Source organism: Poecilia mexicana, unplaced genomic scaffold (genome assembly GCF_051168715.1).
Source record: "Poecilia mexicana isolate PSO_F unplaced genomic scaffold, ASM5116871v1 scaffold_21, whole genome shotgun sequence".
Classification (NCBI taxonomy): Eukaryota; Metazoa; Chordata; class Actinopteri; order Cyprinodontiformes; family Poeciliidae; genus Poecilia; species Poecilia mexicana.
Genome location: NW_028263390.1, coordinates 10514802 through 10638517, shown reverse-complemented (window position 1 = coordinate 10638517; position 123716 = coordinate 10514802). Strand labels below are relative to the sequence as shown.

The following is a 123716-nucleotide window of genomic DNA, read 5'->3' as shown; positions in this document are numbered from 1 at the left end:
TTTTTTTGTTTTTTTTGCAAAAAAAACAATATAAAGTAGAGGATCACAATAAAATGTGTTACTCATGTATACATTTACCCAGAAACTATAGACACGTCATTGCAAGAAAGTCATTTTCAAAGTTTTTGTGTTGTGTTCCCTCACTAGCATCAACTCTTTGGGACTAAATTCAGAACAGCAGAGGCCTGATTTGTCGTTCTGGCAACCCTTCAAAAACGATGTTTAACATTGACACAGGCTCACTTGCACATCTCGTTTCATCTCTGTCACTGGCCAATCCTTCTAAAGATGTGGCAGATGTTAATCTACAGAAAATAATGGCGAAAAGGGAATAACTGTGTACAGTTTGCACACGGACTGTGATTGAAACCAGAGAACCTTGCGCGGAGTGAGAGTGTGTGTTTGTATTCTCTTTCGCGAGGCTAAGCTAAATTGGCCCGGCTTTGTTAGGAGGGCTTGTTTCGCTCTGACTGAATCCACAGACTGGTAGTGAAACCCAACACTCACTGTTGGGGGGGGGGAGGCTTTTCCCAAAACTCTGGCTTGATTTCTTTACGAGGTGCAGTGTCACACTAGGTGGGCCGGCACGCTGGGGAGTCTGCAGAACCTGACACTGAACACGCCAGGACGAACCCACTGCACTTAAAATTTACCCAACGAAATGAAGACGCTGTGTTTTCTCAGCGCAGGATGCCCTGGGTTTTAATACAGCGGATGTAAATCAAAGGCGGAGGAAGGAGGCGAGGAGGGAGAGCGGAGCGGACGAGACGAGATGACCTCTGTTCACGGGGGAGGGTTATTTATGTGAACGAGGTGAGGGATCAGGCCGAGGTTATGAGAGGCTGATTTCTGCCGTTGACAAGAAACTTTGACATTTTCCTTAAAACTTGACTTTGCTAATGACTAAGAGATATATTTCAGAGTGCCGAGTCTTCCCAGGAGAATTTCTGAGTGGTGTTGATGAGGTGCTGAACTCAGTGTTGATGTGGGAAACACATTTTCATTGTTGCAACAGGAATAAAACATTAGTTTGGACATGGTTTGGACCTTGCATTTCCTGTGAGGAGCTAAAGCCGAAAAGACGTATTTCACTCGTCAAAAGTGTCTTATTAGTCTTGACATTGTCTTCTTTGGAGGGTTCCGTTGATGTGGTTTCTGTATTTTTGTGAAAGTAAGGCAACAAATGCTATTTTCCTGCTCTTTTGTGATGCAAGCTTCCCCTGAATGATAGTCTAGTGGAAACATTTCTTGGAACCACAGTCTTGTTGTCTTGGTCATGATCTATATCTCATGATAACAGATCAGGGCTGACACATTTAGAAACTAGAAAATCATCCTTCACTTGTGAGAGACTCCTGCTCTATCTTACCATCACTAATGAGCAAAGCTCCAAAATACTTGAACACCACTAAGGATGAAAAGATGCAGTTCACCTTTCTCAAGCTGGGAACCTTGGCCTCACATTTAAAGGAGCTGCACCTTCTTGTACTAATTCGGTTTACACCTGGCTGTAAACTGCTCTAATGCATGCTAAAGGTCTTGGCTGGAAGATACTATAAGGATAAACATCAAATGTCAAAGACAAAAGGAAAAAAAAATCATGAGGGTCCGTAACTTGACGTCCTACTTTTCTCATCTACACCTTGACACGCTGTCCACAAATGCGATATTCAGAGTAAGTGATAAGCGGGAACTTCAACAGAAACCAAACTATGCATGCCCACTCCTGGAATAGCACATGAAAGTAAACCCAGCGCCATGTATGCCAACAGCAACCCCCCAAATGCCTCAAAGAACGCTGACCCAAAACGTATGCGGAGTGGACAATAAAACTCCCGTGACTCTCTCAACGACGCCACGGGTCTGTGGAGCCGATCCATCGTTCCGAAGCCAGGACAGAAGCCACACTGCTCCTTCAACCAAGGTTGGAGAAATCAGATGAAGCCTCAGATCCAACTCCCTAACGTAAACTTTCCCAGGAAGGTTGACAAGTCCCATAAAAGTTGTAACACACTCTCGAGACCTATATGTTTTTTAAAAAGTGGATCATCACTCCATCTGCCACTCCGCAGGAATTGTCCCAGTCCTCCATTATTTTGGGGTCATCAAAGGGTTTGCTAGAACTTCATGAAAAGGAGCAAAAGTCGTTTTAAAATTCATAAGATGCTCGAGTTTCGGGGGTTTTTTTTGTATTTAGTTGCAGTCCTTCTGGCTGTTCGTTTACTTTCTGCTTCTCTAGGAGTCTCCAAAAGAGAACGAAGTCCTGAAGGTCTCCAATTTGTGAGTCTACTTTGTGGACATTGTCCTCATTTTGACTCATAAGTGGACCTTTATTGATTACATCCAACACCCAATTCAAAATATCCTAGCCCAACTTAACTTAACTTCAGCTTCCAGTAGTTATAGGCAATATTGTCCAATCCCAGATAATTCAGTCTAAACTATCTGACTGTGGTGGTGTACTGAACTGTAAAACACTGAACTTTCCTGTCCATTTTGCATGATGTGTCACAAATAATAAATTCCTCACTTGATGATGGACTGATTTGAGTGAACTAACACTGCGGTGGTGTTAAAAACTCTGAAACAATCCTTTAAATTTACGTGTAAGTGGAGGACACATACTTTCTTGGGAAACTGCTGAAATTTATCTAGATGAAAGGAATAAGTTCATGTTGTACATGTCTTCAGGAGGATAATTTGCTACCCAAAATTGCACAGTGACAAGAGTTTAGAGTAGGACATCTACATTTGTTTGTATTTATTTAGTTAGAAACATTACAATTTTGACAATATTTCACTTTTCTTTTTCGAAACCCCCCTTTCTCACACTTCCTTTCGACCATGTCCTCATCTCACATCTTACTTAACGTCGTCTGTGTCACAGCTGGCTCTTGAATCTCACTTGCATAAAAAGAATCACTGCAATCAGTAAAACAACCCATCTAACCCTCATTTTTTCCTCTTCATATCCTATAAAACAACTATTTATCCTCAGTCTCATCTGGCTGCCAGACATGAAACGGTATATGAACTCACGTTCCCTCTCACCCTTCATCAGCTTGCTCCCCCAGGCAGCGGCCATAAATCTCAGCAAGCTACTAACTGCCTTATCTGCTGTGTGTACTGGTTGCCTCTGGTTTGCACAGGCAGAGTTTTAATGAGGACACAGACACTCTTTTCCTGCTCTGTGGGGTCAGCCTGCAGACTTTTAAGACTTAATACTGCACTTAATAAACCTCAGAGAGCCTTGTGATCATTTTTCTGGGCACCCGAGTCGATGGTAACCGACTTATGCTCTCGTGAGTCAGAAAAATCAGTAAAAGTGACGCTACAATTGTAACTGAACTGTATCAAGGGAAAAGCAATTTCCAGTATGTCAGGCCCGTGTGCCAGGGTTGCGCACTCCAACATTGTGTAAGGAGAAATGAATTTTGTGGTTTTTCAGTCCCATTAACTGGCATTAAGACCTTTTTTCCCACCACTGCCTATTGAGGAAGGAATAGGTCGCCGCATGAAACTCACTTCTTCAGATTCATGCTGAAGAAGTGAGAAATATCATGATTCAAGCTATGGTTTTATAAAAGCTTGTTATTACAAATGACATCAACCGCTGAATAGATTAGGAAACTTCTTGCCATGTTGTTGCCACTGGGAGGAAGTGACTAAAATTGGAAATTATTCCCATCTGCCGCAGTGCAACTTCCACCCTCTCGCCCTGCTAACCACACACAATTTGACGTTATTACTGAATTGGAGCCACTTGTTTTTCCAATTTTCTGGACTGAACTGAGTTGTTCACATCTTGACATCATAAGAAACCCTATATGATAATGTTTGTATAATGTAAATACTTTCATTTGGTAGACTGGTTAAATATGCATCGGACAATGTTTTTTGTAAAGGCTTTATTCTTCATTGACTTCAATCCATTTCTCACCACTCTGGACATTTCAAGGGAAATCAGGTCTTTCCAGACATGAAGAGATTTAAACAAAAATATTATACACCCCGTATTTAGGAGGGTTAGTTTGCAGCCTCAGCAGCAATTAGGTAAAATCTATTAATACATGAATTCTCTTCTTGAAAAGCTTATGACTGCCTACCTTATATACCGTAACAAATTTTCCACAGGTAAGTGAATCTGCAAATATCAAACCGTAAATAGTTTTTCTGCGTCCTCTGCTTGAATTGCCTCACAATCTTAACTAAACCCTTCAGAACTTGTTTCACTGAATGCTTTCTGCTCAACTTTAAGAAACCAACAGTGGAAATCATCACAGTAGTGCCTTTCAAATCTTAAATTGTCCCTGCTTTTAACTTTTAGATTGTTACCGCCTTAATGTTTATTTTTGTTGTCTGTCTTGTCCACTGTTGACGTGTGCTGCTGCCTTTCTTGGCCAGGTTATCCCTCAAACTTCGATGGGTTTTTGCATCTGGCCACATAAAGGTTTAATAAGAAAAACAAAAAAAAGTACGCTGAGCCAGACCAGAACTTGTCGCTGCGACGGTTGTTAGTGCTCCCTCCCCTTCATGTGGCTTCCCTGGATCCAATCTCTCACCCTGCCTTCTCAGGGCGAGAACCTTGGAACGTCACATAAAGCTCTGCCTCTGCTCTGCCCTGTCCTCCTACGTTGTTCTGTCAGCTGGAGCCTCTGCCTCCCTCTCAAGCTTGTGGAATAACATGCCAAATCCTCTGCAAACCTTCCTGCGCACCTGGCTGTAAATGAACTCGCTTACCTGTATCCTGAGCATTCTCTGGTTACGCTCTGGGAAAGCTAACGTTAAGAGGACAACTACATGGCAATGGGTTCATTTAGTCAGGAATGTCGATGTCATTTCAGCCTCCTGGTCGGTAAACTAGCTACTAGGAAAGAAAAAAAAATAATAACAACACAAGCATCATTTGCATTTTTCTTCTTCTTTTTCCTCCTCGGTCATGTGTAGGGTGCCACCGTTTGACTGAGGGTTTTGTTGTAATGGATGGGGAACACAGTCAGTGTTGAGTAAAAGAGCTGAGTCATCTGACTCAGTAGTCTTTTCAGTGAGTCCGCCAACTCAGGTCAACAAACCACTTCAAACGAATCATCTGAGTCTGACGTGTCAACAGGTTTCGCTTTGTTGAGTTTTTCCTCATCGTCACTGAGGCCTTTCCTAGTTATTTCACCCCTTTGTGTTTTGCACCCTCCCCTGATTAGACTCACCTATCTTCCGTATCACTAATCATACCTCAGATGAATTTCTTCTGTTTTTATTGTGTGATTGCTGTTCCCTTTGTCCACTTTCTCTAAAGTGTGTGTTTTTCTTTTTTTCATCCTGTTGCTGCTTGTCGTCTGCCTGAATGTTAGGCAACTGACAAAAAAATTAAAAATTAAAAATCATCAAAATGTTGAATTTATGTAAGGTTTGTTTGCTGATATGAAATGGGACCAAGTTGGGACAAAATTGTGAAGTAAGGGAATCTTAAAAAAAAAAAAAAAATTCAACATTTCTTTTTAAAATAAAAAAAAATCCTTTTTGACATAGATAAAAATTATGTCAGTATGTTTTTCTCTTTTGTTTTTTGTTTTCTTGGGAAGCTTCATACATTTATGTATGTTTTTTTTAAATGGGCTGTAATATTTTTAATCATCCAGTTTTACAATAGTTTTTTTTGTGTGGACTATTTGAATTGTTACACAATCAAATAACTGTCCTGCATCAACATATCAAGATTCAACTGGATGGTTTCACCACTTGACGAAGCTTTGGAAAATGTGCGCTTGGCAAGGAACCCGGAGCATGTATTAGATCAAAACATGTGTGTTTGCAGCCCACTGTTGAGGTAACAAGACATCCAGTCCACAGTTGTGGGACTATAAGCACCTGTAATGTTTTGAAACACATGGCCCTCATGTGTCTCAGTCCAATAAAATTCCTCTTCTTTTTTTTTTCCTGATCATTCATACGTTTCAGAAACATTGCAATGAAGTGCCAACATCTGTGAATCATATATTCTGGAAAAAGTCCCAGTCAATAAATAATTGGATGGTGTATGACCCAAAACAAAAATCTATTTATATAACCCAAACAAGGGTTGTTTCTTTATTCCCTCACCACCATAAAATGAAGGAGCTCATCTTTCCAAGTTGAAGAAGTTGGAATTTATTCGCCCATTTTACTTGCTGAGCCTCCATACCGAAGACTTCAGCTTCTTTGAAGATGACCCACATTCAACACATGGCTGAGGACACAGCAGGAGAAAAAGACTACTTTCTGACCCTGCACCACTGTGACCAGAGGATGACCTCCGCTGATGTTAGGAAGTGGTCCTCTTCAGTGAACACGATCACCTAAGACAATGACCACCAACATGTTTGGTACGGCTTCCTATTTTGTGTTTTATTTCAATGACTCGTTAAAAGTCTTCATTTTATCTTATTGCTAATGTGCAGATATTTTTATTTCTTCCTGATCTAGACATTTTTTTTTTTTTGGTTGTTGTTTGGAGTAAGCACTGCAAGTGGGAAGGAAAACCAACATTGATCACAGACCTCAAATATTCCTGCAAATCCTGCTTTGGGTAGTTCTCGCACCAAAAAAATAACCCCACAGAAACTGGTCAGCTTGATGAATGCTTGTTTTCCTCTCATGAGCTAGCCTAGCACACACGGATGTTAACTCTACCACCTACTGCACACATGCGCTTTGGAAAACACATGGCTTTGTGCCGCTATGGCAAACATTAAGGGTAGGCAACAGACGTTTCTCCTCTTGACCTCTGCAAGGGTAATCGCACAAGTGTGTGTGAAATGCCAGGCTGCGTTTTTAAGCCTCTGCTTCCTTTGACCTAGTCGGTAAACCAGCACAATCCGATGTGAGTTTGTGGTTTTGCCAAAGGAGCAGGAAATCTAACCAGAAAGTGATGAACACTATCAACACAAAGTTGAAACCAGACACTGAATATAACAGCTGAAAAAGTTTGGGGCCTCCAGCAGCTGATGCCATGTTAATTTTAATAGATGCAGATTTTCAGTTCCTCTGCTGCATAGTTGTGAATCTCTCCACTGGCCCTGAGAAAAAAAGCTGCCAGCTTGTTACCTGCTGGCTCTTTCCCATTATCCTCTGCGATAGACCCAGTGCCCCTGCAGCCATAGCTGGGTTAGCAGGCAGGTAAACAGGATGGGTGACTTTTTAAACTTGTACGCCACAAATCTCCACATTTATTGGCACTCCTAGCAAAGATTGGAAAGAAAACTATCCACACTTACTAGACAGAGGGCTAGATAGACGGAGAGAGGGATTTTTGACTATTTCTCCATTTGCAATCTATCCAGACAATCCTTGTTTATTTTCTTGGATTTTGTTGGACTGTCAATAAGTGTAATCTTGCTGATTTTGCAGAAAAAACACTCAAAAAATAACTTAAGATACACAGTACAGGTTGACTGATCTCATTTTTTTAACGTTAGTCTCATATATCAATTAGCATAACCAAATCTTATCAGATCATTTTCCATTTGATGTTTCAAGAATATTTGAAATTGTAGTTACTACCAGAAAAAAAAAAAAAGAAAAAAAAAAAAAACTGCTTTATTACAACCAAGCTCTAGTCTTATTATTGGTGCAAAGGGACTGCATCCTTTCCCATTGCCAGTACTTACCAGCTGATCCTCTGTGAACTGTGATAAATGAGCTGCATCTTGCAAACTTTTGTTTCCTCCCGCGGGACAACCATGTAAGCTTTTACAGCGGGGAAGGGAAGGCATTGCATTACATGACACACGATGTCGTAGACCGCTTTTAGGACAAGCATGATGTCCTAAAAAAAAAAAAAGTTTATTATTTTGAAATGAATCATGAGAATCAGACCTACACCGTGGGACTCGGAGTGATCCGCCAGTCGCCTCTCAGACTGGTAGACTTTCTTTAAATTGAGGTTTGGGAACGAGAATTCCCCAAAGGCAGTTTGATGTATTTAGCTTTTTGTTTTCTTAAGTTTAGAAGCTGAAATATTATGAAAGGGGAATTAAGATAAAATAATTTTTTAAAAAAAATAATTATCACTAAAGAAATAAAGTGAAGTAATAAATCAAAAGTGCTCCACAAACCACATTTGCTATGCCGGAGACTTTTATAAATGACTATTTTCTTAACTAAATCCTTCACTTGTCCATCAGAACAATGAGTGCAAGTGGACAAGGAAGGACAAGAATGAAGAGAAACGTAAAGAAAGACAGTCTTGCAAAGGGTCTGTGGTTGCGCGGTTGTGCTTGCCTGCACCTCTAAAGTGGGCTTGCCGGGGCCAGGTAGAGTTGGAAGAGTTGTTGACACACAAGTCTTCCCTTTTTTTTTTTTTTTTTTTGTCACCTAGAGGAAGGCTGCATGTCAAAACATGCATGCGATGTCGGGAGACAACAGGCTTGACGACTGTACGGCCAGTGTTTGTGTGAGATTTTTGGATTTGCACAAGGGCCCCCATGAGACCGATTTCTTGATTAGTTTCCTCTCAGGGGCCGTAGCTCTCCTCCTCCGTCAGCTTACTGGAACTTGTTTTTCGGTCTGAAAGAAAAAAACAGAAGAACCTTTCCAAATGAAACAGCACTGAGATATTTTTTTATTCATGCTCATGCAGATTAATGCTTTTAATCATCTTTAAAAAAATTTCTCCTGACTTACTGGTGGTCTCCAAAATTTCTGAACCTTGTTCTCCCCTCCCCCCTTTTCTTTTTGTACAAATTGCAACTAAAAGCTTCTTCTGAAGGGAGGCGATCTCTAACTATGTTGACTTTGAGCACACGCCAGACTCAATAATGTTAAAAAGCAAAAGGCACCCAAACGAAAAAGCAAGCAGAAAGCCTCGGGTAGCACGCTGACAAAAAACTCTCCCTCTCTCCGGCTCTCCCTCCAAACTTGCCGGGCTTGAGCAAAGTCAATATTGACCTTTAGTATTTGGTCTCAGATCTAATGTAATTTACTGCGGACAGTAAAATTCGGAGATGTAAGCAGAAAACGATGGGGGGGGGGTTATGCACTTAGTTGTTTAATGTCATGGGAAAAGATGCGAGAAGAAGAGAGAGGACAGAAGAAGACAATAAAACAAACGCAGAGAAGCTTGAAGGAGGTGTTAAAGGCCGGTAGGTAAGGGGGTTTAGCAAGGGAGCAGACAAAAGAAAAGCAAAAAGCTTGAGAGTGGCGGTGGAGGGCAGTGAAGGGGAAGAAAGAGGCAGGACAGGAGGAGCGAGAAGAGGCACAGGGTGGCAGTGAAGGCTACTGAAGCTCCACAGGAGTTTGGGAACCAGTGAACCATGCTCTACCCTTCACCCCCTCCTCCTCTCGTCGCTCTCTCCATCAATGTGAGGAAAGCCTCCTGTCGCGCTGGCAATATGTTTCCCATGAGCTTTAACATGTGGCCCATTAACCGCTCTTTGTAATGTCCCACACTGTTATTCCCTTTTCTTAGGGGGGTGGGGGATGGAATTTTAAAAAAAAAAAGGAAAACAAAAATAATATTTTCCAGAGAATGGAACAACATTTCAAAGGCACATAAACCGGTGAGGATCAAACGGCGTTGGCGAGGAGGACGGCGGTCAGCTCGATGACAACGATGAGCAGGATGGAGCCTCGTCAGATTATCGAACGAACAAAAACGACAGACTGCAAAACAGACTCGAATGATTGGCAATTTTAGCGATTAATTTCTTATTATAACATGCAACAACAACTGAAAAGAACGTTTTAAGCATACGTTCGTTTAAACTCCCATTTCTGTATTAAATATGAAGCTTCTACTGGATCTGAAATAATATGCAGATCTCAAATGTTGCATTTTAGTTTGATGAGACCAGAAAATATGAACAGAAATGAAAACATCAGACATTGTTCGATATACGCAAATAATGTGTTTACCGGGTGAAATAATACATTTTTCAAAAATATTCTAATTCATTGAATTGGTCTCTGTATTTAATATAAGAAAACATCAGAAATGCATCTTTACCTCTAGGCAAAGTTTTTATATATTTTTACTGTTAGAGTTAAAATATCAGCTCATTGCATCCAAAATTCCCCCCCCAAAATAACACCTTTCAAAAAAACACATTTATTCACATTTTTCTCAGATCCCTCCTTTTCTCTCTCTCTCTCTCACACACACACACACACACACGCACACACACACACACACCCCCCCCCCCACACACACACAGAAGTTATGCTTCTACAGTTTATTTGTAAGGCGGTAGATGCACAGGTTGTATTAAGTGACTCAGCAGTTTAAGCTTACAGTATCACCTTGACACATTACATGTTGTAGCAAGCACTGACACCAGAGCTACAGTCCGTTTTCCGGCCCTGGGTAAAAAAAAAAAAAAGAGAAAACGCTGTCAAAGCTTTTCTCTTTTTTTTTTCAGTTCACGTTTTAACTTAGAACTAGAGATGACACGATTCAGACTTACGAGTAAACTGTGAAGCTGCTTTTCAGCTTAGTTCCAACAGTAATCAAAGTTCGTGTCATTGGAAGATTAGAAGACGGTGGTTAAAATTGTTTTCTCCACTAAATGCTAATACATGTTAAAAGTTCAGAAGTGTCACATTTTGCATTGATTTGTCGTCGAGGGTTGGCTGCCAACCTGAGGAGCGGTCTTTATTCATACGAGTGTTATTCAAGAATCGCTTCCTTTCTTACATAATACGAGTTAAAGGTTAAAGGATGTCGTTCTCTAAGCACTCACCTTTATGTCCAGGGTTGATGATGGTGTAAACTTAAAAAGGTGAAGTGTTTTCAGCAGCTAGTTAGAGCTTCAGAAGACGGACTTTGCTTACACAAGACATTGTTGCAGTTCAATATCACCAGATCTTGCAGCACCACACTTTGCACCCCTATGAAGCACGCACTTAAAATCTCTTTTTCCCTCAAAAGTTTTCTTGGAGAATTTTGTCTTTTGGGCACTAGCAGCTTATCTGTCCAAATGCTCATTATTTCTAGTAGAAAATTGTTGTAGAGTGTTCAGTGAAATTTAAACTATTTAGGAGTAAAACACCCCCCAGATACAACTGATTAATATTGTTTTGTCTACACATAACTTACAACTTCCCAGTGAACCAACCTGGCCTCATGCTTTAAGACCTTTTAATTACAGAAGCTGTACAAACATTTCCAGTTGGTTCCAACGTTATCAGTTGCATTCGTGAAAAAATACCAAGCATCCCTTCATTTTCTTCAATTCTTTTTATTTCCATTACTTCTAGATACTGCTTATCTGTGTCAAAGCAACAGCAAGACCTTTGGAAATCCGAGGAAACCGTGCATCCGCATCAGTTTCGGAGAAATCAAGGAGCTCCGGTTGCTCACTGGAAGAAAATTAGAGATCAGCCAAGTGAACAATTTGTCAGCATCTCAACTAGATGAAATTAGTGCTCTGTATTTAAACTCTCCAGTTCTACTTGTGACAGCGGCTGAAACTCAAAATCCACCATTAAATAAATAGAGTTGACCAACCATTTAAGCTGGGTCCTCCAACTCTTTGCTTGTTTAATCATAATGTGTGTTTTCAGGCGTAGCTGGTGATTAGATTAAACGGAAAAGGCATTATATCAGACACACACACACACACACACACCCACACACACACACACGCGTGCGCACACACAGACACAGAGCAGAGAGACAGCTCTGAGCTAATCCTGCAGAATATCAAAGAAAACCCAGACGCCCAAGACATGAAGGGAATGATCATGACACACATGACACATAGCAGCAAAGAGGTCAGGAAATAGGCGGAGAGTTCAAAGACTGAGAAAAAGAGAAGGAGGGTCCAGGCGGGGAATCCAAGTGAAAAATTAACAGAATAAAAGGCCTTTTGTAATGTGTGACTTCCTCGTGGGGGGAACCACTGATTTACTCGATGCTCTTTGGATGTCTTGTCTGTCTTCTTTCTCTTTTTTTTTCCTCCTCAAAATTTACACAGAGCCATTTTGAGCCATTAAGGCAATTTTATTGTCAGTTACACAACCATTCACCAAATAACGCATGCTGTTGGAAAACGCTGCGTCCAGCGGTGCCAAATAGGCCACATGGAATCATTTTTTACTTGTGCAGTCAAACTTTTCTTACCTTTTTTTGTGTGTTATTTCCCCCTCCCCCTTTTTTTTTAAGCACAGCAAGTGCTGTACAGTAAAAGAGTCCAGAGTGGATTGTGTTTTGTCTGAGCGTGCGGCCTTATCAGCCTCCTCTTGTCCTGTTGCCCGTAGAGACACGTCCCACGTGGCCGACTACCCATTGAACAGATCAAAGCTCTGTCAAACAGATAGGACAGTCTCTTTCTCTCTTTCTCTCTTTCTACCGTGGTCTCTCTGCGATTCACCTGTTTATGCCTGACGTAAGTTTTCCCTCTGGTTTGCATGTCAAAAGATGTGTTTTTGATATTCAGGGAAAGTAATAAAACCAAAGAAGGAAGAAAGCACAATCTATTGTATATACATCTGCTATATTGTACCCCAGTATTTCATAAGCTATCGTAAATCAAATTGTTTGCTATATTGCGCGTTATATCAAATATTCTATGACGTATTGTACTTAATTTCACGTTATATTATAGGACATTGCATCATATTAAATATAACATCTTGTATTCCATTCATGTTTCTGCATATTTCATAGTGTGCTGTACATCATAGTGCATATATATGTCATAAAATCACTTTTTTTGAACATTTATATTTTCAAAAATTACATGGTACTTACAAATAGAAACATATTCAGCATGACTTAGACTAGTTAAAGAAATTCCAGTGAGATTCACAGATGAAGTTCCAGGCTTAGAGAGTAAAAAATAAAAATAATAATAAAAAAGAAACCGGGGTAGACATTACTCACAGGGCCAAAACTGTGAAAATATAGGCGGTAATATTCACAGTTTAATATTTAACACTTTCATTGATTAAAAAACATCAGACTTTCTAAACGTGACAAAACCAATAATTTCCCGAAACAGACCTCAAACATAATCAGAAAGTCGGTATCAATGTTAGCCTGTTTTGGTGCTCGTCTTTCCTTGTTCTCTTTATATGGGAGGGAAGCTTCCAGAAAGGCAGCCAGAGAAAATAAAATAATAAAAAAATAAACTCTCCAATGTTACCTTAAGTAGAACTGTTGTAAAACCTGAAATAAATTGGACAAGACAGGTAACTTTAACTTCTGCTTTTGAAGCCAACAAGAGATGTCTGTCATCCATCAGCTTGGCTTTACAAGCTCCTCTAAAAAATGGAAATTAATACAGTGGAACGGCAAAGAAATGTAGAATTATTATTCCAGACCAGGTCTGGAGGGGAGAGTTTTGATATTTTAGTAGGTAGCCGTATTGTTTTTCGCCACACTCCATCTGCGATCCCTCCTTCTTTTCTGACAAATGTGATCAAGTATTTTACTGACAACCGGCTGCCTGACACGATGAATAAACATTAAAGAAAATCATCCAGACATATTTATTCTGTGACTGACAACATTTGGCAGGAAGAGCTGTCATCCATGTTGTGAGAATTAGCTTAAAGCTGTCATCACTGTGGCTTTAATCTGCTTGTCTGGTCAGTTTCTGTAAATTAAAATATCATTGTTGTTCCCTCTCTCTTTTTTTAAAAATAGAAACAATAAATTACTGTCAGAATTTTGACATCTTAGACATCTGAAGTATGCAAGGATGACTTAAAATGAAGCAATGGTACCAACGACTGCCTATTAGTGATGTAGGTGTAAGCATGAATTTGTCTAATCTTCCATGAGACATATCCGCTGAGATCGAATCTCTAGTGGTGTTTTTTATATTGCGTCTGTAATATAAAAAAACAAAACAAAACTGGGTCTTCAAACGTAATGGACTCATTGCTCATCAAGCCTTCCGAGTCTAAGAGATATCTGGGGAGATTAATCCGCTGTAAACGTTTACAACTTAATACATTTCCAGTATAAACACATCTGGAGAGAAACACCAGCTTGAACATTTTTTTTAAAAGAGATCAGACATTTTTTTTTTTTTGCTTAGGCCTCCTCATATAATCTCAATAGACTTTGTGATTCTCCAGTCCTTCTGCTTTAAACAAACACATACTTTAAAAATAATTGGTGGGAAGACGTAAAACTGCAAAACGTGAAAGTTCATAAGTTCATAAGCCATTCTGGTCATACCATCCAACAATCTTCACTGTATTCCAAGCAGAGACGGGGTTTTCGGCCAAGGCTCAGGTGTTTTTTTTTTTTTGTTTGTTTGTTTTTTTTTTGGTTTGTCTGTTTGTTTTCCACAAAAAAACTTTCATTTTCTCACATTTAGAAAATTTTCTCACCACTTACTGTATTTTCTGGACTCTAAGTTACCCTAGACTATGAGTCACATCAGTCAAAAAATGTGTCATGATGAGAAAAGTATAAGTCACTTTTATTTAGAAATTGTCAGTGGAGGAGGACCTCATCCATGTTGATGATAAAAAACATTTTTTGACTTAATTGTGGGACCATCTGGAAAGCTCCTCCCATAAACAATACCATTGATGGATTAATAAACACCAACATTCATGATGACTCCTAATTATTAGAACATGCTGATTGTGTGTCAACAGTTATGTGTGTGTCTCTGCCTCATTTTTCCCGTAATCCCTCACTCAATCTGAAAAAAAAAAGAAGAAAAAAATCAGAAAACTACTTCAAGCAGCCCTTTCATTAATCCTTTTCAACTCGTGGGCAAAGTGACGTTCCTAATCGCGTCACTGGCATATTAGAAGATAATAGAAATATGTTTCTAGAGATAACACGACTATTATTTCAATCACAAACAAAACGTCAAAGTCAACACTTTGACCCGTCAAGTTACGCAAGCAGCCGGCATGTAAACACGTCCGTGTGTTGTCGTACGGTAGCGTCGCCCTCCAGGTTTTCCATTACCACGTTCAACACATGAGGTCTGGTTTATGTGGGGGAGGAATGCGAAAATGTTTTTGTGTGTATGCCAGCACTCCCAAAAGAAACACGCATGTAAACACTTTAGCAGAGCCGGAGGGGGAGGTTGGGATGGGGGGCGGGGCGCGTTGCTCTGTTAGCTCGCTGAAGAATAAGAATAAGAAGAAGAAGCGGTCTCGTTTGTATGCCAAAATGTCACTCCACTGTTATCGGTGGGGCCGTCCCTGCCAAAAGGAAATGGCAGTTTCACACTTTCCAACTAATTACCTGAGCAAAGCTGACGCTCAACTTTATCCTTCACTGGAACATAAGTTACCATCATTGCAAGTATTTACATTTTGTATGCTATAGTAAAAGAAGAACTAAAAGTTTTACAAGCTGTTCAGTGCCACCATGAAACAAACAACAAAAAGTAGGTTTAGTAATATATTCGGTGCAGCAGCAGCAGCAGCTTGGCACACAGACTGTGTTCAGATGAGGAAGTTTACATTGTGCAGACCACCTCAGGGATGAGCAAGTGAGATTATCTTAAAAAAAAAAAAAAAAAGATTCACACTAAAGGGAGTGTTTCCGTAGGCTGCTGCCAAAAAAGCTGATTTGTCTGAACTTGAATGTGATTTTGAATTTCCAGATACTTGTTGCTGCAAAAAAAAAACAACACAACGATTACATTAAAGCTTACAAGTCCTTAACAGATTAAGCTCATTTTTGGGCATCCATGGAGACTCTGCTTGCATTTTGCTTGCTTTTTAGCCTAATGTCATTTCAGGGAACTTAAATATTATAAAATATGGCCTCTGCGCCATTTTCATACCAATTCTTTCAGTAAATTTGTTACTATTTGGAGTCGGTAAGGACAGTTTCTTTTTTTACCTCTGCATCACATGTATGGTGTCTTGCAAAAGTGTTAAGCTACAACCCTGGCGAGTATTACAATTTAATGCTATGTTTTAACACAAAATATAACATAGTTGTGAAGGGGAAGGATCATGATACACTGGATGTGATGAAAACTGAATTGTATCCCATGGATTTACATTAACACTCCGGATCAAGACTTTTGTTTTTTTCCTAACAATGCTGTACCATTTCTCAAGTCTGAAATTTTGCGATTTTTTCTTTGTGAAGTATCTCAATCTTATCGAGATTGGACGGCGATACTTTATGAACAAGACATTTTCAAATCCTGCATCAGATTTACATCTGGATTTAGCTCTGTTTGACTTTATGTTGCTTCTTAATACTTGGGGGGGTTGTAGTCGTGACTTTGCATATTCTTTTCTTCCGAGGTCGTCCTGCTTTTGACTCCATCTGTTATCTTAGCTACTCGGAGAATGTTGAGAATGATTAATTTTAGCAAACATTTCATTCTGACATCCATATTTGTGAGTTATGCGATACAGTTGGAAGATTGATCAGAATAGAATGACTCCTCTGCTTTTCTGAGACATTTTAATTAATGTTGGCTTGTCATTCCACACGTTTTCTTACTGCTTCGTTTGAGAAATATTTGTCCATGAATTTAATTATGTCCACTTAGAATTTATTACAATTTTTTTTTTCTTGCTGATATCTGCTGTCCAGGAAGTTTACTGTAATTTATTTGGGAATTCTTCAGAGTGTCAAAGCGGATTTGAGATAAGCCCTTTGTCTCTGCAGGCCTGGCTGACGATGTGCGGAGTGTAAGCAGTAAAACCCGGGTCAGCAGGAATCAGCTCAGACAGTCCGAGACGCCCTCCAATATTCTGCACACGCCAATACAGCAAACAGTTTATAAACAGAGATGGGGAAGTATGGGGGGGAGATCCTGAACAGCCAGTGAACCTAAACAAAAACCCAACACTGCCTGCATAAACACAAACACACACACACACACACACCCACACACACACACACACGCACACACGCATGCTTAGAACTGAATGAATGGGAGTGTTTATCAAGGAATCTTCCTTGTTGCTTTTCTCTTTCAAACTTTCATGTGAACTTCCTGCATGGCTCCGCGCTCCCGCTCTCTGATTTCAGAGCGTTTGAAATCAAACAAGAGAAGTCGGGTTTTGAGATGTTTAATCAGTTTCCATGGCGAAGCCCAACAAAGAGAGGGAAGCACTTGACTGGATGCAGTTACTGGAAGGTCCTCTGGAAAAAAGAAAAAGAGAAAAACTCACTAAGTCATGTCGAGGCTTTTCTCAAGTACACATGTGACATCTGCTAAGCCACCTCCTCAGCTTGTTTGGATGGAAAGAAGTAAAGCAGCCCCAACTGCCAAAAGCAATAAAAAAATTAAAAAAAAAAGTTTGTCAGTGTTTGAGAAAAAATATTATTTATAAAGACAAATCTAGAACCTGGAGAGGAAGTCAACAAGTTTTTCTTTCGGTCACAGAAACATTTCACTCTTATGAAATCAGGAATGTGGGATTTTCGTGCCAGTGTCCATTTTTAAGCTGGTGGGAAAAATTCCTTGGGTCAAATTGAAATATACAGAGTTCTGTTTATATGCACATCAGAAAAACACGGCCGGGATGAATGTGGGGTTTAGAATGACCGTGCAACCTCAGGATCCCTGGTTTGAATTTGGCTGTCCATTTTTGGCCCACCAATCACACGTCTCCTGTAGTTTGATGCCAGGACTGGAACGTCTGTCTAAAAAAAACTGACTTGAATTAGAACAAAACAAACACACGTCTAAAATCTACTTGTAACTTTTGGTGTGGAATGACAAGCAAACACAAATTAAAGTGCAGAAAAGTAGAGAAATCACTGTATTCGGGTCAACTATATCACAAAACCCGTAAATATTCACGTCAGAATGAAATGTTTGCCTTGCAAATTTCATCATTCTCAACATTCTTTGTGTTTGGCTGCAGAGTGACTGAAGAACGGAAGGATCTGTGAAAGAAGTGCATCGGATATTGGCTTTTCTTTTGTTTTTACTCTGCATTGATGTCTGTGCAAAAAAAATACTTAAAAAAGAAAAAAGAAACAAAGTGCTGACACTCTCTTCTACAAATTCAATTTCAGAGAATAATTAGGTTTTCCTGCAGTCTGAACAATGTCTAACTGCTGTCTCAAGGACAATCGTCCGGCAGTTCTTATTGATCGCCTTTGCTGTTCGATCCGGGCCTCCGCGGTAAACGGGTTACAGGCTTCGATGTTCCAAGCGAGGACACCGTCTCTGGACTGTTTGGGTGTGCAGATGGTGTGACAGACTGTATAAAATTACAACCAGTTTCACTTTGTGAGAACTCACTAACAACCAGGAAAAAAAAATTTCTAGCTAAATGTTTTGTTCACACATCATCAAAGTAGAGGAATAAAGGGTTGGATTGTAAAACTAAAGCTTGCATGCATTTATTGCGTCTTGTTGAAGCCAAGTCAAATTATCAGGGAACAAGAAGTAACCAGAACCCTTATCATTACTTTTTTTTTTTAAAGCAGATAAGAATGTGTTTTACACAGTCTCCTGTTAACATTTCCAGCACACAAAGAGACACATTCATTTGAAGTTATGTACGCATCCACCACATGAATGTAAGACCAACGTCCCCTCTACGTTTTAGTTCTGCTCTGACGTCACTCTGTTCAGCTCTTCACAAGCTACATGCTCCACAGTTTCAATTAGCCGTCGGCTAAAATCATCTGTAACATAGTCCTGAAGGAAATGCATCTTTGAGAAGTATAATTTAAAGAGTCCAGAAGCTTAAAATCAGCAGTGCTGATTGGGAAAGTCCGTCTTCTAAATGCTTCCAAGCTGACGCCAAGCTGGATAAATCTGTGAGGTTTGGGGTCGCAGAGCCGAGTTGGAGAGTAGGTGTGAAGTAAGGAACCTAAACAACAAGAACTGCATTAAAACTACAGGAGCTGCTAGATCTAGATTGTTCATTGTCAAAGAAACTGTCGTCAAAGGATGTTGCTCAAAAGGTTGCTCTGCTCGTCTATTCTGGCTTATAAAAGAACCTGTAGATTTCTGTCATCGTGGCTGACTCCTGCACATACACAGCTGACCAAGTATTAAAATAGAACTTCTTATTATAGCAGCAATAAAACAAAAAATGCATAGTTGCCAGCATTTTTAATTCTTACCCCGTCTGAACTGCAACCACACCATTGCTCCCAGGTCGATACAGTTCTAATAATCACAGAATCTGACGGACATGGTGGAAACTGTTGGGTGAGAGCGTTTTTACGATCAGTGTTTGGACTCGGTGTAACAAGTTTTTCCTTTAAAAGATCTATCTCAAATCCCGGCTTCGAGTGTGAGAAATGAGGGAAATCCACGACCCACTGCATCTGCGTCAGTGGGTGAACCCACCAGAGAGTTCATCGCCGCACTTTGCACAGGATTCCCTCTGATTTAACCCTCCTGAGTCAGTGACGCTCTCCAGGTCTTTTATACTCCCTTCTCTTTGACCCATTAAGCTGGCTCGCTGACTCAGCCGCCTTTGATGGCTTGGCTTCGAGCTCAAATTCTCATGTCTTCAAGCAGCCTTGTAGTTGACCTCACCCACAAGGTGTCTGCAGCCAACTTCTGCTGGGCAAGCCTTTCATTTCCAGCCACGTTGACAAGTATCAGCTGACAGCTCAGTGTATTTTAGGATTTTGGGTTTGTTGGCCTCCCAAAGCGTCCATCTTTCCGATCATTTTCCTCGGAGCGCAGTTTTTCTGCGCTCCGGTGGCAGAGGTTTCAGGTAAACCAAGACATCCTTTCCCCCAGAAAAAACACGTTCCAGTTACTCTTGAGAAATATTGTGCCATGCCAATGCCAGACTGGTGACATTATACTTTTACAAGTTTTGAGTGTTATCCAGGTTCTCCTTCCAGTCGGGCATATCCAGATGCAGATGCAGAGCTGGAAGGCGAGTCCCTGGAGTTCAAATCTTCAAGTTCGGGTCAGTGCCAGACCAGTTCAACTTGGGACTGCCAGCTTCAGAGAATGAAACAGTACTTGGCACCGGCTGCTGGCGGGTGAGAGGGGATATCTGGCAATGCTGATTCCCTGCGTTATAATTTTTTTTTTTTTTTGGTCTAATGGTGCTGTAAGCAGTGAGATGGAAACAGTTTTAAGTGAGGTGTAGTTTGGTATTTATGGTGGCAATATCAGCTAGGGGAGGCAGGCCTCCAATTCAAGCCAACAACTAACTTTCTCAGGATGTGCATCGGTGAGGCAGCCAAAATGTGATATGCATTTATGTTCCTGCTTACTTAAAAAAATGACATCTATAGAAAGTCCAGAACAGGATGGTGGAGGAGACTGATCTTTCAATAAGGCAACCATGTTGTCTCCAATTAAGATGCCAATTCTAGCAACCTTAGGGCCAAGATATAACAGACTTTCTTCAAAACTGGGCAAAAAAGTTTACAGTTTGCACAAAGAACCTTCTGTATTTCATTGGTTAAGATGACTGAAACTTTCAGTAGATCGTAAAAAAATGTTTTTTCAGCTCCTGGAAACTCCTTTTGTCGAAATTTCTGGACAGAAAGAGAACAGGGTGCAATTTTGCACTTATGTGTTATTCAAAAGTGAAAAATCTCAGTCAAATATGGAGTCTGATTTCCAGAGTTATCCTCTCATACTACGTCCCATTGGAATACATTATAATACGTTCATCACTTCTAGGTTGGTTCTTGTACTTGAAAAGATGTGATGCAAAAATGGTCGTGTTTGTCTTACAAACAGTTATCAAGCATACAGAAGATGTCAGTGTATGTTATTATATATGATTAAGGAAGAACAAAACTCTACCATAACATCTCATAGAAAAGAATTGCCAAGAATAAACCAATTAGACAAATATACATAATAACACGTGTTCTTTAAGTAAAGACCAGTGACTCACTTGTAATTCGTGTAACACCAAATGTAATATTTAGGACTGATTTAATTACTCCAATTATTCCCCTGATAAATCTAGCTTTTTAAAATTGACCTTTCCACTCAACAGAAACAATTATGATGTCCAATCACCTCGCATGAAAGGGCAAAAACATCAGACTTGGAATAAAGCAAATGGGGTAAGATGGGAATCAGCTCCAGAGTAGAAATGTCTCCCCATTGTCACATGCAAAACACTTATATATCATTAAGTAAGGTGTTGCAAGGAAATATAGATAATATTTTCTTTGTTGTTTTCGCATTTTTGTTCCTTTTTTGAATCCTTACAAATCTAGTATTAAACATAGATTTCTACAACAACAAAGATTAAGCTGTATTTTATTTACATGTAACCCTAAACCTCAAGTTGCATACAGTGCTTTGCAAAAGCTTTTATAAACATAAACTTTTCCACATTTCTATCTGTTATAACATGAGCTGCCTCTGGTTGTTTATGAATTGCAAGTGCAGATAGTGATATCCTGCTCAGCTGTGAGTTTACAAAGGATACGGCTGATGGCAGGGAAGGCAAGACGGGCATCAACTAAGGCGCTACCCATAAAATCTGTCTGAAGGCTCTCATCCATTTCAAAGCAATAGTAGGGGAACCGACTCAGTGTAGCCATCCTGTTGACTGATGAAATTCTCCATAGTTAAAATTTTATACATCACCTTAGTCTCAGTCAAAAGAAAAAGTTTTCTTAATCTTTACGATTGTGAACAATTGAAAGGTACTATTACTTTGATAAACTGTAAAACAGCTGAAACACTGATTGATGTTTGCTACTGGTTTCCTCAGTTGTTAATTGTATGGTGTTTGCCTGGTTGCTGAAAAATAAACTGATTGATTGATTGATTGATTGATTGATTGATTGATTGATTGATTGATTGATTGATTGATTGATTGATTGATTGATTGATTGATTGATTTGACCTCTGCCAGCTTTGCAGAACACAACTCCAACGCATTCAGATTACATGGAGAATATCATAATTATCTTTCTTTTTTAAATATTGACACCAATTCTCAATTGAATTCAGGTCTGGAACATCCTGACACAACATTTTTTATTTTTTTTTTTATCTAAGTCCCACTGTTGGTCAGGGTCATTACCCTACTGAGAGGTGACCCTTGACAGAGTCTGACATCTCTAAGCAGCCTCTAATTGTGTTTCTTCTTCATAGCTCCATCCTGTCAACTCTGACCAGTATCAGGATGTTTCCACCTCTACCATGATCCCCTATGGCTATAGTGTGTTTATAGTTTACAGTGATGAGCAGAGTTAGTTTGAATGAAGGCAGATGACTGCTCTGATTTTTATTTAGGGGTACCAGAGTAACAGTAGCTGAATCATTATTTTTAAAAGTTTTTTTTTTTTTTAAGTTTAAAAGGTTTGAAGGCTTTTGCAAAACACTGGTCATGAGGGACACTGCATTGAATAACTTTCTCTCGTCACCTCTTACAGGATTTGTTTTTGCTGTGCTCTCGGACGTCAGCGTCCGTAATGTCATTACTTCGATGCTAGCTCAGCTGAAGCGCTAATTGCCACAGAATGAGGCTCTTTGTGAAGCCAGCAGTGACCGGAGCTACCTGAGCCATGCGGCTCGTGTTACACTTTCTTTTCTTCCAGGTGTGGAGCTTTTTTTTTTTGCGACTGCTCCCTCTGAACGCCATAGCCTCTAACAGCGAACAAACGGGCAATCTGGACAAGCCGCCGAACGAAGGGGGAGTAGGAGGAATGCTAGATGGAGCGGGGCAGTTCAGTAGTCTTGCTTACTTTACTCTGTAGGTTAATTACCGTCCTGACAGACTGATTACCAAGAGTGACAGAGGAGGGGGATCTGGCTGCTGCAGCTGTACTCCTTAACCTTCCAGTGCGAGTCGGCGTGCACGTATCTCTGTGAAAAAGTCCGATCGCAAAAGACATTTGGTGCCCGAGTGACACTTTTCTGTGAATTCTGAATGATTTCAAAACACAAATAAAGAGCAGGCCTAATTACAGCCCTCAGAGGATGTGCATTGTTGCGTGTACACAGTTCTGCGTGCAGCGGGGCTTTGGACACCTGGAGTCCGACTGAAGTGTTCAGGCCTGTCCGTGTCGACTGCTTTTTCATTGCAGGGTCACTGCAAAGGTCCCTCTTGTCATCTCAGTTTGAAAACAAACACATCAACAGACTCACAATCGTTTCCTTGTCGGCGGGCGTCTGGCTCTGGTCACGTGGCCGGGTTAATTATGATGGCCGCGCTCTCTCTGCTGTAGATGCAAACAAGGTGAATGATGACATGGACTCTGCACTGCCACTGTGTAGTCTGGTTGCACATTTATAGTCATAAACAGAGCACTTGTGTGATGCTTATCTCTGCAAACAGGAATGAAAACACCTGCTTAATCCAGAGCGTGGAAGATTGAATCCTAGCTTCGCCGCAGCTGTGTTTTTATTTGGTGTGTGACTCATTTGCACACAAACACATGCAGTTTTTTGGAAGAGATTTTTTTTGTTTTGTTTTGTTTTGGTCTCTATATGTAAACACTCAACCCGCCAATATCTGTACCACTCCGGGTTGATAAATCGAGCTATTTTGACATCTGCAGCACGCTAACCAGTCTGGGCTACTGGCCCGCAACAACCTCACTGACCCTTTCCTCTAACACGGCGCATCTCTGCAGCAAGAGAGGTCAGAGACGAGGACAGAGACGAAGAAGGTAGTGGAAGAAAAAGTAGGCCGTATAAGTAGCTTAAGTGTTTTTTTTTTTTTTTTTGTCTTCATCCGATGGGGATCAAAGCCTGCTTCTGATATAAGAGCTTTCTGCCTCTCATGAGGGGGATTAGTGTGAAACAAATGCAGCCTCTGGCTTGACTACGCTGACTCCCACACAAACGAGCCGTGGGGGGGAGAGAAATAGGGCGGCCTCCCATCACAGGTGGACAGCTTACAAGGACAAGGAGGATAAGCGACACCTGTTTTGAAAAACATCCTGCAAAGAATTTCTGAAAGTGCTGTGGGAAGTGTTTTGTTGTCCCTTCCACCTTAAAACCTTTTTGACGCCATAACAGGCCAGCGTGTCACATCCTACGTTTCAGTAGGATTTAGGATGTGATGACCTATTGGGAGCTATAACAGCTAGATTGTGAACGCTGTGCAAAGGTCTCTACATGTGCTGTTCCCCATTAGCATCCGAGTTAATGAGTGCGTTGGCCATAAATTAATCCGCAACACTTAAACCGTTTTTACAGGCCTGGTTTGTCTTGAGGCTGTGAGGGGTGGAGGCTGGAGTGTTTCCCAGCTGTCATCAAGCAATTGGTGGGGAACATCATGGACCGCTGGTCAGTCACAAGATCGGCCCAGGAAGGAAAACTCTGGAAGCAAGCTGGGACGCCCCGGGGGAACTTTATGCTTGTCGTTCACTAAATATCTGCTGTACTATGAAGCTTTAAATGCAGAAGTGTTTGCACCCCAAAAAACCTTTGTTGCAAAACCTTGCTGTTCATTTTTATTCAGCTATCTTATGCTGACTACCTTTCATTGCGACAGCACTTGCAACCCCTTTCAGCTTTGCACTGTTAGAGATGAAAATTTGTCTTAACGCCTGGATTAGAAAGTGAGGTTAAATTAAACAGGCTCGATGGGCTTCTCGCAATTTCATGTATTATCCGTATTTATCAAACAAATTCCCCTTTCTCCACCTCCACACTTCATTCATAGATTTCTTTTGGCTAAAGTTTGTTCTTGCACTTGTCTATAAAATACCAAACTTTGCATGTAACTTCATACTTTTTGTCTAACATAGCCTTTAAATATTAAGTCAGATGTTCTAGTGAGTTGAACAGGAGTTTTGCTCTTATTTGAGTCATTCTTTTTGGATGAATACTATTACTGTAGCAGCAGTCCAACTCTTACTTGAGTCAAATCTTTGGGTACTCTACCCACCTATGTGAGTGTGTTACCAAGGAATTGTATCTGACATCATGTTGCAGGCAGGGAAGAACATTCAGCTGCAGAGGCAGCCTGTGTTCCCATGACTATGTTAGGTCATCCTATTTAATATCAAGCTAAAATAGAGCCCTGCAGCTGTCTCTCGAACCTGGTCAACACCCCCAGCGCACAGGTGACCCTGCTGTCAACACGGCAACACAAGCTGTTACTAAGGGCCGAGGCCGAAAAGTGTCACTGGTTGTGTGACCCCAGGAAGCACGAAAGGGATGACTGACAGATGCCTCAAGTGCTTTTCATTAATAAAGTCCTTTAGGTTCTGTGACTTTTTCATTGCACTGTGCCTCCCAACCTTTCGGCCAAAAGCCTCTGGGTCACACAATTCCAACCTTGTCAGAGCATGACAGATACAGCACCGTGCCAAAAATCATGTCAACAAATGCTGTACGTGCGTGGTCAAGACGGTGTGTCATGGGGCTGACACTGCAAGGTTGACAAGATGATTTAACAGGTGCCAACTGGACTAAGTGTTAATGTATTTATGGCTCTGGGATTCAGCTTGGGTGGCGTCCTGAGTACTGGTCTGGTGACAGTTTACCAGGAGAGACACAAAATTTGCTCAGCTACAAGGAAGATAATAAGTAATCAATGGAATCGTCATCGTTTAGTGAGAAAATGACTTAATGATATGGGTCACGGTTAAAGTGTTAATAGCTGCAATGAAGTCTGCATTTACTAGAAACTGGGATTCCAAGATTTAATTTAATTTCAGACATCCATTTTTTTTTTTTTTCCCCGCCAAATCAAAATAATGATCACTATTGTGGAACACTTAACAGGACTTAAAAAATGAAACAAAATAATCAGGTATTAAACTGTAATGTAACTTTATATGTTGCCTTTGGAAGAATATCTCTTCCTCACTGAGTAGCTTTTTAAGCCAATGATGGTGCATGACACATTTTAGTTGTGGAGACACTTTTTTTTTTTTTTAACTGCGTCAGCCAGTGTTGTCACAAGGTCTTCTTTTCTTCTGTTGTGGATACTAATAGAAACGTACCCAATTCAAATAAAAACCTGAGGACATGATGTCCCACCGCCTCCTTTGTGCTGCCAAACCAGATGCAAAGGAATCCAACGCCCAAAAAACAAAACAAATCAGCGAGGCGAGACTTAATAACTGTACTTTCACCATTTCTCAACTGACTTGTAACGCCATTACTCTTGGACATTCAAGCCTAACCGAGTAGGAATCTGTTTCCATTTTTCTCCTGATTGCAATAACTTTTGCATGCGTTTTGTTTATTCAAGTCTGGTTGACCCGCTCGTGCAAAGCTGCACCGCATTCTGCCATAACAGAACTCAGCGTCTAGAACGTGAGCGCTCTCCTGTAGTCCCCTTTTATCCGAATGAAAACACAAAAGAGAGGCAGGAAAAAATATGACAAAAATTGAAAATGAGTAAAAAAATAAAAATAAAATAAAACGCAGTGTTTTGCAAACATATTTCTAGTCCTTAGACCTCTATGTCTCGTCATATTACAACCAGCAACTTCAGTATATTTCAATGGGATTTTGATAAGCTAAATGAAAATCTGAAAAGTTTGGTGCGACTTTCTATTCACCTCCCATGAATCAGTTACATGCCTCCCGGTACTCTTAAGATAATCTGAGGTATAAAACATTGACGAAGCATGATTCCTGCTGCTAGGACGTTAAAGAATGTGAGAAGCAGATTAAACTAATGACAAAGAACTGGAAAGTTTAGGTGTAGAAATGTTTAAATTGGGCTCAAAGAGGTATAACATGTGATTCTGTCAATACGGAAGGAAAAGCGAACATATTTAAGAAAACAAACAATAGGCTGAACGCAGGATATTACATTTTTTGCACACGGCTTTTCAGCGCCCCCAGAACCTTTGCGGCGTTGTGGTTGCCGTTGCCGGGTCAGAGCACGTTTCTTTAAGAAGAGACAACGCGCAGAGGAGCCGACGTGTTCAGAGCTGCTTCGTTTTTGTCTCCATTTTATACACAAACAAACGTCCCGCTGTCATCACTCCATCCTTCAAATACCAAAGGGCCCCCTCAAGAGTGCGGCCTCTGCGCTGGCCTCTCCAAAGGCCCCACGATTTCTCTTCTGAAGAGCACGTCCCCAAGGAGGGACCTTGAAGTGAATACACACTTTCCTCTCCTCTAATTTAATCCCAGGCTAACAAAACACACCTAGATTTGTCTTCTTGGACGGAGAGAAGTTCGGTGTGTGGCTCTCACTGACGTTGATGCAGTCTCACATTGAACACTTTCCTTCTACAAGGCCTGGCCTCGTAGGATCTCTGCCCGCTTTCCCCTCATGCCTCGTAACATTAGGATCACGTTACGTTCTGAATCACGCCGCAGCTTCGTCTCACCGATAGTGTTTTACCAGTGTCTCTCACCCTGTGAACCCACCGTACTGTCTTATTAATTTTTTTTGCCTTTCTGAGAATTTGGTTTTGTCTGAAGGGATCAGGAAGACCATCAATGAAGGTGTATAATAGCACATCACTTAAAACTAAAAAGCTACTTTGCTGTATTGCGCTTTAAATGGTTGGTTTCTTGAAGACGTAATTTAAAAAAAAATCACTGATGAATAGTAAGCATTTTGACTCAGAGATATGGTATTCAGTGTAAGAAACTTGCTGGGTAGACTGCCTTTTAGGGAATTAGTCTGCCGTCCCTTTGCTGTGAGTCTTCCAAAGAAACAACATGTAACTGACCTTTTCTTGACTCTGAACTACGTGAGCGTCTGAGTGCTCGGTTGCTTGTCTCAGTCTCGGTCCCGACCTGGACCGGTGACATGTTCTAGACGTGACTCTCACCCTCTGACTGGATGAAGTCACCTTAAACTAGATTAAGCAAAAGATGGAAAAGTGGCTGGTGAATATGGAGAAAATGGTGTCACAGGTGGGCTCTTTACTTACCGTAGCAGGTATGTTCTTATCCTGACACGCCAAACTGAGCTTTTTCCACTGTAGACACCTGAGAAATACATTTAAAAAATGTGAAGTACCATTTTAAAATATTTGGATCTGCTCGTGGTTCCATGTGGAGTCTTAATCATTGGATCCCAGTCTTCTCTTTTAATTTCCTGCGAATTAAAGTGTACTCCAAGAAATGTGTTGAATCTGCACTTTGACTTTGACACTTAAATATTTAATGTTCCCAGCTAAAAAAAAAAAAAAAAATGAAAGTTTACATATGAAAATCAGTAAAGGGAGGGAGAAAAGCGCTGCAACAAATTAGGAAAGCAGAAAAAAAAAGAATGAATCAGTAGGAGACCAGATATATGGTGAGGTGAGTCAGCAACAGAGAGGGGGGCTGCCTGTCACTGTCTCCAGGTGGTAAAGCATATGGGGGTCCAGGGGTGAGAGAAACAGAAGTGGCTGCTGTCTGGGTGGTGCAGACCCCCGGGGATGACAGAATTATTACGACAAGCATCTCACAGGAAATAAATACAGCAATGGTAAGAATGGCCACAAGGCAGCCAGCCAGACATTGTTGAGGGCTGGAGTAAATTGTGGCGTTTATGGGTTAAGAAAACTTCTCACAGAAGGCCAGGCTGGAACATTTCTGGCTTTTGCTGCTCAGGCTGTCAGTGAAAAATGCATATACAATTTTTCTCACGTCAAAGGCAGCTCTTTTGTTTTTATTTTATTTATTTTTTTTAGTCATACTTTACCAGAACAGCGATCAATGGACTCTGTTGTCTGATACAACCCTACCGTACCATTGTCCTACAGAGTTACAAGTATGGGTAGAGGGTAGTTGTGTGTGTGAGGCTCTTTTACAATGGAATCTGACAGAACAGTGTACAGAACTGGACCGACCCATTTTGTACACTTCGGTGGAAATGAGGCATTAAATAGAGAATGCTCAGATATCCATGTTCTCATCTCTTGGAAGTGCTGATCAACAAATGTGGGAAGAAAACATCTGGGTACATTAGAGGTTTCGCCAGATACAGTACTTCTAGCCTTTTTTTAAATTATTTACATCAGAGATGTTAGAAAGTGCAAAAGAGAAACATATGGATCCAAAAACGTGAGGGATCTGTTTCCTGCATGCCATCGTTTAAGACATTTTGGCCACCGTATCTGTAGGACGCCTGAGAAGCACAGACTCTTTCTGCTGGAGACACTTATTTGGCATTTCCTTCCCCTTGCAGTGACTTACAGACAGTGTTGACTTACTTTCCTGTAATTACTGTAATACAATAAAAGAAAGAAGAAAAAAAAACAAGAGGCTAAATACAGAGATAAACTGCAAATTGGCCTCAGACACGAAGGCTTAAATACTATCAAATTGCATTTATCTGGACATAAAAACTGAAATCTGTTCAAACAGATATGCTGCCTTGATGTGGTTACAGCATCCCATAATGACTCTTCCATAATGACGGTAAATGAGAGCGCTAATGGTTCCTGGCCAGAAGTTGAGGGGATCACTCATTCGGTTTGTGATTCTTCCTGACTTCTGAACACAAGCAGAAGACGATGACACAATTAAAAACATTTTCAGGTGGTTTTTTTGTTTTTGTTTTAAAGTTATGTACAGCTTGAATCACTCATTGCTAAATAGGTGAATAGAACCAACTCATGAATCTAGTTCTTCTTCACTTCATTTGCTTTAAAAACAACTTGACTCCTCCTGACATTAATCTGTTGGATTCATGTCAGAAGGAACTGGAAACCAAATAACTGGACTGTTTTTAATAATAATAATAAAAAAAAAGCTGTAAGAATGTCAAATATTTGCCTTTACCTTGATCCTGGGTTTTATTTAGATTAATGCATTTACTCTCTAACAATGTCAGGGCAGGCTAAGAACTATGGCTAGGTATCACTTGTTAATGCAACATTTTTTGTAATAATATATTATAACTAACTGGGGTTAGCTAAGTTATACCTCAGTGTTTTACGTTAATCAAGCAAATGGTAGACAAAAGATTGTGATTGTTAGAGGCATCCGCTTTGGTAGAAAGAGGAGTTCAGTGTTGACTTAGTTCCTATATTGCATTTCAGATTGTTGTTAAATTTTGTGATCTACACATGTCCTTCATGCCTTGCAGTTAAAGTCAACCCACCAGTATTACTCCCCTGATCCACCTTGGGAGGTAGTCGCAAACCCCATGACAAATTATAACTGCAAGGGTAATGCAAAATTGCGGGATATGTGTGTTACAGTGATAATAAACAAGGCAAAATAGCAGCAGCAGCAGCAGGAGTCCACGGTGCAAACAAAGCAGAATCTGTCTGATCTGAGAAATGTGCAAAATCTGATGCAGATCAGATCAATAAGGATGGAGAAAAATGACTTTGCACTAAATGCATGACGATGACTCAACTTGCAGCCTTCGTGTTAAAAAGATTTCGTGGAAGCATTCACCATACTTGCTCATATCAATCCTCCAATCTTATGAGAAGATTGGAAGTTGATTTAAGTATAGGTGCAGGCCGTCTCCCACTTACATTCACACGTAAATTTGGGTCAGTGATGTCCTCTGTTGCAAACTCAGAGGTATACATTAACCCTGCCTTGTGACCGGGAAAAAACTAAATTGATAAATCGGGATTTCGTCAAAGTGAAATGATCATTTATACCCCGGCTTCAGTCACTGTTGCTTCATAGAAAATCTAAGTAATTAGGAGAAGCAGTAGCAGAAGAGTTGCAAAGTTAGCTTCATTGTGACGTAGTCTTTCTCTTTTACTTACATGAATGTAACCACACACTTTGACTTTGCTCGTTTCATTATTGTTACGTTAGGATTACGTAGCGTTGCAGTAAAGCAACATTAGTTTTGTTGAGTCGAGCAGACGCAAAATAGACCTCAACCTGCACAAAGACGCCACGCTGCTGCTCTTCTCGTGTTGATTGGGGCCATACGTGTGCTACGGTACACAAGTCGGGATGTTTATCACCACCCACAACAGCAGAACATAAACAGCAGCCATAAACTATGTCTCAAAACTGTTACAAAAAGTGGCTGAAAATGGAAACTAATGTCAAACAATTTATAGGGCGATGTGTGGCGTGACATGCTTACAGGGGCCACTTCCATCTGTGGACTGCAAAAGTTTAATATCTATCAGACTAATATCAATTGTGGTGACGGGGTTGGAGAAGAGGGTACACCCTTGACAGATCTTGGGAGGCTGGGAGACAAACGGGACAAAACTGACTCTTACACTCCAAATGGATCCTTGGACCTGCTCACATGTTGCTACAAACTTTCTTATATCTCACTTATTTTATTTTATGTGACACAAAGTATCTTTGGATTTTGAAGTAGAGATTTTGTTCATAATTGTCTCTGGATAAAATTGTAGTGAAGCGTAAATGACACAAACTGTCAAATCCTTTTTGAACTGCAAATATGCAGTGCAACGAATGGCTTTTGGAAACCCCCTGATTAGATAACAGAGTCCGTCGAGGCGAGTTCAGTATTGCCAAAAATATATATTTTTTTAGGAACATTTCAAAGTTAATCCCAGAAAACTTTGATTACACAAGTTTCATATAAAACTTTCAGTCTAAGCTCAAACACCATCTGGGCACTCTGGAGGTCTGAGCCAAATTTCAAGGCAACGGATCCGCGTTGGCTACTTGATCTCTAATAACGCTGGACCCACAACAAAAGCGTTTCTTCCAGTTCCCCAGCAGCTGTTAATTTCAGATAAAAACTCTCAAATCGGTTTCGACAATTCAATTACAGAAACAACGCGAACACGATGAAGCATGACTGCACATTCATTACACAGTGCATGTGTTTCGGGGTCTCTGAGGTTTGCTGAGGTCAAACAGCCGCCCCTGTGCGACAGGCATGAAGTTAGAGTAACATCCGTGAAAACTATATTTTCCTTTCCGCACCATGCGGGCAAACTACTCCCTTGGCGTGTTGGAGTGAATGTAATACAAGCTGGTGTTTGACAAAAACCTGACGAGAGCATGTGCCTCTTAATTAACACTATCTTTAACAATCTTAACGAGTGCTGTTATTCTTACTTTGCTTTTTACATGACTGCCATTTTTCTTGGGGGGAAAAAAAAAAAAAGGTAATTTAATTTCCAGCAGGGCCCCCAGCCCACAGAGTCCACTCTGCTGGAAGGGGATTCACCGGGATCTCATCTCGGGATGAAAAGACTGCAGACCTAAGCAGCCTTTTTGACGTCCTTAAAAGCTAATTGTGAAACCTGGGTCTCCCAGACGTGTGCCCCGAGGACCCTTTAAACTTTTGCTTCGTCTCAAACTGATTTAATAACGCAGCGTTTGTGCAACACAAACATCCTTGAACGTACGCCTTAATAAGTCAGTGGGGATATATGCTTTGGGTTATTGTGATTTTCATTACTCCTCAACTCACTGATGGGACTCCACCACGTGTTGCGAATGAGGTAAGAAAATTACACCCATGTGGGACAGACCGTTGTGCAGCATCTACCGAGCTGTTATATAAACGATATAAACATGTGGCTTTTCAATGATGTAAAACATCAGCTTGATAAAATAAGCTTTCCTGGCTCGCCGTGTCTGGACAAAATCTTTTTCAAAGCACAAACACTACGGGAACAAATGCTCGTCCTGTAGCAGACAGCTCCAGGGGTCTTTGGCTTGACAGGCGGAGAGCGAGTTTACTTGTTACTGGCACATATCTGAGCGAACTGATCAGAGACCACTTTTATGTAACGCTCCAGCTCACGTTAAGTATCTTTAAAAAGGATCGATGTTTGTTGGCATGTTGGTCCGTTAAATAACACGGCGGGGCTGAGAGTTACCAAACAATACAGATGTTTTCAATCTGGGCTCATTTGCACAACTACCACTCAGGAGAACAGGTCGGATCAGTTGTTTTTTTTTGTTTTTTTTAAAGGGGCGCTATAGTGTATATGTACCAAATACTATTTTACGGAACAATCAAGTAACCACGTTACTTTCGGTTGTCATAAAAGTGCGCTATATCTCAAACATAGCAAAAATAAATCTGACTTGCACAATTTGACGCCTTGAGTTTGGCCTCTGTCTCTTTAAGAAGCTCCGTTCTGCCTTCACAACAGTGTTTCTTAGGAGAGTCTGACGGAGAAGGAGTGCCCACAATAAGCTCAACAGATGTAAAGTCCCATCCGTTGTTTGCTAATTGCTGCTGCCACTAGTCTGCAGGAGCTGTGTGGAGGAGGTGCAGGGGAGGAGTGATCTGGTACTGAATGATAATCCGGTATATTATCATATATTGGACAGCCTCACCTAGGAGACAAATTACTGCATTGTGCAATTAGAAACATTCTAAATTAAATTTATTGTATACTGCTGACCTTTAATTCAGAGTACGGTTAAATTCATCGCACCAACCTGCTGCTCCAGGCCGGCTCGCCCTCGATGTGCAACAGGCTGCTCCAACTGTCTCCTGGCAGCGTCTCTCTGGCTTTGCCTGATGAATCGACAAGCCAGCGATGACAGGGGTAGACTCTGTCAGATTTTCAGAATGCAGCTTGGACTACTTTTCCAGACGATGTCAGGCAGAGTTTTTATGAGAGCGAAAAGCTGCCAGGTCAGAAGCTTCAACATGCAGGGCGACGCCGATCAGTGGGCTGGATGTAAAAGAGGCTGTGACATGCAACATGCGGCACATTAGCCAGTAGCCATTTGGTAAATTAATTGCACATGGCTTATGCAATTCAGACTCTCTGGCATGCCCCACCCAGTTCTTCATCTGTCATCTTCTTGGAAAAGTCTGTTTTGTCAGGTCATTGCAAGTACTTACGTAAAACACAATCAGTCATCGCCGAGGACAGAACCGACGTCGACTCGTCCAACCTCTAAATCCTGCACCTAGTCAGGCATTTGGTGCATGAAACAAACTTTATAAAGTATCGATTGCTTTTAGGTGGGACTCTGGAATAAGCTGAAAGGTTCAGATGATGCTTGTTTTGGGACGGCGCACTGAAGAAAAGCCAGATGGTCCTTCTACCCTGCAGCCCATACAGGCAGCTGTTGTTAGTTTCTTGTCGGAAATGTACGCTTTAAAACAGAGAAACAGCTCTGAGTTTGGCCTGTATTAAATGAAGTACAGCTCAGATGACGCAAACGGTTTCTTCTGCCTTTCTTTTATCGCGGAGTTGCACTTGAGGCTGCACATCCAAGTGTGTTTACTGAAAATGGTTCTCGGGAGCGTTTGTGTGTCTAAGGGATGATTTTGCAAACACAGATGCGTATTTACAAACAGATGCATACAAAAAATGAATCTCCTGGTTTGTGTCAAGACAGAATTTGTAATTATTTTTCCAACTTGGGAAAATAATTTCTTTTTTAATGTATTATTTAGTTGGTGTTTCTTTTGGGGTTGAGTACCTATTTGGGGACATTCCACTTAAAGTCATAAGTCAGGTCCTTTAGGGGGTGGAAGGGAGGAAACTTATTGGTCAGTCACAACACCCGCATCCAACATGGACACCTAGCATGTACTGTAAGTGTTAGAAGTATCTGCATCAGACTGAAACTTTTATCTTGTTTCTATTTCAGTATGTTTGTTCCACATAGTGAAGATATCATTTTTAGTTTATAATATTTTGGTGAGTTTCAGTGAAATAATGAACACACCGAACATATTTTGCTGGTTTTCGAACTAGCATCTAGAACGTTGTTAAGTTCTCAGTGTGACATCATTTTCCGATGCAAATTCTTAGTCTTGAACAAACAGAAGGCAGCATCCTGGTGGAACTTTAGAAAGGATCTGTCCTTCGGTAGCAGACAGATGGTACTTTCTTGAACTTTGGTAGAATTTACCAGGGTCTTTCACAGAACTTATGAACGTTTACTGGAACTATCCAAGTAGCTATTTTTGTCTCGTACTGGTACCTTCTGAAACTTGGATGATTGTATTGTGCTGTCTGTGGCATGACTGTCTGGTACTTACTTTTACTTACGTTTTTCACTCTATTTATATTTGTGCCGTTTTTATTGTTGCTTTTTTGTGTGTGTGTGTGTGTGTGTGTGTGTGTGTGTGTGTTGCTTAGATAAAATAATTTCCCTGATCCATAAAGTAATCTTAAACTTGATAATACTTGGTTACAGAAGCAGCTCAAATTTTTCATGTGTGACAAATTTACACACTGGGCGTTAGCATGCAACGCAGACGTTAGCATCTGCTTCGTACATAAAAAAAACAAACAATGTCAGAAACCACTGTTATTGAACCCTTCAAATTAAGAGTCTTTTTTATGCTTATGAATTGACTGATGCTCCTTAAGCACTGTATGTGCTGGCCTTTAGTTTCTCTAAAATATTGTAAAGTCTAGCCCAAATCCGGGTCTCAATGTCACATATCGTCTCTTCTTGATTTTAAATTTTGAGAAAGACTCGTTAGCATTATGTTTCTGTCATAATTAGCTAAAATAAGGACCAAATCATCCATTTGCCTCATTTTTCCTAGGCGCAGTTTGATGCAATGTATGTTTTGTCTTCTATTTTTTTTTTTTAAATAGTTACTCCACTGCTATGTTAGTGATTTTACAGTTGAACCTCCCTCCGAACTGCATCAGGCTTCGTTGGGAAACTCCCCAGAAATATTTGCACTTAAAAATATCAAATCCCACCGAGGAGACTTTAGAGCATCCGCCCATTAACAAAAGAGTCGCAAATATTTTGACAATGCACAAGTTTAATGAAGCTGGTGGCATGAAAGTTCTATACATCCTGTGTGTAAAACAATTGTGACGCCTCAGGCTACGCAGATATTACTTCGGGGAAAAAATAAAAATAAAGAGAGCAAGGGAGACCTTCAATATGTGGCTAATACAGCCTCCCGTCTCCAGAGACTGCCGTCTGCAGTCGGGGTTGGGGGGTTTTAAACAGCAGCCTGCAGCGTGAGAGTTTAAGGTGATTTTCTAGATCATGACAAACAGAATGTCTTCATTAAACTTTTGGTCCTTTCCAGTTCGATTTGATGTAAATCTGTTTGGCATTATTGCTGCTCCTCCCAACGGTTACTCGCATTTGAGATAGAGGTCGAATAATCAGAGCCACATTCCGGCTGCGGGGCGGCAGGTTTCAGGGATGTCCGACGGAGACGTACGAGGTCCAGGTAGCGATAATAATGTCACAGCAGAGCAGACAAATCCAGATAAATGTAGTAATAAGCAGGGCTTTAATAATAAACAATGCATAGCTGTGTGTCAGTCTCAAGGGAAATTATTTGAAAGATCGAAAGGTGGGGTTTTTTTTTAAGGTGATGTTTCTCCTTTGTTTATTCAAGTCGTGCAATTTAAAATGTAACAGATGAAGTGCAACAATAATAAGGGAAAAAAAGAGAAATTGAGCACACAGTGGCCACATTAGGAGGAAAAACACAGTGATTACTTATCTAATCCGATCGTTCTCATTGCCACTTATCATAACAAATGGCACATCCAGTTATTAGATTTATGAGACAATCACTTTTTCATGAGAGACTCGATAGGTTTGGATTGCTTTCAATCAAGTCATCGTTTGAAGAATGCTTTTTCTATCTGCTCGTTTGACATCTGCTTTAATAATAAATAAATAAATAAATAAATAAATAAATATTGGTGATCAAAAACAAACAAACATAGAAAACTGTAAAGTAAATCCGTAAAGAGGATAAGTGATTCTAGGGAGTTTTGTGCCATTTTAGCAAAAGAAAACAGATTGCATCTGGTTTTAATGTGTTTGCTGTGAGCATTGAGTACTACAAACTGCTCGGGGGCATTATCCAATTCTTGTTTCCTAAACTGCTTTAAATCATTGCAGTTTTACGCATTAAACATTTAGTTTCTTGAGCAAAAAGACAACGCTTAAAAAAAAAAAAAAAAAAAAAAAAAGTCCCGGGGAGAGCGATTGCGTCCCATCTTTCCAACAGCTGTGGGGTCAAAACTATAAAAGAGCACATAAAACACATGGGCTAGAGTACATGAGGGTCGTGGTTCTTTGATGCTTTTGTGTTTTTTTTTTTCTTTTTATCTTCTGTAAAAGCAAACGTAGAGTCTCAGATGGCAGGGTGTTTATCGGACATGAAGAAGGCTCAGATCGGCTGAGAGGACGTTCTGTATGTTCTCCTGGTACTTTACTGTGCTTCAGTGTTTTTCTTTGCTCTTCGCTCTCATCTCGAATCCTTTTCTTTCACGGCCACAGCCCAGGAAGATCCCCAGCGAGCTCCGGTTGCTCGGGATCATTGCGCTGGCCACAACAAAGAGAAAACGTCCCACGTTTGTAAATGGGCTCCTGCCAGTTGGACAGGTTTCCTCAAACAAACGCTGCGGCAGGGGGAAAGCATGTCGGCTCTTTTAACCCCCCTCCCCTCCCTCGCAACCAAAAATTGACATAAGAGAGAGAAAGAAAGAAAAATTGGGATCCACATCAATTTTTGTGAATTTTCACAGTTTTATCCATTCCCCCCGCCCCACTTCAACTCTTATGCGAGTCATTTACGTTTTAATTGCAAAACTGCATAAAATATTTTCTATTTGATTTATCAAAACATTGGCTTGCGTCCTTTTCCAAATACTTCCCTGAGATTTTGTGTTATGAGAATCAGCACGTTTGTTTCTTTCAAAATCAAACATATGTTTGAGATCGAGCTTTGCCGTGAGACTGAATCATTCAGACCTCGAAAAGAATAAAATAAAAAAAAAGTAATCTGTTTACTTTTTCTTTGGTTTATTTCTTGCCACCAATAAATATACACGCAATGAATCATTATTATATAAAACAGGCATTGGAAAAACATCTGTGGGCGATAGAACCATTTTTTTTAATCACCTTTTTAATGCTGGACTTGGTAACCACCGTAGTAGTCGAGGTTGGTGTTGTTTGTGGAAGGAGTAGCATAATTAAAGGGCAGAGGGGAGGGTAGGACCTCTGTGTCACCGACCAGACAATCACGCTCAGTCACGAGACATTCCCGTTGCAACATCTTCACATAACCAGCCGGGGTTTGACTCATCCCTGCACAACCCCAAAGCTCCACTTGTCTACTGAAGGAAAAACCCCCAGATCGTCACGGGGCCTCCTACAACACATTTCCAGTGGGATCTCCTCGTCGTTTCGTGCGGATTGCCTCGATGGCCTTTTCGCTTCAGAAAATAAAACTTTTGTACGTCTCTCGGCGAGTTTCAAAGACGTTTTCTATTCTTTTCGCCCTTCTCTGACAGTCGTGTTGTAGATGTGGCTCGGTATGTAAAGGCCTTCGTCTGGATCGACAATCAGTTATATAGCATAAAGTAATATGCTGTTATTGCCTTTGATAAATGTATGTGATGTAATGTAACCAGATTCTTCTAAGCTATCTGGTGCTTGAAAACATCTCATCTGTAGAGTTGAAGCTCGTCCCATACACTTTTCAGTCTCTTGGCACAAAAACAAAATCCTCTACCGAGTTTGTTTTGCCCCAAACTTTTAGCCAAATATTGAGCGGTGAGCATTTGATGGATTCATCTGCAGGACATAATAACATTTGGTTGACATTGAGAGTGGTCTATTGACCAACATATGTGGAATTACAGAAAAATATATCTTGTGGTTGTTTTTTTTTTCTTACTCTGTTACATTGCCACGCTGTGCCCTCAACAACGATCAAAGCAAGCCAGGACCTTGTACATATTTCTGCAGGCACCATATATTTTGCTGCAAACTTGTTGTGGATTCTTTCCGCAGTAGTTCTCTACTATTGCAACGTTCGCAACATCTCCTGTGCGAATCCGGATCTCGCACAGGAGATGTTGAGGCTCTGTTCGACAAGCCAACATGCTCCCCGTTGTGTCTTAGGCGTCTGAATTCTTTCAAGAGGCAGAATGTATAGCTGGAGCCATAAATCAGACATCTATAAGTTGTCAGCAGCTGCACCACATATTGACTTCCCCTCTGAACGAATCATGTAGTTTCATGTGAAGAAATGTTCAAATGTCTTAATGTGTTCCAGAAAAACAAAGATTAGAGAACAAAATTTTAAAAAAAAAGAAAGAAAGAAAGAAAGAAAAATGAAAAGCAGACTTGGGCACGGAAAACAGGATTTTTCCCTCTTTTCTCTTATGCTAATCATCTCGCCCTGCTTTCGATTTATCTGATGTTCCACCAAGTGCATTTGCTCCACCGCTAATACGTGAGTAAGTATTTTTCACGCAGTCTGGTAACATAAAGTACTACTGGGACATGTTTTTCCTCTCCCAGAAGTTTCTCAATATTTCTCAGACTTTACATTCAAAAGGTGTGACTTGTGTGTAGTAAGAAGTAGTCTGCGTTTAACAGATGGAAAAAGTTCTCTGTGTTAAAAAAAAAAAAGTAAAATAATAACAGATGATGTTGTTTACTTTGGGTTTCCGAGGGATTATCTAATGAATTTAAAACACGCTTTGGGATATTGTTTATGAGAATTTCTGGTTATGCCCAAATTCGAATTTTTTTTATCTTGCGTCATATTTAGCATCTGACTTGTGATGATCAGTTGCTAAACATTTCCAAGAGCTCTATTTTTCTCCCTGTGGTCTAACAGTCATGAGTTTATTGAACTTCCTCGGCCTGCATTGCCATTTTAATATTTTGAGAAAGCATCTGAATTTTGGGCCTTGTCATAGAAGATCCCAGAGAAGCATGCCTGTGTTTTGCTGTGTTTTGTTGTCTTAAAGTCCTTCTGAACCCATCATTTAATTTTGCCTATTTCCTAACATTCTACCTTACTAAGACCAGGTTTTGGCTCTGAGAAGGCCGACACAGTCCTAACAAGGAAAGTTATTAGAACTGAAGATGTCCTAAATAGGCAACACAATTAAGTAAGCACACACACAGACACACACACTGCAGCCTTATTTACTTATTATGGCTATTGTTAGTCAAAGCTGACAAACTGTAGTCAGATATCTTATAGGATTGACCTCAATGACTTCCCCCACACTTTAGCACTGCACAGATAAATATATAAGTTTATCACTCGACGTAAAAAAGTAAAACACTACAGACTCTACTGGGCAATGCTTATCACCCCATTTCATCAGAGGCAATATCAGCTGTATTGTCGGAGACCAAATAACGACACAAACACCCCGTTTTTATCATAGTTTGAGGGGAATTATCACATTTCCAAAACATGGAGTGCAGAATGTGCAAAAATGTCAAAGTGGGAAATAGCGCGATGGCTTGAAAGTGTGTGTTGGGTTCTGTAATCTCAATCAGTGATGCCTTTACTCCAGTAATCTATAAATATGAATTTGGGACACTGAAGGGGTATGAGAGGTCCTTGAGCTACTGCTTGTTGCTTAAAGATCCACCAAAGTTTTCATTGAATTCAAGGTTCAGACACGCAGTTTTACAGGCAATGTAACGGTAAAAACCCAAACCATGGCATCTGGTACAAACCTATAGCCTATTTTTGTGGTGTTCTCTTTTAAATGTCCTTATTTAAAAGCAACGGAAAGAATTAAACATATAACTTTGCTTCCACCTGATGACAAAGCAGCACTCGGAGGAGGAAAAAGCAGGCTCTCTTCCCTGACTCCTCTCGGTCCTGTTTGCCAGTGCTGGAATTTGACTAGAGAGTTGGCCTTGTGTTTGACTGCCCGGTACTTAGAGCGCACTAGTGAATGGAAGGTGGAAGGACTTCAAATTTGCCTCTTTTCACCATCCAATCTTTTGTTGCATTATGTTACTCTGCTTGACTGAATGTCTCCTCATTAAGCTTGATGCATAAAGACTGGGGAAGCTCTTGACTGAACGCAGCTCACTGTATGACTTTTTACCAGGGCAAGGCAAACTAAAGACACACATGCACAGGCACACACACCCACACACTGAGGTTTTACAATCTCATTCATAAGATAAGATGTATTGGACGCAGTGTTAAAAATACAACAAAAAGGGGTACAGATAAGAGAGAGAGAAAGAAAAAGCCAGATTCAAGTTGTTTTCATGAATGACCCTTGGAAAAGGAGCTCTTAGAGACGAAGGTTATGCTACCCAGCATGGACTCTACATAAATGTAGAGATTTCTCAGACTGGAAGAAAAACAAACTATACAATGTCCCTTTTCTATAATTGCATTGAAAAAGTGCAATCAGCAAATCCTTTGTTAATTATGTGAGATGTTAGTTAGCTTAATATTGGAGCAAGGTCGACCTATAGGCTGAGAAAAAGGTGTCCCTGAACCCGACAGATAACTGCGACTGTTTTATTATTTTATCTTCAAGGTCTCGGAGTCTGACTGGAAGCTGGATCACATTGGAGGTGGGGTGGCGGTGAAACCATGTGAGCAGATCAAACCTTCACCTAATGATCACCACTGCCCCCTGCTGGGCTCCACCTGTCTACAAAAACAAACATGCTATACAGTGGATCCCATTTGCACAATCATGGAAAAAACAGAGACTAACGAGGGTGAAGAAAAGGGCGCTGGGTGACAAAGTCAAAGTTAGCTGACAGTTCACAAATAAGGAGTGCAAGTGTCAGTAATGCCAAAAAAAACAAAAAAACAAACAAAAAAAAAAAACAAATCCAGCTTTTAAAAATGCTGCCGTTCTGTTTGCGTTTGCAGGTTTATAAAGATTTTGAGCAACAGTGCATAAACCTTCTGACTTCTCATAGAAATGCACTGCATTGCTAGGCCGTGTGACGCAGGCATGTTTGCTGATAAGAACGACAACAACACATTAAGCTGTCTGATTTCTCAACTGAGTTTGACCTGAATTTCTCCCCCTTCGCAAAGAATGAAAATTTGGCACATGCTGACACCAGACCCAGATAGGAATGGGTGTGATGAAATGAGACGTGGCGAAATAGCAAGGAAACTTTCCAGACCAGACTTTGCTTAGTAATGTTCTGCAAACTCTTGACAAGGAATTGTCAATAGCTCACTTGTGGACTGGTTGACAAAGTATAGAGAGAGACTTTGGAAGGGTTACAATCAGCCTTGAGCTTCAAGGTTTCTTTGAAAGACCGCAGGGTTAAGAGCCAATATGTGAACTGTGTTTCATACACCTTGACTTTGTATAATAAGAGACAAAGCTAAGTGTGCTAGCTCTTTGGAGGTGTGCCTCTATTTTGCATGTCTAGAAACAGATTTTTTTTTTTACAATTGCTCTTTTCAAAATAGCAGAATAACATGCAGACTGGATTGAGAAACTGTAAATATTAGTTGTCAAGTCTTGTGACAGATTCTTGATTAAATTTAGGTCTGGACTTTGGGCAAATTGTTTCACTAGCAGCTGTAGCTATATGATTTTAAGTTATTCTCCCAGTCAAAGAAAAAAAAAACAGCTGTTTTGTGCTATATTTAGTTTTGCCAGTAGGCCAGAAAGTTTAGATTTGGTTTTGTCTGACCACAGCACATTCTTTCTGTTTGCGATGCGGTGCCCCCTCGGTGGTCAGTAGGAAACCGAAAAAGAGGCGTTCTATAGTTTTGGTTAAACTTGTCACTACACTACGAAGGCCTGATTTGTGCAGGTCCCTGCATCCGAGTTGTAAATCTTTACAGCTCACCCAGAGTTGCCATGAACCTCTTGGGTGGGTCTCTGATTAATGCTCTCGTAACTCAAACTGTCAGTTTTACGTTGACGCCCATGTGCTAGTACATTTGCAATTGAATTAAACCCTTTCTAATTTTAGATGATCATGTCCAAAGTGTAAAATATTGTTTTTATAACCCAACCCTTATTTAAAGCTCACCACAGCTTTATTCCCAGCCTGTCTGCTGTGTTCCTTGGTCTTCATAATTCTGTTTCTTCACTAATATTCTCTAACAAACCTCTGAGGCCTTCATCGACCAGTTAGACTTATATGGGGAATTAATTAAATACAAGTGGACTCTATTTATTATTTGAAAAGGTATCTGAAGCAGGTTTATTGAACAGGATTGTCTGTGGTGGTATTACATTAACCATGTACAATTCTCCTCCTACATCACTGTCAGATGCCATTTTTGTGTTGGTCTGTCATGTAAAATCCCAATAAAATGCACACAGTGTTGTGGTTGTAACATGGCGAAATGTGGAAAAGTGCAATAGTTGTGAATATTTCAAGGCACTGCCGACACCTTTCGATTGAACTCCTTCCAAGCAACATAAAAAATTGGATCGGTCCCACAGCTCTGATCAGTTCAGCCTCCAGATATAGCTAGCAAACCATTCCAGCTGATGACTCATTCAAATGCTGTCTTGTTTTTTTTTTTTTTTTGAGGAGGAGGCGGGCATCCCTTGGCACAAGCAGCCCTCTGTTGTCGGTGCCATGATATTCTGCTAGCAGAGATAGGAAAGTATGAATGTTTCCTGTTTCTGTGCAACTTCAAAAGTGCAAAGTAGAAGGAATAATCAATGAGCTGTGGGGATTTCATCCACAATTTTCCGTTCGTATGTCTGGCAGGGAGAGTGAAAGCTTGCTGTGCACATAGTTTCAAATCTGATCTATTTTTTTAATCACCATAGATAATAAAACCAGAGCTGTTTGTTTTTCCTGCATTGTGAAATGATTTATTTCTACACCAAGATGGCATTTGAATATTGGCAAGGGGATAATTTTGCTATCAGATCCTACAGTTTTTGGCACTTAGCATTGTTTTTTTTTTCTGGTTTGACAGCTTGCTGCTTGTGTAAAATACACTCTTTCACAATGCAAATTCTTCCCATTGAAAGATGATCCAGAAGGATACCTAGTGTGTCAAGACCTCATACAGAGGTAGCCTGAAGCAATGGTGCATGATGGGTTGGGAACATGACCAAGCTCAGTAGTTAATACAGAAAACATAAAATACATCAGTTATTTAATGCTTCGACAGAAAGAATAAAGCTAATGCTTTACATCTGTCAGGGAGAGTGTCAAATTTCTTTTCTTGTTAGTTCGATATGCATTGTGCAAACGTTTGTATTCGGCTCTCCTGAGTTTAAAAGAAACACTTTTCCCCCATTTTTCTGATGCAAGTCTTTGGAGCATGTCTCCACAGCTGAGACAGAAATGTATATCCTTGTTTGATTTTTTTAAAAGGTTTTGTTGGCTCTAGTGACCTTTATTTGAAAGTAGACCAACAGGAAAGAGGGTAATGAAGGAAGGGGGAAGACATGCAGCAAATGTCACCAGGCCGGGAATCGAACCTGCGACCACCACCGCAAGGACTAAAGCTTTCATATGTGGGTTGTGCTTTGCCCCTGCGTCACCACAGCACCCTTTGGTTTGATTAATAGCCCTAGCTCAGTTGTGCTGAATGGACATCGTACGTCTTGCAGACGTTCTTAATTAGATTCAGGTTTGAGGTTTGACTGGACCATTTATGAATATGCTTTGATCAAAACCATTATATTTTCTATGTCTGCATTTCACTGCCCTGTGGAGGTGTAGCGAGATCTTGTTCTAGCCTGTTGAGGTCAGCATGGCTTTGGATGATGAAGTTGCAATAGAAGATGCCCCTACTACTTTCAGAACAATTGTTTGACAAATTCTGGGTTCTCTGTAGGAACGATAAATGGTAAAAAAAAAAGTGACAAAACAGGTACAAGCAATCTTTAAGCACTTGCAAGTTGCTTAGATGCTGAAAGAGGCATAAAGCATCACAACTGGGAAATGGGAAATGTTGAAGCAATGCCCAACAGTCAATCTTTTTCTGATCATTAAAGTTTTCCTGAACATAATGTCAAAATGTCATCCCGTCTTGTTCTCGTGAACTCAGCATTGTGTCTCATCTCGTCTTGTGAGTTTTAGGTATGTTACACCTTCAAGAATCCCATTAATTCTGACCAGGATTTCCTCACAGCCACGTTTTACCATGTTGATTGTGGGATTGTTTGTTCAATGTTAGTTCTCGGTCTGCACAACCTGACGGTGTAGGTTAAGGACAATGTCCTAATGGGGTTTCACTTCTGTAACGTGCTTCCCAGAGCTTTCGCTGTCTTCTTTGCTGGTTAGAGAGACTTTATAAAGTTAGATACTGTTTCCAGATGGCATGATTCAGAACAGGTCTAAACAGTTTAAGTAAATCCATTCATGTTTCAGGGCTGCAGGGTGTGTCTGGGAATGAGAAACATTGACGCTGAACAGGAGGAAAATGTTCTTATTCCAGCATAACTTAGACGAAAGCAGTAGCTCCTGTAATGGCAGTAGCGAGCTCATAAATCAGATGGCCACCTGTCGACAGTCTTTTTTACTAAAATCAACTGTAGACAACTGGAAACCATCTGGTCTGTGTCAGAATGCCGTTACAGGTGCCATAGCAACACGCACAAGGAAGAAGTAAAAGAGCCATGGTGGGAAACCGATCTGGGCAGCGCAGGACTAATCATCACAGCATGAAGGACTCCTGCTTCCAATTAAAAAGATCCTTCAAAGACCCAATGAATCACTCGTTTATGTGGTGTGTCTGTCTTTGTTTGCGTGTCGCCAGGTTCTCGCTCCTACAGGTGAAGCAGATTCTCACATTTTAAACAGATGGAGACGCAAATTTTAGGTCAGAGCTTGTTTTTTTTTGTTGTTTTTTTTTTTTCCCCAGCCTGTGCACTTGACACTGATCATGATGGAAATCCAGTTGGTCCTTTCATCTTTCTGCTCTTACTGTGCCGCCTTTACTTTCACCGCAGCGCTGGTGGACATTAAAGGGGCGACCTGTTATAATCGTAGGTGAAGAAAACACAACTCACTAAAACTTTATGAGGTGCTCTGAACTCAAAAATTGCCAGAATGCGATGCGATAATGGAAAGTGCATTTGAATGGCTGAAAACTTTGCTTTTGGGTGGATTTTGTTTTATATGTAATGAGTCAAAATGTATGATTAGCCTGCTAACACCTGAGGCAGACAGTTGCAAGGAGGCATGTGATCTTGCGTGTATGTGTGTGTGTGTGTCCTTTTGGGTAAAGCTTGGTATGTGTGTGAGAGAAAGCGGATTGAAGCCAGCATTCTCAGTGGGCTAAGAAGAGGAAAAACAGGGATAAGAGCCTCTTCAAAGAGCAATGAATTTGTTTAAGAAGCCGGTGTGTTTTAGCAAGTCAACCAGAATAGGTAAGAGGAAGATTGTGTGTGAGAAGACTGGGTGGATGGAGGACGGTGATGGGGTGATCTTGTTGAAACTCGGACAGAAAAACATGCTTCTCACTTAGAAAAAAAAAAAAAAGGGGGGGGTTTTACCTAACATTAGACAAAAGTGTCCATCCGGACCTTGATCCCCACTCTGCGGTCCCTGGATTCCTGTTTCCACTTGTCTTGCTTTGACAAGTTTCTTTCTTCTTGTCTCATTTTACAGCATCTGGGGGCCTTTGACCAGACTCATTCCCCTCAAAATAGGCTAATTGTGTTCAGTTGACTTCCTTGGATGCAACAAGGCCTTATGAGTTAATCACCCAGGAAAGCCTCTTAGTGACAGCTATGCCTTAATTGCATACCAGACTGTGCACATCAATTTGGATGCGGCACATCCAGATTCCGTCTGCATGAGAATGAAAGTTTGAGTCGAGAACTTTTTGGTAGTAGAGGACAAGTCTAGAACTGAAGTAAGAGTCTGCGTGGAGTTTTTAATTAGATCCAATTTACAGTGATTACGCTGATAATTAGTTCTGTTTGTACAGAAGATGCAGTATCCTGAGACAATCATATACTCTCGTAATAGATATTTTTTCTGCGCTCTGTTGTAGAACTGACCGATTTGAAACAAAACCAAGCTCAAAAATGGACGTTCACCGTGGTTTTGTGTCTTATCCAAAACTAAAAGGATGGCACAGGGATCAGTGTGACAATAAAAGGGGAATGATACTGGGTGGACTGAACTTTTTTTTTTTTCCCTTTAGGCAATTCCCGACGTACCCACTCATCTTCTCCGTACTCTCATCTCGCCTGCTCGCTCCATGCTGGGCCGTAGCCGTTTATCCAGGAGAGCAGGGGTGAAAACACTAACCTTTTCCGCACAGCTATAACTCCACACCATGACACCGAACCAACATTGCTTCAGGGTCCCTCAGTGCTCTCTGTGAAAATGTCAGACACGCTCTTTTCATCTGGGAGAAATCCTATCTGATTTACTCTACTCCCTTTTCCTCGGCCAAGGCGTCTGTTTGTACAGGACCATGTTTCATTTGAATATCAAAGCCAGTAAGGAGGTGGCCAGACACTTTAAATGACATTTTTTTTATTTTTTCCATGGGGGGTTCTCTCCAGGAATGCGACTGCTTAGTGTCCTGGACTGATCAGGAATCTGATCAGTCCTACAAAGCAGTCTTTGTGGTACCAAGGGGACCATAATCTCTATTTACCCATTCGCTGCTCCATGGATGAAATGAACACAGATGTCCATTTGCATCCCAGGGTGCAACTTTTTAAGCTTCACGGCCTATATGGTACTTAAAAAAAAAAAAAAAAAATTGCTCACATTTTTGCATCTGAAACCAATGAACCCTGATGGTGAACATGTTTCCAACATACTTCTCCTCACCATGCAGCACACAGCAACAGGCAGATCAGGATCATGCGATGCATCTGCCAGAACAGTATCTGGTTTCAAATCTGCTCAACACAGTTTTTTTCTTTCTTTTTTTAGCAAATTAAAGCTTTGTTGTCCTGATGGAATGTGTTTTTCACAAAACTTCAACAAACAAAGAAGTTAAATAAAATTTGGCTTCATATAAGAGACGCCAGAGTGTTTCACCGCGCAAGTTGGCAGCTGCTCAAAACTGCACCCGCTAAAAGCGAAGGAAGAGGAAGCAATTTGAAAACCTATTTATCTCTAAACATGTCCTGGATCAAAAGCATTAACGCAAGGACAAAGCCAAGTGAAAGTATTGCCAATGGATTGCAAAACAATAAAGTGTCACTCCTAAAGTAGCAGGAAGCATTACGGTAAACACAACAGGAAAGAAACGCCTATACTTGCAGAATGCCTTGTTAAAAAACGTTCATCTTTTGCAGATATTCCCATATTACAACCCAACACCAGTCATAACTCGAAAAATCGACACAGATGTGCAGAACTGTCATCTGAAGGAACATTTGAAAAATGTGGCTTGGTTGGATTTCTATCCAGTCATTCTTGTATCAATACTTAGAGTAACTTATTGCTCTGCAGATCTAGAGCCCAAAATCTGTTGTCCGTTCCTCTTCACAAAATATTTTAAGCCCAGTTAGATGGAGAGCTCTAGCAAAACATTCATTTTTAAATCGCGACAGATTCTCAATTGGATTTAGATCAGGACTTGGTGACGTTTGTCACCGTCTCACTGAAAAGTAAAAATCTGCCCCAGCTTAAAGTGTTTTGCAGACTCCAACAGGTTTCCTTCCAGTATTGCCCTTTATTTAGCTCTGTCTACTACTACATCACCTCTGACAAGCTTCCTTTTCAGATTTTTACTTTTTTAGAAATATTGAAATGTATTGAAACCATTAATCCTTTCTCTCAGTGTAACAATTAAACACTCCTTTATGTCGAATTATCTCAAAAAATCCTTAAAATTTGTGGTTGTAATTTGACAACAGCAACAACAACAAAAAAAAAAATTGGAAGAAAAGCTCCAAAGATAATAAACACTTGGGTGAAGCACTGCACTAGGTAAAGTAAATATTAAAGATGTTTGCACATACATGCCTAAATTACTGTTAAATTCCTTTAAATTTTATCTTAACTGAAAAAATGAGCCCAACCCCCAGCAGCTACTCTTTTATCTTTCTTCTTTATTCCCTTGAGATGCAAAACTGAATGAATAATAATGTCTCGTGGATGCTTGAGTGAAAACGGGCGCAGTTAGTGCATTAGGTTAGAGATAATAGCCACAAGTCTTTACAAGCCAACAGCATTAACCCTATAAAGGATCAAAACTTGTTTGTACATCTACTGAAAATCAAAGGTGAACAGACAAACAGCTGTGACAACGGAAGAGTCTTTTGACCCAGGATTGAATGCTGATTGCACCATTCCCAGTGAAGACAAAAGATAAGACTTTTGTGGGCGTTAGTGGTTTGTTTGTCCAGCGTGAACAGGGGCTTAGCAGACGACTAAGCAAAATGCCACAAAGCTTTTAGAGGTTTTAGTGAGAAACAATGAGTTATTCTGGTTCCCAAGAGCTCAAGAGATGCAAAAAAAAAAGATTTTAAAATGGACATTTCACTGAATCAAAACTATTCAAACCAATTAAATGTTTTAAAATTGAAAACTAAACTGTACAACTTATTCCCGATAAGACTGTGTCCAAATACACTTGACAAGAATGATCCAAATGTTGGACTGCTTATGAAAAAATAGATTACACATTTTTCTTGTGGTAAGGATCTGCCCTCTGAGGGAGCTGACTCACTCATCTCAGGCTTAGATAAACTTTAAAAACTAATCCTTCTAGCTATTTACTTGGAAAGGTGTAACTTTGATCTGAAAATGCATCACACCCAACTTAACAGCTGCCAACCATGGAGCTACTGGGATTTCCTGGCTGCCTTATTCAGGGATCAATCTAAAATTTAGAAGCCCAGTGCAGTCCGAGAGTATTTTAGTTTTTTTTTTTTTTTTTTTTTTTACCAATTTCATGGATTTAAACATTGTTGCAACAATTTCAGTCAAAGTGAAAGTAATCAGAGACATTAAGCATTTTTTTTCTGCAGCTGTGGATTTTATGTGAACGACGGCCACATTGCATTTAAAAACTGTGATTGGTGAGACGTCTCCAGCCTTCCGAGTCATAGTTCTATTTTAAGAACGTGTTCCTGTTGATTTTTTGCAACCTGGCGCTTGGATTATATCTAAGTCTTTGAATAATAATTAAAACAGCTCAGTAGAGTTTTTGCTCATGGTTTAATGTAAATTACATCCAAAACATTAGTAGTAGCAGGATTTTATCTGTTCATATTGATGACGTCTAAGAAAGATGATATGACTCTCTGTTGGAAACTGATTTAAATCTACTGACTTTCACAGAAACAGACTTTTTGTTCTTTATCTCTAGCCCATTGCATTTAAAATAATGCATTTTTACAAAACGAAGACTCTTAGCTTTGCACTTGCTTGGGAACAAAGATTCCCAGAGTGATTTTAAAAAAGCAGTAGTGTCCATTTGTGTAATAACGACAGAAGCGCTAGCTAGATACATAGTTGTGTAATGTAACAACTATCTGAAATAACGAAAATATAAGGTTGTCAGCAATAAATCCTCGGAAACTGGTACAAAAACACTTCTTTTTATGCCTGCAGGAATTGCAAATCAAGATGATAGCTGTAAGAAAATCAAGTTTGCTAGCAGAGTTAGAGCTCTGGCCTATGGTAGATTTTTTGTCTGAACAGTGCAGACATATGTGGATCGTTCTTTTTTCTGCAGTGGTTTCTGCGATCTTATGTTTAACCATCCCAAATGTGTCCAGGCTGCATTCACATCTGCACCCAGTTCTGGATACCATCAAAGATGTACGATAGTGCTTTTAGTTGGCTGAGGTTATGAAAGATCTATTTTGGAAAATCTCAAACTGTGAGTTGTTTACATCCATACTACGGCTCCTTCTTACTCTGTTTGTTTGTCACAAGTAACAGCCACCGACGTTTCATGAAACGAAAGGTTTCCCACAGTGTGCATTGCTCTGACAACGTTGCGTGCTAGCCGGCATCCATCAGTTTTTGTAATAACACCAGCTGAACCAGACTTCACATTAAATTATTGCAGCTTGGCACTTCCAGTGGTCAAACCTCCACAGGGTACCTTAGTTTCAAAAGGGCTTCAACCATGTTCTGAAAGCACTGTCATTTATTTCAAGAAAGACCTTTACTTGCACGCAGATGTGCAGCTGCAGGCCAGCTTTGGATTCCTTAAAGCCCTCCTTTATGCATAAAGATAAAGACGCGAGATAGACTCAGAAACATAGCAAACAAAAGCATTTCAACTGGATAATGGCATAGTGTTCTCGTGATTACACTGTCAAACATCAGAAACCTTATCTGACACTTTATCTGTGCTTTGAGAGTTTACCTGTATCTTGAAGTTTCTGCACTGAAGGCCTGGCATGTTCTGACAATGGTCCTGTAGGTTCTCCTAAACGCTTTCATCTGATGAGCAGGGTACGCGAAGAAGAATCGCTGTGCTTCTGAGGAAAAGCAACACAAGGATGAGGAGCACACTGCTAATTAGAGTGAAACTGAAAAAGGAAATGCTTTGCCTGAAATAATTTGCACAAGAGGTATCTAAATCTAGGTGCTACCTTCACTCAATAAACGCCACGATAGATTTCATGTAGCTCCTTGTTCCTTTTTTATTCCATGTCAAATTTTGCGAATAAAAACTTGAACCGAATTAAATATCCGTTGGAATGTTCTGTCTGTGCTGGGAAATTTGACTTTCCAAGTCTTAAATTCAATATAGCTGCATTGCCTGACGCTGAACTCGGGGTTGGCTGGGTAACTCTCTCTTTCAGGTGTTCATGTTTTTTTGTTTTTTTTCCAGTTTGGAACTTGGAAAGTCAAACTTCCCAGTACAAATGAAACATTCCAATAGGCATTTATTGGACTTTTATAGGCAAAATTATAAAAGCTGCAGAAGTAAATTGCCTGATATGTTAATATTAAGCCAATCACGCACACAGAACTGCACAATCTCTATATATGAGGGAGTTTCTTCATGCCTTCAGTGTGTGTTACCAGAAGCAGTTAGCCTGGTCACTCTGCACAACAATGTTGCTTCTGTTCAGTTTGACCTGGACGTTGTAGCTCAGTTCCCCCATACTGAAAGCATTCTGTTTGCTAGTTGGAAAACCAGAAGGTATTTGGGTGCTAGATGCCACAATATGTGCAAAAAACAAAAATATTTTTCATTAATTTGTTTCCTTAATTTCTAATGGAACATGTTCAGTCACAGTACTTTGTGTGCTGTTGGTTTAATGAGGTGTAAACCATCAAAAGTGCCAATAAACCAATTGTACCTGCAGCTTTTACAATTCATTTTCGCTGGAGTCTAATTGGATCCTTAACTCGAAGGTCTTTACAGACGTTCAACTTTCAGAGGCAGAATTCTTACATTGAATGCATCATGAGTTCCATTTTCTAAGACAAATTGCATACATCATAAATCATAAAAAATTTAAGGTGTCTTAATATTTTATTTAAACATGATTCCCTCCTTTGGGACCATTTGATACTCTCCTTCCCGCTCTTCCCATTTTTCTGATTGTTTACTGTGAAAAGAGGCCACTAGTGCCACAAACTCTTTCAAATAAATATATGAATAATATTTATTTTGGGGGGATAGGGGGTTCAGTCACAATGAAATAAAGATTTTTTTAAAAAATTTTTTACATTATACATAACACAATGTTTTCTATATCTTGACTTCCCATCGTCTTCACTTTTTCAGAAGCTGGATATGCATATGGTAGTGTTTTCACATACAGATAATTTTTGTGTAATATGAGCAGAAAACTTTCAAAATTTGTTTTCCTTAAAAGTTTACTTAAATGTTTTTGATAAATTCTATACTTGCAAAAACAAATCACTTAATTCTGAAAAGAAATACTTATAGGAATGTAATAGAACAATATACAATTTAATTCGTGAAAAATATACTGAAATAGTGCAGAGAAAAAAAACAGGTAAATTTCTGAAAAGAACTGTAGATATTAAAAATGCCACTGGACACACACTGCAATATGTATAGATGGATCTAAGGAAAGGCAAAAAGCTTCAGATAAAAAGGTCTCAGAAAATAATATTTTATCATGTTTTAATGATCTAATTTTTAAAAATATACTCTAATTATCTATTTTGGGCTCAGGTGAGCTTCTGTTTTTGATAGTAAAGAAATAAGCTCACCTGATCTAACTGTGTTAACTGATCCTGTAGATATGCAGTTATTCAGTAATAAATCGTATTTTTTATATAAATAAATGGAAAAGAATTGCAGATTTTCTCCAATCAAATTATCTAGGTTTTACTTATGTATGGCAGAAGGTACAACCAACCTATAATCTTAAATGATCTACATAAATGTCCACTGTCAATTTAATACTTTGAATCAACATTTTTTTAAAACACAGTTTTAGGTTGTCTACATAAGTCTTTTGTAAATCCAATGCTCTTCCGTAATGGATAACATCTTTATTATCATTTCACTACGCTTAAAACGCTCAAACTGTTTAGGTACCATGTAACCATAATGAAAACAGAGCAATACCCATAATGCACCACGCGATGGGGTTTACGATTTATTCACGGTAAAGTTCGTAGAACGATTTACTAGAGAGTTCAGTGGTGATATTGGTATCCGTTAATATTATTTTTAACCCTCCTGTAGTTTGTTGGAGTTCTAATTCAATTTTTTTTTCTTTTTTTATTATCGTCGACTGTTTGTCACCATCACTGTGAATTGTATGTCTGAGTATAAAGGCCTGTGGAGCCCTAAAGATATTACACTTATGTTTGTCTTCAAATTGTATAAATCTTTCGCCTTTTACTAAAAACTTCTGTGGAGAGGAACAACATGAGTTTCACCTAATTTTTAATACCCTGTCTATATTAGACAGGGTATTAAAATTGTATATTATATTACAATTAAATCTGACGTTCAGCATCCTACTGTCTAAGATTATAAATGCAGATCTTGCAGAGGCTTTCACTTCATTTACAGCTTCCTTTACATGTGAAATGAAAGATTGGATTGAATTCGATCTTTCCTTAAGGAAATGTAGACATGACTTACTACGGAGATCTGTATCATTCGAAAATTAACAAAAAGGAAATGTGATAATAACAATAAACAGTCTTTATTTCATTGACTACAAACACACAAAACCCCCCTGCATGCCAACCTAAAGATTGTGGCTGGTAAAGTGGTGAAATCTTTATAACATTATTGTTGCAATTATGATTCTTGCCGATGGTGTCGCTGTTTTTTAATGTTCTTCCTAAGCATGTGAAGAAGAGGAGGGGAAGGTCAAGAATTAAACATGGCGGCCCGCAGTTTGCTAAGGTCTATTTGGACCTCATTTGCGGGTTTAAAACAGGGTTTCACGGGGACCAGCGTTAATTCACTCCTCAGGGTTAATGTTCCCCAGATATCTGCTGTGGCCATGCAGACCAGAGGAATTCGTCAAGGTGAGGCTTCGTCAGAAATGGTGCTTCTTTAGCCACCCGGTCGTGTTAGCATACAGTTAGCCTAAATTGAAATTATGTTTCCTCTCATTGTTGTCAGACACTCACCTTCTATCTATACATAGAGACGATGGAGAAGATAATTAGGAGTTTAAACATGTTTGGATTATCTAAAGCTAAGAAGACGCATAATCGTAGCCTGTAAACCTAATATATCCCATGTGTCAACAATTTTTTTTATTAAATTGCTATTTATCTTTTTACAATTAAATCTGACGTTCAGCATCCTACTGTCTAAGATTATAAATGCAGATCTTGCAGAGGCTTTCACTTCATTTACAGCTTCGAGTAAATGTTACTTTAAGAATAGTTCCAAAAAGAGAAACTCGTGTATGGTATGCAGTAGATTAATTTCTCGTAGAGTGAAATATTTCAAGTCCTTAATTCCTAGAAATTTGGTAATTAAGGTTACATAAGATGACAACCATTCAGCATTCAGTGTCAGAAAATTAATGTTACACAAGATCGATAAAAAAAATGATATAAACATAATTATCAGGCTCTTGAAAAGTATATTCAATTCTATGCATTTTATACTTAGTTTCGGCTCCTTTCGCAAGAGTTGGTCAGCCTGTGGTTCTGCTGAAACATTATCAAAGAACGTCAGGTTGCCATGACAGTGGCCTTTAGGTCATCTGCATTATTGGGTCTGGTGTCTCTCATCTTCCTCTTGAAAACACTTTGTAGGTTTCTAAATAAAATCCAAACTTTACCCGTTCCGTGTCAGATTTTCTGTTTCAAAGGTTTTCATTATTTGCAAATCATAAATTTACAAAATAAAAATGGCAAGAAACTAAGTCTTAAAATATTTAATTCTGTGTGTAATACATCTGCGAGCTTCTGAATTGAGTAATAAATATTGGACTTTATTTAAATAGTTCCTCAAATTTTTTGAGCTGTACTTACAAATGGTAGATAAAAATCATCAGTCACAGACTTTGAAGTTGACCTCTTTCTTCTTTGGCAATTTTTTTTACGTGTTTTTGAGACAAAAGTTGCATTTTTAAGTGATGTGTTCATTAGATGTGTTTTATGAGAGTTGTTTTAATCTATACTTATTTTACTCTCCCTTTGGCTGGTCCTATTTGGGTTGCTACATAAAGTAAAATGTAATTTAAAAAATACTGTTGAGGTCGTTCATGATTAAAACCTGATATTGTTTAATGTCTGCTTCACAGTGGTGGAGGAAAAAGATGGCAAAACAACAACGGTAAGTAAACTTTGTCTGTAATCTCAAACAATTAGATTTTATTTTCTCTTTGTTTTGAGTGTTGTTAGAGTAGTATGATCAAGAAGTATTTTTATATGTATTATTATTATTATTATTATTTATTTATTTTTTAATAATGCAGGCTAGATGGAGAATTTGATACACATTCTCCTGATTGACCCTGATTTGTGACCGGCAAAGAAACTAAGAAAAATCAGCATATCTTTTTTTGTATTTTTTAAATCAAAACTAAGAATTCCCATCATTTTCTCTCTCCAGAAAATCTTCAACTAAAATCTTGTACTTAATGACACATTTTTGAGTTTAATAAAAAAAAAAAGATGAGAGGTTAGAAAAGAAAGAAATCAGACCAAAATTAGATTTTTTTTTTCCTGGTCTATACACCAAATCGGTGCATCTTTAAAGGCTCCCCTCACCCCCCAATTAACATTAATGATTATTAACTATCACAGTTCATGTTGTATCATTCCTTTTCTATTTCTAGATTGAGGGACAAATCATAGAAATACCAGCAGGACCACAGCCTCCAAATCCTACAGCCAAGTGTCCTATCTACAGATGGAACCTGCAACACAAATACAACTACACTGTAATGCTCCAGAAACGCTTCCAGAATAATCCTATCATTATAGCTGTATCGAGATGCTTCATTGTCTCCGTTCTAATTCCCCAGGACGTCTTATTGCTCAGCCAGTTCATCACTTCAGATGGAGGGATGCTGCCCAGGCGAATCACCGGTCTTTGTTTGGAGGAGCATCGCAAGATTGCCATCTGTGTGCAGATGGCGCACAGAGCAGGTGAGCGTCTAGCTGGATAAAGCGAGGCTTGCATTTACTAAGGTGTTTCTGTGTTTTTAAGGTTCTGTTGTGCTGGGAATGTGTTGCAAACTTGAAAACTCATTGTGGTTTCTATGCAGATTATTAGAAGTAGAGCTGCATCTGCTGGTTGGGTAAAAAAAAACAAAACAAGAACATTCTCCTTCATAGCAAAAAAGCACCCGTCTCTTCGCCATTTAAGTTGCACAACAAAACGGGAAAAAATGGAACTGGGAATAGGCGTGGAACTTTGTCAAGTTGCATTTGAATTATCTAACATACTTTTTTTTTTTTAGACAAACAAGACCAAAGTGGGAAGTACAACAGAACTAAAACTCGCATGCTCTTTGAAGTCTACCATGCAGTGTTACAAATAATAACACTATTGGTGAACCCAGATAACATTTTTGCCTTTGAGGTTAGCTGGGCAAAACACTGGTATTGTTATGGGTGACTATGTTTTTAGTATCTGCAAACAGATACATATTACTTAAGTTATATAAAAGTGGGAAATAACTGAAAAACTAATGCTGGAAATATTCAACTTGTAAAAATGATTGGCACCTTCCAATTACAAAAGTCCTCTATTTATCTTGGGTGGATATCAAACGTATCACCTGCTAACTTGGACTTTTTCCGGATGTAAATTCCTACCCTGGTGATCTGATTTGCACCTTTTGAATAAAAATTAAAACATCAGTTTAGTTGTCAGTAGGAACTCTCAGATCTGAATCATTAGTTGCTTTATCTGCTAAACAGTGTTTAAGCTAGGCGAGTTGCTGTAATCTCCTTGAGTATTCTACATTAAAAACTTAAAAATATACTATATATATATATATATATATATATATACACACACTGAACTTAATTCTAGTTACTTCTGCACTCTAGCACCAACACTATAATCTGACTGACTAATTCCAAAATAAAAAATAAATTTGACATATTTTGACTATGGTTGGGTTCAAGGACTAATTTGAACAGGGAATCTTAATTTGTGAGAATTTCATTTTGTATAGAAACACTGAAACTAATGCATCTTTTTTTTTTTTTTTTTTTTTTTGTCTGTGTTCAAGGTCTGCTGCCTGACCACAAACCCAAACTTCCAGAGGGTCACGTCCCAAAGAGACCTAAACCCCAACTGAACAGGTGCTGCTTTGAGTCTGTGGCAGCTTGTGTTTTTCTCCATTATCTACATGCATTCTTGGCGGGTTTAATGCTATAAAACATTCTTCTCACATCTGCGTTTGGTTAACAGGTACTTGACTCGCTGGTCCATTGATTCGGTGAAACCCATCTATAAGAGAGGACTGAAGTGGTGCAAGAAGCGCATGGATGTCGGTCATCCAGCACTGAGGAACAACGTGCGGTACGGAGTGAAGCCGCTGTACATAAAGCACTGAAGGACAGAAAGGACAGATCAGCTGGAGGAGGCGGGGTCTTCGGTTTTTATTTGATGTAATCTGGATTTATGTCATAAAGGTGTGGGAGACAGCCCGTCTGAAGCATAACTTTTGTTTATTAATCTGCATCAGACCTATTATGAGTCATTATCAGCCCCACCCAGAACCATCTTTCCTGACTTTCCAAACATTCTCTGACAACTTAATGTCACCAGCAACCGGGCTCAGTGTTACACTTTCAAAGTAGGCGGTATGTTGACTGTCTAAACACAACGCAAAACAGATGTTTAAATAAAATGACAATGTTTGCTCTCACTCTCACCATTTGTTTACTGTGTAACAATAGCTTTTGTAGAAGAGAACCGAAAGGCTCCTTGTTAACTGATCTTAGTCACTCTAAAGACCGGGAAAAAAAAAAAATTAAGAACTCTGAGATAAAAAAAAACAGCATGTTTATATCACAGCATGAAAGGAAGGTCCCGGTTTTTCAGCCCGTTGCCGATGTAGATGTATCCATGCTGTGGCGTATTTGGCACATGGTAGAAAGTGAGTCCAAACCACAGGAGGCTGCGCAGCACACACACTCTGCTGGCACACTCAAACTGAAGACTCCACGATCCTAAACACAAACAAGGCAAACCTGTAAACAGTTGGCATTAAACCACAGGAAGTTGCTACATCCTGCTTTCTGCATTGAAGTAAATCCTGCAGTAATCTTTGGGAACACCATCTCGTTCACACGTAGAAAACTGCCAAGGGACACACTAATAAATCATCCCTTTGTACGTTTTGATGTCTGCCGTCGAGCTCGTTTCTCAGCATGTTTGGGTGGGACCATCAACATGAGGGACATGGGAGTTGAACAAGGGCCGGATTGGCCAGTATGAAAACATTCGATTACACAAAAGAGAGGCAATTCTGATAGATAAACGAGCTTTTCCCAAAGCTGTTTGTTTTGGACACGTCTTACGAATATGATGCAAGTCAAAGTAAAAACTGACACGGATGCTTTATTATGCAAGACACAACTCATAACTGTTGCGGGGAAAAACAAAGGCACAGTAAATAAAGCTTGGCTTTCTCTGTGAGCCAAGGTCAGAGAAAGCCCCGGTATTTTGGCGCAGATATGTTTGTTTTCCTCCCCCCGTCTGAGGGATCATTTCTAAATATGCCCTCCTTATCGTTTTCAGTGAGAACGCTCAACCTGCTTCAGCGAAGGCTGGAGCGAGCGTCGTGCCGAAGCAGCTGCGTGCTGTCTGCTGTAGTGACGACACCGCTCGCGTAAACAAATGCACATGTGGAAGTTCTCCTGAGGCAGACATCTGTTAAGTGTTTGCTTGTGGGTGCTAAACATTTCTTCCAGTCCTCAGACATGCACATAGCTTTACACCCAGGACCTCTCTGTGCATGTTCGCTCAGGCCTGGATGGGATCCAGCGACAAACCTCAGTGTCATGTTGACATGACTGTGCATATCTAAATTCGCACGACTGGTTTGTACAGTATTTGTGGTTTAATGTTTGCCTCCTGAATTTGGCTTTTCTTCTTCATTTTTTTTTTTCCATTACATGGAACGCTTTAGGCTGGCGGCACTAAAACACTGCAGTGAGAAAGCTAACTATCTCATTCCATCTACATTTTGCTAAATATCTCATTCCATCTACATTTTGCTAAATATCTCATTCCATCTACATTTTGCACATTCAGTGGAATATTTCTGATTTACTTTTCTCTCACTTTTGCGACCCAAAGTCCAGACAATTTAGATCAAACCAAATAGTCTTATCATTGGACTGCATAAATAAAAATGTATATATTTTGTAAAAGAGGAATTCTTATATATATATATATATATATATATATATATATATATATATATATATATATATATATATATATATATATTTATAAATTATAATTCTAGAAGGTCTATCCAATTTAAAAGCAGTATAACACTAGGCATTTTGAAGTTTATCAGTATAGTCCTCTTATGCAACAATCTTAATGGTACTAAAAATTTTATTTACCAAAAATTCACAGGCCCTAACTGATATGTGATGGTTTTTCTGTTGTAGCACCTTGTAATACAAATCCAACCAACTTCAGTGTATATTATTGGGAATTTAGCTGATAGACCAATTTAAAGTAATGCATTATTATTATTTTGGGAAACTTATGTTTATACTTTTTTTACACATAGAAATCTGAAAAGCATGGCATGGATTCACATTGTTCCTCAACTCAGATGGCCCTTTTCTTCACATCCAGTACAATCATTTGCTTCTAGAAGTCTCCCCATAAGTATCAGGGGACACTTATGAGGTGAAGTTGTTAAGACGTTTAAAGCAGGGTTTGGCTATAAAACAATATTCCATCGAGGAGAACAATAGGTGATCAGAGCAATAGGAGATGAGAGTACTGCAGCTTCACCTTTAGGAATGTCGTCACTAAGGACATCCAGGAAGTCGATGGCTGGGCACCAGTCCCCCATCCTTTCGAGATATAAAGTGTTTGCTCTCTTCGGTTCACGGAAGTGTAGAAAATTGTCAAGCTTCCTTGCTTCTGATTCAGAAAGACCTAAGAAGACAACAGAAAATTCACGTTGAGATACAACTGGAACAAAACAAGAATGTGTCTTAATACACAAAGTAGCCAAAGATATTGTAAACAAAGATGATGCCACCTTGAAATTTCTATCATGTCTAGCCACTTCAATCAAAAATGTCAGAGGTTCTTTAACAGAGGATGTCTGAGTCATTTGCATTCTTCGCATGATGCACAGTAAACCAGAGGAATCTGCACCACAAGATTTACAACAAAGTTACCCTCAAAACTGCGGTTGACATGGACAAGGCCAAGTGGGGTCCTGATGAAGGCACCTCGGGGCACCACAGACACTTCTTCATCGATCTGTTGAATAGTCACTGCCAGTCTGTTCTCTTCACTTACTCTGGTCTGTAACCAAGAAGGGAGAATGTAACTCAGACATGACGCAAGGACTTCACAGAAAACACAGATGTGTTTCAAAGAAGACTTAAAAAGTAACCCTTGTTGTTGACGACCTGGTATGGAGTTTAAAAAACAAGAAACTTCATTACAATATTGGTAAATGCAATATCCATGTCACAAAATACAGTTTGGAGTGTAATTATTGTTGGCTAATCAATTCCAAATACCATAAACATGCATTTTTCATGCTAATGTAATATTTAGCCTGTTGAAAAGAGACTCAGCTGAATTTCCTCAGAGCTCCCCTGGTGACGGCCTACGACGGCCAAGTTCAGATTTGTAGTTGTTTGTTTTGAATAAGTGATCAAACGCAGTAAAGATTTCTTAAATCTCGAGTTTGCCTTGTAAAATAAATTTAGCAACAAATACAACTCTGAAACAAATTACTATCTTTAGCTTAAACGGTCGGCTATTTTGTACAGCCATGTTCAGAGTCTCCAATCTCCGTAACCTTTACCTTCTCCATAAAGGTTTATGCCGCCCTCTTTCATAATGGCAGCCTGGGCACTGAGCCAAATTACATCAAAAACAGCCATTGGACTATTGTGATTTTATTCACAGCCATTGCCAAACTTACCACGTTAGTCTCTGCTTCTTCTTCTGTCTCAATCGGAAAGTACAGATTTTGTTCATACACATAAGAGGGGTCTCCTATGAAATGACCCTTAGCAGTTTTGGTCACTTCTTCAATCATGGTCTCAGTGACAGCTGGAAGAAGGAGCCAGTCCATGCAGTTGAAGCTGAATGACACAGACCAAAAAACATTAATAATAATAATAATAATAATAACAGGAGAAATAAAAGAAAATAACAAATAGAACAAATAGGATTTGTATCATAATTAACATGATTACTTTACCTATAAAGATATGTTCTATTTTTTAGTTCATCTTCACTTCTCCCTTGAGCAATGAAGTAGTCCTGCTTTATGCCCAGTAGTTTCCCCCACAACATGACCCGTTTGAAATTGTAGCTTTTCTTCAGGATCAACATGGACGTCTGAAGTGCGGTTCTCTGTTCAATATTTAAAATACGTCCGCTGCAGGCAATGAGGTCCAGAGAATACGACAGCGAATTTGAGTCCATTGTTTCACTTCTTCACACAACGACACGTCTATGTTTTATTTGTCTAATAGTTGTTTAACTACTTAACTGAATGAACCAAGCTAACTCACGTACGAGCCAAAACTGAAACCGTCGGGTCCGAACGTTACTTTGGTTGTCATTGACAACAAAACCTCGTTGCCATAGTGACCTACTGAACTGCTTTTCTTAATCGTTTGTGTGTGTGTGTGTGTGGGGGGGGTGTGTGTGTGTGTGTGTGTGTGTGTGTGTGTGTGTGTGTGTGTGTGTGTGTGTGTGTGTGTGTTAGTTCACTTAATTTCCAACTTGAAGCATGTAAGTTCGCCCTGCTACGTGCATTAGATACATTGTGTAACGAAAAACTGAAAAAAGCAATCTTATCCTGGGGGTGGTGGGATTGGAAAAAGTGGTTTAAAGATCACCGCACGCTCAGCGTATGACGTCATGCCCACCGGATGGTCCTTTTCAGACTCAGACGGTGAGACTGCGTGATAACAACATGACTGAGCGCACTTAGTCCAGGAGGTAAGATCCGGTGACTGCGTTGGAGTAAAATATAACTCAGGCTAATCCTTTCCCAGGACACTTAGCTCACTGGAACGTGACTTCAGACCCTTTTACTCTTTTGGCAAGGGAGCAAATATGGAATTGATCACATTTACTCTGATTTCAGTTCAGCTGCATCCGCTTAGGCCACATTTCTACCATATAGTTTTGCTTGCAGGCCGAACAGTTCTCTCATCTGACTAGAGTACCTTCAGCATGTTTATAGACTGTACTCTTCCTCAGTGTAGATTTGTGGAGTTCACAGCAAGTCTTAGCTGGGACACGTTAATGTTAATGGGACAGTGGTAACTAGAGAGAACCCACGTATGGACAGGGACCAAATGCATGACAGTCCTGCCAAGTTATGTGATACTTAGAGCGAATCTAACCCATGAAATCACGGTCAAATTAATTGTAGTTCGAAGTTCCAAAATGCAAAAATGTTCAATAAAAAACATTGTGTTTCAGGAGAAACACCGCATGAAGTTAGTTAAAGGCGTGGTATAATGCATTTTAAAACCGATAAGTTTCGTCTTCTTTTTTTAACCATTGCTGCTCTGGTGTTGCGTCTTATATTCTCTAGCTTAATAAACTACACATATCCAGTTGTGACAACAATGCTGAACTGCTTTACTGCCAATAAAACCAAAAGGAAGTAGCTCATGTGGCTAGAAACAAATAGGCACAGACAGACACAGCTTTTGTGAAAAACAACAAAAAAAGCTCCAAAACTTTGTAATGACTTTTACATGGTAATATCTTTTGACATTTTCCACCCCCATAAGCATCCCTTCAGACCTAGCACAGCCTATCCCTGATTGAGTAGAGCAGGCCTCAAACTCCAGAACAATAGAGTGGAACACACTTCAAAAACTTCTCTAGAACCACTCAGGGAACATGACCAAGAGCTTAAAGTGCAATCGCTGCAAATCCCAAACTGATCTTGCATCTGCGGGGTTGGAACAGATTTGATCCATGGAGGCCCCATTTTGTAACTTAAAAGACCCAAAGCAATGTAGGAAAACCTCCTGACACAAGACACTACTTTAGATCTTGTGTGTATTTCCTAAATAAAAAAAAAAATAAAAAATCTCAAGCTGCCTTTTTGGACCCAGTGGAATGTAACATTTAGAGATCCCTGACCTCCATTTACTTACTGCTGCTTGTCTCTCTAATAGTAAAGCAGCTGACACATTTTATGTATGTGTCCTGTAGTATAGAGCATTCTTTTACAAATTGTCTCCCTATAATAACTAGAAAAAGTGTGTAGTTTAATTCTAAACATTAATCCAGACTGTAAGTCCTGGGAGGGTCTTCGATGCTCTTTCTCCCACGAGCCTCTTAAAGAACAGAGGATTATGGACAAAAAAAAAGAGAGGGCCAAAGACAGTTCGGTTCCTGGCTGTCTTAACCAACTTTCAGGGAGATGAAATTGGTTAAGCTCAAGGAACATATGGCAGAATTCCTGGGACATGACTGAATGGGTGAACAGGGCTTATAAATCAGCTTTGTGTGCGTGTTCTGCTGGGCTGTTGTGCACTTTTGTTGAGTTAAAGATATGCCTACCAAATATTTGTATGTGTTAAATCTAAAAAAAAAAACAAAACAAAAAAAAAAACAAAGATCAAATTTTCACCTGGATCTGCAATGGTGCTGCAAATGAATCTGTTTTAGCAAAATTGTTGCGTGAGCATACGAGTGAGCAAGAATTAGTAAGGGTTAGAATAATATCAAGTTTCATTCTAGAAGGATGACCACTCTCTGGAAATTTCCAGTGGTCACCTCATGACTCTATGATGTTTTCTCTCCTAATCTTAAGAAAAGGAAAAACATGTTCTCCCACCTTTTAGAAAATTTCCAGTATGTCGTTATTAATGTTGTCTTGTCCCTCATAAAACTTTCATATCTAGTTAATCTTTGCTCCCTCAACTTTCTCGAATCACTTACGTTTTAAATCTTAGTTTTAAACGTCATCCGTTCTTCATTACCTGTTGATTTCTTCATTGTGCAGCTTAGCAGTGTTTCAAAACCCTTAATTCAATTGCCTGTTCCTCTAAACCGTTTATGGAGCTAATCAAGTTAAGGAGACAGTGAATGAACAACGGTTATGGAGTTTATCATGGCTCCAGTCCAGCTGCCTCTTCCAGCAGAAGCAGCATGAAGTTGGCTTTAGTTACACTCAAAAAATATGACTGGTTACTATCCCACAAATTTTTTGGGACTGTCTACTTGGAATGATCTTGTGCATGATGATCCTATTATACCATGCCTGTCAAGTGGAGCGTTTCATCTTTTTTAATTTGTGCCATATGACCTATGAACCCCTAAAAACCAGGCATGCAGAGGTTTTTAAAAGTACATTTTTCAGAATATGATATCAGGCTTCACAATTTTGAGTAGAGATATTCGACTTGCTCCTGATTATCAAGACGTTTAGTCGTTGAAACGTGTGCTTTTTCACGGTCAACATAAAATGCACATCTTGCAGTTCGAACTGCAGCCTGAGAAACTCACGCTTTCATCTGTCAGCCAGCACTCCGTCCACCTCGGAGGTGGGTGCGTCTCACCACAGCCGAGAGTCCTGTTTCACCACAAACTAAGCGCACACTGATCTTTGTATACGAAGGGCCTAATGTTGGTCCTGTAGGTGTTGGCATGGCATGTAATTTTTCATTTTAATGGATACGTGAGATCCTCCTGGCTGCGGCCAGGGCAGAGGAAAGACACGAGGTGCATAGCAGCAACGCTGCCAAGAGTGTTGCAGGATATTACTTTGAGTGCTGCCAAAATATATGGGCGAGATTAAGCTGTCGCCATGCCATCAGGGTGACATGGCTACTTCTCTGATGACCAATCCCCACAGGGGTGCCAGGTCACAGTGCTTAGACTTGTCCAAGCACCAGAGAGGACCCAGATATGCTGAGGCCTTTCCACAATTTTGGTTATTATTGCATACACTGGTCCTCTAAAGTTGAAACAAACTGCAAAGGTGCAATAATTCGTCAATATCACAGACTTTCACACAGCTCATTTTTTTATGTTCGGCAATAAAACATGTCTGCGTTGTTGAATAATACATTTGCTGGTACATTTGGGATTTTGGAAGCTGTGAGTCTTGTCTGCCAATAGTAAGGTTGGCAGTATAACGCCTTATTAGTTTGATAGTAAAACTTGACACTTACAGTAAAATAAAACATATATACATATGTTTTACTGTGTGATCACTGTAACAAACAAGTGCTGTGAGGGGCTAAGCTGAATTTATCACTTACTGCAAACTTTAGTGCAGATACTTTAAACTGCAATGCCACAAACGGCCAGTAGGAGTCTACTTTAAGAGATTCCCTATCAATGTTATCATTAAATTGGCCTCTCATTGTATCTGCATTTGTTAATAATTTCATAACTAAAAACATTTTTACTCTATTTCCACGAAGGTCCATCATTCGGTCTGCTCACTTTGCATGCTCGACAGACACCGAGGAAAAAGTGCCATGTGCTGCACGTGTGAAGTTTGCAATTTGATATCAGTGTCTTTGTTCCCCGCTTATTTGCATCAAGCCAATTAAGAGCTGTATTGAATTGCAGTATTTCCTGCTTTTGCATCGGTTCAAGTCCCTCGTTTTATAGTCGATAAATGCCAAACTGCAAAAACATAACCAATGGCATGTTAATCGGTTTAAAACCTCAGCCTCAGGTTTTTAACTTTCCGATCACTACGACCGTGCAGCAGTACGCACATTCTGGTTTCATTTGTTCCTGAGCTTTCATTCATGCTCATCCTTTTCTCTTCCCATGTCACGCGACATTTTCAGGGCTCTGTGTGTTGGCTGCAATTGTCCAAACAAAGAGGCCTCGGTCTGAAGTCACATGCCTCGTCAGCAGCGGTGATTTCAGCTGCCTGGCCCTCTGCCCTTCTGGTTAATGTAGTCCATTGAGAAAAAAAAAAGAGAGGGAGAGTGGTGTGACTTTGCCCTATACAGAACAGAACACAGAAGAACGGCCCCTCATACACCCACCTACTCACCCACACAGACAAACAAACTTTGAGCTTGTGGCTCAGGATGGTACCTCATTAGAGTTGGCACTCTTTGTGGAAGTTTTGGACTCAGACTAACACACGCACACGCACACACACCACCTTAGTTCTGTTCCCTCATTGGCCCGGGAAGGAAGTCAGACTTGGACTGAAGCAGTCTGTTTCTGTCCTCGTCCCGCTGCTCTGGGAAACTCAGCTCCCAGGCGGCCAGCGTTGCCATGGCACTAATCCTGACGGACAAAAGATGGGAGTACCCACAGAGCATGATATCGCCGGAGCCCCGCTCATTGGTTGGCACAAGCCCACGCGATGCCGTGATTGGCCGCCGCCGTGTTTATAAACAGATCGGAGCAGATTGGTCAGAGGTCACGTCCATCGATCTTAGCGGTGACAAGGAAGAAATCTGACCCTAAAACCTCCGAACTCTAAATGGGGTTTAATCCTTACTTGATACACACACGCACACAAACAGCGGTTCTCTCTCAACTCTGCTGGCCTGGGAGTGTGGAATTAAGTGAATACTGAGAACGAGGGAGGAAGGTGACTAAATAATAGCGTATTTGGTATACAAAGGCCCAGAGCAGAACAATAACAAATGCAGTTAGGGCACAGAGTTCAGCGGCTGTCACACCTCCACTCCACACAGTGGTTTTGGATTAGTGCTGGATAAACAGCTTCAGCAGAAGGATGTGTGCTGTGTATACTCATAATACTCAAACAGCCAAGTCTTAGTGATTTTATTTGACCTATCCAGAGTAATCCACCATTTGAAACCAAATGAAGTTAATCATTTCAGATTTCCTTTGCAATAACTCCTTATATTTTTTACTATCAAATCAGAAAAAACCCCCAATAATTTTTGATTATTTATAGTTACATGTTAGAGATTATCATGTATCTAGCTCCATCCATCTTCTCATAAACTGTCCTCATCTTCCTAGTCTCCTATCCTGCTGAAAGACACAACGCTGCCACTTCCATGTTTTAGGGTTCAGGTTGATGTGGAGTCTTACTTTTCTGTCAAATGTCTGGTTTTGTACTCAGATTACTTTACAAATAGGTGAACTCTATTTACAAATTCGGTGACTTCTGAAGGTATTTTGTGGAAATTTATTTTTTTTAAGGTGTATTAGAGTGCAGGTGACTGAAAACAAAAGCATGCCACACTTTTCAGATTTTCCAAAATCTGTCCTTGGTTAGATGAACTTGAATTGTGTAAATTTCCTTCTTCTTTTTGCAACACTTTTCTAAGGTACTTTTCAGGGGGGGCGAATGTTCTGAACAGTAGGCTGCCCAGTTTTGCATGTGAACTCTACGAAGCCAAACTGATGTAATCAGCACAGAACTCCGAATGACATTAAGAAAAGATTAAAATTGAATGAAGGCATTTGTTGGCCTAAAGCTGGTTTGAATGGTTGAGTGTTTGTGGCCTTTGAATTTTCTCTGCACCTCCATTCTGCTTTAAACAGCTTTCTGATAGGATGACAGCTCCATCTGGTCCTCAGCTCATCTCCATGTCAGCAGTTTCGAAAAAAAAAAAAAAAAATAATAGATATTTAAAATTGATTCATTAGACCACAGTGCTGGCTAAAGATTTCTTCTTCAGCTCAGACGAGTTGAATCAGACTCAGGCCCAGACAGGCAGATGGAATTCATGGATTTGTGTTTTGCCCTCTCTCTCTCTACACGGTGGCATTTTAATTGCTTTTGCAGGAGCACAGACAAATCATGTTCAGCGACAACAGTTTTCAGAAGTGCTCCAGAGCCCCTGCAGTGATTTCCACAACACAGCCACGTCAAACACTTCAACTCGACTTCAACCAGGTCCATCTTAATTAAACTCAGGCTCAGACAGGCTGGTGGCATTTGTGGATCTTTCATGTGTAATTTTTTATTTATTTTTTTTCTTAGCTTTTGTAAGGTGCTGTTTTAATTACATGTGTCGAAGGGAAGACAAACTTTGTTCACTGACACTATTTTTCAGAAGAGCTGTCAAACCCCCTGCAGTGATAACCACAACACAGTCATGTCTGCTATGAATTTAAACTCTTGCGGACAGTTGTTATCCAAATCAATCGAGAGGGCATATTAAGGAGGATGGAATTCCCTAATTTTGTTCAATTTAGTGAAGAAAAATAAGACGGCTAAATGATTGAACGCATTTTTCCCTGAAAGCCTGAACCTCCCTCTTCTGAGGTTGTAAAATTACATTTATCATGTACTGAATCTGACAATTTCTCTGCACTATTTCCAAATGGTGCCCTCCATAACAATGTCACTGATAAGGTACATTTTTACATAAAAACTGTATTTTATTGCATAGACCTAGTATCAAATGAATCATAATATACATTTGCCTTCTTTTTTTTTTTTGGCCTACCTGCTCTTTAAAAATTAGAAAAGCCGATCCCCAAAGTAGTGCATATGTCATATGCAAAAAAAAAAGATATCTGAAAATGAAGCAAAAAGGTTTTACAACCAAAAATCTGAAAAGTATGGCAAGCATTTCAAATCACTCACCAGGGGAATAGGCTAGAAGAATAAAGTCACTGAACATGACCATGACAGAAGAACATGATCCATGGTGTGAGGAAGCTGGTCAGAGGAAATAGGTTTATGGGAAGCTAAATATAAGCCAGAAAAAAAAAACCTGTTAGAGAGGAGAAGACTTATGACTGAGTAGGAGGTTCTCCTTCCAGCAGAATAAGGACCCTCAACATACAGAGCCAAACAATGGAAATGGAGGGGGTTGCATATAAATTCACACCAAGTGTCAGACATTTTGAGAAAATGTGAAAAAAGTTAGAGTTGCAATACTTTTGAAAGGAACATACAACTTTAAAGATTACGGATTTATTTTTTTTTTAACTTGAGGTTTCAAATTCTTTGCAAAATGTTGCACGTCTCCGGGTTCCCATCTTCAGAAATGTGGTTTACGCCAAATGAATAGCCCATTTTGTGTAAAACTACATAATACATGTGTATTTGAACACAAGATGCTGCACGCCACACCCGGTTTACACGCAGCTGGATCAAAACTTTCACACGCCCACGAGAACAAGTCGAGAACCCCGTGGCCAAGAGCTGAGCCAGTGAATTGTGGCGTGTCGAACTCTGGGTCAGAGTTTAGTTTGATGTGTGGATTTGGAAAGCTGCTCGGCGTTGCGCTAGCCGCTGGACGCCAATGCTTCCCGAGGCCCGCAGTCGTAACATCTTTATTACTTCTGCTCCTCAGAGGAAGTTTCTCCAGCAGCGGCTGGGCGTTGTATACACGAAGCACAGATAGTATATCAGGTGTCCAACGTCAAACTCCCTGTTCTTGGAGCTGCATGAGAATATCTGTGATCCATTAGTGGCCCCCAAATCCTGACTCTGCACAGCTTTGTCATGTGGCTTTGTTGCGTTTTTTTTTTGTATTGCAGCCATGACAGATTCTGTCTGATTATTACAACTTAAACAAAATGAGCCATATGGAGTTACATAGTCATATTTTGTACTTTAATGAAAAACATGACAGTAAAAACTGTATTTGTTTCTTAAACGTATATAAACTTCAACTTCATGACAGAGCAGAGGTGACTTTTGCACAAATGGCATCCTTGATCAGCTCCTCCATTTAATATTTTTTCTTATTTTTCACAAAGTAAAAAAAAAAGAAAAGAAAAAAAAGAAAAGTTTTCTTTAAAATCTACAATCACCTCAAAATAACTGACTCCAGGTTTGAATTGTGAATATAGCAGTTTTCATTATTGTCTAAAGTGGGTTTTATGTAAAAACAAACAGCATCAACTTCTTTTGTCATTTCACAAAAAGAAGTAAACCTAAAACTGTGTTTAAGATGATCTCTGATCTGTGCAAAAATAATTCTCTGAAGGATTTACAGCTCTAGGCTTTTTAGATTTTGAACAAGAGGTGCTAAAAATAGTGCAAAAAGAGGAATTCAACACAGGATCAAAATCCATAAATCAGATCCTGGATTTTACCAGACATGTAAGCAACAATAGATAATTTATATGGGTACAGTGGGCAATTTTCTTTTCTTTGGCACTCTTTGGTCGCCCTCAGATTAAATGACAACCTGGGTGGTGAGCCATGATCACCCCATCAAAAAAAAAAAAAAAGAAACAGATGGGTGCTTTCAGATTTTACAGAATTGACATTAAAATCTTTTATTCAAATACTCTAAATGTGCTTTGTAAAGATAAATTGACAAATGTATTCCTCAGACTTGTGTTTTACCATTCTGTAGCCTGAAAGGACCTTAAAAGAATGTGCAGACATTAACACTGCAAAGCGAGTGAACAAGCAAAGTCGTTTTTCTCGAAGCAACTGAAAACCTCTTCAACTCTTACTGCTTCTGAACTGGCTTTTGTTCTCCTAGTGCCACTGCGAGGCTCCATTAGATTACAGCGAGCCTCGTCCAAACCTTTCCTTTCACCACGGCGACCAACCTCAACGTGATAGTGTAGCACTTCATCGCCCGTCTCAAACGACTGTGCTAATCACTGCAGTCCCCTTCTAGACAGCCCTTTATTTAACAACAGTGGTGTTTCCCTGCTGAGGCAGGTACTGTGGTGAGAAAGGGGAAAGGCCAGGAGAAAGAGAGGGTAAGAAAAAGAAAAGGAAACAATAGTAAAGGATCAGGTGAGGAGGTGGAGCTGGCAGGGTTGCAGCTCAGAAAACTGGTCCAGACCAGTGTCAGAATAAGTTAGAAATGCTCAATGCAACATTGTGGGTTTGACCTTTTTGTTACAGCTTTATGAATATTTCAGGGGACCCACATCTTTACTGCAGCTCAACAGCGCCCCCTGGTGACAAGATGAGCACATGTACCTCAAATTCTCCCTCGAGTTTAAAAATGACAATATATTAACACTGAACTCCTTCACCATTTTGACAAAAAAAAAGTATGAAGAACTCCTTCGAAAAATAACTTAAAAATATATTACATTCAACAAAAAAAAGAAGCCTAGGTAAAAGATTCATTCGATCTTTAAAATGTAAAGTAAGGCTGTTTTACCTGTGGATACAAAAGTAATGCATAATTACAACAAAAAATGAACTTCCGGACACAAACCCTCTGCCATATTTGTAAATGCAAAAGTCTTGGTTTCTCTGTCTCATAAAGCAAAAACACTAGTCATTTCAGTAAACATAAAAGATACAGAAGGTGCGATATAAAATCTTTCCCTCGAAGGGTGAAAATATCTACTTGTGCTCGTCCAGCTCTTTGGTAAGTTGTAGGTTTAAAATGTGCAAGTAGCCAAAAAAGAGTTCCTTAGTTTTTGGCTTGTTCTGAATGGCAGTGTTTGTTACAAACATTACTTGGTCCTTTTGAAAGTGTCCCCAAACAGGATAAAAAAAATTTCCTGAGATATTTTTTTTTTTCCTTCTTATAAACAAGCCCCTGAAAACTAACACTAGATGCGATTTAATCACAGATGGCGGAAGGGGAAGTGTTAGTGGGACTCCCTGGGACAGTTTATAATCAGATCTGAAAAGCAAGTAGAACCACTTTTGGTAACTACAGCCAGCTTTGTTTCTAAGGTGCAGCGCAAAAGAACCCTTGGAGTTACTTATGTTCCACTGGACTAAAGCTCTCAGATAGACCGTCGTCTAAGGAGCCATACGACTGTTGAGGTCTGGGTTCCTTTGTGGTGATGGCCGGTGATTGGGTATCGAGCACTCTTGGAAGGTAAACCTGCAGATGTGCAGATAAGGACAGAGGGTTAGCATTTATGGCATCTTCCATAATCTGAAAGCACAGAGTAACAAACTTTGATCTCCGCAGAAGAAAGCATAGTCTAAATGAGAGCACAGATGTCGTCTTTAACTTGCATGATTGACAATTTCGTCCGTATTTATAACAGAAACGTACCTCAAAGTGTTTTAGAAATGGCTGCAATTAAATATATACTACTAAATTTTGATAAAATTTGCACACTTGTTTCGCTTTCTGAAAGCTAAAGTTTGAAAATAAATAGATGGAAGCTGTTTTATTGAGAGTCTGGAAATAAAAACTAAATTTAGGTGAGGAAAAAAAAACAGCAGCAGAGAATAGTTCATTTTGAGACTCTAAACTCATATTCAGGTTTAATTCAGTTTTAAAGGCGTGAACAGAATGTAGAACTAGTTCTGGTTTAGGGTGAACTGGTCAATGGTGACTATTACTTATGGTTATTCAGTTAGAACAAAAATCTATATTAAGAAATAATTGTTTAAACCAAATTAAAATAACTACAATTTTTTGTACCCCTAAAAATTCAAATAAAATGTATATAACCAAAAGTTTTTTCCCCCACCCCCAAGTTGAAACTTCACATCTTTAAAATGATCAGAAAGTTGATAATCTTATCAGCACTAACCCATAACTTCCTGCCAGCCTTTGGTATAAATATAACTTGACACATAGAGCCATTATATTTAGTCCGTCTTCAAAATAGGGAAGACAAGATGTCATACTATTTAGGTCCAGAAATTACTACAAGCAGTAGTTATTTGCCTGAAAGTTGCACATATGAACAGTCAATTAGAAAGCTTAACAGTTTTTTTTTCTTGCTGCCATGCAAACTGAGGCTGAAGCTTTAAGGCTCACTGTTAAAGAACTGCAAAATGTTTTGCATGCAAGGTTTCCATACATTCTAGCCAAAAATGTGGTAAATCTGCTCATTTGAACTTTGGTACAGTCTTCCATGTGTGTATTCTACCTTAAGTCTCCTTGTTTGTTGTACTGTCTCCAAACAGAAATATTTCAGACATGATGGTAATGATTTCTTAGTTAATAACAAACACCAGAAAACATGACCAATAAAGGTTCAGCAAACAAACAGCGAGGTTAACTTCAGGTCAGCATGGAACCTTTTCTCGACATGTATGATCTTTGTTGACAGTGGAACTTGTTATTTTGAAAGAACAGGCCCAAGTACACCACCTTAGTACTTTCTTCCACTCCCTCTACTGTATCCTGGTCCTCCTCTTTCACCTGAAAAAGAAAAACAAACAAGTTGAATGCTCAGCGTGAAGGATGACGTCACGGCAACGGTGCGCTCACACGCAGAGGTGGGGGAAGACTCACCGTATAGTTATGAGGACTGAGGTACTTGAAGTGGCCGAAGCAGGTGAAGCCCAAACAGATGAAGACAGTGAAACACAGGACAACTAAGGTGAACAGGGACGTAGCCGTTTGGAAACCTGAAAGACAGTACAGGATGAAACATCGACCCTCAAGAACACAAAACAAGCAGGGTAAAAAAAACAAAAACAAAAACAGGTAAATCATGACGTAGTACCGACTTATTTGCCTCAGACAGGTGTGTTTGTTGCTTTCAGCTGCTTGAAGCAGACAATCCTTTGATTAATCTTAACAGTAACTTTTATAATAGCAAAATATCTGCCTGCAAACATATGTGACACTGGCAGTAAATCATTAATTAATTATTGCAGATAGTTCTTCTGAGCAAAAGAGGAGGATATCACAATAAATTACAGAGTGTAATTTTCCTTCCAGCTAGACAGGTGAGCTGTCAAAACGAGACATTTTTAATAAAGTCAAATGATATGTTGCACAACACAGAGGTATGCATGAAAACTCATTTCAACTGTCTGAACGTTTTTCCTTTATTGTAGTAATTGGGATTTCCTGATCTTCAAAATAAGAAGTATGCTCTCCTCTCCAAGGCACGTTAAAGGCAATATTTTTATGAAGAAGTCAAAATATAAACCTTCAATAATTTGAGATTTTTACAACCTTGAACTTTGAGTTTTGAGGTTCAGTTGGCGCCTTAGGGACTTTTAACACAAGCTGTTCATTCCCGATTGTTATCCAACAAACTAAAAACCTCAAATACGCTCAGACTGCCGCTACACTGAACCGGCTTTTCACACTTAAGAGACATGCAGTTCTGGAACACAATGTTTGATCTGCAAGGGAGCAAGCAGATTACATACTGTTTACATATCTTTAACATTGCTTACACTTCACAGGGAGGATTGCTTATTGTGACCTTTGACTGCAGGGGGACATATTATCAGAGCTTCGTTTTTCTCATTTCAGGATTTCACCTTAAAATATCAGCACTTCAGCAGAATCGTCGACATGACTTCAGTGTAAAGACACTCGCCTTTTAAGGTTTAAAGAGCACTAAATCACAAAATGTACCGACTGCTCAAAATGAATGTCATCAACATGTCCAACTTTTAAATCTTTCTTTAAGTGTAGAGTGCCTTGCAAAAATATTCACAGAAATCTCAAAAGATACTTTTTTTTTTAAATCTGAAAACTGACTAAGTCTCTTAACTCTGAGACATCAAAATAAAAATCTAACCATATCAGAATCCCAATTTATTAGCAAATGGACTCTAAAGGTTGGTTAGAGTACAGTAAATGACCCTATGTAAACGCCTAAAAGTAGAGCATTCATAAAAGAAGCAGCCAAGAGGCCCATTGTAACTCTGTGGACCTGTTCAGATCCATAGATTAGGCGGGAGAATTAAACAATTAGTCATGAACTCAACAAATGTGGTTGAAAAAGAAAGACGATAATGTTGAAATCAAATCTGAAGAAGTCTCAATTGCAGATTGCCAAAAGTAATTGAAGGGTATGAAGGCGTTTTAGATGTCAAATTTGACCAAAATGGAACTTTTTGCACAATATGTAAAATGTTGTGTTGCAGGAAAACTAACTTCAAGTCTTAACAGACAATCCCTAGTGTGAAACATTGTGGTGGTAGTATTATGCTGTGGGAAAGCTTCCCTGCTGCAGGGGCTGAAAAATCTGTTAAAGATGATGGAAATGTGGATGTAGCTAAATGTTGGACAAAACTGGAAGAAAATCTTTTAAAAGATGCATTAAGTAACTGAGATGGAAGCTGATCTTCCAGCTGAACAATGACACTTAATATACAACCTGAGCTACAATTTAATGGTTTAGATCAAAGAGTATTTATTTGTTAAAGTGGCCCAATCAAAGTCCAAGCTGAAAACCTACAATAAATCCGTGGAAAGACTTGAAAACTGATGTCAACAGATGCTCTCCATCCAATCTGACTGAGCCCAAGTTATTTGATAAGAACAATGGGCAACATTTCAGTCTGTAAATGTACAAAGTAGGTGGAGACGTATCTCAACTGTAATTAGAGCAAACCTTTGTTCTATTGACTCAGTAGTGCTCAATACCGATACAAATGTATGCCTCACTTTCCAGGTCTAGAACTGCCAAAAAAAAAAAAAAAACATCTTTTCCTTCAATTTTGTAAATAAAATCCTAATAAAATACATTGAATTTTGTGGGTACATTAAATGTTAAGCCACTTATTTCTAACCTGCTCTCAGGACGGAGAAGAAGTAGAGCCATATGAGGCAGATGATTGGTGCTGCCAAGGCTTGGTCAACAGCTCCGAGGTGGACACTGCGGTCGAGGCGAGTCGGAAGGTACGCAAAGAACAAGTTGTGTCTGTCCACCAGGTGCTTGAGCAGCATGTAAAGGAGACCTAATCGAATCAAACATAAAGTCACATATTACCAAAACGCTCATGTTACTTGGCAACAATCAGAGATTAAGCATAAAATGGGATTCTGATTATTTACCAAATGGCACAATGATGGGGCAAATGATGCTGTAAGCCATAATGACCGTAAACACACACAAATTCCAGCCGTACATGGCTCCGTATTCAAACTCATACGCTTGGTGCTGTGAAGAAAGAAAAAAAAACAACATTAAAGTTAACTTCTAAATGAAGCAGTACGTATATTCATATAAAATAGATAACATTTCTAGTACAACAAAAACCCTAGAATGTGAAATAACAACCCTTATTAAAGACACTTTTGTCAAAGTTTTGCTACAATTAAAGATATTTATTGTTTTACTTATTTTGAGACAAACAGAGGACAAATGCATATTATATTCCTTACTGGGTAAAAAAGGAATGAAAAGAAATGCATGTACATATACACAAATATTCAAAAATGTGTTTACATTATGGACAAGAAATTGTCCAGTTCATTTTTATAAAATATTACTGTATTTACACATAAGCAGGAAAACAATTTGACTTGAAAATGAGAGGGGAAAAGATTAACTTATTTACTCCTACTCCCTATTCATACATAAACCATGTGGTTGTCACTGTAATCTGAGATTTAAGTTGTTAATTTCTAGTTCCGTAGAACTTATCTACATTCTACAGAACTGAAACCAGTTACATACAGCACATAAAATATGCAATATGTTATGATATAAATAAAATATACTATACATTGTGATACCTATACACAATATGCTGATTTACATACGCATGTGTACAAGAATAGCTAATAAAATATGAGAAAAAGCATAAAATGTCATTACCTGTTTGACGTATTTTCTTTCTGCAGCAGAGCGAGCAAGTATCAAACGTACGGTGTAAAGCAGTAACCCTGGCAACCGCAATAACTCCATCCCAGAGCCCACCAGGGCGGCCGCGATCACGTAGTTCACGAAAAACGCTCCTTGATCCGGTAAAAACACGCACCTGGAGGATTTAAAAAAAAAATAGAAAAAAAAAAATCAACACCTATGAATACCATCTTGTGGGACAGCAGAACAAAACTGGAAACATTTATCCAGACAATGATTGCTTGCGTCAGACAAAGCAACAAATAATTCCACGTTTCTTAATCCTAATTAAAGAATATAACTGAATTAAATTTAGAGAACCAATGAGAAAAAAAAAAATACTCACTCAAATCTTGTTTTCCCGTCATTTAGAAACGCTTTATCAAACAGCCAACGGAAAAACCACGCAAGACTACAAGGACAAAAACAAACAAAGTTACTTGAAATAATAAAAAAACTTCACTTGGAAGGTGGCATTCTGCTTGATCCGGATTACCTGGTGAGTCCTAGCGAGGGAAGAATAAGTACCATGAAGAGCAGGAAGAAGTACAACTTTCGCATCATGCTCAGCTGCTCACTGGACCTGCGATGACAGAAAAATAAAAATATGTACTTGCCATAAAAACCTGTTCAATGCATTCATTACCACAGTGTAATGTGTTCGTCATACATGCTCCAGTGTGCCTCTCCCAGAGTAGAGAAGTACACTATTGTAGGCAACAATGCAGAAAACGACCAAAGCAGAAGAGTCGGGAAGAACTGGCTGATGATGGGGCTCTAGATGGAGAAAAAAGCAACATAAAGATTAACTGTCCCTCCCAAAACAAAACCATGACAGCTTCATGTTCTTTGAGTCATCAGAACTCACATTAAGGTTGTATATTGGACTAGTCACGTTGAACTTATCTATGACGTTAATGATGATGGTGGGAGTCGTCAGAAAGGTGAGCAGGATAAACAGGGAGAGGTTTATTCCCAGCCAGCGGATGAACCAGCAGAAACCGCGCACTGAAAGGTTCTCCCTGGTGGTCATGGAAAGCAAAACAGAGAAATTGCACTAAGAAAATAAAAACCATCAGAGGTTGTTGTGTGAAAGCAAGATATGAGCAAGATTAAAAAAGATAAAACTAAATGTTCAAAACGACTAAATATGTTGTAAATGTATGCATTTATTAAACCCCACCCTGTTGTTTTCGTCTTATTATTATTATTTTATTTTTTACAATGAATAATATAGTAAATAAACACAATTTAAAGGGAACATAGAAATAGTTTTAACACACTGTTGGGATGTACAGGAAGCACCCAGTGTGTGCTGTGTTGATGTTTCTCATCTTACCAGTAAACACTTTTGGGATGTGGAGCGAAGCTGACCCGCCACTTGTTCACATTCAGATCTCTGCTGACAGACGAAGGCTGAGGCTCCCTCCCACAGCAGCAGCCTGGCCATTCACACTTGATGGCATTGAAGTCTTTTAGGATGCTACAGTGAATTACACAGCAGTTAGTGATGCACAGTATCATTAACCAGTACCACCCTGCTGGTGGCACACAGTTTTACCTTAAAACCATATATTTGAGATTTGCAATACCAGAAAAAGTTATGTTAGCTCCAAATGACTGCTACTAAATACTACTGTAATTAGGCACATTTGTGCATATGAAAGGATCATTGTACCATTATTTCATAAACACATCTTGACAGAAATATTTCCATTGAAAGCTCCACAAATGCAGTATAGTTCTGTAAAGGTTTTTAACTCTGATCAGTCATTCTGTGAAGGCTTGCAGTGTTAACCCAACTCTGATCCTTGAGGCTCTCTGCCCTGAATGTTTTAGATGCTTTCCTGATATAACACACTTGATTCAGGTGACTGCAGTTCAGCAAAAAACTGTTAATCAGCCATCAATAGCAATCAGGTGTGCTGAAGCAGGGAAACATCTAACACATGCAGGGTAGCGTGCCTTGAAAACGAGGGTTGGAAAAACACCCGACGAGTCATTGATGGAGAATATTAAATAAGGGTTAGTTTAAGACATAATGTCTCGAGCTATGAACGTCTCACAAAGCGCTGTTCATCCACTGAAAATATTAAGTATGGCAACACAGCAAAAGTACTAAGAAATCATGGTCCACCTAAACTGGCAGGTGCAGAGAATCTGTTGCTAAGACATGTCATAGTTATAAACTGCAAGGGAAAAAAAGCAAATATTGAAAGAAAACTATTATAGCTCTCACTTCTCCCATTTTAATTTAGTCACAAGTCTATTATGTGACTAAGTCTATTATGTTCTTTATGTCCCCTTCTTCCACAGGGGACATAAAGAACCTGTGGAAGAAGGATGACTGGATGAGATCAAAAATCATGCTGTAGGATGTATTTCTATAGCAGTGAAAAGGAAGCTGGTCAGAATTAATGGAAAGAGAAGTAGAGCTAAAACCAATCCTGGAAGAAAACAGCTGAAAGAAGTTCAGACTCAGATGGAAGTTTACTAGTAGTATAATGTACTTAAACATACAGCCAGAGCTTCAGTGATGTACAATGATGTGAATATGTTCATGTTAAAACATATTCACATTTTAAAATGGCCCAGTCAAAGTACGGCTCTTAGTATAATTGAGAATATTTGGAAAAGCTTGAAAAGTAGCTGTTCACAGACGCACATATTAAATATTGTCTGTTGGCAGATGTACAACGCTGGTAGAAACATACTCTAAAAGACTTGCAGCTTAATTGTACTGAGAGGTTGGTCTAGTCAAAGTATTGATAAGTACAAATGTACACCATGTTTTTCATGCTGTATAAACCATGCTTATGTTATGCGCTGCTTCTAAATCTCAAACTGATTTGAAGTTTGTGGTTGTAGCAGATCACAGAACCTTTTCATACTAACTGGTATGAACAAGTTAGATATTGCAAACATTGACTGAAGAACGGTTACTCACTGCTTTGCCATAGCCTCATTCTGCAATGTGACAAAAGCGACACCCAGAGGCTTCCGTGGCACTTCTTCTGCATGTCGTCTCATTTCCTCCAGCAGCAGCTTTTCTTTATGTCTGTAATATTCTATGGCATCAACCTGAGAGAAAATACACAAAGTTCAAGTAAAACAATGTTTCCTTTTATTTAACTTTTCCCCTTTTAGCCACAATATTTAGGTTTTGCTTCTTTTTTTTTAACCGATTTTCTTTCTATAGATCTCTTAAAATACAAATGACCTTGGAATCCCAGATATCAGATTAGTATTCCGATCAATGCATTTTAAAATTATCACTATGAGAGGCTCTGATGAAATATCACATTTGTGATTTGTCATCAGCTACACTTCCGAGTGTTGCCAAAAGATTTGCAACTTTTTGGTTTGTTTATGTCCGTCTTTCCCTTAACAATCTAAGTAGTTTTCACCCTTTATATATACATATATTATATTTATATTATATACATATAAAGGGTGCTTTATATATATATTTGTGATCCATGCTTTTTATTCAACATAAATATGTAAATGAATATTTATGTAACATGAAATAACTACATTGTTTATTAATACAAAATAAACAAAAATGACAAACGGATACAAGTGTGAATGACTCACCAGAAAATGCTGAGTAGTTATGCTCAGACTAGCATAAAACTTAGGATATTTTATTTATTTCGAACATGATATAAGTATAAGACCACTCACATGAACAAAGAATGCAAGTCACACAGCTGCTACATTGTACTATATCTCATATGTTGCTGAAATCTTAGAAACCAATGTCCCCAACCTCTGAAATCTACTTCTTTAAATGCAAAATCAGACAATGTGTGAGATGTAAACTGTCTGTGAGGAAAACAGTGTGGTGCCTATGAAAGCTATACAGGCAAAAAACTATTTTAAAGTGTGAATGAGTGTGTAATATCAGTAAAAACCTTGTCCTGACACCTGCCTGCATTCTCCCTGAAACACATGTCTTTTTCTCAGCAAGTTGTAATCTCTCCTTACCTGATCAGTCCCTGTATCATCATCCCTGCTGCTGGCCTGTGGTCTAATGTCTCCTCCCTGACTTTGCTCTTTCTATTGTGACAATGAAGATTTCTTCAAAATATGTAGAATGCAACAGTGAGCAAACTTCTGCACAGAAAGGATTGGGTTCATTCATGGCATCAATTAAATGGTAAGGAATGGAAAACAGGCAGAGGGGGGTAGAGAAGTCAGAAGTGTACTCAAGTAAGAATAGGGTTACTTCAACACATTTTCAAATGTGTTGAAGTAAAACATTTTGAAAATGTCCAGGGTCTGGATAAATGCAGAAAAAAATATATTTTTTTCTACTTTCCTTTGCATTATACTTCCTTAGTGATGAAGTATAATGTGTTATTTAACTGTAATTTAAAACTGCATTGTTTTTAAAGAGGCATGCCTGGACTGAGGTTTAGGTCTTGGGATACTGCCTGATCTAGCAGCAGTTTGATCGCTGCTGTGGATGAAGAAAACTCTGACATAAAGAACGCCTTGATTAAAGGATTAATCTCACCTTTTCACAGCCAGAGCAGCAGCAGAAGTGGCCACATACACGAGGGGTGATCAGCTCTCGCACTCCTGTTTTGTCCAGGATACGCTCGTAATACTGCAGGTTTGTCCCAGCTCGAACTCTGAGTGGGAATAACAAAAAACATAAACACAGACAAAGGGTGCTCACCTAAAAGTAAAGCTAAACTAGCATTCATGCTTAACTACTTTGCATGAAGACTGTGTTTGAAATATATTTAATTTCTTCTAAACAGAGCCACTCCCTTTTGACCGATGATGTTTAAGCACGTAGTTGCATCTCTAGCAGTCACAGAGCAGTAAATGTTAATATTCCACTCATGATGGACATAATAACTTGTCCTTTGGACAAAATAAACTGTGTTGCATTAGAATGCAAGTTCCCGAGGTTTACTTCAAACGATGAGAATACCGTGGAGACATGACGACATCTTTCAGCCTTCATTTCAAATGTATTAATAAATAAAATTACAGTCTAGAGTATTAAAAGTACAGAAAAGAAAATCAGCTACCTCTAAGATCTTACCTTTCCTTATCAAGGTACATGAGTTTGGCCACGTTGTACCCCAATGTCACTGCACACACCTGGCAAGAAGGATATGCCTCCCTGAGGACAAATACAACAGCAGATGAGCAACGCAATAGATCCTAACTAGTGATATGATTGCTTCAAAACAAAAAGTCAAGTCAAAGTCATTTTACGTACGTGAAGTGAGTTTTTACTTGCTCATCTGTTGCTCTTTTAGGTATCGAACACACAAACAGGGTGTTTCTGGCCTACAGAAAATGAGATGAAAGGTATATTATATATATATATATATATATACATATATAAAAATATATCAATTGCTTTGTGCAACTATTAAATAGACTCACTCTTTCTCTGCGCATGCCTTTCATTTTGGATGTGTGTAATCGCAGCATCACTACCGTCAGGGACAGGTAGATAACCGCAAACACAGTATGAAGCCATAAGAAGTTGTTTCTGGTGTAACAAATGGTAGGTACCATTAAGATTTATGACAGCAGCACTGCATGCTAATTACCAGAGGTCATAAATCTTTAAATCATACTTACCGAATGGAAAGATTTCCAATAGTTGTCCTTCCAAAACTATGGGGATCATCTCCTAGAAGAATGAAGTCATAGTATTATTTTGTCAAGCAACAGAGACTCTATACAAATATTTTGAGCGTGTGAACATCTTCGCCCAGTTATAAAAGAACATTTTGTATTTTCCCCTTATGCCGTGCATTTTATTTATTTCCTGACATTATTTTGTGTTGCCAACTATTTAGTTTTACTGGAAATATTGAAAATCGCCCATATTGCTGTGGATGTGGTTGGGACATGTTCTCGGCCCCAGATTTATTTTCTGTTCGCTTTTAGGATTGATGTTGTGTTGTGGTGTATCTTACATACACCACAACACTGGCTTTTGTTATTTTATGCCTTTTGCATTGGGCTTTAAAGCAAACCTAGTTTCCTTTTGTATCCAGTCAAACTTAAAGTTTATTTCTCTTTGTGGTTAAACATTTTCTGAACTTACAAGAGAAGATTAGAATATATAATCATGAAACTGTTCAAACCTCACTTATAATTTACTTGTATATTACTTTCTGGAGCTCATATTACATTTACATGTTGTTATGAAACCATGTAAGCAAACAGACTTTTATCAAATTTGACAGATTATGATCACTGATCAAAACAAAAATGCTAAAAGCAGCCTTCTGCAGGCGGCTATTACTTCTTGGATACAAAAGCCAATTTTCTTAAATAAAAAGAGCAAAAGTAAGCTACTGAAAATTGTCTCAAATTATTCATCGTTATGAACTGAACCATTACTGACGGCTCGTTTCCGTGTTTTTAAAGGTTAAAGAAAACAACAACAAAGGAACAAGATTACTTCTGTACATGTGATTGTGTTTTATTGCTTCCTGTTTTTCTGTTCTGCTTAGTTGTAGTAAGTCTGTTAGTGTTCAGCATTACTGAACACTTGAGAAGATGCTGAACTCTAACTTTTAAGAAATGGAGTCTTTGTCAGATGGGGTGCAATACTTGGTGTTAAACCTACTGAAAAGGTTTCCAGACATATTCACAGGCAGAATGATTGCCAGGGAGGTGACAGTGATGATCACTAGCAGGATGATCAAATGTCGCTGGAAGGAGAGGTAGTGAACAGCATCCATGCCACATTTCTCTTTAATTTTTTCCTCACTGAAACACAAACACAAGATAATCAGCAACATGCAATAAAACACGTTAAAGTTAAATAAAGACAGAAGAAAATGAAGAAAGCTCAATAAGACTCACTCCATTCTGACAATGAATGGCAGCCAAGAGCAGAATCCCTGTACAGGAGCAGAAATACTGTATTACAAAGAATACTAAATACGGCAGCATTTTGAGATAGAATTTTTTTTTATGATGTTGCATACCGACTCATAATCAGGGTCCTCAGTGGTGGATGGCATTCGTCCATAACGACGATGTTTTGATTCATTAAACCTGTCACACAAAAGTTTCCTGGTAAAAATGCTTTTTTATCCTAAAACCACAATTTATTTTAATCTAGACTTTTAGATTCTTGTCAGTATATTTGCCAAACCATCTCGTTTTAACAACAGAAAAAAAAAAAAAAAAGCATGCCAAGGTATTAACCAACCCTTCATTGTCCGCGACCAGAGCTAAACGACCGTAGTCCCAGAACTTCTTTCTGATAAATGAGAAGACTAGCAGCAGAAACTGTTGGTATCAAAACAAGAGCAAATTTAGGATGAGTATGACTTCCATGTAGAAAACAAGACAAAGAGACATCAACTCATTTGTAAGAACAAAAAGAAATATGTACTGAGTTTACTGAATGGTGTTATACAGAGCAAGTCCTGATGTCATAAGCCTTTCAATGCTAAAAGCAATTTTGGTTACATAAGAGGCAGGTCGACAGAAACATACAATGAAAACGCAGAAGTTAAGCAGCAGGACAACTGGCACTCCTCCAAAGTCGAGTCCTGAGAGAACAGTCTGGTTGGAGCTGAAGCAGCTTAAATGAGGTGTAGAATTAGAGATCACCATAGGCAACAAAGCAGACATCACTGGAGTGAGGCGAGGCCTGGAGAATCTGTAGAGAATCACAGAAACACACTTTCAAACATAACCTGACCACGTCCAATAAGGCAGAGAATCAGGAAAACTGTATACCAACCAAATTAACTAAAAAAAATAATTATATTTTAATACCGTGGTGCAGTATATCTTTCTTTAAACACTTTAGGAAGTTACTAACTAATTAATAAAATATATGTCACTGTCAGTGCAACAATCAACTTTGTGCATAAAAACATAGTTAATAAATGTTTGGCAATATTGAGCAACTTGATAAACTGTTTTGTGTTTGCCATTACTTGGCATGTTTCATAGCAGTGAATCTTTTAATATGGCTTTTGCTTGCAATGAAAGCTACCTTCCAACCTTACCACCTGTAGATATTCTCATTTTTGGTCATTTCATTTTGGCCAGTCATTATCCCTGTATTTTACAAAAGAGATGAATCACAAATTCATCTCTACATCTATAAAACATAATATTCTTATGGTTTAAAGTAAGACCTGAAGTGACCACAGCGTTTCCTCTGGCTGTGGTTAAGCTGGCTGAAACTAGGCTCAGTTCCCCTTGCTCTCATAGCAAAGACAAATTAAACCATTTGGAAATACTTCCACTAGTGGAAAAACCCATCATGGTGTTGAAACTAAAGGAGCACCACCCATTACTCCTATTTTGCAATTAGTTGGTAAGCTACGTCTCTGTAAGCAACTAACTACAGGCTCTAGAAGAGCAAATAGAAACACTTAGCTGAGACCAACTTGTTACTCCAGACCAACTTGTTACCCCCTATGGTAACAATAGGGGGTAGAATTGCAAAAATAGTAGAATATTGATTTTGAAAACGGCAAGCAATTTTAGCAGGCCTTCAAAACGCTCTCCAATAAAATAGTCAATATAGGGAATACATAACATAACAGTCCAGATCCATGTTGTTTTCTTTCTAAGCAGTAGCCATGGTATGCATTTTTGTTTGCATTACATTTTGTTAGTGCCGATTTATTTTTGTTTATTTTGTTTTTTCCTCCCCTACCCTGGTCCCCAAGGTGCACTAACCTGCATGTTTGAGATGATTCCCTGCTTTAACACACCTCATTCAGAAGACTGCAAATCATCCATCAATTGAAGTCAGGTGTGCTGAAGCAGTGAAACATCCAAAACATAGATATATGGCAGATACCAGATGCATTTGATGTCTGGTTTGTGGGCAGCGTCTGTTTATTTTTGACACAAATGATGTGCAACATCAATTACGACCGCGGTTTATAAGAGAGTACAGCTTTAGAGCCCAAAGGAGCTTTTGTATGAAGAAAGAGATGAGATACTGTCAGTGACAGAGCAGTTCTGTGTACTCAAAGCCAGTTTAATTGTACTGGTTCTCCAAGTAATCAAACCACAGACACACGCCCTTTCCTGTTAAAATAGACGAAGTCATGAAGAAACAAACAGGACTTGAGAAGCATGACAAAGCTAACTGTTCTCGTCTACCGCAAATAATCAATTTAAAAATCTTCATATAGCTGTGTGACGTGTCTCAAACTGTCTCAGCATAAACAGGAATAGCGTAAGTCAAGCAGCTGTTCGGTAGTTTGTTGTTTTGGGTTTTTTTTAACCTTGACCAAACACAGCTGAACACACGTTTTAAGTTGTAATTTATTAACACTAACCAGACTAATAACCGCTTAAAATATTAAGCGCTTTAATAAATTAATTTAGAAAAACAGGTACGGAAGTTACCCAGAAACTTTGCGCCACACAAGAATGCACTTACCTTCACAAACCGTCTGAAGTTAATTTAGGACCACAGCCGCTGATGTAACGTGAATTCCTTATCTGCAAGTGGCTGGGTGAGTGACAGACAAATCTCGCAAACAATCTTGTCCCTTACAAACTCTGAAAGTATATTTCCTCGTACTGTACATAACCAAAAGTATGCGGGACTTCTTCTCCTTCACTTCTCCGCACATGCGCAGAAGCAGGAACTTCCTAACGCATGTCTCGTGCTCAGTAGATAATCAGCCCTCGAGCCGCTCCCTTCAGGTAGAAAACTTAAAAAGCTGGTTGCACAAATTACACTTTTTATTGTGACAACGGCAGTTTAGAAAGTTTTTAAAGGACGATATCGAACCGAACAAACAATAAAAGCAGCTAAACACCGGAGCATGTAGGTGTGTGTTGATGTTTTTATGTGTAGGAATATATGGAACACAGTGATATTCAAACATGGATTGAATATCACTAAAACATATATATATACATATATATATATATATATATATATATATATATATATATATATATATATATATAGAGAGAGAGAGAGAGAGAGAGAGAGAGAGAGAGAGAGAGAGAGAGAGAGAGAGAGAGAGAGAGAGAGAGAGAGAGAGAGAGAGTCTCCAGACAAAATTACAAAGTCAAATTTCTTGATATAAAATGCATTTTATAACAACTGAAGGTAACATAGTCACTTGATTCTACTATAAAATGGCATCATGTGCCAGGAAAATCATACCGCCCCATTAAACATTATTTGCCACCATGGTGAATGGAGGTTTCTATTTGCAGTGCACAGAGTGTGTTGTGTGTTTGAATCGGCAGGGTAAATAAGCAATAGAAACTGGCTTGGTTCTGTTTGGGCAATGTATCAAGGCATAAAGGGCAGAAAGCAATTTTAGTGATATTAAAAACCACCTCTAAACATCACTATAGCCTAAATAAATGTCCAAAGAGATTATTTAAACTTAGGCTATGTATTACAATTCAACAAGCCAAGTCAGTAAGTTTAAACATTACAACAATATCTTATCAGGCTATACCTTTGGTGCATATTGATTGTTCCTTTAAGTGGTTCAATTCCTTATGCTTTTTTCTGCCACTAGCTGTTAGAAATTCTGGAAAAATGATTCAGCTGAATCTCATGTGGTTCCCAAGAAAAGCTTTTGCATGTCCTACATGCCTGAAAAAAAAAAATTATATATATATTAAAGAGGTGTGCAGATCGACCGGCAAACGATCAAAATCGCCCGATTTCCGTGAAAAAGTGTATGATCGGTGATCGCCGATCACGGTCTCTTGTTGCCGATCACACAAACCGATCACCTGCTTCTCATTTCCCAGTCTGCCTGTGCAGCTGGTCTCCTCTTTCCTTCACTCTGCGCAAACGCGCAGCAACAAATCCTAAGCGATGTCGTGTGGAACTGTAACGCACTGAGTGAATGGGGAAGTTTGCGTGTTGCGGCGGAAAATTGAAGCATGTCAAAATGCATCAACACGACGAATCTAATATGGCATAAAAACAATGCCATACTTGACGGAGTTTGGCTACATCGAGGTTTACTGCAGTAAAAAAGACATACGGAGCGATCAGACAGCAGGTATAGCAGCGCACAGCTACAAACACTCACCCGGATTAGCATGACGGTCAGAAAGCTAAACAAATAACCTGCAAAATTATTTAAGTCATCGAGCTGCGGTGTAAGACTCTGGTTCTGCTCTCGCTGTTGAACCGCTGCTATGCTACAGGTAGTAATGTTTCACAGACGGAGCTTCGCTTCTGCTCCACCTGGTAGTGACTCTCACCGAACCTCTGTTTAAAGCTGCAGCATCTAACTTTAAAAAAATTAATTTTACATACGTATTAAAACTTTCGCTGTCCTAACATGAGACAAATAATCTCTGAAAAAATAATCAATCTCCTCCCTGTTCTGCTTAATTACTCCGTTCAGTCAGAAACAGCCACTCAGAACTAGCAGTAATCAGCTAGCCGCCATGCTAACAGGAAGTTTTCATTCAGTAACTCTGGATTGTTTATTGTAATGGATCCTGTATTTGCCTTTGAATGTAAAGTTTTATACTTGAATTTTTTGGCAATGTTGAGAGGTTTTATTTTGACTCCTTGCATTATTTAGCCTCTTCAGAGCCTTCAGATGTTTTCAGTCTGTTAAAGATGGTATTATCAATAGCAGTACAATTTGCACAATGCCTGATTTGTTTTTTTCTTGGAAAAAGTTATTAAAAATAAGTTTTTGTCTAAATTAAGGTGAATTCATGGTTCCTTTTTCCACATAATGTAACCGGTAGTGCTTATGATTAAAAAAATAATAATTATGTGATCGGTATCGGTGATCGGCCCTCATGGGTGATTGGAATCGGAATCGGCAGGAGAAACCTGATTGGCACATCTCTAATATATATAACTCTCCAACATGTCAGAAACAAGTAAGGCTAACTTAAAAATAACACTTTAGTGGTAAAGGAAAAAAAATAGCTTTTTCCTTTAGGTTTATATGAAATTTTGTTGAAACCTTTGGAGAATCGCTTAGTCTTCCTGTCTTGCAAGTGATATAGTCCATATAGTTTATGCTGCATGAAGTGAATTAGAAGAATAATTGTAAAATAGTACACATCTTTCTACTCTAGTTAAATTTGCTTTACCACCAAACAAAGGTTAACAAATGTAAAGAATGCTTTGATAGTAACAAGGGAGGGAACTAGCACTTCTACTACATTCCACATCCGTCACAGAGTTATAACAACACCTCTGATGACAGAAAGGCTAAAAATAGTTTTAAGATTGTATTTACCTTACAGGAAGTTTGAAGCTTCACTCTCTTGCAGACACTCCAGCGAGACGCACAAACCTGAAACTTCGGATCCTGCACTGGGGTTTAAGAAATGTTTTAAGGAGGAAAAACTTCACCAAACATAGAAAAGATGGAGCAATTTTTCAGGTTTTGGTTCTTTTTGGCAATTTTTTCATTGCAAGTTTTCTGTAGTGAAGCCTTACAAGAGGCCAAGTCTCCAGGGGACATTATAATTGGAGGATTGTTCCCAATACATGAAAGTGTTGATGATAATGGACTCTGTAACAGGTATTTCTTTATTTCTCTAAAGCAATGTGGTTGGCCTTTGGCATGTGTAAATAGCGTGTTTTAATTTATTTACCAGGTTCAGTGTTGCTCGGCTGGCCCAGTCTCTGATGATGGTGCGTGCAATAGAGGAGATAAACCAGAGTGGAGAACTTGGTAACATCACTCTGGGATATCACATAGTGGACTCCTGCGGTGATATTACCACAGCGTTGAGAAACACTCTGCCCTTCATGAAAATAAATGGTGAGCACTCTCAAGACATAATTCGTATAAAAACAAGCTGTCTTTCTAATATTAGGCCGTGATTTTAACCTGATGGGTCAACAAAGCAAATTGCATAATGTTTTCTGTTAATACTTTTGATAGAATACTAGAGATATGGCGCCTGAATTTATATGTTGCATTTGTCAATGACCTTCCGCTTATCCGAGAGGTAGCGGATGCAGGAACAAAACCCAGACACCCTCTTTCCAGTGACAGCACATTGTGGGAAATATTTAGTCCCTCCAGCAAGATCTGGGTCTCTCCCGGGGTCTTCTTCCAGTTGAATGTGCCCTAAAAATCCAAAGCCTGCACCCACCAGCCATACGTCAGTCAGTTTTATCTGATGCATTATTCTTACGGTTAAGATTCATATGTCTAGACTAGACCACAGCTGGAGTTTGGAATGTGGACGGGTCAGAAAATAAAGAGCTTTGCTTTTTGGCTCAGCTCTTTCTTCACCGCAGCACCTCACGGTACTGCAGAGGATGATCCAATTTGTCTGCTCATATGCTAACATTATGACAAGAACAAGATACATGAACTCCTCCCCATTTTGCAGTTGAAACTCACCTTCTGTTCGTATGTTTTCTACAATCACAACACAGATCGCGAACAACACCTCACCCCACCAGTGATGGCCGTCATAGGAGATTACTACTCAGAAATATCTGTAGCAGTCACAAGACAACTCAACTTGGAGAAAATCCCTGAGGTATGATAAAAATGGAAAAAAAATACATCTTAATTCATGCATTTATGATATATTTAACTTAATGATCAAATGTAATGAATAAATAAAAAATAAATATCCTCTTTGCTTAGTCAGACAGCAACTGATCTTTCATAGTTCTGTTAAAAAGTGTACGATTCCCTCAAATTTCTTCTGTTTTAGCTTTTATTGCCATGAAGCGGCTAAAAGAGAAAAAAAGACAAAGTGGGCAAAATATAATCTATGGCAGAGTTCTCAGATGAAAATCACTGCGTACAAAAAAATTATACACACCCATATTTGCCAGAAAACATGTCGATGTTCCACAAGACCTTTGAGAAAATTTTCTGTGGACTGATGAGGTTGAAACTCGAATTTTGTTGAAGTGAAAACCATTCTGACAGTCAAATATTGTGGTCAGAATGAGCAATGGTCTGAGGCTTTAGCAAATACTTCTTCACATTACTCTACCTCTGTAAAGGAAAAGGTATTTTGCTTTCAAATTGCCATAGTTTGACGCTGAAATTATTATTATTATTATTATTATTATTATTATTATTATTATTATTATTATTATTATTGGTGTTGCTGTTCTAATATGAGATTTGTGATATTTGTACAGATCAGTTATGGTTCTACATCTGGATTATTAAGTGATAAAACTCGCTTCCCAAGCTTTCTGAGGACTGTACCAGAGGACGATCACCAGGCAAAAGCCGTCATTGAAATTCTCAAGGATCACAACTGGAACTGGGTTGGAATTGTGGCAACCGACGGTGAATATGGCCGCTATGCAGTAGAACGTCTCCGGCATCATGCTGAGCGTCATGACATCTGCTTTGCATACATTAAATTCTTGCCAGAGTTTCTTGTTGACAATAACCTCAAGGACAGCATCAACGAAGCGGTCAAAAGCATCACTGAAAATACTAATGTCTCAGTTATCGTCTCCTTCACCAAACCCAACCACATGATGTATATCTTTGACAATGTTCTGAAGCATCACAGTGGTAGAAACAAAGTTTGGATAGCCAGCGACACCTGGTCACAGTCAGTTAATTGTCTGGACACGACAAGGTGGAACTTGAAAGACGTCGGGACAATTTTTGGCATAACCCTAAAATCTGGAAACACATCCAGGTTTGAACAGTTTCTCAGGAATCTTGATAATCGCCCCGATCTGTACCAGAACAACTCGTTTTTGAGCGACTTTTTAAATGGGACTGTCAGTGGCTCGAATACATCACTCGATACAAAGATCACTCAGTTAATCAACATGATATATCCGTATGCTGTGTTCAGTATCGAGTTGGCAGTCAAAGCAATTGCTGAGGCTGTTAAAGACCTGTGCATCAACCAGGAGTGCGATATTGCCACGTTACAACCTGAAAAGGTACGCACGTAAACACACACACACATAATACAACAGCACACAATACTAAATGACAATAAAATAGTGCTTTGTGTATTTCTAACCCCTAAATTCTTACACATTTTGTCACATTAGAAGTTGAAACTAATGTTTTTACAGGGAGTTTTGTCCAAGTGAGATGGAGGGCTACATGGTTTTCAAATGCTTTTGGAAATGAAACTTAAAAAGTATGACATGCATTTTTATTATGCCCACTTGGCATACATTTATTTAATCAGCATTTCATATCTGGAGACTTTGACTGGGTCTTTGTAGAACATGAATATTCTTTAACCTGAACTGTTCCATTTTACCTCCACCTGTACATCTAGGAATATTATTCCATTAAGTCTTTTGTAACCTCAAATAAGTTTTCAGTCTTCATTGCTTTGTCGTTTCAGTTCAGAGATGTTTTGAAAACAGCAAATTTCTACTTGGATGGGAAAAAATATTCATTTGATAAAAAAAGCAATCTCAACTCGGGGTATGACATTGTCCTGTGGCGATACAACTCTCCAAACACTCTGGACATGAACTATGAAGTTGGTCATTATCACATTGAACAGGGCAGCATTACTTTTATTAGATCGGAAATCAGCAATTTATATCATCAGACTGTAAGTATTTTCATTCTTTAATTAGTTAGTTTGTCTTATTAATATGAAATATTGCCAATAAACTGTATGGAGTAGCAGTACTCTTGGCTTTTCTCATCAGTAACTATTTGAACAACGTTGTACAACATCTCTGCTTTACAGTGTTAAATCACTAAATACAGGAAACATTAAACTTTCACAGCTCCTTTTTATCAGCCTAATAAAGTCACTCAAGTGACATTTTGTTAACATAAATAAGTTTCTCTTTGAATTACAGCAAAATGAAACGTCTGGGTTACGGAAATTATATGCTAAATAAATAAATGTTAATGAATAATACTGTAAATAACATCAGTACAAATAAGCAATATTTGGAATATAACATTATGATCATTTTTGTCAAGGAGTTATGATTTACTAAATTTTTCCAGTAAATTGGTTTGGCTAGAACTGTATGAATGTGTAGAATTTGCTTGCTGAAGAAAACTACTTTCTCTTTGTAGAAAAAAGTGAGATCGAGGTGCTCAACGTGTTATCCTGGCGAGTGGAAGGTCCGAAAGGCTGGACAGCCAGTTTGTTGCTACGAATGCAAAAAGTGTCCCGTGAACTATTACTCGGCCGACAAAGGTTTGGATTATGCGACATTTAGATTTCTGCAAAGTTCAACAACATTTTAAATAATATTTAAGAACTGATTTTGTGGGAATATCAGTCTACTAAATCAAAACTAGAACATTTTAATGACCATTTACTCTCTAATTGCAGATGCTTCGCTTTGTTTGGCATGTGAAAACACCACTCACTACTCTTTCGAGGGCAGCCAAAACTGCACCAAGAAAAGAATCGACTACTTGGAGTGGGACGATGTCTATCATATTGTGCTTCTGGCTTTTGCTGCACTCGGAGTTCTGCTCACCCTTGTGGTTGCCGTCATCTTCCTCGCCCGCTGGAATACGCCAGTCGTACGCTCATCTGTTGGCCCCATCGCCATCCTCCTCCTCCTCTCGCTTCTGAGTACATTTGGGAGTGTGGTTTTCTTTGGCGGTCAACCCAAGGACTGGCAGTGCCAAACACGACAGGTGTTGTTTGGTTTGAGTTTTACATTATCCGTCTCCTGCATCTTGGTAAGGTCATTTAGGATCATCATGGCCTTTGAATTTGACCCTGTAACACAAGGCATCCTGGAGAAGCTCTACAAGCCTTATCTTATTATTCCATTGTGCATGGCAGGTCAGGTGCTGATCTGCACAGTGTGGCTGGCCTATAGGCCTCCGGTGTTTCAGGAGGATTCTAAATCATTTGTCAAGCTACTTCTCTTGAAATGTCACGAGAATTTATTCCCTGCGTTTGGGGCCATGCTAGCCTACATTGGCTTCTTAGCAATCATCTGCTTCATTCTGGCTTTCAAAGGTAGAAAGTTGCCTGAATGCTACAATGAATCCAAGTTCATCACCTTTTCTATGCTGATTTATATCATAACCTGGATCATCTTTGGTCCAGTTTATATGAATGTCACAGGCAAGTACAATTCTGCGATTGAAATGGCCGTTATCCTCATCTCAGCTTACAGCGTCCTGTTTTGCCTGTTCTTCACAAAATGCTACATCATCTTGTTCAAAGCAGAAGAAAACACGGTGAATGTGTTTCGTAATACCGTGAGGAACTTTTCAATGGGAAAAGACAGGAATCTGGACAAAAACTATCCCAGTGGAATCCAAAATTCAGCTCTATCAATGGAGTCGCTGTCAAGCCCAGAGCCTTTACACCCTGTAGCTGAGCGGCACGAGTCCATAAACTCTGTTGTGAAACCATTCTTTCAGTCCCCCGTCTTAGATAAACAGCCACCCTTGCTGCAGGATGAAGCACAATAAAACCAGTTGCAGCAGTATATATTTGGCCGCAGAAATTATTCTTAGATTGTTATATATAATTATATAAAACGCAATATATACAGCAAGTCAAATTTGAGCTATAAGATAATAGAATTTGCTCAACATTCATAATCCAAAGACAGAAAAATATTGTTGGTATTTTTATGGCATGTAATCTAATTTGATAAATCCTCCCTCTAGTTTAATTTCTACAAGCGATTAAAATGACTTGATCAAATTGCTAACAAATAGTACGTGTTTTTAGTAACTGTTGGGCCTAATTGTACGAAGGTAAAAATAATTACGGCGTCATACTCACTCCAATAATAAATTGAGTTAAGCTAGCCTAATAGATCAATGGCCTGCTGGTTTTATCACTGACCTATTTAGAATATTCTGTTTATAAAAGCAAAATTTATGATGCTGTGATCAAAAAGAAAAAAAAGCACAAAGCACTTATTACTCGTAGAATGAACTTCCTGTTTACCTCTGTATATTTTCCGTATCTTGTTTTCTCACATTGGTCTCCTGTATGTTTTTAGCCATTTTCCAGTCCGAAATGGTGCAACTGAGTCATGATGCCATTTTCTTTCCACTCACTTTTCTGTTCTGCCTACATGTTTTCTATGGGACTGAGATCACAGCTTGGTGATGGGTAGTCCAAAATATTCACTTTGTTGTCCTCAAGTTAATTTGGGATTACATTATGTCATCTCTATACCCTGGAATTTAGCAAATTGAAATAATTTTGGTTACTCTGACTGACGTATATATTTTGATTTAATGTCTGTCAAAAAAATGATTATTCTGTATTTATCTGATAAACATACGTTCTTCTTTTCTTGTTGTTTTTGTGCTGATCTAAGTTTGAAAAGGATGAATCCAGCTGATAAGTTGCAGTGTACTCAAAAAGCCTATTTCTGTTTGTTTTTAGTAGTATTTTTTTTGTTTTGTTTTGTTTTTTATTTTTTGGGGGGGGCTAATTATTTAACTTTCCAACATATAAATTATGCCTACCAGACGTGTGGTGAAATGTATGCTGATAAATTACGAAATAAGTTATAAAAATGTGAAGAGGTGTATTTAAGAATAAAACATATTTTTCCATGATTGAATCATGACCTCCTTTTGTACTCTGAGTCAGAGTGACACTCTATATACCTTGGCATGAAATGTTGCTATCCGTAGAGGAATGAGATGCATAGATCTTTAAATTATGTTTAAAGTTTATTTCAAACACAATCTTATAACAAATTACAAAAACATAATGTAGTGTATTAGCTAGTCAAGCAGGTTTTCTGAGTTCAGTTTCTTGTTCCTATCTGGGCTTCCCTGTCTGAAAATAAAGTAAGGAGAATTGTTTTCCTTTTCATCTGCAGCTTTACACATTTTCCTCCAGCTCAGGTAAATCTGCTGGAAAGGATTCACGAAGAATAATTCTGTTTACTAAATAGTCGACTCCCAAAGGCAGCTGGTTGCACTAAATAAAAAAATAAATAAAGTGTATAGAATTGTTAGTAGAATTAATATTTCACAACATGAAATAATTATCATATAAAATTTAATTATTTTTCTGTGAGCTACAAAGTACTGTGGCAGATAATGTGAAGTGACTTAATGCATTTTGTTATATAGTTGTCTTTATGCAGAATGTAAAAATCTGCAAGTATGATGCTGCTCACCAAATTTAAATTTAACATAAGACTCTAAAAAAACAAAACATTTACAGGCTCTACATAGCTGAAATAATAAACACCAGTTGAGAATGTAGTCGCTTAACCACTGACTGCCACTAAACAAAATAACTGGATTAAAATATCAACAGAATGAATTGTAAGAGTTACGGTAAGCAAGAGAAGGCAAGGATGTGCCTGAAGTCAAAGTCATAGCAGATTACATAACTTGACTTTCTTGCACGATCATTATCTGTTTGAAAGAGCGTCCATGTGTGGAATGTGGACCGTCCTATCGGTAAAACGTCTCGGGTTGCTGTCTGGAAGTGGATTTCCTTTTACTGTAACAAACAAAATAGTTTTTTCTTTCCCTGTTACTCTTTTGTACAGTAGCAACATCTGTAAGCCCCATTCTTGGGATTCCATTAATCTGTGATCTTCAACCTACCTGTAAATTGGTAGTTAATTCAGCTCCAATAAATTATGTAGAGCAAGTTTCACTGCTAAGAATAAATGACAGCAGAAGTTTTCAAGTCCTTCATCAAATGAAAGAAATGATTAAAATGCAGCTATTATCTTTTACATCCACAGTATTGTATCTCAACCCACTGAAACAGGCTAAGGAAACAGTTTAAAGGAATTTTCTACTGTAATTTATCAGAGCAAGCGATTTTAACTGCATCTTCTTCTCTGGTCCTTTGGTGCATGTATTATACCTTAAAACTGTTCAATGTGCATAATCCTCATAACATAATAGTGTTACTTTAAAACTGATCAAGAAATAACAGTTTTCTTAAAAGTAAGTTAGCCCAGGCCTGATTTGAAAGGGCGTTGTAAAAGGGGTAAATGCTTGGTTCTCTGCAGAGAACCTGTCTCGTGGGTTCTCAGAGCTGGAACGGATCGACAGCAAATTTCTGCCGTCTTCAAACAATTTTTATGTCACAAAAACCTACTGGTTTAGGCCAGCTTACTGATTTCTGAAGGCTTTTACTTTTCCTTCAGATAACTTCTCTTCCAATCTGTGCTTATTGTGTTTCACCAAATCACAAACTTACTCGTCTTCAATGTATATCACCAAAAACTTTCAAATAAATAGCACACTGGTCTAAAGTGTTGAAAGTAAAAAAAAAATGCATGAAGAAATGTTTACACCAAACACACAGAAATGATAAAAAAAAACCTGCTTTTGTGTTGATCTTACTCTGACTTGCAATCCTTCAAGAATTTGGGGGAACTACCTTCTACTTAGAAGGAACTGTGTATGTGTGTACTACTAGTAAAGGAAATGTAGTAAAGACTAAGGTATTTGGATATTTTTGTGACGTCTGGGACACGGACGTTTAACGGTAGTTAAAAACAAAACAAGAGAGTTGTTCCTTTATCTCATGGAGGAAGTGTTGGTATGTCTCTTGGGGAATACCGTAAGCTTTGTTGTCTTGCCAGGTTCAACTCAGGTGAAAAACAAGTTGATGGTGCAAGACATCAGCAGTTTTCTTGTGTGTCAGATCAGTAAACTGGAATGCAGCAGCTTGCTAATTTTTTTTTTTTTTTTTTTTTTTGCCAATGTATTGTTTGTAACCTTCATCAAACAATCAATCAATCAAATTTTATTTGTATAGCACATTTCAGCAGCAAGGCATTTCAAGGTGTTTTACATAATTAAAGTAAAAAATAAGAACAGCATGTGACATTGAACAAACAGTAAGAAAGAGAAAGAGATTTTGAAAAAAAAGAAAGAAAAAGATTTAAAAAGATAAAAAAAAGATAAAGACAAGTAAATAGAAGAGTCAAAAAAGAGTTACATGTTGACATGTTTTATATTCCATACTATGACTCCTAGTCACAGCACAGAATTACTGTAAAAGAGACCTCAAAGTTATTTTTCAAGGTAAGGAAGTTTGACGGGCTCAGTCTTCTGCGGTTGCACCAAAGAGACATCATGTTAAACCTGTTTGAGGGGAGAGCTTTTCAGAGACTTTTACATGCGCACGATAAACTTAAGTGAACTCACTTAAGTTTATTGAGTTCACTTAAGTGACTTAAGTGACAAGAAGATAATGCAATTATTTGTTTTTTTAGCGCTTCCAGTGGCATTAGACATTGTTGTTGGAGAATTACTCCCAACCCTGGGAATTGTGGAAGCTAATGGGAAATGTAGCAAGAATTTTAGCAATTTTAAGATCATGCAAAAAGCATGTTATTTACAATTTCATTCCACTTACATACTGATGTGTTAAAGCTCAGTATGCCTGCATTTATTTTGTGTAAATGTCTGACCCAGGTTCATTGTTGCTCAGCTGGCCCAGTCTCTGGTGATAGTGCATGGAGGATAATAATCACATCGGGGAGTTAGGGATCATATTGTGGACTCGTGGTGATGTAACCAGTGCATTGACAAAAAAAAAAAAAAAAAAAACAACAACACCTAGAGCACCATGGAAATAAACCGTGCGCACTGTTTCTGCTCCTCCTTTAATTTATGGTTCTAATAGAGATAAAATTTTAACTTCACTTTGTTAAAATTCTGGTGTTTTCATTTTATTTGTTTTTTTTAGAATTTTCTAATAGTATACTTTCAGTAGAATGTGTCTGATTTGAAATAGCTAACAATTTCAAATCAGACACAACTTTCTTGTTTTCTGTTTGGGTTTATATCTAGAAATCGAGACGTATCCAAAGAAAATAATACAAAATAAAACAAACATTGTAAAACATTGTGCATTTAGACAGCTTTGACCCGCATCGCTACTCTTTTGTGAACATGTATGAGTTTACATTCTTTTCTGTAAAAAACTCTCGCCGGTGCCTCCTTCTTTGTATCATTGGATCGTTCAGATGTTGCGCAAAACACAAAGGAAATGTGAAAATGATTTGTAACCTTTGACATGCCATTTAAAATAGCTGGTTGGAAAATGATTCATATGTGTCTCAATAATCAGCTTAAAAACCTTTATTAGCATTACAGCGTGTGAATGTGTGAATGACTGAATGGAGTGTGAAGCGCTTTGGGGTCCTCGTGGTGGTGTTTGCCTTCTCAGTTTCAGTCCAAAAAAAAAAAAAAAAATATATATATATAATAATAAAGCAATAAAAAATGATTCAGCCTCAACTGAAAGATAACTTCTTGTGTCTCCCCCTGACAGAGTGGCTCCAGAGGCACTGGGCCACTAGACGTTAGCATCGGAAGCGAGCAAAAAAATTAGCAAGTCCCACTGGGTGGGGATTTAGTTTGGAGCTGGAACGCTGCCGGTTTCTGAAAGAAAGAACTATTTGGACTATTTCGAGTTACTTTCACGAGGTAATACCACCATCTGCTGACAGTTTTGGTTGAGTTAGTAGTCTGACCGGTTATCCTTTCATTTTCGTTTTCATGTGAAGCCCCATCTCCTGCTGTTAGTTATTGGTCCACTCGAAAATATACAAGCACACATGGACACCCAGGTATTAGATCGATTTTCAACCATTTTTCTACACCAGATCAGTAGAAATGTATGAACACAGAAAAGCACCAAATCATTCTTTAATCATTTACAAAACCTCATGCACCAGAGTGATATTTTGATCAAATTGGATAAAATAATAACTTGTACATGCTGTTATAATTAGCAGTATATTTATTACATTATGTAGTAACACACTTTATTACCAGATATGATATGGTAAGATGTAATAAGATTATTTTCAAGTCTTAATACCTAAAGAAGTTATTAAATAGTATTACAAGACAATCAACTTTTTGTGAAATTCTGTAAATGTCAATAGATGTTTAATATTTAATTAATGTGTTCCAATATATCCCCAATAACTGATAGAGAGGCGATTCAAGTGTAATGTGTTTAGTTGCTTTATTTATGGAGAGAAAACACAAAGTAATGCAATTGCACGTAAATATGAAGTGTGACTTATGTTGCCTATGGAGTAAAGTAAAGATCCATGTTTGACCTACTGACTGTATGTAGTAAAATCTACATCTGGAAGGGTTTTATTGGGGGAAATGAACTCAGAATCTGTGGTCTGGGGTTTAATTACGCATGAAGAAATTAGAAGTATTTCATTCTGTTTGTATATTTTTCAATGCTACTGTTTAATTTGTGTGCTTGCAAGTAACACTTTGTAAGCTTGCCAGCTGCAGTGGCTAATGAAATTAAAGGAAAATGTCTGGAAAACAGAATTTGGGAGAGTATGGATTTGCTACATTAACAGTGAAGCCCAAATTGAACAAACAGAAAGAATAGTGCGGTGAAGCCACCTTCTTCTTTCTATTTTTCCTGATGATCCCACACACAAACCAGAACAGAAACGAGTTTCCTCTACACTTTGAGCCCACAGATAAACTTTCTGAACGTCCAATTTTCTCTCTGCTCTTAGTTTAGTCTTCGCTTTACTTCAGTGGCATTTCAACAATAATTTGCAGAACATCAAGCGTAGCAAATCTGGATTGTTCAACATTTGAGACATCACATGAGATGCGTTCTTGGGGTTTGCGGTGCAGAGCGTTCCAGACCAATGTCACGGACCAGAGCCAGATTCACCACTGTTCAAATTAACGAATCCAATGCAATTAGGCTGCCAATTTACTGTGAGATTCTGTGCTTCCTCTTAGTGTGTCTGTCTCTCACTGTCTTCCTCTTGCTTTCATTATGGGATTGTCTGTTTATCAGTTGTGCTGTTCATTTCTATTTCCAGTGTCCCGCTGTGCAGATTTGTGTATGTCTTGTTTCAGAGTGTGTGCATGCAGAGCGGTAAGTGATTTCAGGGTGTGTGTACACAAACATCAATCTGCTTCTGCTGTGTATTTGTTTGTATGTGTGTGTGTGTGTGTGTGTGTGTGTGTGTGTGTGTGTGTGTGCGTGTGCGTGTGTGTGTGTGTGTGTGTGTGTGTTGTGGCTGTTCATGTCTCACTGTGGGATGCGTTGATTAGCGCTCACAGCGGCTCAGCTCCCAGCTGTCCTTGCGGCCGGCCGCTGATTGAAACCAATCAGGCTTGCGATGGCCCCATCGCTGTGACCCCTCACCCCTCCCACCCCCGGCCTAATCACCTGCTGATTGGCCCACGCGGGGCCCCCCTCCCGTTGGCACGGAAGGTTAATTTGACCGGCGGATGAAGGCTCCAGGAGGGAATAGGAACGTGCGCTGGGTGATATTGCATGGATATAGCCAAGCTGTCAATCACAGTCACTTAAAAAAAGAGCAACTAGCAAAACAGTGACAACCAGGAGGGAAGGAGGGGGAAAGGATGGTAGAACAAGTCGCTTGGTGTACAATTGTTCCTTTCTCGCAATGTTTTATTTTCCATATTCAACATTTTGCGAACTCTTTTCTCAGCATCCAGCTAATTCAATCATTCACTTGAATGTTGAAGTTGAAAACAGCGAGGTAGTTGTAGGGTTTTTACATATGTAAATAAGAAAAACACAATGTTGAAGTTTACTTTTATTCAGTCAATTGATTTTATTTTTGGCATCTGGACAAATTTCACTTGGCTGCAGTTTGCAATCTATCATAGGCAAGTAAACCCTGGATTGTTTATCATGCATAAAATAAATATTGTTTAAAATCATTGCTTTGATATCTTTGTATGTGAAAATTGGAGTATTTTCACATACTCCATACTTCAATTTTGTCAAACATGTCATTCTCACATCTGAGAATGACATGTTCAGGTGACACCCTGATTCATGGAGGATCTAGTGACAAAAAAAAGACAAAAAAAATGCTACTTTGTTGCCCTTTTTTTATTGAATGTGTACTCATATCCAGCCCATGAGTTGAACTAATGCATTTTGATGTGGAAAATTAAAAATAAAATTATTCATTTTATATTAAAAATGTAATTATTTTTCAGAAATTCTTATTTTTCATTTTTAAATAATGTGATACAGAATAAATCTAAGAAACATATTTTCATTAAATTTTTCCCCTATTATAATCCTGACTTGAAAAACGCTAAAAGTAGTCCAAGTCCATATTCCTTTTTGGTCTCTGTGAGGTGCATTTGTAGAAAACAAAATATGTTTTTGATAGAATTTTTATATTTACAATTGGTCAATTGATTTTATGGTATTTTATGTCTCAATTAGGAACCAACCTGCATTATTATTATGCTGGCCAGCTAATGCCTAATCTGTGGATAGACGTTATTTAAAAGTATTTTTCTCTAAGCATGATTGTCACTAAAATAAAACTGTAACAATTGTAGCATGCTGCACATGTTACAGTTGGAGTGGTCACGTGCAGCGACCAAAACGTATCAACAGCATAGCTACAAAATATGTAGAGTGAATCTAATGTCTACTACTAAAGCCATAACATTATTCTCACACAATAATGTTTAAACTTTTAGGCCTGAGATTTTAAAGAGCTTCTTTGCATCAATAGAAAACAAGAACTGTAAAATTTTATTTGGAACAGAAGATACAAAATTCAAGAAGCAAAATCTGTCCCGACCGCACATTTCAGGTCAAGCTGGATATAATAAGTATATTACAGACAAAACAATTTTAATTTTAAGGTTTTTTTTATTTTACTTGCATGATTTAATACATTTGATCAAACAGTTTGTTAAATTGTGTAATTTACAATTTACAATGTCTAAGTGTTTAAATACATCTTAATGTGAAACGCAAATCGATATTTTCATAAATCACATTTTTGACCCATATGAGATGTTTTAACATTTTATTTTAGACTGTAGCTGGAATTTTTTTCACGTGTACCATCGCAGGTTCCAAATGTGCCCACATGTTTTCAAAATTGTAAACTCTTCTTTTGCTCTGTTTTCTGTGAGATTGTGTTTTATAGTAGTGGGGCCTCCGCTCTGAATATTTTGTTACATTTTCCCAGTACGACTGATACAAAATGTTTGAGCTAACTCCTTGCTACTATGCAGAAATAACTTGACTAACTTAGTTTACGATAACTAGTTCAATTAAAACATGCAGGATTAAAGAGTCACTGTTGTATTCGGTAAATGTTGTGAGAAAGTTGTAGAATGAACACTTTGACAGGAGGTGGCAGTGTTGTTCTCACTGTAGATAGGTGATTATTTTTTCCAACAACTAAAAAAACCTTTACTTTAAATAAAAATGCAGTGAAACATGATGTGTTATTCTCAGTAAACATTTTTTTTTGAAAAACAAATCCAATCAAAAAACTGAAAAAAATAAAATAAAATAAAATTCTGAAAACACTAGTAGAAAGAGATTTCATTACTAGAAATAATTTAAAATAACAATAAGTAAGTGTGTTAAAATAAATTAATTGGTACAAATGTATGCACCTATTTATTTATTTACGTTTTGTCAAACGGTGCAGTTTCTGCTTTACACAGTACAGTTCATCATCCTTAAAGCCACTGCTGTAAATGTGCCAAAGTTTACCTCTGGGTATCTTGCCTGTAGCAAAGTAACAGGCTCTGTAAACCTGACCTAACCACATCACAAACCTCCCCCCTCCCCGTGGTCCGACTCTCCTCAGCTGTGTCAGTCCATAGATTTCTCCGTATCCTGCGTGAGCGCGTGCAATTTGTGGCAGGTTCGTCTCCCTCCCCGGTCTCTGGTGGGCAGAATAATGTTGCCAGATTACCATATCATTACCATATCATTTCCATGTTTTTATCATCCTGCTTGCCTGATATGCCTGCATGTGTGTGCACGCGAGTGCGTGCATGGCTCTGAACTTCGCATCCAGGCTTTTACTGCGTTTCTCTCTCAGGTCTACAAACATACACGATAAGACACACACTCTCACGCACGCATGCACGCATCTCCTGTAGGAATACACACATCTCTCAGGCATGATCCTGCTGTTTGTCACTGTCAGATCTTTCAATCTATCTGTCCATCTACCACCAGCACATCATCATTCTGAGTCATTTCCCAGCCAAAAATACTTGTGAGCGCATTTGTTGAGGTTAATCTGCATGAAATACCTTGACTAAATTAACAAAATTCGTTAAATTGTTCATTTGATGAGTAGTGAGAGATGATCAGTAAGCTGCTAAATAAAAAGAATACAGCGTCTCTCAAAAATGTACACACTGTTGTGTACAACTTTTTTGTGATACAAAGTGAGAACATGATAAGTTATTTTGAAACCTTCTCCATCCATATTTTGTCCAAAAAAACAAAAACAAACACACACAAAAAAAAAACAAATAACACCTCAGTAACCTAAATGCAAGACCCCAAAATACTAGAAAGTTCTGATTGTATCCCTAATCTTTAGTTTGGCAATATTGAAGATTGCCAAATCTTTGGAAAAGTTCTCTTAATCTATTAACCACACTATAATTTTCTTCTTAGATTTTTCAGTCTGCTGGAAGTAATAACACACTTTTCAACTTTTTTGTTGATTTGCATGTCTGGACAAAAACACTCAGCATTAAAGACAAAACATTGTTATTTTAACTATAGGTTTTATCTTTAAGTTGGCAAAGGTTTTTAGTAAATATAAATTCTCTATTATTACTGAAGGAATGTTTTGAGTCAAGAAGGTGTGTGGAACTGCTCCTTAAATCATCATGATGTCACCTTCATGTTTAACTCAGACCATAACACCGTCTCTCAAAATTAAAAATCCTGAAGTTTTTTTTTTTTTTTTTCAGTTTTGGAGAAACATTCATTTTTTCTTCAGTCACTGGTCCATATTTACTCCATTTTTAACTCCATATTGCTTCATAGTTATCGATGACTCCCCTGACTGTGCCATGGTGTAGATATAAAATGTTGTGGCGATACATAATGATGACTTTGCAAAATGAGCTATTTCAGATTTCTTTGTAACCTCACTGCAAGTTTTAGGTTTTAGGGAAAGGATGCAAATGAGGGATTGGCAGGGAAATAGTCGTAGGACAGATGAAGGTGTATCAGGTTTTGTATGAATGTTTACAGATGTAAACTTGGGAGGGGGGGAGCTGAATGGAGATGCGATAAAGAGTGAAATACTCTGGAAATGTTTTTTTTTTAACAAGAGAAGAAAAAAAATTACTGTTTCACAGTCTTGAGATCTACTATAAAGTCTATAACTTTTCAAAATGGAGAGTTGTGATTGTTTGGTTCATAAAAGAGGAAATCAGACGTTCAGGTTTTGATTACAGAAAAACTTATTTGACAGCGAAATGCGAACTTTTTGCAGTCCTAATTTTTATCTCTTAAGTTAAAGTGGGCTTCAACATCTTATTAAGATTAAAAGATGCATTGTGATTGTAATTGCTGTCGATACAGATAAAAAAATAAAAAATAAAAACCTGTTATGGTCATCCATTAAAAATGTCAAGAATATTGATCCTTGTCTCCTAACACTGGATCAAAGTGAGAAAGGAAGGTCTCATCCAGCTTTTCGCCAGCATGGCATCGAGAACAGGTACTGTCAAATTTTCGTCTCAAGCAAAAAATGCTGCAGATATGAAGATCAGTGCATCCTCCACAATGCAGCAGCTTGTCAGCCATTCTGACTCTGATTCCGCCCATTCAGCCATTTTGGGGTGTGCAGATGCCAGAACAAGCTCATTTAGCAAGGGGAGCATGTCTGGGGTCACGCCCGTGTTTACCGGGGGAGCCAAAGCTGATGGTTTTAAAATGGCGTGCAGATGGTGACAGAGGCTTGATTGCAGTAGAGGGGGCTTCAGAGTCCCACCCACTCCTGCTGTCCAGCTACTTTATCTGGATCTGCGTCTGCCCCTCAACTACTTCTTCCTATTAGCACCAAGCTGCTGTTTTATAACTCTTTGCTCGGTCCAAATCTGCACGCAGCTATTTTGGTGAGTTTCATGTTTTTTTTTTTGTTTGTTTTGTCTGTTTTTTTCATGTGTTTCTTGCTTAAACACGTGAAACCACAAGCATATATTCACATGAACCAGCAGTGCTTTGTGTACATCACGCTGCCCTGCAGAAGAATTCATCCTCTTTTAACTTTTTCATTTTCCACTGATAGACTAACATAAAGTAGTGCATAGTTATAAAGCAGAAGGAGAATGATTAATGGTTTTCCAAGCATTTCTAAAGATGAAATTCTGAAATGTGCGGAGTGCACGTGTCCAATTGTTCACAAATCAATACCTTATCTACAGGTGCAGCCCTTTGTGGTATTTATCTACCAACTTTGCAGTTGTCTTTTCTGAGCCACTGACTGCAAATCTGTAGAGAAAAGTCGGAGAAGATGTGACATGAGGCCGCAGAGGCTTTGAGATCTATACGGTTTTTGGTGGGATGAAAAGTCTGAGATTTGGTCATCTAGACTGCTACAAAACAAAGCTGGAAATGTTTAACATTGGGGAATTAACCTGCTTTGCGAACATAAACAAACCTCTTGCAGAACAGCTGAATTTTTACTGAAAAAGAGGACTTTCGAAGACAGATTTATTTAAGGCTACCAAGTTAAAGAAAGTTAAATAAAACGCCTGATTTGTATTTATAAAAACAAAATTGAAAAAATGACTCCATCCTACTTTCACTTCACATTAGTTTGTATTGGTCTATTGCATAAAATCCCTACAAAATATGCTGTCGTTTGTAGATGTAATAGGCCAAAATGGGCAAGAGTTTAAAGGGTTTTAATTATTTTGCAAAGCACTGCATGGATCCGATCAATAGGAAATCTCATTAACATGACTTGAACTGTTGCAGGGACCCGTGGGTTCTGGATAACAACGAAAGGACTGGTAAAAAGTGAAATTTGCTAGAGCAAAACTTCAGCCTGAGCACTTTGGAAAGAACTAAAAAGGACGTCAGCTGACCAGAAAGCAGAGGTGCAATGAACGAACCAGGGTTACGAGAAGGGAGGCTCACTGGACAACCGAGGGAGGAAATTACAAGTGTTGTGACTGTGTTTGTCTTGCTGTGAAATATGATTAGTGTTGTCTCTCATTAGGGAGTTGATCACCCACTCCACTCCCTCCCCTCACACATGCCTGCAGCGGGCAGACAAACCTGCTAAATGGGCGAAAGCGGGGAGCACATCCGGGCGTCTGATGTAGCCGCCGAGTTTGTTTTGTTTTTTTTGTTTTTTGTTTTTTTTTCAAGCAAATGTTTTTGCACATTTCCTCGTGAGCAGCTCTCTCCTTCACATGTTCACGCATTCTGCAGCGCACATGCAGCACCGACGATGCTTTCTCTCACCCGTCGAGGTGGCTGGTAAGTGATTCCACAGGCTGTTGGCAGAGAGCCAGCCCAGCTCGGAGACAGAGAAGTGAGGCGAAGAGAAGAGAGAGGGGAAGAAAAACGAGGAAGAGGGAGGCAGTGACTGTGTAATTAGAAGCAGGTTTTTGCAGCTCTCTTCTTCAGTTTAATTAAAATCCAAAAGAGGAAACAAGGAAAGAGAAAAGCAAAGTAGAGTTTTGCATGTAATGTTTCTTTTTCTTTTTTTTTTTTTTTTTTGCCAGAGGCAGGTGCAGTGTTGGCAGCAGGACAGATGCCCAGCAGCTCCTGGCTTCTCCCACAAGGCTTTGAGAAGAATATATATTAAAGAGATGAAGTCCATTAACAGTTTAAGTCATTCAGAACGTGAACTGAAGCTACTTCCCCCACAACTCCCTACTCCTTCTCTTTCATATTGAAATGTACACTTGATGCTTTAGCGATGATGACAAGGCTGATGTGTGATACAGAAGGTGATAGTGACAGAGTCTGGGTTTTTCATCCTGCAGTTTGTGCATTGGGGCAATGATGAGTCAGCGATATCGACAGCGGTCGAGGTGCTGATGAGGAGTTCTCTGTCTTCTCTAACCCACGGCTATAGATCCATATTGCTGAGCAGGCTGTTTTCTTTCCACAACAAACTCCTCTCTTTGTCTCTTCTCTCCACTTCCTCCACAAGCAACTTTTCTGCTGTCATTCTTCTGAGCTTTGTTGGAGACCACCAGCCTAATTTACATCCTCTTGTGTGTGGTTTTTATTTATTTATTTTTCCCACTCTGGTCCAGCACATATCCTGTTAACTGTGAAAACGGTTTTTGTCTTAGTCTATTTTCCCTTTTTCACACTGTTGTCACCTTAATAATCCTCTGGGGCGGGAGGTGGTTTCCCAGTAAGGTGTTAAATACTAACTGTTTTCAAGAGCTGCATTTCTTTTTATTTACTTTGGCCACTTGGGGGCAGCATACAGAACCTCAAACAGGCTTTACCCCCCTATGACGCTTTTAGTGAACCTGTGTGATGGCAAAGAAAGATAACTTTGTAATTAGGCTAAATTAAAACCATAGAGATGCCTCAGTCAGAGACTTTATGAATGTCTAACATAGTAAAAACAATTTATGGGAAAACTTAAAAGACAGACGCAGTAATTCCAGTTTTTCCTCAACAACTGTACATGAAATACTTTTTAACTGTCTGAATAAAATAAAAATGTTTAATGGCTATAATATGATTATTGCAACGTTAACACACCTTTAAAAGTAAAAATAAAAGCTTCCATAAAGATTTTACACATTTTCGGACTCTCGTAAAATTAGCCAGAGTGTGCACAACATCACAAAACAAAGAAGAAACAATGATATCAAGACTACTCGGTACACAGTGAAAGAGAGCGAAAGTGAAAGAATGAAAGAGAGAAAGAAAGAAAGATCTATGATGCATTGGATTTTTTTATATCAATGTACTTTTTTTTATAATTAAAGACGAAAGCCATTCAGTTGGCTTACGACACCTTGCTTGTAGACAGGTCAAGGTTTCCGTATTCCACCGGACTGATTTCCCTCCACATCCTGGTGGACAAAATCTCTGACATTACTCCAAAATGCAGCCTCTGTGTGAGGATGACATAGCATTTTATTGGAAACTGACAAATTAGGATGAGATGACAATGACAACCATTTCAACTGCTGGGTGGTAGTTATCGTTCACATTTCCATAAGCTGGACTACAGATCATCCAGGAAAGGAGGTAAATTAGCATAGAAAAGTGAATTAGCTTTGCATCATTGTAACATTGAGGCAAATTTCTTGCCTACACGAGCAGTGTAGCACTGTGAGAAATAGAGACGTACCTTTCACACTGTCCTGCATCGTCAACTTTCATGTACTGGAAACAATCCTCCAATAATAATATCCCCTGGAAACCTGGCTTCTTGTGTGGGATTCACTAGAGAAAACTAAAACAGCAAAAAAACTGAAGAAATGTTTCATCTTCTTCGTTTGGTTTACTTTTGTCGGACTTTGAGTTCCTCCGAGAGGCTGGCTCTAAAGTTTCAGCTTCGATCGTCCCTCTGGTGTGACTGAAGTGCCAACGGTCCTGATCTTTAAATACAACATACAAAACATTTTTTGCATATTTGTTATTGCAGACTGGCCGCCGTTCTCCTTGGATTGTAAAACGAAAAGTGACAGTTCTCTTCCTTGTCTGCATTATCAATACCAATTCCGCTCACTATGCAGTCAGTGACAAACTAAATATTAAAACATATTAAGTAGTTATATTCTTGCACATTAAATATTATACTTGACGATCCGATTTATGTCCAACCTGTGAATAAGAAAACTGTCGGTATGATGAGATTTGTCAACTATATGCCTTTTTCCTGACCTAAAGCTGGCAAAGGAAGTAAAGCTGTAGGGGATTCCCTAAAAGGAGTGAACATTTGTAAAAAAATAAAAATAAAAATAAAAACTTAGGGGTGGGTTTTCTTTCAACACACCAAATGTAAACAGTTAAAAAGATGTCAGCTTCTGTAAAAACGCAGCTGTTTCATATTTTTTTGCAAATTACTCAAGACTCTCTTCCCTGTTCCAGTGCTGTTGATTTCTGTGCACCCTTCTCCTCTCTGCAACCCTGCACCTTTCTACAAACAAGGAGCCAAATTAACAAATGTCAGAAAGACTATCCTGGGGCAGTTTAACTTTTTTTTTCCATAGTTTGTCAGATTGAGGTGTGTGACCTTTGGTGCATGAACAGCGGAGCAAGAGGAGCAATGACAGCTCTGTCGTTTTCAGAAATGGGGGAGTACGTTTATGTTGTTACTCATCTTGCAAGCTCTACATCCATAGTTTACTTTTCTGCAATCAACTCATGTTAATGAAATGTAAGTAGATAAGTAGCAAGAAGTTGAAGAATATTCAAGGCTCCTGTAACGATTTTTAAAAAGGTGGATTTTTGGAACAACAGCATGTTTTGTCAGTTTTGAATTGTTTACTATAAATAGATGATGGATGTTGGTCAGACAGGATTTTTTTTTTTTTGACAAGGGGCCTGAGAGACTTGCCTCAGGATGCTTACATTTCCTATATACAACATCTTCACTGTTCTTCTCTGCACACGTGTGTTTCCTCAGAAAACTGCATTCTCCCACATAGCTGCCACACGACTCTCTCCCCGATACGCTTCTAATTCCTTTCGCTCTCTTCGCGGTTTTTTTCCTCCACCCTTTGCTAAGTCCACACTTGTAAATGAGAGCGAAGATGAACTGACATTCGGTCAGGTGGGAAATTACAAGCATAAGAAAACGGAAACATGGACATAGAAAAAGACTGAATGGAGGGGGGAAAAAAAGAGAGAGGCGAGTCAAAGAGTGAGGAGCAGCTGCCAAAGCCAGTCAGTTGGAGGAGAGTGAGGAGCGGGGAGATAAGGAGTCAGCCAGAGAGTGGGGAGCTAGCAGGCCCCCGAAAGAAAGACACTGATACCCCCTCTCTCTCTCTCCTTTTCCGTCTTTCACCTCCACCCCCCTCATCCCTATCCTTCCTCACCCTCCCAACCTCCTCTCCTCCTTTGTGCAGTGTCTCAGCAGAGCTTCGTTTGAGTGGCAGGCCGTCACAGATCAGCTAGCAGCTAAAGCAGAGGGCTCTCTGTGTGTGTGCATGCATGTATGTGTGTGTGTGTGGGGGTGTGTGTGTGTGTGTGTGTCAGCCAAGGCAGGGGGTTGCCAGCCCAGAGCGAACAGATCAGGGGAGAGTCTAAGTGGGTTTATCAGCAGCACTGAGAGCCAACAGACACACACGTCATAAAAGTCGAAAGCGCACAACTGTCACACACGGACACAAAGTAAAGAAACAAAGAACGGGAGAGCGTGAGACACACACGTATTCAGATTTTGGCATATGCTCGCGTGCACGCACACGCACGCTTACACACAGAGGGAGAAAGGGGTATTAGACCCAACTGAAGCAAACCTGTGAGCGTGAAAGCGCCTTACTGCCTGCCTGCTAGCAAGAGATGTGACTGAATTCTTAAGCAGCCAGCCAGAGAGTGAGGGCAACTAAACACACACACACACACACACACACACCCACACACACACACACACTGCTTATATCTCAAGGCTCAGATGAAGGCTGGTGCTTCATTCCTCTTGAAGCTCTGTGCCTTCAGAGCCCCTCCGTGCTCGTTGAGGTAACGATCAGGTGCGTCAGTGCAGCTCCGTCAGTGGTTTTTCAGGGTCTTACATCAATGTTTAGATCACATTTATTGATGTTTTTTTTTTCTTCTTTTTGTGCTGCTCTTAAGGGAGGGAGAGTTTTATTAGACACTGTAGTTTAGACACAGGGGAAAGGAGATGAAGGAGGACTGCTAATAGTTTAAAGAAGCACTGTATACAGTGATCACACATAACTTTGCGACAGTAAATGATGGCAAGGTGTGGCTGAATCATAGGGTTAGAGATGTTTGAGAATTCTTTGCGTCCTCTCAAATGATTTCTTAATTTCTTTTGGTTTAACAAAGTTTAATTGTCCACTCACGCCTTCCAGCTCCAATCAGCGTGATTTAATGAAACATAAACTTTTTGTCCCAACACAAACCAGAGAGAATCACAGCCCCAAATGTATCCCTAATGTCGCTGTTGACGCATTCAATCACCAATTACCGAGTTTACGTGCATCTGAACGACTCTCCCTTGGGTTGGTGGGAAACACGGGACTCTGAAAGCAGCCAGGCAACAGCAATGATGACTGAGTTTAATAAGAACAATTGAAAGTCAACAGATTCACTACAATGATGTCGGCCACTCAAAGGGAGCCGCCTAAAGTGCTTGCTAGGAGGGAAGTGAAAGACCTTCCGTCCATCATCCATACCCGCGTTTCCTTGATGGGTCACAAGGGGGGGCTGGTTGCGATCTCCAGCAGTCATGGGGTGAGAGAAAAGGTACACCCTGAAGCAGTTGTCAATCTATGACATAGTAAAAGAAAAACACAGGAAAACGGACTAAAATCACAAGAATACACAAGGAGAAGCATAAAAACAGGACAATGCTGACTGAATGGTCTTAGCATCTTAGAAACAGAAACAGATATTTGAAAATCAAACAGACAAAATGTCCCATATTCCATACAGATTAACAGAGATTTTATTGCACCACTGGCTACGCTGTTGTATTCCTTGAAGCCTTGGAACAAGATATTGCAAAGCTGTTCTTTGCCCACTTCTCACCACTGAAAATGTTTAGTCTTTCTCATGAATTTAGAGGAAAAAAAGTGAAAATCTCCAGTATACTTGCAGGGATAGCTTGGATGTTTTGGAGTGAGACGATAAATCATTGGTACGACAGATGCTACGCCGCCGTGAGTTTGGAGTAAAGCAAAGAGATCCTCAGGAAAGTGGAAGGATACCAGTGGATCTTATGGATCAGTGATTTAAAATAAAACAAACTGAAAGTGTTTGGGATACAAAGCTTTATCAACAGATATTAATGAATTTTGAGTACTTTGCGTAAAAGATGACCTGTTGCTTTTCTCCCCACATTTCTCTACTGCAATGAAAAATTAACCAATGGCTTGGAAAGTTAGGAAGAAGAAAGCTGCAAGTGATTATGTGCCTAAAAAAAAATGAATGATGCCACACAGTTATTGAGATTTTATAGAAACATCAGAAAAAAAAAAGAAAAAAAACATGTTAATGTGTGCCTGGTTAAATGATTGAATATCTGTGACCTCACCCAAAATTAAAGCTGTAAAAATTTGCTGACACTGCCAACGGATCAACCAAGCAAATACTAAACAGAACATAATTATACATGTTGTAAATTTTCTGAAGGATTGTCAAAAAAGTGGGCTTGCTTACACTGAGCTCTTACACTTAAACACACGAAACATATAATGAGAAACTGACCATTAACATTTATTTCCAAACCTCTTTTTATATATGCTGAGTCTGAGCTGTTTGCGTGCGTGTGTGTGTGTGTGTGTGTGTGCCACGTGTGAGTCTCCTTTCTCTTTACTGAGTGCCTTGCCTTGCTTGGTTACTGCGTGATATCCTTGTGTAGCAGTGGAACAAGGCGGCCTAATTACATCTTTAAGTGTGTAATTAGCAGCAAGTTAAATTGCTGGTTTGCACAAACAGCACACTTTGAATGTGAAAATACAAATCATTTCTCCCACCGCTGCAGAAACTGCAAAAAAAAAAAAAAAAAAAAAGAAAGAAAAACATCTCCTAGCTAACAATATAGTTAGTTTTTTTTTTTTTTTTTTTTTTTTTGCTCCGCAAAAGTATTCACACTCCTGGAGCATTCTTGTATTTTGTCACAAGATCACCACAAAATTCGATGTAGTTTCACAAATGAAACTCTGAAAAAGGCACATATTTGTATTCACCCACTTTGATACTCGTAATCAAAGACAAAACAGCGCTTACAATTGCCCACAGAAGTCACCTAATTGGTAGAAAAAAAAACTGTTCGGTTGTGTGTAATTTAATCTCAGTATAGGTAAAACTGTTGTGTGTAGGTCTCAGAGGTTTGCTGAAGCACGTTGATGAACAAACAGCACCATACACACCTAAAAGGTGCAGTCCTGTTTAGTCCACTTTAATCAAACTCTAGCTCGTTTACCTAGAAAGTCCGATTTGTTTGTGGAAGCGTGAATGTGGAATCGAACTTTGATGAGGACCAAACAAGCAAACCTATGTCTCTGTCCAGCTGAAGTGAGCTGAATGCACCAGCTCTTAAAGCAGGAAGATATATAGTGCAGGGCATTCTGGGTAAATACAACTAAAACAAACACTCAAGTCTAGCACTACTGGGAGAAACTTACCAAAGGCAGACGGGAAATCCTACCACTGCTGAAACCTGATGCTTCTTTATGTCTGCTTACATTTCGCGAAGAAGGAAGTTGCGCTCATGTCTTATTCAGATGTCTTGTGTCATTCCCTTCGGTGGTTCTTAGTTCAGCGCCCCCACAGGTGGGCCGGGGGACAGGTTTTTCAATTGGTTTGGTTCGTTTGACTAACATTTCACTAACTGAAAATGTGACAAATGTTGCCATTTTAACCCTCAACTGAACTGAGTTTACTAAACTATTGGGTGTGAAAACACCCTAAAGAACACTGCATAGGTTTAAAATAGATTAGGTTACAAAGCAATATTCCAAGCTTTAAGTATTTATATAATTTTAAAATGAGAATAAACTGACTAAACTACCGATCTATAGTGCCTTGCTACCTAAACTGACAGGCCAGGCAAGGAGCGGCATGAAAGAAACCCAAAGATGCATCGCTTCAAGCCATGTGAAGCATTTAGAAGAAGTTTTGTCTTATTTGGTTAGATGAGACTAAAATTGATTATTGACTACATATATAGTAATATGTGTGGCACAACAATTTTGTCCTTGAACTAGGGAAGCTGGTCTGAGCTAAAGAGAAAGATAGGTGAGGCAATGGAGGAAGACCTGATCCTGCTAAAAGCCTTAGACAAAAACCTCAAGTTAACTTTCCAGTTGGACAATGACTCTAAACTTATGAGCAGAGATACAATGAACTGGTAGTGATTTTTCAGTCAAAGTCTAGACTTAATTGTAACCAGGAACCTGCATCAAAAATACAACATTTTTTGTTTACAGACGCTCTCCATTTTCTCTTGCAGGTGTAGAGGCTGTGCAAAGTACTTCATAGGATTTACCCATTAGGATGAATGCAAAGGCAGACCACACTTTTTCAAAGTTTTTGCTTAAAAACCCCCCAATAATTTTGCAAAAACACACTGCATTGTCTAGATCTATTGTCTAGAAATATGTTTCATTGTGTGGTTTTCAGGTGACAAAGTTAAGCAAACATATGAATACGGTCCTACGGCGTTGTGCATACCTGCAGGAGGACAGAGATATAATTAAAAGGAGGCCTTACCAAGCACTGAAACTGTACACCGTTTTAACTAACACGACATTGTTAATTCAGTACCCGCTTTGTCGTACGGCACATAAATCATGCACACACCTTCTCACGGGCTCACAGAGGAGACAACGGAGGACACGAGGAGGCAAAGGAGAGGAGAGAAAGATTGACAGGGCAGGCCTTTAGCCTCTCGCCTGTCCACAGAAGGGCTGTTTGTTTAGAGGAAATGACACGTGCTGCCGAGGAGGAAATGATCTGCTTGGCCCCATGTAAGATCCTCCCTGGCACCAAGAACACTTCACTCAGCTCTTTTTTCTCCTCCAACTCTCTCTCTCTCTCACACACACACACACACACACACACACCACTTTTTTCCTAGCTTTCTCCCCTTCATCTTCTCAGCTCTCCATCCATCGCTCGTCTGTCACGGCGGGAGTGCAGCCAATCCATCACGGGTCAGAGCTGTGCGACCCGTCGGAGCGCGCGCGTGTGAGTGAACGACTTGAATATGTGAGGGAGAGTTTGTGTTTCAAAGTATCACGACAAAATAAAAAAAATTAAAAATTAAAAAATTAAAAAATGGCACGGCTCGGTTTCATGTTTGCATGCGAGCTCTGCACACCGGGCCGTACGCCCATACACACACCTTTCCTCGCTCTTTCACCTCTAATGAACAGCCTGACTGGCGAAGGCGCGCGTCTGCGTGTGTGTGCGCGCGCGCGAGCGTGTGTGTAAGTGACACAGAGGAAGTGGTTTGGCCCTGCACCTTATGCTTTGCTGACAGATTGTTGGACCGTGGCGAGCTGCAGAGACCCACACCACGCTGGGATAGAGACTTATGATGAAACATCAAATTATGTGGTGCCGGAGTGTGTCTGCGTGGGGGGGGGGGGGCTCGCCTCGCGCACGCAAACACGCCTGCGTCTGTGCTACAACACACCTAATCGAGCCGTTGCTGCGTTTAACCGAAAGGCTCCCACTGAGTCATTATAAGCCTGCATTACTGATGGCGTGTTGTTTTATTTACATAATACATCTCCTTTATGCCGCCGATGTGGTCCCTGTAAAACCTCTTTGGATTTATGAGGCCATTTTCACGCTTGTTGCCACAGGAAATATGAGTGTCTATCAGCATGTGTTGGGGAGGAAAAGAGTGAGAGTCCCAGCTTGGCGCTGCACGACTATTTCACACACATCCAGCATGCTCTCTCTCTCTCACACACACACACACACACACACACACACACACACACACACACACACACACACACACACACACACACACACATTCAGAGACTCTGGTGTGTTTTGTTTTCTGGTGACAGTAAATTGAGGCTGTGTGCTCAAATACAAATTCAGGCTCATAAAGCAAACCAGAATTGAAGCCTTGTAGGGTGCTTTTGGAAGTCAGAGTCAGTGTGATGTGTGTGTGTGTGCGTGTGTGTATGTACATAAGTTGCAAGTTTACCGTTCTGAGATGGAATGCCATCAGGGCCACACAGGGATCAAGTAAAGCCCAGGAGGAAGCTCTCAGCAAGGCATCAATATGCAGCAAACAGCCTCTGTACCGCTGCTTTCGTCAGCAAAGTGTTGCTCCGTGTGTTGGAGGGAAGCTGAGAACAAACTTTGTGTCTGCAAGTATTTTGTTCGAAAGGCTCCTATAAATCTAAAAATTAATTCAAAAAGCTCATTAACTAATCTTGCCTTTTTTTTTTTTTAAGCTAGGCTGAAATTAGAGATGCACCAATTAGGATTTTGCTGACTCATGCTGAATTTATTTAATTTAATTGTTTTTTTTTTTGTTTTTTTGTTTTGTTTTTAGATTTGATGCTGATAACTTACAAATTAAAATTCTAGTCAAAGCCTATTTTTGTTCTGCTGTCGCATAGTTTGATTTTTTCTTTTTCTTTTTTAAATCTTGCCATGAATAGCATCTTGTAGAAATAATAACAATGTTACCTTTCAACTGTTTTTGTTTTGTTTTTCCACATCACAACCGTGATACTCTCACTGCAAAGTAGTGCAGAATTTGAAATGAAAAGGTCAGACGTGGTTTTGATTAAAAATAAATAAATCTGGGTCTGAGTCAATTCTTCGTGAAACTCGCTTTCACTGCAGTCAGCCTGTATTAGTGGTGTCCGAGCATTTTGCACCATGGCTAAAATGGTCAAGTTGAAGGTCCTGAGGAGATACAATTTCTATTAACATTTTGTTTAATAAATTAAACAATATTTCAAGTGGAGATTAACACATTACTGGAGGTCTAATAAAATGTCCTCAGATATGTGCCTGAGAAAAGAAAGGGCAACAGTTGAACTTGACGGGAAAGGGTGGAAAATTATGTGGAAAAGTGTGGCGATCATCATAATGTTGCAGGCTGTAGACTTGGCTTTGACTCCCCAATTAGCAGGAGCTGTTTTATTTTTAGACGTGTTCCTGACCTTTAACTTTAAACGACCAAATCATGTTGCACAAAGAATCAAAGTGTGATTAAAAAGCTTCAGGATGATGAGGAAGTGAACCGGTTTGCCCTAACTTGTGACTTCTGAAGCCAGTTGGCTGCACTGGTTTTTATTTGAGAGACTCAAAAGGAGACCGAACACAAATGCACAACATATTTATTTTCAATTTATGCACAAAAAACTTTGAAAATACTTGTCCTTTTTCTCCCCTTTCCCAATTATCCACCACTTTGCTTTGTCTGTCTCACAAGTCTCAATGCATTTGCCCGAGTTGAATCCGTTTTCACTGTATTTACACGTACATCTTCTCTGGGAACTCGATTCAGAGAAACCTTCGGTTTTTCTCCTGCTGAATAAATCTTACTCTCACACAGAAAAGCCTCCTATAAACCCAGGAACAGAGAGTCAATATATTCTGTTAGTACGAGAGATTAAAGATTCACATCGACTCCCAAGGCTTGAGTGAGTATTTCAAATCATTTAGTTTTATCTTGCAGCACATAGATCTCTTTTTTTATACATGAAAAACTATGTCTTGTAATTTCTTATAAAAGCTTCTCTGGTGCATTTGTGACATGAAGTCAAAGTGACTAGCTGCTTCCAAGGACAATAAGATGTAGCTCTTCCTGTCCGGTGAGGAAAAAGACGCGCAGAGGCCGAGGCCCTGTGAATCTAAAGCAATTTCAGTATCGATGGCACATGTTTCAATAAAAATCAATGGTGCTTGCCTTGTGTCAAGCTGGGTCAACTCTCCTATTTAATTTCCTACTGGGGTGAAGCTACTCGGATGGTTTTAGAGGGATCAAAGTGTGGCTCTCTCTAAAACCACACTATGGGGTGTTTGTGATATCCTAAGGTAAAAATCCTAAACTTCAATTTCTTTTAAAAATAAATTGAACTCTACATTAGCAACAATTCATTCTAGCATAAAGGTGACAGTATTGACCAGTCGGTGATCATGCGACTCATCTCTTTGTCATGTGGTGTAGGTGTTGGTGGTGAGGAGAGACGCTGAGACCCAGGTTATGGTGAAGATGAAGATATTTAATGGAGATGCTCAAACAGTCCAACAGGCAGCACGGCAGAGAGACAGGCACACAGCCAAATACCGGTAGCAACTGAACGACAGGACTTAGTGCGAGCAAACACAAACCAGGACTTAACAGTTCTACTGGCGAGTGAACGGAAACAAACACAAGACGTTAGACAAACGACGACAACAAACACAAACCAGGACTTTACAGTTCTACTGGCGAGTGACGAACTACGACATAGACAAGGACCCGACGAGGAACACAGACAACAGGAGGGTTTAAATACACACGGGGTAATTAAGGGAATGAGACACACCTGGGGAGCAATCAACGGGGAGGACAGGACAGAGACTCACAGGGAAACAGGACTGAACACAGAAAACTCAAATATAAACACACAAAAACACGGATCTTGACACTCTTCAGGGTTTCGCTGGACTCTTCTGTGAGCACATCACAGTCCGTTTTTTTTTTTGTTAATGTTAGAATTAAAACGGGCTCTTGAACAAAAACGAGACCATGAAATGATGTCGGCAGCACAGTTGCAGAGCGACTCTTTACAAAAGTGTAAAGTTGTTCTCAGACAAACTGTCAGGTCCTGCCACTCTCTCTCTCTATAACCGATAATCACATCTCATCTCTGGATATAATTGTGCAGTAGACAACAGGAGACCGTCTGTGTCACTGACAACCTCTCTACTGAAAAGTTTGCACAAAAGGGCCTTTGTAGGCCATGTGGAAGAAAAAACAATGACTTTTTTTCTATTTAATGTTGATGCAAGAAGAGAGAAAATAATTAACCTGGTGAGGCTCCTTGAATTTGTCCTCATTTGTTGAAAATAAGAGTTTTTACAAACAAATTGTACACAAGTGGATTCTTCTTGCAATTAAGGTGACTTATTGAGATAGTAGATTTTATTTAGGACTATCAAATCAAAATTTGTTGAAAGTTTCAATTAAAACCCAAAAATCTTTCACAAATAATTCAGACTTCACCTCTCACACACATTTTGGCGTGAACATAATACTTTTATGGGCTTTCATTGAGTTTTAAAGACAGCTGGGTGCACATGACTAAAAACTAGAGATTTGATTTTATTTTATTGTTTTTCAAATCCACACAGCGATACAACACATGCAGGCTTAATTTTTGTACAATATGTGACTACATTGTTAGTTGCAAGTTACGACTTCAAATGTACTGAAAAAGAGTCCGGTCTGGAGCACCAAGCCAATAAATATAAACAGCTTGGTTAAAAGAAAAAGAAAGAAAAATAAAACGTCAGAAGTTTGAACGATTTCAAAAATGGTTTTGAATTCGATATTTACCTTTATGTAAAAAGTTGACCCTGTTCAGATTAGATGAAAGAAAATCCGTACCAAACTCAAACTTGTGCTCTCAGTTCTACTTTAGAAAATCCTTTGAAGTTGTCTTATTATTTTACTATAAAGAAAAATTAAAAACACTTCACAGGAATTATTTAAAAAACATGTTTTCTAAAATAACGAAGGCAAAGTTCATGAAAGACGTCAAAGGAACAAACAGAACTCAGGCATAACGAAATTTGAACTTAAACCGACTGAGCAAACAAAACAAAGCTCACCAAATGACACTAGAGAATATAACGTGGATGATTAGACCATCCCGGTAACTAAACAAACAAAATAAACAGTACAGTTATGTTTATTAATACATCAGAATGTGCATGAAGGAAAACAACTTTTGTTTTTACTTCGTATTTTTTCTCATACCTCATATTTATTCATGTAACGACTGCTTTGCAAATGCCAGACAAATAGTTTTGCAAATAGGTTTCCTCTCAAATATTTGAGATAAACTCTATGAGAGAAAAAAAAAGTCCATAAATTGTCAGATTACTTTCCATAGAAAAACATCTGCAAACAGCACAAACATTCAGAGATTCACAGGGGTCACCAGGGTGTGGCCATCGAATCTAAAGCCTCGAATTTTGATAAATGTATATAAACTTGAAATTGGTTCTGCTGGTTTCCAAACAGAGACGTTGCTGATGGGAACTACACCTGCTGAGATGAAAGGAGCCTCCGCAGTGCTGAGGACTGGGACCGAGTCTTTCACAAAAGACAAAATCCTTAGGGAACAGGACAAGGCACACAGGCAAGGAGAGAGACTGAAACCATCTTGATATATACATAAAAAACATACCGTCAGTGGCCTTGAGGCTGGTGGGTTTTATGGCCGTCTTGTAAACTGGAACCACTCCTCTCTGGTAATGTCAGTTTGCGGTTTATGAATATGAAGGTGTTTCACTGGATGTGTGTGTGTATACATGTGTGTGGGGAGGGGGGGTAATTAAACGTGGGGGTTTATGAAGAACAAGGATCACTGAACCCTCCACACCAAACCTATTGCATTCAGATTGTGTTGCCATATCCCGACTGATCTGCGCCATCTGGCTCTAGATCCAAATTTTGGCACCCGGTCCGGGTGGAATGCCCCGACACACGGCTCGCCTCTCTGTGAAATGAAGGGAAAATGAAAATGAAATGAGCCGAGCATCTCTGCTGATCCTGGTCTGTGCTCCGTCCTCACCACACACACACAGCTACACACACCACCTCCCCTCTGTATCATCATCCTCCATCCTCTCACCCCTCTATCCCTTCAAAACCCGCCCTCCCTCCTCTTCCTCCCCCTCCTCTTTCTCCTTCGCGCCACCCCTGGGTAATCAGTGTGCTCTCTCATTCTGTGGCACACTGAGACACATTGATCAGGCCGTGCGCACTCATGTTCGTGAATCACGCATCCGCGCACACACACTCGCAAACACACCAGGATTGTCTTTTCCACCCATAAACACACACACACATACATTGATCCAGCCCGCAGGTCAAGTTCAATAGGAACAGCCAAGCAGCCATTTTTTTCCCCGTTTTTTAATAACAGGCTATGCTGTGTGTTGCAGGGAGCTCCCGTTTTATCTACCTTGCTCTCTCACGAATGCTAGTTCAGACTCTGAGGCTCTGTTTTTGCTGCTCATGCATACATGAATGCGCCCGAATCTGACAACAAAACAGCACAAATTAATGTACAAAAACAAAGTTATACCTCCAGCTTTTACAATTTCTTTGTAGGATTTTTTTTTTATCATTGGATCTCAAAAACTATATTTGCATGACCAGAAGGCAATTTTATTTTTTATTTATTTATTTATTTTTTTTTAAGTAAGCTTGGTTAACATTATTGGAGCAAAGATCATAGAGTGTAGGACATACAGTTTAAGCACTGAGGATGTCCACAATTATCTGCATGGGAGAGCTAGCCAATCATTACCTAAGACAGTCACCAGAAATCAGTCACTAAATTCTGTTTTTTTTTTTTCTGACAACATTCTGTCTGTCTGTTTTAGCATTGTCCTCACTGAATTACATCTAAAACTAACAGCTAAAATGCCATTTTCTACACAAATAATCTTCTTTTGGATAGAAGTTCATGAATATTTATGACTGTTGTCATAAAGCGTCATTCAGTAAATTATGACACTTTTAATACAAAGTTGACATTATTCAAAATGTCTTTGTTATGACAACTTGACATTAACCAATAAATCATTGCTGTTTAAACTTTACCTTTAATAACATAAAGTTACCTAATTTTTAAAGTGCAATCATTAATACTTTTATAACAAATTAATATCAGTAATGATTTCTTGGTTAATGTCAAGTTGTCATGACAAAGACATTTTGAATAATGTCAACTTTGTATTAAAAGTGTCATAATTTACCGAATGACGCTTTATGACAACAGTCATAAATATTCATGAAGGCTTATTCATGTTCATGACAGGTGTTATGTCATGTTTATGACAGTGTCATGACATTCACCCCCCTTCAAATAAAGTGTTACCAATATTTCTCCTACCAAATGATAGACTATGTGCACAATTAATTTGACGTATTACTCAATTGCTGAATCGAATTTTAATATACTACTGACAAATATATACTCATTTACATATTACAATTTTTTTTAGCTATGATTGTCTTTATTTGTTTAATTTGTATTGTATCTGTTCTTGGATTTGATTCTAGCTTCATTTGTTGGTGTAAAAACACACACTGATTTTAACTAAAACTGGACAGAATAGGATTATTTGGTGCAGAATAATTAATCTTTGCTCATATGAAAACCAAGTTTTTCTGGTCTGGTCTTACATGATCTGTATTGTAACTGTTTTTTTGTTTTTGTTTTTTTTTGTCCATGCTTTCTCGTAAAATTTGCTGATTCAAGTTTGATAAATATTATATAAGAAAATCATTATGTTCCCATAAGGTTTTGATCACATGCTGTGTAAATAACAGAGCTGCTTGGGCACACGCAGTTTATTCCTTTTGCTCATAGATTTTTGAACTGTTCTGTCTGACTTTTCCACTGAGATCAAGCTCACTAACAGGGTAAATACATGAATCATGCAAACAGACACAGAGGGAAACATGCAGGAAAAAGTAGATAAAATCAGAACAGCTCTTACCACATGCTGAAAGAATATGAGCCAACATCTCAGTAAGCAAAAGCAAGCAGCAATTGATTGGGAATGGGAATCCCACCGGACCAAAACCTCTCTTTTCCACTTTTCCGGGTTTTGCTCCCTTTTTTTAATTTTTTTTTTATTTTGGAGTAATTTATCCCTCAGAGAGCTAGCAAGAGACACAGACACAAATACAGAGTGAGTCCCACATTTGGCACTTTGATTCAGAGAAGCAAATTTAATTTTGTTTGCTTTATGCAAAAAAAGCTCGGCATCGACCATGACTTGTGTTGATTTCCACTGGAGGCAGAAACATCGCTAATGGGAGCCAGTGCCAAGCTCACCACACAGCTACAGGGATACGACTCTAACCGAATTAGACTCATGCATATATTTAATACAGACTTGCTGCACAAATTAGCCCGGTGGTATGTAGCCTAGCACCTCTCCAGTGAGGCTTTGAGATCTGAGCAGCAAATTAATTGGCGAGGTTGCCTCCAAGAGTGGCTCCTCTGTGTTTCCTTCACCCTGGATTTTTTTTTTGCTTTTCAATTGCTGAAACACATTTGATATGCATGGAGGAGAAACGAGTGTGTAAAGCTGCGTGCGTGCACAAAAGCAAGATTTTGCAGTGATTCCTTCGGTTTTTTGGCGTCTGCCTCTCAAATAACGCAAACGGCGTATGACTCGTTGTCTCCATATGCATGCGACCTCTAAATCTAATTCAGATACAGAGCGTTTCCATTTTGCACATATTGCTTTGCGTTTTAGCTGAACAGGATTTTGTTCATTAAGAGTCGCATAAATTCCACTTGCTGAGTGACCCTCTGCTAAACCGGAGCACATCCGTAGGCCATGGTAACTAGAGACTGGAAATGCTGGGGGACTATTTCTTTGGTGGTTTGATACCAAGAGAACTTATTATCACAGATAAAATATATGCAAATACATCAGAGAAACACTAATTGGAATTAGAGGTGATGGTTTGTAATTTTGTGTCCGGGACAGAAAAAATAAGTATGAGAACAATGTGGGGATTGGTTTGATTACCACCATGAGAGCACACTTTATAGCTCCCAGAGGTCTCTCTGCCATCCATTTCGGTTTCATTCTGGAATGCCTTGGCCGGGCTTCTGTAGGAAACCTATAAATGTAATCATGATTTACTTTTTTTTTGTGCCAGGCTGTGATTGAAACCTAAATATTAGCTGTGTAAATGTGCACAAAGACATGTTTGCACTGGGATTTTAAGTGATTTTTTAAAAACAGGATAATAAGCTGAGGACAAACAGATACGTTGCTTTGGA

The 123716-nt window shown here is 39.1% G+C and overlaps 4 protein-coding genes and 1 non-coding gene across 7 annotated transcripts; 3 read left to right on the top strand and 2 right to left on the bottom strand.

The window, feature by feature from the left end:
• The first annotated feature begins 53099 nt into the window (after window positions 1-53099).
• Window positions 53100-53215, top strand: LOC148153034 (U5 spliceosomal RNA). Its single transcript, XR_015761889.1, has one exon. It is a non-coding gene; the product is annotated as a U5 spliceosomal RNA (small nuclear RNA).
• Window positions 53216-53594: 379 nt separating this feature from the next.
• Window positions 53595-57604, top strand: mrps18a (mitochondrial ribosomal protein S18A). Its single transcript, XM_015007354.2, has 6 exons — window positions 53595-53783; window positions 55019-55050; window positions 55556-55660; window positions 55745-55868; window positions 56963-57035; window positions 57145-57604. The coding sequence occupies exons 1-6, from the start codon at window positions 53636-53638 to the stop codon at window positions 57287-57289; spliced, it is 627 nt and encodes a 208-aa protein (XP_014862840.1). The 5' UTR covers window positions 53595-53635; the 3' UTR covers window positions 57290-57604.
• Window positions 57390-64235, bottom strand: rsph9 (radial spoke head component 9). The gene is made up of 5 exons (XM_015007353.2): window positions 61157-64235; window positions 60875-61037; window positions 60114-60243; window positions 59719-59865; window positions 57390-57908 (listed from the first exon to the last, which is right to left on the bottom strand). Exons 1-5 carry the CDS (start codon window positions 61381-61383, stop codon window positions 57748-57750), a joined length of 828 nt encoding a protein of 275 aa, XP_014862839.1. The 5' UTR covers window positions 61384-64235; the 3' UTR covers window positions 57390-57747.
• Window positions 64236-69441: 5206 nt separating this feature from the next.
• On the bottom strand, window positions 69442-85974 carry tmem63a (transmembrane protein 63A). Of its 3 annotated transcripts, none has more exons than XM_088001828.1 (24): window positions 85757-85974; window positions 83839-84004; window positions 83549-83628; window positions 83322-83391; window positions 83197-83234; window positions 82958-83100; window positions 81958-82009; window positions 81757-81865; window positions 81587-81657; window positions 81407-81487; window positions 80867-80984; window positions 80335-80406; window positions 79292-79425; window positions 77684-77827; window positions 77213-77366; window positions 77015-77121; window positions 76841-76927; window positions 76691-76756; window positions 76318-76480; window positions 75552-75657; window positions 75287-75454; window positions 73041-73156; window positions 72897-72947; window positions 69442-71666 (listed from the first exon to the last, which is right to left on the bottom strand). In XM_088001828.1, the coding sequence occupies exons 2-24, from the start codon at window positions 83974-83976 to the stop codon at window positions 71538-71540; spliced, it is 2397 nt and encodes a 798-aa protein (XP_087857954.1). In that variant the 5' UTR covers window positions 83977-84004; window positions 85757-85974; the 3' UTR covers window positions 69442-71537. The 3 variants fall into 3 exon arrangements, with proteins under 3 accessions (XP_087857954.1, XP_087857955.1, XP_014862835.2); XM_088001829.1 differs by lacking the exon at window positions 85757-85974 and adding an exon at window positions 85042-85721; XM_015007349.2 differs by lacking the exon at window positions 80335-80406 and having other exon boundaries at window positions 85757-85973.
• A 2612-nt stretch (window positions 85975-88586) lies between these two features.
• On the top strand, window positions 88587-94817 carry LOC106930038 (G protein-coupled receptor family C group 6 member A). Its single transcript, XM_015007348.2, has 7 exons — window positions 88587-88856; window positions 88933-89099; window positions 89726-89832; window positions 90452-91222; window positions 91642-91857; window positions 92340-92463; window positions 92602-94817. Exons 1-7 carry the CDS (start codon window positions 88699-88701, stop codon window positions 93705-93707), a joined length of 2649 nt encoding a protein of 882 aa, XP_014862834.2. The 5' UTR covers window positions 88587-88698; the 3' UTR covers window positions 93708-94817.
• Window positions 94818-123716: the final 28899 nt, after the last annotated feature.

What these genes read in the sequence shown, in the direction of transcription:
- mrps18a (XM_015007354.2), top strand. Translation starts at nt 53,636, where the DNA reads ATGGCGGCCCGCAGTTTGCTAAGGTCTATTTGGACCTCATTTGCGGGT. An exon ending in GACCAGAGGAATTCGTCAAG is followed by an intron (nt 53,784 to 55,018) that starts GTGAGGCTTCGT and finishes TCTGCTTCACAG; the next exon opens with TGGTGGAGGAAAAAGATGGC. An exon ending in CCTAAACCCCAACTGAACAG is followed by an intron (nt 57,036 to 57,144) that starts GTGCTGCTTTGA and finishes TTTGGTTAACAG; the next exon opens with GTACTTGACTCGCTGGTCCA.
- rsph9 (XM_015007353.2), bottom strand. Translation starts at nt 61,383, where the DNA reads ATGGACTCAAATTCGCTGTCGTATTCTCTGGACCTCATTGCCTGCAGC. An exon ending in AATAGAACATATCTTTATAG is followed by an intron (nt 61,038 to 61,156) that starts GTAAAGTAATCA and finishes TGTGTCATTCAG; the next exon opens with CTTCAACTGCATGGACTGGC. An exon ending in TAGTGACGACATTCCTAAAG is followed by an intron (nt 57,909 to 59,718) that starts GTGAAGCTGCAG and finishes GTTTGTGTTTAG; the next exon opens with GATCGTGGAGTCTTCAGTTT.
- tmem63a (XM_088001828.1), bottom strand. Translation starts at nt 83,976, where the DNA reads ATGTCTGCTTTGTTGCCTATGGTGATCTCTAATTCTACACCTCATTTA. An exon ending in AAGGCATGCGCAGAGAAAGA is followed by an intron (nt 81,658 to 81,756) that starts GTGAGTCTATTT and finishes CATTTTCTGTAG; the next exon opens with GCCAGAAACACCCTGTTTGT. An exon ending in CTTCTCCGTCCTGAGAGCAG is followed by an intron (nt 73,157 to 75,286) that starts GTTAGAAATAAG and finishes ACTGTCTTTCAG; the next exon opens with GTTTCCAAACGGCTACGTCC.
- LOC106930038 (XM_015007348.2), top strand. Translation starts at nt 88,699, where the DNA reads ATGGAGCAATTTTTCAGGTTTTGGTTCTTTTTGGCAATTTTTTCATTG. An exon ending in GATAATGGACTCTGTAACAG is followed by an intron (nt 88,857 to 88,932) that starts GTATTTCTTTAT and finishes TTTATTTACCAG; the next exon opens with GTTCAGTGTTGCTCGGCTGG. An exon ending in CCACGTTACAACCTGAAAAG is followed by an intron (nt 91,223 to 91,641) that starts GTACGCACGTAA and finishes TTGTCGTTTCAG; the next exon opens with TTCAGAGATGTTTTGAAAAC.